Source organism: Hydra viridissima, unplaced genomic scaffold (genome assembly GCF_058129835.1).
Source record: "Hydra viridissima isolate aposymbiotic clone 2 unplaced genomic scaffold, HvirCarnegie_v1 scaffold_3, whole genome shotgun sequence".
Lineage (NCBI taxonomy): Eukaryota > Metazoa > Cnidaria > Hydrozoa > Anthoathecata > Hydridae > Hydra > Hydra viridissima.
In genome coordinates this window covers 6,163,554-6,278,884 of record NW_028324302.1, presented here as the reverse complement: position 1 = coordinate 6,278,884, position 115,331 = coordinate 6,163,554, and the positions used below count along the sequence as shown (strand labels likewise).

Genomic DNA, 115,331 nt, shown 5'->3' with positions numbered 1-115,331 from the left:
TTCAAGGAAGGGGGCAGTTAGGGGTCGGGGCGGGTTTGGTTTAGCTCCAATTACCCTAATTTTTTGCAAGTTATCCTTATTCGACTCCAGTATCAACATAATAGAAATTTAAGTATGTCCCATACCTCTAAGTTACCTAACAAAATTCCTGGGCACTCCCCTAAAATGTTTGATTTCTCCCCAGGCCCCTACTAAATAAAGTTGTTTTTTACATTTTTTTGAGTGGAGAAATGTTTTCTGATGATAATCAAACAAAAATTTCTGGAGATGTATTACAAGGTCTTAGAGCATGTTCCTATGCACCGTGAAAAAAGAAAACTCGAGAAATGATAAAAATAACTACTTTTAAATTTAATTCGACTCAATATACTACTTTTTGAACGATGAAAAGTACACGACAGCTGAACAGTACAATATCATGAAAAAAAAACAGTTATAAAAGTAAAATTTAAATTTGTTTTTAGCAATTATGACGAAAAACTAAATTGTATCTTCGCCAATAAATGATAATAATTTAGTTTGTTTGCGACAATTCTATAACTCTTTTACGATACTTATAACCAAGTCGAGATAAGAGACAAAAAGTGAATAAAAAGATGACTGACAAAACCTGTTCAGAGAACCATGTTTCAGAAGCAGAAATAAAAATATATAATAAAGTTGTTGAATAAAATTCGTTCTCTATGCTAAAACAACACTTGATTTAAAAAACATCTGCAAACACATAAAAAAAAAAAAAGGTGGAAAAGATCTAAGATGAGGAAGAAGAGATAGAGAAGGAAGAAAAACAAATTTTGAGAGAGAAATAGGAAAAGAAAAAGCTGTTAAGATATTTAGCATATACATAATTGTTATAACATAAGTGATTTTGGGTGTGAGTTTCAAAGTTGTGAGGAGAGGATATTTTTTGAATCAGATTTAATTGAGTGCTACCATTTGTATTTGTAAAATATGAAATGAATGTATTTAAGTTTAACATTTCATATACTTATTAAGTTGTATAAAAGATGAGAAAGACCATCAGTAAGAATTAATATTATATATATTTCTAGTCACGAGTTTGCATATCGTTATTATTTGCATTAAGATTTTATTGTTAAAGATTTGCGTAAACTTAAAATATTAAACGTCTATCTACACACGAGCCATGCACGAACTTTACACGAATGCTGTTCAACGAGACACATACACCCACACACACACACTAAAGGAAACTCGAAACAAACTAACATAACCACCCGACAACATTAGCAACATAATTCAATCTAACAAAACACGAAATCTCATGGCTTCAAAAAATTATATAAAAACACCTCCTTTACAGTAAATAACACCTTCAACGACTGAGGTTTTCGTGAAATCTCCATAATTAATCTTCGCACAATATCTTCTCCACAATATCTTCTTAGTAAAAAATAAGAGCTAAATGCTATGAAATGTTAAGTGAACTGAAGTGAGCTAAGAAAATGATTTCGGGAAGTCAAACAAAAGATCAAAAAATGTATAAAACTTTTATCATCACTAATTATTGGTGAAAATATCTTTTAATATATTCTCATTTTTCAACAAAAGATCGATGTAAGCACACGAAATTAGATCTTCCTCAGCAATGTTAAACTTCTCCTTTAAAATTTTATCAGCTATTATCTTCCCATCCTCTGTGTCTTGGTGATCTCCTAACACAACCTTTGAAGAAAGAAGTTTTAAGTATACTTAAATTTTATTATACTACTTGTAATGAGAAATGCAGATAAAAAAAATTCTAATGCATAAATATATAAATATTTTAATGTTTAAGTATGTAAATATTTTAATACATAAATATATAAATATTTAAATATATATGAAAATTTAACAAACATGCTTTCGTTAGGGCGACTGTAATACATCAACCATGAATATTCTGGGTGAACACGTAGCTTTAAACAAAAGTTCAGAATTGCTATGAAACGAAACGATCCTACTACTGAATTTATTAAGTCAATTTGATCGATAAACTCTGTTTTAAAATAATATTTGATAAATTTTATTTAACTTTTTTTATTATTTTTAGATTTATACAATCTTTACATTTCAAAATAATGTAAATTAAATTATTCACACAATTAGTTCTTTGTTTATTTTTTGGCAACCAATCTTACTTAAAGTTCTTGAAACCAATCAGCTTAAAGTTTTCACTTTTAAGTTGAGTTTTTTCTTAAGGATTTTTTACAAAAAATTATGGAGTTAGATAATTGTAAAAAGAGAACAAAAATAAAAATGAGTATAATACAAACAAAGAAAAATTTTGTGTTTACATTTTTGTCCTGCTACCAACATCTTGCTTTTATCTAAAAACATAAATGCTTTATACAATATACATACACAAAGTACATTAAATTTAAAAGTTGTATTGAATTTCAAATGCCCAATTTAGATCTTTAAAAATCTATAAAACATTAAAATTTCTTTAAACTATTTAAAATTTATAAAACACCAGAAATGATGTATGTTAAATAATACACATATTCGTTTTTCGTTTGTTTGTCCATGTTCTCTGGGCCTCTCGTTTTCTTTCTGAAAATGTGATTTTATACTTGAAAAAAAGAAATGCTAAAAAGTAGCTTGAGGTACGATAAAAGAAAGTCGGTGTCTTTGAATTCTTTCTAGTCGCTCAATTCAAAATACCAAATAAGGTTCGCATTTGATTTTCGTTTATACATAGTTGATAGTTAAACTATGTTAGTTAATTAAATTGATAGTTAAGTTATACATAGTTGATAGTTGATAGCTACGTTTTGAACAACAAAACTGTTGAGTGGCCAGTGTTTTTTTTTTTTTTATTATAAAGTTAAGAGACATTATTTCATAAAGCTAAGATATATTTTTTTATATCTTTTTAAGATATAGAAATATATTAAAACTGGTTTAAAATTTAAATTTTACTCTACTTCCATAAAGAAGTAATAATAAAAGTAAACCATTGATGCAACCCAGCGCTGGGAGAAACTTAAAGCTCTTGCATATTTCTTAATATTTTTTAGTATATTTGTGCCCCACATAAAAAAATTATAAGCAAATGTTAATGAAGAATTTCTAAAAGAATATATTCAACATTTACCATTACCATACAAAAAACTCTACAAGGCAACATATGCAACTATGAGAAAACAAATCTAAATAGCTTATCCTCTCACATCTCTCCAAATATTACTGAAAACTGAGAAGAAAATGAAGTAGTACCCAAGTTAGACTTTTAATGTGGCTTTTGAACTGTGTTTGGTTAATTCTGAACTTTAACTTAAAAAAAAAGGAAGTCTTTCATTCATTTTGCTCAAGTTTACCCACATAAGAAGGAAATTTGTTTTGTGTGTTTTGTGTTTTTAATAAGGTTGTGAACAGTATTCTTTTATCATAGCGTTATATTCTGTATTTAGCAAAAGAGTGTTAAAATTAGTATTTTGTTTTAAATTCAACTAGCCTTAGAATTATTAGACCTTCAAAAAGTTAGAAAAAAAAGGGGTTACTTTGCACCTATCCCATACATATCATGTTGTGTAAAGTTACCCAACCCCCTGGTTAACTTTGAACATTTTTAAACAATTATGAAAAACTAATTAATTTGTAAAAACAAATATATCCTAAATATCCTAAACAAATGATTTACTATTTTACATCAATTTAATAGTAGTTTAAAGCAGAACTTTTTAAAATTAAAATTACAAATAAGTCAAATTTTTGTGAAAAGTAAGACACTTTTACGGTACTTTGATGAGTAAACTGCTATTTTACAATAAACAAAAATTATGTAAGTCATCCGTTCATGTAATGGATATATTTTCTTGTAACGCATAAAATGTCAACCCATATTTTGTTTATCGACGAATTATCGCATTTAAAAAGTTTAATTTAACGAACGACTTTCTCTTTTTGTGAAGAAACAGTTAATGTTTGAAATAGTAGAAAGTAGTTTTTATATTTTCCTTTACTTTTATCTTTTATTTTGTATTAAAATGGGTTTTAAAGGGTTCATTTTAACATTCTAATTAACGAATTTTTAATGTAAGGACAAAAGATGTAGCAAACAGGAGCACACAGGAAGTTGGATTTTGCTTAAAAAGGTATATTGAAGTAAGGTACATTAAAGCTCCGGTAAAATAGCTTCAGTGCGATTCGTGTTGATAACAAAATTTCAAAGTTAAGCTTGTCATTCTTCTGCTACACATCTTCAACAATCCATTCCTAGAGATAACAACTCTTCGATTTCTGTTGTCAGAACATAATTTTTTTCCTAATGGACTCCAATTTCGGATGAAAGATGCGAAAGTTTGTATAATCGGTAATTACTTTAGATTTTGTAGATAATATTGATGGATTTAATTATTGATTTTGAACAAAATAAGGAGGAACAAAATGTAAATGTAGAATAGGTATTATTGAAGCCTCTCCACGTTATCTTTTAGATTACGGATTAGTGTATTAATTTTATTTTAATCAAATTTATTTTACTTTTGCTTTTTCATTAATACTTTGATGATATTTAAAAAAATTTAGGGCATTATTTTAAGTAGATTTTAAAAATGTTTAAGATGTTTGTTGTTTTATAAAATGCTTAGCTTTTTGTTTCAAAATATCAATCCAGCATTAATACACGGTCAAAAATTGTCAAGCGGCGCTTTTATTTACCATATTAAAAAATGAGTTTGTAGGAATCTTGTCTAATGTCTAAATAATAAAATGTTTTATTAGGTCAATGTTCAATCGAAAATACTTTAATATATCAATAAATGCTATTCTTTAGTTTCATTGAAGCACTTAACTGCTACACTAATTATTTCAAAACAATTTTGATATGGATTAACCGCATTGTTGCACAGCACTACCGAATTGTTTATGTTTAAATGTTATAACTGTTTCTTTTGCATTCTTGATTTTGATGATTACGTGCAGCGCAAGCCAAAAACCTCTTTCATTTGAAGAGTACGCTAAGAGGATCAAAATGACTTGAGACCGAAGTATACGACACATTCATCATTGCTAAACAATTATTGTGATTTATACCTAAATATTGAGGTAAACTATTTTGACATTTCCCTGTTTTATGATAGTAATGTTGTGCAAATAAAATGCCTAGTCAAGAAGTTTAATCATATTGCTCTAGACTATGATGCTTAATGACAAAAAAGTCTTGAATTGAGAAGCATAACATAACAACAATAAAAGCAATTTAGATAACAATGTTTATGCAACAAATTATTAATGGAACAAACGTTCGTTTATGGAAACATCTTGGGTGCTTCATGTACAAAAAATAACTTGTATTATCTCCGAAATAACTCTAATACTTGGTTATGTTACCCGGGAAATTTTCGGGATTCAGATGAAATCCAATTTTTCAAAGAAAACATTACCACTGGATTTTCCCAGAATAAAAATACCTGGTTAAATTTTCTTACCAATGCAAAAGTAAGTTAGTACAAACAAGTCTTTCATAACTAACGATAAATACGTGTCTGTTTTAAAACTTTTGAGATTTATGACTTTATTACAAAGTACAGATTTCTCTGAAAAACTTTTTGTAGTTTACTTCATCCAAGTCTAATTTGTTTTTATATCATTGATGTCCAGACTCGTCTTTAGGGCACAGACATAAAATGCCAAAAAAATTTTGCAAAAAATTTTAAAATACAAAACATTCTAAAAATATTAAAGACCCAGATAAATTTAAATATCCCTGACTCCTCAAGCAAATCTTTTCAGGTAAATATTTTGTTACTCCGGTAGCAAAAAACTTACCTGAAAAATGAAACATAGCATTTCATTTCAATAAATGCAACAATAAGTCCCTAAAACGAATCAATCTTTAAAAAATTAAAAAGCACAAGATAAATAAAATCCATTAAAATTTTCCAATGTTGATTGCAATAACAATAACAACCAGCGCAGCAAAAACATAAAAGACCGCCATCGTAACAGTAAGTATCAGTTTCAGGTTACGTTTCTCATTATTTGACTTTCTATATTCGGTTTCTATAAGCGACTGAGTAGCAGAATAAGTAACTGAAACAAAATAAAATTACAATTAAGAAATCAAAGAAATTGCAAATAAGATACTCTAAAATTGAGAAATCAAAATAAAAACTTGGAAATTTTAAAAAATGCATAAAAAATTAAGTGAATCGTCTCTTTAAGGCTCTTATAAACTCTTACAACAACGTTGTTACTTAAAATTAGAACAAACCTTGTGAACTCGCTGTGAGTTCATCTTTATTATATTTGGTGTTCCATATACGCAAAAGGTCGAGTGTTACAAAAAGAACTGCAGTAACAGGAATAAAGATAATGACGACAGTAGAATTGGTATCCAAACCGACCAATTTCAAACCGAATACAATGGTGATTGCTAAAAGAGACGACTTTATTAGATGAACTTCAACTATTTATAAAAAATAAATTAACTAAGTGCTCAGTACAGATACCTGCAATTAACCAAGCAACCATTCCGATGGTACGATGCACCCAGTTGAATATGTAACGTCTTAAATAAAGAAATTTTAAATTATTGCAAAAAAACACTCACATAAGAAGCCTGAAAAAAACCAAAACAAAATAATTAAATCACAATTTACCAATTAAATTTAAAAATAATTCTTACTTTTCATGGTCTGGACTACAGCGTAACAGAGCAACACAAGGCTAATAAAGTAGGATAAAACAAAAAACTAAAGTCTATTTAAAGTGTTTTATTTTTTTATGGAATAAATATTGAAGATTGAAAAAGAAATTTTAATTTTTCTTGGAAAGAAGTTTATTACAGTGGATGGTTGTTATAATCTGTAAATTCTTTTTAGTTGTTAAGAATGATTGATTAACATGTTTCAATTCAAAATAACGAAAATTTATATGATGTTAATCGTTTTAATTATACCCATCTTTATAAGTATAAACTTATTTCAAAGTTATTTAAAAGAATTAAGAAACACTAAGCTTATCTTTATATTGCTTCTTACAAACCTGCAATAAACCCAAGATGATTGCTATCAGTCCGAGCACATGATGCGTTCCAGCAGTCTTAAATAATTTATTTTAATAGCTATAACTCTTCATACATTTATAAGCACCTAAGTTGGAAAAAAGTAGAGCAAATTCTTACTGTTGACCATTTTCCTTTTAATTCAAACAGAATTAGGATAAAACCCATTATAAAACATGTCACTGTTGAAAACATAAAAATTTGATGCATCTAAAAACAAATTTATAACTTATGATATATAAACATCAACAACAACAACAAGAACAACAACAATATATATATATAATAATAGTGAATAACAGGTGTTGCAGCAAAATTCGCACAAACTTTGATGCTTGCCATATTGTATATTTTTGCAAAGAGAAATTGCAACAGTTATTTCATCATTCATAATTTGTTAAGTACTATGTTGGTTATGAAATGCTAATATAATTTTTACACAGAATCTTTGATGTTTCTTTTATACTTAACATTATGTTCACCTTTTTATGGTGCAACATTGTGGTCACCTTTTAACGCTGCAACACAGATCAATCAATTTCCCACCTAAAAAGAATTTTGCTGCAAAATACTTACTCGAAACCATCTATCTTTACCATATATTTTTTCATTCCAAACTGTTTTCATGTAGCGACTCATGAAGATGCCACATGTTGCAAATAGCAACCATCCCATTGTCATAAAAATTCCTAAAAATTAGAATAAATTAAAAATAGAGAGCTTATTATGGCAAATAATTCAGAGTTATTATTACTAGTGCTAAAATTTCAGCCAAAATATTGCCTACAACTAAATTATATGAAATTAGATAATATCCTTACAACTTTTAATAATATAAAGACATCGTAAAATGATTAATTTAAATAGCATAAATCAAATTTTTACAAAAGAAACATTCTTTTTTTTTTTGCACAGTATAATAATCTTTTATATATAAATTGATAGCAGAAAGCAAAATAAAATGCATTTTTGAGACTAAAGCTTCCACTTTAAACTCAATTTCACAATCATTCAATCATAGTAGTCTGATATAGGTTTGATATTAACTACAGTACTCTTTTCAACTTCCAAGAGGGGATGTACTCAGTTAACCTTGCATTCATAACAAAAATAGCAAGAAATGGTCAAATAAATTTTAGTCTTATGTAAGAACAGTGCCATTGATGGTCTATAATTTTTATCATTAGTGATTGTTCTATATTTTTGTCTATTGAATATAAAAACTTTCATTTACAAGGGATTTTAGATTTGAACCAATACTAGTAATTTAACCAATATTGATAATTAAAGATTATTTGATCTGATCAATCCATTTAAGTTAAGTAAACATGCTAAACTTTTAGTTCAAAAACTTAATTATAGTTTAATTATAGCTTTTTAATGATAGCATTTTTTTTTTGGTGATTTGCAGCAAAATTAAAAATTTTGACTTGCATGAATTATAGAATTCAAAAAAATAATAATCCTAAGAGGAAACTCTGACAACGCTCTCTCACAACGCTCAGCCAATATTTCATAGTGTTTGTGCACAATATTGGTATCAAGCTACAAAAATAAAAAAAAATAAAATCCTTAATTATTGCATGAAGACTATTTTGGTCTTCATAACAAATAACACTTTATCAATCATAGATTAAAGGAGTTAATCACTCTATTCTCAAGTGACATTCCTTTCTTCTTGCTAAATCTTTTATTTTTATTTCAATCATTTAAATGATTTCTTAATACTTTTTTCTTTTATTTTTAGAGCTTGAAAAAAGAAAAATGTTTTTTATTTTTGTAATTTGCTCATTTTTATGTTTATAACACTTGTCAATCTAAACTTGACAAATTAAAAATAATAAATCATGAAATTTATTTTTTTGTATCAAACAAATTGTTGTTGTTTTAACATTCTTATAGTCATTATGAAAATTTCTTATAGTTATTTGACTACCTTTACTCAATTCAAAAAATTGTATTTAAATTGCTTTAAATGTACAAACTTTAATTAAATTCCAACAATTCCATAAAAATTATGCTACACTATTTAGTTTTTTGCTCACTGAATATAGTTTATTACACTAAACTTAGTTTAATTCATTAAGCATACCATGCCCTTTTACAAAGGCACTTAGTGAGGATTCTGAAGAAACTTTTTGAATGGCCATGAGATTAACATGCCCCTCTGACTTAAAATAGCCAGTTGATCCATGATACCCTGGATGTTTACCTAAGATGTAAACATATTATTTCAAAAATAAGAAATGCAATCATTCAATAAAAAACAATATTTTAAGAAGAGACAATTATGCTTGACATTTAAACAATATCATACAATTTTAAAAAATTTTAACAATGATACATTTTAACAACTAATTTGTTGCTCATTTTGGTTTTTATATGAAAATTTGTTTTAAATTTGAAATAGGCAACCCATTGGTAAATAAAAAAGGTACTTTATTTTACATTATGCATAATTAATACAAGACATACCATGAAAGATGAAGAAAATCTTAAAGTTATTTTGTGCTATATTTTTATGACAAATATTTAAAAATTTAACAGCTTTAAAATTAAATATTTCAGTAGAATGAACTTTAAAGTATATATATCCCAGGAACAAATATTAAACTATTTACCATTTAATGAAGATCCAAAAGCAATAGCCAAATAATATTCTTTGTCACTTGATGATTCAGAAGAGCACAAATATCTAAAGAACAAGGTAGTGTGTGGTACACATTTTAAAAAAATTGCATGAATTTTTTTTATGTGATAATAAAAACTTCAAAAGTTATTCTAATAAAAAAAAACTAAATTTAGCAAAGAGAAATAAGCAAGTTCTAAAATTTAGTTAAGACCTTGATAATAGTAAATTTGCTTTTTACACACCCTTAAACTTTGAAATGGATACCTTGAGAATGTTGGGTAGCACCTGCTACATTGGAATTTGTTGTTGCATTTTCTTTTCTAGATATTGAAAGAACCAACTAAATTTATTTCACCAAAAATTTTAGTTGGTTCTATTTCAAAATCTAGTCCAACAAACCTACCAGCAATAAGAGGTGGAGTCTACAAAAAGATTTTTCTCTATCAGACCTTATACATCTGTTCATGTCAAGTGCCTATTTGGCTGTGTGATTCACCTCAACAGTGAAGCATGGCTGATAATTTACCTAGTGAGGCGCACTCTACTTCATGTAATCCTCATATACAGCTGCATATGGGCATTCCTAGAGGGCACCTCATAGTTAAATGTAATGGTACATGAGAAAAACCCAACTTGAAAGCCAGATAATCAATTGATCACTAACTTTATCATATTGATACTTTGCTAATGCATTTGACTTTGTAATGTTGCAAATGTTAGTATCACAAAAACATGCCATATATTTAGTTCCACATATTGAAAGATCAAACTAAATGTAAGAAAAGATACAAAACAAATATACCTTTTTTTTTTTATATAATGATTAAGATACAGCGGAGAAAATAGAATTAGCCTCACCTTTATTTTTTGTTCTAATTTAACAAAAATTGCAGGTAAACAATTATGAAATCTACTTTATTTCTTGTTACTTCTACTACAACTAAAAAGTTTATAAATTGGTATGTTTAATTAATTCCAAATGGAAAAAAAAATTAAAAATATTCAATTTGTGGAGAAAATAGAATTAGCCTCATTAGCGTTATATACAAAAAATAAAGAAAATATTTTTTTTTTTCGCTCATTTAGTATTTAGTATAGCTTCCTGAATTTTTAATGACTTCAAATATGCGGTTTGACATACTAGTCACAAGATTTTGGATAGTTTCTATAGATATTTCATTCCAAGCTTCTCTGATACAAGTTTTCAGCTCCAAGGTGCATTCAAATTGCTTACCATTTTCATAAACCTTTCTAGAAAGTATTCCCCATAGATTTTCAATTGGGTTAAGGTCTGGACTACGTGCGGGCCATTCCATTACGTGAATATTTTTTTCTCTAAACCAAGCTTTTGTAAGTTTTGAATTATGGATAGTAGCATTATCTTGTTGGAAAGTGAAAGTTTCACCCATCTATTCCTCACCATGTTCAAGTAAACTTATTTCTAATAAGTCAATGTAGTCCTGTGAATTCATTTTTGTTGAAATCCATGCCAGTGGAAGTTTTCCAGCAAAGGAAAAAGCCCCCCAAACCATAACATTTCAACCCCCAAAGTTACGACTCATCCAAGTTTCTTTCTCTTTTCGAAGATCAAGCCAGTAATATTGATAGCCATCAGGACCATCTAGATTGAACTTTTTTTCATCACTAAAGAGAACTTGATGCCACTCTTCTTGCCAAGACATGTGTTCTTTCGCAAATTGTAATCTAACTTTTTTATGACGAGCAGTAAGTTTTGGTTTTGGTTTGCGCTTTTTCCAAACTGTGTTTGGATCTTCATGTAAGATTTGTCTCACATGTTGAACAGATACAGGTAATTGTAAATCAGCACGAATTTGAGATGCAGTCATGTGCTGAGCAGCAGCACAACGTACAATAACTCGTTTAGTACAATTATCAATTTTACGTTTGCCACCACTTCCCTTATAGGCTCCATAATTAACGCCAATCTTGAAGTAATTGTTAACCACTTTTGGAGATCTTTTAATTTTCTTTGCAATTTCCCGATTAGATAAGCCTGTATCTTTGTATGCTTTCATTACTGCTAATTCTTCATTCGTTAAACGCTTACCACGTCCCATTTCAAATAAAGGTATCAAAAACCAAATGTTAAAAACTTTATGAGCACTGATTTCACAGTCTTTGTTTAACTTACAAATAATAATAAAAAACTAACTCACAAATGCGTATCACCAGATCAAAATATACAAGTAAACTGAAAATAATTATTGATGAGGCTAATTCTATTTGTTACCGCAAATATCAAGTATTATACATTTTATGGTTTTATCAAATGTTCCGCAATTTAATTATGCTATATTATAATCTAAAAAGTTGTTGTTTGTAACAGTAATTATATGTGTGTGGATACAAAAGTTGTACCGCACAAACTTGTTTACAGATTTACAAAATATTGGATCAGCACATGGTGAGGCTAATTCTATTTTCTCCGCTGTATTATTTTATAACTTTTATACAAATATATGCAATCAGTTGTTATACAGGAGCCAATCTAACTTAGCTGTATGCTTCAGATCATTGGACCAGGGGTGCCTAAGGCATAATATTGCCTTGCAAAATTTTCAGGTACTGTTAATGGTCTTATAACCTATTCTCAATACCAGTTAGCAATCTGTAGCTGTTACTATTAAATCCTGAATAAATTCTAATTTAATGCTTGCTTGTGAAAGTAAAGTTTTTTGGATTCATTTGCTCTTTAGCAAATCTCTCCAGAGCATTCATTTCTAAACATTTTGAATTTACTTTATTCAGCAAATGGTTCTTTTTTACAAAGCTTCAACCCTTTATTGAATTACTTTTTTGCAATCACTAGATGTTCTCATCTGTTTTGCTATACATAGAGGTTTTCTTCTTAATACTTTTTGATGAACTATTTTGCTTCTAAGAATTCTTCTGATAGTTTGTCACATACTGCTTTTCCAGTAGCTGTTGCATAGCTTTCTGTCATATTAGGAGCATATTTGGGATTTATTCTCCACTTTTTAATGGTTAGTATGAGCTCTTGGTAATTAAAAGTTTTGCTAAACACATTTGAATTTTTTTTTAAGAACCACTTTAATATTTATAAAAATACTTCATCTTTGAATGGTCGTATAGTATATCTTTTTCTGTCTGTCTTTTTGAGAGGCTATTTACTGATAATGTAAAATTGTGACTGATTGTGGCTGTTATATGTAAATCAGTCATAAAAAAAATTACAGTTATACTTACCTCATTTTCGTGAGAAATTACTGCTGAATTTAAGACCAATACATAAAAAGCAATTGAATACATTTAAAAACTTTTCACAGATTATTTCGAGATATTCGGCAACTCAACTTAACACATTGTGACCGGGAAACGTGTAAACACGTCCGCGTACTAGTTAATAGTGGTGGCCGGCAGACGACACAAGTCATTTCGTACTGGCTGGTGGTGGAGACCGGGAAACGGAGAGGACGATTGTTCTTCAGGGTTTAAAACGCGGGGAAAATCATTAAATATGGAATTTTGGTGCATATGGTATGCGAAAGCACAATTGGATACATCTTTGATTTTGAAAATTACAACGCTCAGGGAAAAACGTTAATCCAAACAATCGAAACCGCAATATCACCGTATATTGGTTTGTGGCATCACATATGTATGGATAATTATTATAACAGTGTGCAGAATGCTGAAAGACTACTTGAACAAAAAGTCCGAATTCGTGGCACTATAAGGAAGAATAGAGGACTTCCAGATTGTTTGAAAGGAATTTCGTTAAAAAAAGGAGAAGAAGCATTCAGACGAAAACAAGATACTTTGTTGCAAGTATGGCAATCCAAAAAAACTGTGTCCTTGATATCTACTATCCACTCTGCAGAGATGAGAGAAAGCCAAAACGTTGACAGAACTACCAGAGCCAAAATAGTGAAACGTAATGCCTTAATCGATTTCAATCGATATATGAAAGACGTATCTATCAATACTTGGCGTATTACTCAATACTAAGAAAGACTGAGTGTTGACCTGCTCTTCGGAAGTTCATGTAAAAATTTTTCTTGATATTTGGTTTAAAGTTTTGACAGGCCCGTATTTAATTGTAGATTTACAAGAGCTAGAGTGGTCAATTTAGGAGCGCTTGATGGTGACAGTGCACTACTTTGATCTAAAACTAAAACATGGATATTTTATGTTTATAATAAACTTTGTTTAGAAAGTTTGGTAAAAATTTTAAATTATTCGTTTTTAAAGAGATTAGAAACTTGTCAAAAAAATAATTCCTGAAATCTATCTAGTCTCATTTCTTAATAGTCAAGACGTTCTTTCAATATTTGTATGTAAAAATTATCTAAGTATAAATATTTACCGGGGGTTATTGTAAGTGGAGGCCCGTCGGATGCTTAAGCAAGTTGAATAGTTCCTCCTTGCTGCTAAAGATTGAAGGTTTTCTCTCTACTTTATTTGAGAAAATTGGTGTAGCAAACCTTTACCTAAAGGACTGAGGAATGTGCTGCAACGCACACTTGGTTCTTTCTCAATGGTGGTTGCTCTTCAAGAGGATGTTTTTCTTGCAGCTTTGAACGACCAATTTAGCAGATTAGACAATAATATCGTGCCTCTTCTTTCAAGTCTCACTTGTATTGAAATTTAACAAAGGAGGAGTGCAACTTCCTTCCCCTCTTGTTTCCTGCGTAAAGTAGTTCTGCACGATTCATTGAGTCCTTGTGGTACCCAAGAATTACTGATGTTGATCTTGGTCTTATACAGTTGGTATTCGATCTGCTTAGAAAACAGAATGCTGTCTTAGACATTTTTTTAGACAGAGCAAGCCCACAAACTTTCGATTTTCATCATGAATCTTTCCTGTATTTGGAATTGTATTAATTCACTAAATCTAACTTCACTAAATCAAACTCTGCCTTTTACAAAATAATCTAATATTATATTATCTGTGAAGTTATAATTGTATTTCTGGTCATTTTTTTTGCAAAGATAGTATTGAAATTTAATAGTATAACTGATTTATTTTTCATTACCCATGCGTGTTCACCTCGTGTTTTGGCTTTCTCGCTATTTTCTTCGGTCGAATGTTTTATGTATGCGTCCAATTTAAAAATTAAGGATAATATTTATAATCTTTCTTATTTTCCCTCCTCACAATACATAAAGTTAAAATAGAATACTCAATACATTAGTTAAAATGGAAATTGACATTGAGGCTGTTTATCATTCTAATGAGCTAAGTGCATATAAACTTTAGACGTCTCTGCTTTTAAATTTTTTGAAAGAAAAATTCAGTTAAATGCTGTTAGAATATTACTCAAATCACTGCGCAGACACAGATATGCAATTGGCTATACAGGCGACGCGTGATTTGCAAAAATTAAAAAGTATGAAAAATGAATTTATATATTTGTACTTGATCTATATTATACTTGATCAAGTCGGGAGAAAATGTAAAAAGTGAACAATTACTTTCAGTGCTTCATGTTCAATATCAGCCGGTACAGTACTTTTTTTACAGAATTAAATGTATTCGTTTATAACTATAAGCTTTATATAAAATATCATTTGCACCCAATGATAAGTTTCCAAACTTTTCATAGTCGAGAAACATAAAAATCGAGCAACAACAAAGGTAGCCAACCGTGACCATATGATTTTTTAACTACCCACCCGCAACTTTTGCACTTGCTATAATGACAAAATGTCTAATGGCAATGCGACTAAGTTAAGTATAAAAAATTTAGAAATGCATAATTAGTTTGTTTTTGCCAAAGCCAAACTGCGGCGACATTATGACTGTTACCTATGAAATTACAGCAATAAAATTTATAGTCTAAAAAAGACTCGAATTTGAATGTTTTATTTCGAAAACATATTAACTTGTAGTAACAATTCACACAAACACATTTTTGAATTTCAATTAATTTTAATTAACCATCTGTGTTTTACTTAGTATCGTTTAGATTGAACTCACACATCTTAAAACTGCGCCGTTCGAAGTTACAATATTTGTAACTATTCAAATGCGCAGTTTTCATTAGCAAGCGGATTTAAATTATTATGCAACTCTATTAACGTATTAGCCGTTCTGCTCTATTCAGCTTTCAACTGAACACGACAACGAAAACAATGAACTTCTTTTATGTCACTTGCATCCTAATGTAAGTTGATATTTTGATGTGATTCGATTTGTTAGCAATCCAAAAATTTAACTTAATGAAAATATGCTAATAACAAGCAGAGAGAGAGAAAATGTCTTAGTTTTATTGATCACAAACAAAACGTCACGCCATAAAAACAAACGCAAAACATCACGCAATAAAAGCTTCAAAAAATTAGTTGTTTTGCAACTCGTTTTACATTTTAGTTGTTCAGGGTTAATTTTTGTTCCAATCCCAATATTTACCTAAGCCCAATTCTTAGAGCAACTCTAGAAATGTTAATGTAAAACAGTATCAAGAAGCGCGTTTGATCAAAATATATATCGTAAGAGTAACCTAGCTATTTTCTTTTACCATACTAGCCAATTTTTAACTTTGGAAGTTCTAACTCACTCAATTTGTAAACTTCAAGGCAAAATATGAAAATAAAAAAGCTTATAAAATTTACAAAATCATTTGAGAACCATAATTTCTTTCCTTGAAAGTCTTTGCTTTTAGTGATGATTAAAGAGTATGACTAACAAGATAACAACGACGCTCTTATAAATTGAATAAACTTTTATAAACTTCAGTTATACGGGATTAAGCTAAGCTGTTAGAAATTTCATATCTAAAAGATAAAAAAGATATTTGAAGTTTAAAAGCCAAATTTTTAATGGAAGAAATAACTTGCGGCCTACATTTCTCCCTAATATTTTTCATTCTTTGTTAATACTTTTTTTTTACCGAGTAAAAGATTCTAGTTTTTTTTGGGTAAAACGTTTTATGCTTCACTGGCCTACAATAACAATTATGTAACTTTTAACATTACTAAGGCCAGCATAACATTTTTTTTAAACAAATTTGCCAGATTCTTATGGTGATTTTTTGGTGAGGCCTAAAATCATAATATCAAAGTTGTATAATCCATGATTTCTTCACATTTAAAAATGCGTAATTTGAGAAAGCATTTGTTTTAAGTTAAGCATCAAGACGTACAGTAAATCCAAATTAAATTAAGTAAACCATTGGTTGCAAATTAAATTAAGGGGATATCATTGGTTGCAAATGTTATCTTCAGCAACGATCTATGTTTCCCGCGTTGTTCTCTTCCAAGTGTTTGTTTTCCTTCATTAAGCATAAATGCGCGCTTCTACTTTTTTTCCGTGCGTCCAAATATAAGGTTAGCTCTGGTTACAAAAACCAGTATCGTTTTATGTTTTATTTTGAGTAACGAAACTTGAGTGAGAAACGTTTTATGTTTTATTTTGAGTAACGAAAAATAACTTCTGAAATGAATCAAAATATGACCTATTCCTTGCATCGCCTATTTGTCCCATTTTTATGTTCAATTTAAGCAAACTTTTGAAAGACTTATATGAGATACAAAACAAAAATGCCAGATACGGTCACTGAAAAATACATAAAAATCAACTGTATTTATTTTTAAAAACTTTTAGAAATTTTTTTGTTGCGATGTTTTATTGATCTTAAGTTAAGGTTTACATGCTAAAATGTCTGTAATGTTTTTTAAAATGAAGTAGAATTGGTAATTTTTTTAGGATCCAGTCATTGAAACACGGTGCGAAGATGAGTCAAACAAACTGTCAATTTTCCTTAAATGAGACTGTTTGTGAATACACTTCATTAACCGAAACAACAAATGGAGTTCCATCTAATATAACACGTCTTACATTACCATTCCAATTGTTCATTGACGTATCTGGTATGTTCAAATCATTATATTCATTAAGAATTCTTCTGTTCAGGTCGAACTCAATAACTGCTATTCCCTCAGACTCATTTAAATTATTAACTTCCTTGACCGAACTTTACCTCAACGGCACTAAATTATCAAAACTTCAGTCTGACACATTCAATTCATTAACTTCGCTAAAAACTCTCAATTTGTCACACAACCAATTATCCATTCTTCCTCCTGACTTATTCAAGTCATTAACTTCATTAAAAACTCTTGATTTGTCATACAACCTACTTTACAGCCTTTCTCCTTACTTATTCAACCCATTAATTTCTTTAACAACTCTTCAGTTATCATCCAACCAACTAGATACTCTTTCAACCCATTTTTTTATGCCATTACCTTTATTAAAAGAACTTTATTTATCTTCCAAACAAATATCCAGTTTTCTAATTGTAAATTGGATAAATATCAATTCATCATCTTCAAGATTAACATCACTTGATTTATCTGATAACAAAATTTCCAGTCTTCAATTTGACATATTCAAGCTATTAACTTCATTAACATCACTTGATTTATCTGATAACAAAATATCAAGTTTTCAGACTAACATGTTTTTCTCAACAGTTTCATTAACATCACTTAGTTTAAGGTTCAACCAAATATCCAGTCTTCCGTCTGGTATATTCAAGCTTTTAACTTCATTGAAAAAACTTGATTTAGCTTATAACAAAATATCCAGTACTCCGTCTGACGTATTCCAGCCATTAACTTCATTAACATCCCTTGATTTATCTGGCAACCAACTTTTTAGTCTTCCATCTGGCGTTTTCAATTCATCAATATCATTAACATCACTTGATTTATCTTACAACCGACTTTCCAGTCTTCCGTCTGGCGTTTTCAATTCATCAATATCATTAACATCACTTGATTTATCTTACAACCAACTTTCCAGTCTTCCGTCTGGCGTTTTCAATTCATCAATATCATTAACATCACTTGATTTATCTTACAACGAATTATTCAATCTTCCCTCTGAAGCATTCAATTTACTAAATAAATTGTTTAGTCTTGATTTACAACACAACAAAATAGCTAGTCTACCACCGGACATATTCATGTCACTAACTTCCTTAAGATTTCTTAGTTTACAATACAACCAAATAGCTAGCCTACCATCTGATATTTTCCAATTGACGACTTCTTTATATATACTCAACTTGGATAACAACCCCTTAATCTGTGATTGTAATCTTGCAAGTACCAGCAAGTTAAAGCAAGCAAGAACAATAACAATATCTGGCCAGTGCTTATATAATATAACAAGAATTTTTATCAAACTAGAACAGTTGAACAAAACAGGTAATTTTTATGATCTAAATGAGTGAGCGTTCAATTTATTCGAAGTTTTATTTCTTGTAAAAATATAAAGTTCCTTAAAAATTTGTTAAAGTTGACTTCCCAGTAAGAACGCAAAGAAATTAACTGGCAGTGTACGGGAAATCAACATATATATCTAAAAATATCAACTTAATTATCATTTTTTTACTGATGATTAACTTTTAAAAATCAATTTCGTTCTTCATTATCAATATATTAACTGCTTTTTGTTTTTTAAAGAGATGTGCAATTTACTGCTGTATAACTGCTCAACTAATTCCAACTTATTATATTTGAATGGTAGTTACAATTGCATTTGTAAGAATGGTTACCAAATAAAATCAGGAGTCGTTGAAACATTTACAGAAGTATGTGAAGTTTTTTTTTTTATTAATCAATTTATCTTAGATAATTTGAAACTTTACCTCAATTTTACGTTATTTTAAAACTGTTTTCTTTAAGTTAAGAATTGCAAACACGTCAATATTATAAGATATAATTGTATCTAGGTTTTTTAGCCTTATGGCTGGCTCAGACATTCCTTGGATTTCAAGCCGGCTTAAGCCGGTTCCATACAGCAAATAAGTGCTGTCTACCATTAGCTGTGTATTTCATGGCTAATTACTGTATACTACTAACACGGTTTAAGCAAGCGAAAGAAAATTTGTTAATAGAAATAATTTTCATGCGTACCTAAGACGCGTATTACGCGCGCGTTTCAGTGCCATTTATGCGCGCTAATAATGATTTAAATAAAAAATTTGGATTCCTTGATCTCAAATACCATACAATATCACGTATACAATATATACCACATGTTTTTTAAATAAATTTTACGTATATATAAGGGGCGAACTACACACGCGTATACTTCTTAGAGTCTTTTACGCGCACGAAAATAGATATAAATAAAAACGTTTTGGTACCTCAAACCAAAATGCGCACATATACTAATGAAAATAAAAGATTTGGATTTAAAAGACCAAAATACCGTATTATCTTATCTTACTATTCCACGACCAAAACAAAAAAAGAAAAAAAAGTATTATTAGCAAAAACAGCTTTATTTTGTTACTAAGCCGTTAAAAAAATACGAAACATCAGGGGGAAGTGGTTTTCCATTTTCAGATTTGTGGTTTTTGAAACTACTGCGGTAAACGAAACTAATATTTTCAGGGATTTCTTTCTGCTACTTCTAACTTTACCTCAAACTCGACCAGCCAATTTATTTCAGTTTTAAGATGTTCATCTTTATTTCTGATCAACTCTTTTGTTTCTTTTTGATATTGTAGGTGTAGGGTCAGAGTACTATGTAGAGAACTTGGAGCAAATATTTCAGTCAGAACTACACCCTCAGGATAACATTTCTGCTTTTCATTCTTAATTTCATGAAGTAAAGGATAAACATCTGTATTCTGTATTATGGATGAATTTTTGATCATTTGATGTTCATCGGAAAGATCACACTGAATTTAATGCTTAAGGCACCTTCAATCTTCATTTTTATTGGAAAACTAACCTCCATGCTTTTAACTTTGCAAAGATTTATAACATATTTTATGACAAAAAAAAAATCTTTCTTGCTAGGATATTCAGAGACTCTTCTTATTGAAGCTAATGTCAATGCTTCAGCTGGATGTTCCGCCAATCGGTAACCTTAAACAAGATAATATTTAATATTTAAGTGAGTGAACTACTTTTTGAATTCAATTGATGTATTAATACCTTAGATCTTTTTCTTCCCTCACTTAGATCTTGTTCTTTCTACCTGGACCTGCAGCAAGGTCTTTTCTGTTAACTTTTTTTTCCTTATCATGCTCATGTTCCAGAAGCTTTGAGAAGGCTCTTGAATGTTTTAGCAATTTACATTTGAATTTACAATTAAATATTGATAGAGTTTTTTTGAGATTTATCATTTCAAGTTCATCAATACTTCCATGGTCTAGACCCTTCAATCAACGAAACTCAAGTAGAAGAGCCTCAAGTACATTATTATAATTAACTAACTCTTGAATGGTGGGAACTAAATGCATTTTCATGATGAATGTAAGCAATGAACTGATATTCGTTATTTTGTATGAAAGTTTTATCTTTAAACGTTTAATTCAGGCAGTAGGTCGTCAAATCATGCAATTTTTGTTTTTGAGGTTTGAAATTTAGCATGATTTGTTTGAGCATGAGTTTTTGAAGGTGGTTTTTGAATTATGACAAATTACTTCTGTAGTGCTAATGTAGTGTGAAAAATGTATGAAAAATAATTAATATAAAATTTTAAAGTTAAATTTTTTTAAAAGGCTGTATATTGAATTGGGGGAAGTTCGGGCCACTGATTTTTTTTTCTCCTTTCATATATATCTACTAATGGGAAAATGTTAAAACTACCATGGAATCTTGTGGAATCCTTTAGTTTTTCAGCCGAACTCATGATTAAACAAACGGAATAGAAATCAATATGAAGTACTTTTTTTAAGATCTTAGGAATGACAATCTAAAATCAAAATGTAGTGTCAAAAATATTTTTTATAGTTACCAAATATCCTAATTATATGCCTTCAAATTAAATTCTGAATTGTTTTTACCCATATCAACCTTAAAAGAGTGACACTTTAAGGAAACATTTTGTACGCGAGTTTCGCAATAAAAAATAAATAAGATAATATGTCTCAGGAAAAGGTGAAAAAGTTAACTAAAAACCAATTAATTCCAGTTTTCTGGGAGTATTAGTTACATTATAACTCAATTTATTTGTTCCTAGCTATTGTTTTTTTTTTTTTTTTTTTTTTTTTTTTTTTGGGGGGGGGGGGGGGTTTGCCAGTTTTTTTGGATTTTGACTCACTGTGCGAAGGACTGTTGCAGACCACGACTTAGCGTTCTAATAAATTTCCAGTGATGAAACTCTAAAAATGATTTTAGATGAATTTTTAAAAGCCACAAAAGCCATAAGCTAGGCGTTTACACTTGCTGATTTTGCTGAAGTAAACTAGTGGTTTTCAATAACTAATTGTAGGACGTCTTAAGTGTTTACAAAAGCAAGTAGTATATATATGATAAATCAGTTTATGGAAACTCAAATATAGTTTGAATAAAATAAAAGTACAATGAACAATCTCTGAGTCAAACTATCACTTATATTAAGCTCAGCCAACTTTTACTTTAACAATATTGAAAATAGCGGACATCATAGACACCTACTCAACCTAAGTTATGCGCAAACTCATTTTTCCAAAACTACAGACATCACAAAATGCTTCATGAGTGTAAATAAGAACATTTAAAATTTGACTAATAAAATTTAACAGAAAAATTTTATCAAAAGCTAAAAACTAATACTTTTACTGCCGTATATGGTTATTACTTTTTAACACATTAAGTTTTTTTTTCCTTAACTTTTTCGTAAGGTAACATCATTCATGCCAGCAAATAACATATGATATGATGATACTCGCCCTAACATTTCTTTTGTAAAAATTCTCGAATACGAACTTTTTGTAAACAATATTCCATGTGTCTCTACATGAAATTCTGATAATAATTATTTTAAATGATTATTTTACTTTGCATATTAATAACTCATTAGCTATTATAAACAAACCACAAACAATCCTTTTTATATTTTTCTAATTTTTTCCAATCCTTAGCTTTGCGTCCTTTATTTTTCTCATTATTATTTCCACAATTAGCAAAGAAAAATATGTTGAAAGATAATTATAAGAAGTTGCTGAAGAATCATGGCAACTTGATAATTTCTAATAAGGACATTTGATACTGTTAAACAATTCAAATTTGCCTTATTTCTGCAAGTTCCTCTATCTTTACAGTTAATTGACCTAAAACAATAAAATATTCTCAACAGATTGGAAGAGCCGTTGATGGATACCTTTTTTGACGTGATCAATGAGTGCGTACTGAATGAGCTATAGAGTGCTTCAAACTGCAATGAGTTTTAATAGAGAAAGAGGCAATAGGTGACTAATTGTATCCATCACTTAGCCGAAAACAACCTTAAGGTTATTAGAAGTGAAGGTAAATAGAACGACTTGCAGTTCTTTAGATAATTCTGGATACAGCATTTCAGTGGTTCTTAGCGAATGCATCGAACCCCAAAATCAAAAAACCAAATATGCATCATAACGTTAAGAGAAAGGTTTGTTTCGGGAAAAAGACATTGATTTGGATGTCGATGGAATATGGCGAGCAATAAAATTATTGGTAGTGTCAAATAAACCATTTTTATTTAAACTGATATTTGAAATGGACCCCGTTAAAGAACTTGGAGAGCATGCTTTTCTGCAAAGCGAGATGAGTTAATGAATTCGACCAAAACAGAAGAACTCCAAAAAACAGAAATTATAAATCAAATTGGCAACAAAGCAACAGTTTCAATAAAATTAAAAGTTAAGATTTCCTCGCAACAATCGACGTTGAACTGGACTACCCAGTAGACACGCCGACGTCTATATGACGTCGAAAAGACGTCATTTCGGAACGTTCAGGACCGGTTCTAAATGGCAACGCCAGATGACGTCTTTTTAGGACTTAATTAGGACGTCCTCTTTTTACGTCTAAAAGACGCAAATTCACAACGTAAGTACGTTATTAACAATTACTTGTTGGATAACTTAATTGCTTGATTTCCTAAGGTTGAAATTTATGTTTTCACACCATTTCTTAAGAATAGGAAAGAAAATAATAATTCATTTAACAATATAGTATAAGTATTAACAATAATAAGTATTAACAATAAGTACGAACTTTTTAATGTTTTTGGAAAGAATTTATATATTATAAATTTAAAAAATCTCCTTCTTCCTCTAGTTCATATCCAAAAATCGACTTTTGGCGTCCTCCGCCCTCTTTTCTGTCAGGTGCATGTTTTAAAATACTCCCAACAGCATTTTGAAGGTCTTTTTCGCTGTACAAATCAGGCAAACAGTCTTAAACGGAAAAAAAATATATATAACATTTACATTTTTTTAGACAAAAATCATAAAAAATAAAAATCTTTAACAAAACTTCAAACTTTAGCATTAATTGCTGAATTATAATAACTCAATACCACACAGAATCTTCATCAGATTGGTCTTTCTGAAACTAAGCTTATTTGTTCCAGCCATATTAAAAAGACTCATAACTTTATTTGACATCACTCTAAAATGCAAAGATTATATATATATATAATGTGTGTGTATGTATGTATGTATGTATGTATGTATGTATGTATGTATGTATGTATGTATGTATGTATGTATGTATGTATGTATGTATGTATGTGTGCGTGTGTGAATGCATTAAAAATTTGTTTTTTGTAATAAAATTACTTACTTTGAAAGCATGCCCTTTGCAATAGCACTGCATGTTAAGCCACCAATGTTAGATAATTTCTGTTTCTAAATTAACAAGATAACACAGGTATAAGTGATAATGTATATGAGCAATTTACAAATGTTTTGATCATTTTGCAAATATTACGTAACTGTGTGTCAGGGATGTAACCCCAGTTTTTTTATCCATCCACCTAAAATATTGCTCTTGGCTTGTTTAGGTCAGTGGAGAAGTAATTCACTTAGTCAACCATGAGATTACACCCATGTGTGTATGTGTAAAGTGAGAAACTTGTGTATAATTACAACTTCGATTGTAATATACAAGAATCAAAACAAAATATTTAAACATAATAACAAAAATGTACCACATTTTTTGCAACATCTTGATCTAGAAGTGATTGATCAAAATCATGAAACTCTTGGATAGATTTACACTGATGAAGTTCAAAACTGTTTTCATTTTTTAACATGGTTTTTATATCAGCAACATCGTTTTTCAATTCAGTCAGCAAATGAATAATTTTGTATTGAAAGCCTGTAATTAAGTAATTAAAAAATTAAAACTAAAAATCTTTACATTTCTTATGCTATTTTTTATACATAATTTTTTTTATTCAATATCTACTAACTTCCTTCTTCTAAAGGAAAAACTGAAGCCTTCTTCTTTTCTTGCTGAGTTGATTTTGGAACTACTTTGTGGAGAAATAAACAAAACTAACACATTTTTATTTGAGAAAAAAGAAACAAATACAAAAGCATATAATGTTAAAAATTTTCTTAGACCAGTACTATAACAGGAAAAAAAATACTTACATTTATCTTTTAAAAAACTTAAAGAAGATTTTTGATTGACTGGCTCCTCTAATAACGTTTTTTTTCGAGGGGAAAGAACATCAATTTGAATTAATGGATTTTCAAATTTTGGAGGAGTTGGATGAAATGGAGAAGTTGTTACTAAAAAAAAATATTTAGGCTATTGCACAAAATAAAATGTTTAATAATAAATATAATATAAATAAAATATTACTCTTACAGGTGTTACTTGCTTTCTTTGCATAAGCATTTCTAATTTGATCATTTTTATTTCTCTGTTCAATTTTAAACTCTATCTCATCATTTGAGTAAAGTTTAAAACTTTCATATAACTCTTTTTTAACTAAAAATATACAAACACTGAAATACAAAAATCATGCCAATAAATAAATGACTACATATTAAAACCTTAGGCATTTTGTTACTAAATAATAAAATTCAACGCCCATTAATTTCCATAAAACAAAAAACAGTATTTACAAAAAAATACATACTTTTTCCATTACACTTTGGAGTTGGACAAGTTGCTAAAAAATAAATGTTTTCAAATAATAAATATAAATCCTAATCTTAATAAAAATTATTTATTAAGTATTTTTACAGAATTAGAACTAAATAGAAATATTCTTACACTCATCTTAAAAGGAGAAGTTAAAGTTGATTTCCCAGTGTCTGTTACCTTCAATTTCTTTAATCGTTTAGGAGTAGGAGCTTCAAATTTTTTTTGAGAAGCTTCAAATTGTAAAGGAGTAGGTTAAGCTACTAACAAAATAATTTTATTTAAAAAGTTATGGCCATAAAACTTAACTTTATGAAATGCCAAAAAATCGAAAGTCTGTAAACAATTATCGGAATGTTTTTGTAAGTAAAGCAATTTATAGGTTTTTTTGTTTAACATTTAAAAAAAGAAACTTGATTAATCTTACAAGTGCTAGTTGCTGCTTTTTTTAAAGTATACTTCATTATTTTAGTCTCTTTTTTGAGGGGTTCACTCTTATCAAGTGTTGGTACTTCCTCATTTGACGAAAACTCATAACTTTCACATAACTCCTTGTCATCTAAAATAAAATAAACAATAAATTGAAAATAAATTACATAGGTATTTTGAAACATTTAGAATGTAGTTTAAAAAAGCATCACTTGCCATCATAACACTTCACTTTCAGTACTTTAAACTTTTGCCAAGTTGCGTCAGGCTTAGCATGCTCCTTTGCAGCAGATAAAACATTTATCTTTGATGGCCAATACACAAACTGACTATCTACCCAACATGATGGAATAACACCTTCCTCCTCAAGTTCATCTTCTTGCCATACAGCTCGACACCAAGCCATAAGTACTTACTACACTAGGTATAAGTATAAATACAATGTTATATTTAGATATTTTACAAATATAAAAAGTTAACTAGGTAATACTCACAAGATCTTAAATGGATTAAAATTTTATTTTTTCATAAAATGTTAAGTAGAAAGTGTCCAGAGTTATAATTTTAATTTTAAAAAGGTAAAATCTTATAAAACAAGAACAACATTAAAAATATTTCTGACATATATAATAGTAAAAATGTAAAGTACAAAAGTTTAATTCTATAAAATATTATTTATATGCGAATTAACAGGAATTTTTTTTGTTCAAAAACAAAAAATGTATGTAAATATAATCAACAGAAACAAAGTCTAAACTCTTTCAACTTCATGCAGTAATGGAAAAATTGCAAAACCACGTTGTTCTGGTAGACAGACACACTTTCTAAGAAAATCATCTTTTTGAAGAATTTTTCTTTTTAATTTTCTTTTATTTCGATTAGGAAAGATTGCAATATTCAACTCTAATGAGTTCATTGGAAAATCATAAAAATTGTCTAGGTACCTTTTCTTGACAACATCGCACAAAAATGAATCACTATCTATGTATTCTTTTACAAAAGCGACATCATTACCTTGAATAAAAAAACAACTATCTTTCCTTTTGTTTGATATCTTTGTATACAATGTTTTCTTAGGTAATGATGCAAAAGCATTTTGGAATTCAGCTTGTCGCTTTGCCACCTGAGCAATTGGATTAGCAGAATTTCGAATAGATTTTTTTAACCTTTGCAAAAAATTTTCATATTTAAAACATGATATTAAATCCAATGAGCAATTATAATATAAACAGTCATCTGGTAAATGTAGCAGATGATGAATGTTATAAACAGTGAATTTGACCCATAAATGTATTTGCAGTTATATACAAAATGTTTGATAAGTTCACGAGCATATTCTAAATATTGTAAACGTATTTTGTCGTTGTCCTGTAATAGAATACTCACAGAAACACTTAATGCCAAAAAATGAATATAGGCAGTATCTGACAAAATTGAACGTAAAACAACTGGGCCAGTGTATAAAATAAACTGACGAAACTCTGTTGCTTTCCATCAGTCCATATCTTAAAGGCCACGTGGGCGATTAGCAAATTTGCTGGGCATGTATGCATTAAATGTTAAAAGTAAAGTTGAAACTTCACTTATTTGACATGCAGATATTTTTCCACATGGACCATTTTTTAAATAATGTAGTAGTCCACGAACAGTTCCTAAACATACAAGATGCATATAGTCTAATGGAAACATTTCAATAACATTTAAACCTATTCCAATCAGGGGAGAAATTTCTTTTTGATGACCTTTATATCCAAATGATCTGTAAATACTATTATCTCTAGGTGGGTAGACAATTTCTTCATTAAACACAACTCTGCCTTCTGTCCAAGTTCCATGAATGGAACACCTTTCACATGAGTCATAACCATTGTGAGATGTGATACCTTTTAAAAATGATCTTGCTGGAGCATCACACAAGAATGATTTAACAGTTACGTTTATATGTTTTCCATTGTATACAAAACCATTTTGTAATAACTGCCTTAACTCAAAAACAAAATCCATTAAGTAATCAGTTACTGAATTAGGCTTGGTTTCACCACAGTAAATGGCAACAATGAAGATATTAAAACAATCAAAGCAAGCTAATATTGGCCACAATTGTTTACTTGATGATTTAAACAAAGGTAACCCATCAATATTAAAATTCAAAAAAACTGATTCTATTGTTCCAAAGTGGGAAAATATATTCATAATACCTGTCTGTATTCCAAAATATTCATAACTACCGCCACACTTTTCGTGAATAACTATTTCTCTTGGAGTTTTTAAAATTGTCCTTGCATCTTTAGGAAGCTCCAAACCTTGATTACGTAATATTTCGAGTAGTTCATTAAGAGATGCCCTTGTCCAGTTATTTCGAACAGCACATGCTGAAAGTTGTTGACTTAGAGATAGTAAATTCTGAGATTTATCAGGAATCTCGCTTTCTGTGTCGCTAATTGGTTTACCTTCTGAAAAACATGATTCTTCAATATCTGATTCTTTTGAATAATCAGAACTGCTTGTTGATATGCTTAATTTTAAATTATTGCTTTTAACATCTACATCAATTTCAGTATCATTTGTATCATTACCGATATGATTCTCAATTGATTGACTACAAGTATTTAAATTAGCAAGAACTTGTTTATTTATCGCTTTCCATTTATTAATCCGATACGCCATAATATTATTCTTTTGCAATTTTAAAATAAGGAATTTGATAAGTTTTAATTTGATTTCCAAAGCGTCATACTAATAAAAAATTATCCAGAAAGCCCTACGAAAAATAATTTAAGTTCAATTAATAAAGGATTCTGGATAATTTTTGTATTGGACGCAAAAAACACGTTCAAAAGACGTTCAGAAATTAAATGGGACGGACGGACGCCAATTGAACGTCAAAGGGACGTCTTTATTACGTCCCGTGCCCACTGGGTAAAGACTTATGACCACTAAGACAAATTAATACACTGTACAAAAGGAATATTAGTACCGGAAAAAAAAATGCATCATACCTTATGATGAAAAAATGTTGGGTCAAGCCAAGTGTTAGTTTACCCTAAATTGTAGGTTTTGCGATAAAACAAGAGCCAAAGAAATAATAGTAAGTGGAAAACAATATTGTGCGACGAGGATGTGCTCTTCTATCAATGTGGCTCCTATAAACATGACCACCATTCTTCAATCTAAACTCTATATGGATCCAACAATAAAAAGAGTATGAGATAACTACATCATTGATAAGTTCGTTGATGAAAGCATTGCCACAATGCTCCAGAGACCAGCTGTTTTTATTTCTCCTCACATCAAAATTTGTTTTATGTATATTCAAAGTCATTCAGTCATTGAAAGATTTGACATAAAGTTTAAATGAACTGTCATACTTCTATAAAGTGCTTTAATCGAATGTTTTATCTTCTTACAGTGAGCAAAAAAATACCAAAATGCGGTATAGACAGTGAGAAAAAGGTAAGCAACACTTAAGAAAGTTTTACGAATTGCTGTTTCAGGGAAATTTCATTTTGCACCACAAAACTTTCGTCTTAAAAGATTTTATTCAGTTTCCAGACTATTAACTTGCTACAAATTTAAATAAACATTCGAACTAAGAAATTTTCTCCAAAGTTCTTCACTCGAGTTGTTAGTCACTGGGACAAGGTGGCTAGGTCTTGGTAAAAAACTAGTTGTGTACTTTTTTTACTTGTAAGTGTAATGAAAATAATTTTATGCAGATAAAAAATAGTTTAAAAATATTAAACTTCTCTAAAAACCAAATAATCAAATACTTAAATTTTAAACATTTTCAAAAGCCTATAAGTTGTAATATGGAGGAGGGGAAGGAATGGACGAGGATTTTGATGCTACATACTTCCTTGGTTACCTCATAGATTCAACAATGGTTATATTAAACTAACTTTTCTATTGTTTAGTTATCAATAGTGATATTTGAAAAACTATGTGAAGGAATATTTATTTTTATTATTAATGTAGTTTGTTTTAGAAAAGAGCATCTTTAAAAAAAGAAACTTCGTTTAAATCATATTTTCCCTTGTACACAGAATAATACTCAGTTTTTCAAACTTTACGGTTTTTCATGCCTCTGTCAGAAAGGTTATGTTTTGAATGCAAAGAATATCTCTATATATTATCAGTTATTATTATTAGTGTTCATAATAATTATTTTTCAATTCTGATAAGTTTTGAAGTTATTTGAAGTATGAAAAAATTTTAAACTATTCTAAGTGTAGACAACTTAAATGGTAGAAAAGGCGAAGGGACAGTTCATAATATATAAATCATTTATAAATTTACAATTTATAGCTTGAAAGCTCTTTTATGTATTTTGCAGCAAACTTCATACTTCATTCAAACTTCATACTTCATTCATTCTTCATTTCTTCTTCTTCAATCTCAAACTTACTGAATATCCCCCTAATATGCACTTGCTTATCGGTTGAACACGATGACATTTTCAGCACCCTTTTATCGTTAATTACTCAAAAACAACTTCAAAGATTTTTATAATTTTATTGTAAAAAGAAGCTAATGTATTGTTTGATTGTGTTGTATTAACTATTGGTTGTCATTCTAATGGGTTAAAACGAGTAAACAAATCGAGAAAAAGTTTATGTCGAGAGAAAGTTTTGAAAGTTTTCTTCAAAATCATTTGTTTTCACAAGTGACATTTTCACAAATCTTTACTTAGTCGCATACATTACTCGTAAGACTGAGTTTGGATCTGTATGTAGAAGAATGCTCTGAGAAACACCTTTTCCATTCAATAAAAAGCATATGCCCACAATATTTTGGCCTGATAGTGCTACAATCTACTACTTAAGAAATCTCTGGAATGGTATGAACAAAATGTCGTCGAATTGGTATTTGAGACAATATCAACTTTTAAAAAGTTAGCAATCCTTAAAAGGATTTTATAGCTAATGTTTTAATAGAAAATTCTAAAGTGTTGGTCACTTTTCTAACAAAGTGTAATTCCGGAAAGTTCTAGAACATTTGATGACGTTAGGGATTTAATAGCTTTAATAGTTTTTACCAATAAGAATTGTAAATATGTGTTTGTGGTGATTTATGACGGTTTGTGGAAGGATATTTTGGGAAAAGCATGGGGTATATATAAAGGAGAAAATTTGTAAAAAAGGATAGTTAGTTAGGAGAGAAAATTATTGCTATTTAGGGACTTGTTGATTGCGAGAAAAAACTACACAAAGTGACAATAAGCTAAGTCAGGCCAAAATACTGAATTATCATATTTGTGATGATTTTTAATAAAAGGAATTAGTATTTTGATTGTGCAATCATCATCAAAATATTGATTCCTTTTCTTAAAAATCATCAATTTTATACACAGTTTGGCATATTACCAGTCCCGCAGGAACGATAAGTGGTTGAGATTTCGCAAGGGTATATTTCAATCCACACTAAAGTTTTCTTTTTTTCAAATTGGCTTTTGCGCTTATATTTTACATTTTTGGGTGCATTATTTGGTGTATTTTTTGTTGCATTTTTTTTTTGTGCACTTTTTCAACTGCTGAAAAAAACACTAAAAACTCTCTATATATTTTAACTGACATTCAAGCCCATATCCAGTGCACTTCAAACTTGGATTTTTCTAAATAAATCTATGTTAAAACCATAATCGCATATTCTAAAATAGGCTTTTATATTTTTTTTCCAGCGAAAGTTCTTAATCCTTTTTTAAAATGAGATGACTTATTTACTACAAATGGATATGATAGCAACTAAAGAAATCAACTAATAAGATTCAAACGTAAACTAGATTAAACAAATCTCCTTAAATTATTACAATTTGATAAAAAGAGCTTCTTCAAGTATTCAAAAAACCCATTCGACATTCTTTATTATTGTTTTTATAATAGGGAAGCAAGTGAAACCTATTTGTTTAAAAAGAATACATCTGCTATCAATAAAACATATCCAACTTAAGCTTTTGAAAGTATTTATTTAGACGTGTATTACACAACTAATGCACATTGCAGTAAACTAGAGCACTAAGAGGTCAATTTTTGTCATTTGACCTAATTATCTGTCATTGGATCACAATCTCATTACATTTGCTATTGCTTTCAGCCATTTTCATCAAAATAACCTTAAAATACGGCTGATAAATTTTTCTTCAACAATTCTCTAATCTTAGTAGAACGTTTTTCTGTTCATCGTTTATTGTTATAGAGGAAATGCCTTAAAACACCAAATCAAATGCTCTATCGGCAGAATTGTTAATGATTTTCAATCATTTGAAGTCTTCAAAAGAAGGATTATCTCATTAAAATTATAGTATCTTGAAACTCTAACCACAACCAAGGTCACTTAAAAAAAACCAACGTTAATGATTTTAAAGTGCAGTTATTTTTGCAGTACCTATAGCGTACGTATGATAGTACATCATTTTTCTTTATGATGAGAATCATGCAGAAAAACTCTTTGACTAACATGGTTTTAATGCATTTCTCATTGTAATATGAATAAGGAGATCGGTTTGAAATGGTTCCTGGTTAGCCTAATTTTAAGTTGTTGTTTTTTTTTTTTTCTTTTTAAGCTTTTTAGAGCCAACATGAGGTTTTATCAGGATTTGCATTCTAAAATAAATTCTTTGCGTAACTTGCAGCCAAATTTCAATAACCTTTGACGTAACAAGTGATGCTTTTTGTTTTAGTAGTGACTTTTTCTTTAGGTAGAAGATCTTGATCAGTTAAACGGCATCCTCATTTGTTGGAGGTTATGTTAGCTCATTTGTAACTTTCCTTCTCATTTAGACTTTAGCAAAACATCTTGTACTTGCCGAACAACTTTCAACTGCAATAATATTTTTCAATCTTTTTTTATGCAGTGAACCCTGTGCAAATAAATATAAGTATTCAATAAAATCTAACTTTTACACTTATTTGTCTGACTAATACTAAAATACAAGAAAGTCATTAATACTTTCCATTAATTTGTGAAAAAGTTCAATATATGGCCTTTGTTTAGTGTTTACTTACAAAATATGCACTCCTATTTTCATTCATAAAGACCTCCATAGCACGGAATGTCATCGGGTATCGTTCAGCCGCCGAACAGGTAATTTCCAAAACTTTTTTGGGTCCCGAACCCGTTCGGGTATAAACCCTTTAAATACCCGATATTCCGATAAAACGAAATAGTTATCGAACGGGTTATCGAGTACTGGCAGCTAAGGAACCGAAACCGATAAATTATTGGGTACCTGCTCGGGTATTGAACTTTTTTTTTTACCCGAAAACCCGAACCCGTTCGGTTTTTGACTTTGTCACCGTTTGGGTCTCGAAACATAGTAAAAGATTTTAAAAAATTGTAAAAATCGCTGAAGTCACTAAATTTTGCTACGAGTTATTGCTTATGGTAATTTTAGCATCTTTAAAAGAGTCTGTGAAATGTAAAATGCAAAAATTAAAAAAATGTACTAAGTTAAACTTACTAAGCTGGGAGTTAATTAATGAAGTATTTAATTACAGTCCACAATAAATTAAACAATATGAGTAAATGAAAAAGGTCAAATGATGCGAAAATATATGCAGTTTTGGTACCAAAAGTTAACTTTCTAAACACACTAGTTCCCTTAGTCATCAACGAAATAAAACACTGGCAAGTACAGCGATTTCACCTTAGAATTTTATCTAACACTGATAACAAACAAACATTTAAAGTTTGGAGATTTACTGGTTCGGAGACTGTTTTCATGAGTTTCTTAGCAAGAAATAAATAGGAAGAATTCTGAACTAAGTTCTAAAAAATCATTTTTGAAAAATTCTTCGTCTTCTTCAATGTCATACATGTCCACAATGTTAATTGGGTCAACAGTGGCTTCATCGATGTCATCATTCGGGTCCTCATTTGAATTGATGAAGAGCTTTGGTTTCTGAACAGAATTTGAGCAACGTTTTTCTCTCAAACTAAGAGCTGCTCTTTATAAAGAGCAGTTTTTCAGCTTTCAGAGGATCAATACGGTTTCTTCCCTTCGTGATTGTCAGGCTGGCAGCGCTGAGCAAGCGCTCTGAGGATGCTGAACTTGCAGGAATGCTCAGGATAGCAAAGGCAGCCTTGAAATTGGATAGATGTTCCATTTTGTCACCCAGAACTGCTTTGGCTTTCCCATCCATGAAGAAACTGCCTCAAAATCATTTTCATAGGCAAAAGTTCTCCTTTCAATCCAGTCGCGCTTCTTCTGCTTCTTTGGCTGGATAAAGCTCAAAGAAAAGCTTCCAAATTGTGAGTGCCGAAGGCTGTCATTGACGAGGAATGGTTCAATCTCGGAGTCTTCTTCCCCCACTTTTGCTGAACAAACTTGACAAGAACTGTTTGTCAGCTTCTTCAGGATCCTTGGCCACATTCTGGAGACTGAATTTTGTTTCTTTGAGCCTGGCTTTCAAGAACTTGATATATTGGTCTGAAAAATATAAAACAGAATTTAAAAAGTTAGACTTTCATGGGCAAAAAGACTGACTTTAAGGGCAGATAGTCAGACTTTTTCATACTTTAACCAATTTTTACTGAGTTTGTATCCAAATATTTACATCTATTTGCATTTTTCGAATTATTCGCAACTATTCCCTCTCATTTCTTTTAATAATTCGCAACAGCATTACTTAAGATCATTAGTAGCACTTATTTATATTAGCAACTTTAGATGTAACTTTTGACATTTGGCCACGTCTAATGGTGGATTAGGAACTTGCACAAGAGTAGACTACAGTCAGTAACATTGCAACTTTTGACTAATAATATTTTTAAATGATTTTTCACTCACATTTGTAACAAGGGTCCAAGTAGTTGGCTACTAGGTAAACAACTTGTCTGGAATTCTTTGCAACTTTAAACAACGCTTGAAGGCAAGTAGCAACCTGTGTAAAATTTACAGGTACTAGATAAAGAAATTGAACTAATTGGCAATTTATTACCTTATTTTCGGCTTCGTTTTCATGGGGAGGCAGGTCATCTGGATCTAAAGTTAGTGTTGGGTTTTTTCTTTTTTACATTCACTTCCAGCTTCGCTTTTAGTATCAACATCGCCTAGACTTTTTGATGACAGAGCACTTGACTGGCTAGCAAACATTTTTGAAATATTTTTCTCTTTTACGCACATTCCATTTTAAATTCAAAATTTTAAAATTACAACCTTTCTAACATCATATCAAGAAACGAAAAAGTAAACAATTTTGACACACAAGGATGCATTACAATCGCTTTTACTGGTTTTGGCTTACCTTGAATTTTTTTAACAACCAATCAGAGTCGAGCATTTCAAATAAAGGGTGAGATAAAGTAATTTTGCCAAAAAGATGGCGTGAAAAGCATAAAGAAATACATTAAATTTTGTTTAACTGTAAAAAGCCAAGTGAAAATGTAATTATTGCGATTATTACGGTTATATTCCACTTTGGTTACTTTTTTAGAGAAATCAATTATTTTTAAACAAAATGTACCTTTTTCACAAAATACCCGACAGAACCGTTCGGGTAATCGGGTTCGGAAACCGGCAGGATCAATAATTTTCGGATACCGATTATCTAAATTACCCGAAACATTGAGTCGGGTCGGGTATAAAAAGTTTCGATTACTCGATTTTATCGGCGTTATCGGATAATACCCGTTCGGGTTATCGGGGTCCGGTAAAATTATCTATAGCTTTTATCGATGACCGATACCGGACCCGGACATTCCCTACTCCATAGTAGTATTCCAAATTTATTTGATTCAAAAAATGCAATGACAAGTAAACAAAACACCGCAACAGGAACAATGCAGATTGCAGAGCCCATAATAAGCTGCAGAGCACTGCCTGCTTTTATTTGAAAAATGTTGAAACCTAAATCACTCTTAGTGACCCTTAGTGACCTGTACATACATACATACATACATGCATACATACATGCATGCATACATACATACATACATACATACATACATACATACATACATACATACATACATACATACATACATACATACATACATACATACATACATACATACATACATACATACATACATACATACATACATACATACATACATACATACATACATACATACATACATACATACATACATACATACATACATACATACATACATACATACATACATACATACATACATACATACATACATACATACATACATACATACATGCATACATACATACATACATACATACATACATACATACATACATACATACATACATACATAATTGACATTGTTTAAAATAATGCTTTTGTTTTTCCTTCAAAGATCATTGTTATTTTAAAGCTTGCTCTCATACGTGTGATATTGAGTCAGGCTATGCGATCTGTTCATGCTCAATTGGAATGAAATTGCAATCAGATGGCAAGCAATGTTATGAAGGTATTGAGTACTATTTCAGTTTTACTTACAATATATGTCGGCAACAAAGTAATAATACTATGTTTCATGCAAATTTTTTTTTGGTTAAAGTTCATGAGTATTGTTTGTGCTTAATCAAAAGACATTTGTGTCTTAAGTCACTGAAGACTTTCTCTTTGAAAATTTAAAAAAACAGAGATTTTTTGTAGACTTATTTTAGAGCTGTAAAATTTTCCGCATGAAAAATAATACTTGAAAAGATATAGAGTAAACAATTTATGGTCAAAGAGTTTACATTACAAATATTCTTTTCAGGCATATGGATTAACATAAGATCTACTGTAGAACTTGTAAAGGTCTAATGGAGAGGATAATCAGCTATAAATATCCTAGATCTGATAAAAAATAAAAAAATTTATGTAAGTTACAGAAGAAATTTAGTTAGGCAATTTACAAAATTTATGCCCGTTGGTGGTGATTTCATTTTTATTCTGGGTAACTTTAATGAGTGCAAATTATATGAAACCATGGGTTTACTTTTTAAGCTGGCATTGTTGCTAAAAGACATGTTCATATCTATTGGATGCTTAGAATCTGACTTCCTTAACATAACGCGATACTTTATGACAGTTGCCTACATAGGCGCTGGAAGTGTTTAAAGACTGGTAGAAATGGGTGGGGCTTGGGGAGGGGTACCCCTCCCTGAATGGGATGTTTGGGAGGCGTTATCCCACTGAAATTTTTTTAGGCATAATTAACCCTGCTAAATGCAGATTTGCAATCCTTTTTAAATTATTATATTTAAATATTTGGTACAAAACAAAATCTACCAAAAACAATTACAGTTACTGTAAAAAATGCCCAAATACGGATGAACGTTCACCGGTTTTAGCCACAAACTCCTCCATGAGTGCTGTAATGTCAACTTTGTCTAGGTAATCTTTGTTAATATGCATTAAAGCGAGGTGAGTGAGGCGACTCTGTGACATTGTTGACCGTAGCCAAGTATTAAGCCGTCTCAATGCACTAAAGGACCTTTCAGGACCAGCTTCGGATATTGGAACAAATAAACACAACAAAACTACCTGTTCCACCATGTCAAATAACCTGCGGGTACTTGTTTCAAGGTCTTTTAAAGTTGCTGCTAGCTGGTGTAAATCTTTAGGCAGTGACTTGTCCTTAAACAACTGTGGAAGCAGTTACAGCTGTAACAGCACCATAGGAACATCGACATTATTTGGCAAACTTTGCAGTGGCATGTTGGCTAGTGTGGCTGCATTACTTGTGGATGTGCATGAACCTATCAAATTAGCTTCTGTGCTTGCAATTTTATGCAATACTTCTTGGTTAAAACGGCGCTGCAGTTCTGCAACTGAGTGATCAATGGCTTCGAAGAGACTTTTCTTCCAGATAACATCTGTAGTTAATTGTTCTACATTACGGCTCTGAGCTCCATGCGAGAAACGAGCAGGAGCATTAACTGTGGAACTACACTGTGCCTTAGGCAGCTCGAGATTCAGTTTGGTAGCTTTCTCGATGGCCTTCCTGTGTAATTCTGAAGCAAATTCATCATACGTAAGTCTTGAAGTTGAGCCAGAAGGAGTTGAACACATTTTTCAGCGGCTGATGCACTCAGTGATGGGCTCTGCAAAGCTTTGGCTACCAATTCAAATTTGGAAAACAAAGCATCGCATAATAGGACTCCATAGAAGGTTTGTGCCTTAGAAACTTGTTTGGCTACCTAGCCAACATTGACAGACGGGTACCGTACGGGGCCCATACGGATCCGCAACTAGGTCCCGTATGGAAAGACCAACGGTATCCCGCCGGATCTCGGCCGCGGTTTCCATGTGGGGCCCAGTCAAATCCCGTACTTTAAAACCATAAGAGGCCCATTTGGGTTTGCAACTGGGACCCATATGGGAAACCCATCGGGAACCCGCCGGATCTTGACCGCGGTTTTCCTCTGGGGCCCATATGGGTATACCCGCTGGGTAACCCTTATAGTTCCCACAAAGTTTGCCAATTGCAAATCTTGCAAAACTACGTTTACAATTTACAGATAAAACTGTATATGATTTTACTGTTTGTTTCAAACAAAATAACAATTAAAATTACAATGTCAAAATTGAGAGAATTTTAAACCATTCTTTAATCGCGTATCATCTGATTTCACGGTTGTTTCGCGAATTGGAAGCTTTTCCATCGTTTTATTCTCGTTTCGAAGCTTTTTCTTGTTTCAATATAAGCTATGAAAAAATAAAATTTAACTGTTAGTTTGAAATTTTATAGGTAACACACCTGGTTTTATTCATTTAATATATTATAAAACTCTCTACTCAATATTCTTCAGATAAAAAATTGTTGTGATAGTAAATGTATAACATTCCTTTAGTTACTGATAAATAAACTATAATTTTATATTGATATTGTATATATTTTTAAATAAATAAATAAACATATATTTATATATATATATATATATATATATATATATATATATATATATATATATATATATATATATAAATTAGTAAAAACACTTATCTGCAAACAACATCATTCGACTGAAACACTTTTACTTAAACTAACCAATGATATATTTGAACTTTTTTAGTTAACCGTCCCCATAAAGTTAAAATTGGTAATTCATGTTCATCTAACCAAAATGTAAAATATGGAGCACCCCAAGGTACAGTCCTGGGTCCAAATCTTTTTAATATCAAGTTGTGGATATACCAAAATGTCTTGAATACATTTCTAAATGGATGTGGGAATCATTCATAAACCAATCAAAAACAAAAATATTAATTATGGCACCACCTAACATTCAAAAAGATATTATTATTAAGGGTACTTTTGTTAACAAGGAATGCATTTGATTTGTTGATTCTGCAAAAAGTCTAGATGTGATACTGGACAATCAATTATCTTTAAAAACACAAATGAATAAGATTGTTAAAAACTGTTACAATATAATGAGAAAAATACCCAAAATAAAACAATTCTTATCCAATAAAAATCTGTGCGCCTTAGTATGTTCATTATTATTTTCACAACTATATTATTGTAACTCCCTCTACTTTGGAATTGATAAGACACTATTAAAAAAACTGCAGTCTGTTCAGAATTGTGCACCAAGACTGGTATTTAAAACTAGAAAAGAAGCTCAAGTAAATAACAAAGAATATAACAACTTGCATTGGCTAAAAACTAGATAAATAATATATTTCAAGGTCATTTTAATAATGCAAAAATCTATTAAACAGGAAGCACTGACGTCGTTATGCAATTTAATTCAATACTCTATGAATGGAGAACTATTCCACCAGAAAACTCTTGATTGTTAAAATTTCTTGCTTTGTTTAATTTGTTGCGCAGCTGAGCAAGTGTTTTGCCAACTTCTGGCAAAACACAGTAGCTGTGGGTAATTTCATGTATTTATTATTTATTTATATATATAAAAGCCTGTCTGACTTATCTCAACCTACAAACTCTAGAACAAAGAAGGCAGTTAGGGGATATGATACAATAATTTAAAGCATTCAAGGGGGTTAATGAAGTAAATTGGTTTCATATCAATGCACACCACATTCCCTTTTAGCACAAGGACCTGCAAGTAATGTTAAAGGCTCTAAATTATATATATATATATATATATATATATATATATATATATATATATATATATATATATATATATATATATATATATACCCTGTTAAGTTGAACCCTGGATAAGTCAGACTTTTACTAAATTGGACAGATTTTCGATTCCCCTTGAACACTCTATACATACGTAGAGTTCGCTTAGTTCTGACATTTTCTAAGTCTAGATATCCATCTATTCCCTTTCATATTTCATATTCTCCTACAGAAAAACCTTGACAATGCAAGCTATAATATACATAAAAATTTTTATGCAATCTATAAATGACAAATATTTAATTGGAACCTAACATTATAATAGATAACAATTATTAAAACAAATATTAAAACAATATCTCACTCACTTTTCTCAAAAGGCTTTTCTTGATTATCTCTAAAGGATTGGCTAATTATAAAAAGTTTTATTATTTTTTTTGAAATTTTAATAATTCATAAATGTACAAGTTTTAAGCCAGTAACATAAACATAAGCGGAGTAATACTAACATAAACACATTTTGTATGTTAAATTAAAATTATGTAACTTTATATACCTATTTTTTTGGTTTTGATATACTTCATCAACATTTTAGGTATCTTCTACATTTCTGCATTTTTCTTTTGCTTCAGATTCTATGTCTAAATTTTAAAAAGTACTTATGATAATTTTTGATGTATCAAAATTTCATTTTCAAATTTCAATAATTATGATTAAAATGCTTAAATAAATTTATAAAAAATTATCAAAATTATTACTTTACTATATTTGAGAATATTATATAAACTACCTGCAGTTGACAAAATTCTTCCTGAAAACCTAAGCCATCCAACCTCAGGTTCTTGACATATTGATTTAGCTAAGTCTATTTTTTTCATATTTGTCCAGCGAGGCCAATAAAAATCTGTAGATTTTCTAGAGGAAATTATTGATAACACATTTTCACTCACAGCATTCCCTAACCAAATTAGTGGTACGTAATCTGTATTGTTTTCTTCATCGAATGCAACAATTGCATACAACATCTTACTCAGTAACACAGTACAGAAATTACACAGTAAGTAACTCTGCTACAAAATGTAAACGAAAATAGAAAAAATCCATACTCCGCAATCTCCTTTACATAGGAATAAAATATTACTAAATTGAACTTTTGGTTTTACAGAAAAACGTTCAATGGTCTTCAAAAACCATTCATGATTCTAAAAATGTATGCCACAAGGAAGTAAGACAATAATGAAAACCCTCACGTCAACTTTATAATATTATATGCATTGTGGCGTTACTTTTCATAAACGTAAATATTAATGAATTCTTTAAAGTTTTTATTGTTCAAATTGCATGTAAAACTTTGTAAAATTTTCAACTTTTTACTAAAGAAAGAAAAAGAGAAAAATTTATATATAAGAAATAAAAATAGTTATAACTTTTTATATAGAGTTTCATAAAAAACATAAAACAAGAAAGCCATTATAACTTTAATTTATACGTTATATTTTAAAAACTTTTTTTTGCACAAGTTAAGTTGTAAATGGCGATAATGATCTGATTGCATAGATTTTTCCGCATATTATTTTCACCAGATGGGTCCCTAATGGAAAACCCGTAAAAGTCCCAGTTTTCTTAGCCCTTATAATCACCACATGCGGCCCATATCACTATTTTTGCTAAATTTTTCAACCGTACGGGACCCGTCTGGAAACCAGAACACAAACCCTTCTAAATCCCGTTCCCGTAAGCCCAGTTAAAAACCATGCGGTACCCGTCAGTCAATGTTGGCTGGGTATGGGATAAAACAATGTTTCAGCAGTGCTGTTCTGGCAATTGTAGAAACCCATAAAGCATTCCTGTACTTTTAAATTAGGGCCTACATACCGTATGCTAGCAGAAAATTGCTCATGATCCGCCACATCTGTAGTTCCATCAGCTGTAAGGCCAAGATATGAGCACTGCGATATATTAGGGACAATGCTTCGTTGAACTGAATGTGCAAACATTTGAATAATTTCATTTTGTATTGTGTCTGACATCCATGTGTCGCGTTTGTTTAACCACTCTTTCACAGAGGGTACATCACATTTGTTTAACCACTCTTTCACAGAGGGTACAAAATATGTAGAGTCAAGTACAAAGTATTTGACCCTACATACTTTGTTATAAAAACTTTTAAAGCTGAACTCCAAACTAACACATAAAAGTTCACGGTAATACACATCAACATCAGGAACTTAAATACAAATATCGATAAGCTAAAATACTTTCTTATCGAATGCAAAAGGTCTTTCAAAAAAAAAACTTTTGCATTCTTTTGAATGTAAAAGTTTTTTTTCTTCCGAATGCATAAAATTATCGCTGTTTTGAATCGCCGATAGTGACATTTTGGAGGGGGGGGGGGGGGGGGCAGAAGATATCCTCTGCCCCCGGTGCAGAAATGTTGGGTGGGCAGTTGCCCATCCTGCACTCTACTCATGTAGTTTAAGGCCAGTCTCCGTAAATTTCGGGTTTGTTTCGTTTATCTGAGGGTGACGTAAAATTGTGCCGTTCAGATCCCGCGGGATTTTTCTAAAAGCTTATAAAGCGGTAACTAAAAAAGTCCGACAAGAAAGTTTTCTAATTTTTTAAGTATATATCATGAGTTCATAAAATGTTATGAATTAGTATATAATATAATGATTTATAACAAACCACATTATTTATTATTCAAATCTTGAATACTTATTATTTGCAATAGATTTTTTAAATTGGATGTAAATTGTGTTAGTGTATTTTACTAAATTAGTGCTCAATGTTCAAAACAGAACATAGAAAATAGAAAGTGCTCAATGTTCTTAAAGAACAAGAAAATAGAAAAAATTCTTGACGATTCTGAAAAAAGAGAAACTGGCAGCAAGTATATATATGTATATATGTGTGTATATATATATATATAAAATATCTAAACAATATCCAGATAGTCTAGATAATATTTAAACAAACAAAAAATTCACAAATCAATTGACTGGATGATTATTGTTAAAATAAAATGAATAAAAAATTATAAATTAAATAATGATAATCAATACCTATTAAGTACCCATATCCTATTTAACAAAACTTTATTACTAGAATATAAACTATTACTCCAATAATATCACAAAAGATCTTTTTAAAACCAATCTCAAAGGTTTTTCCAATTCATTTTGATGTATATAAACATTCGACAATTGCCATAATCTTTAAACTTATTTAGCTGCTTTTAATAAATTTATGTAAATTACTTGTTAATTCAACTAATGACCATGCATTTGTTGTCATTGATTTATAATATATTTCGAATAATAATAATTTTACTACAAAAGAATTTAATAAATCGATTTCTATTTCTTCCAAACAAATCGGTTAAATTCGTTGTGTCAACAGTCTACTTAACACTACTGTTGATTTTATTAATTTATTTATTTTAAATCTAGATCTTTTTCTTTCTCGCAATATTTTCATTCTTGTTAAATAAACATTTTCTTTTTCTTTATTTTCTCCAGTTTTATTTATCTTTACTATACAAATTAAACATGCTATCAGTCAAATTTCAATGTGTTGTATTTAAGCAGGATCCATCCTCCTATAGTAAAATAAATCACATTTCTATATAATTATAAAATATACTTGTAAATAATTTTTTTTTAGTTATATAGTAAGCATTGTAAAATAGTAATTGATTTCTTTGACCAGGAAGTTCCATCAACTACATTAAAAAATAAAAAAAATCATGAAAAGTACTCAAAAGAGACTATGCTGTCAAAATATATTTGGCAACTAAAAGAAAAATATTAACTTTAAATTAAACTGGGGTATCCTAAAAACTGCGCCTACCTATAATAACATATCTCAAAAATGTATATTTTGTTAACAAAAAAGTTTGAAATTATTACTTATTTAGATCAAGAAAATTTACTAAATAAAAAAAAATGAACTTATTTCTAAATGCAGACATAAAAATAAGTACCTTTTAAAAAATTATAAAAACAAATGAGCAAACTTATTAACCAAACTTATTTAATTCTAAATACCAATTAAAAATAATAAATTGTATTAACACTATATAATATATAGTGTTAATACAATTTATCATTTTTAATTGGTATTTATTGGTACTTGTTGGTATTTATTGGTACTTATTGGTACTTATTGGTACTTATTGGTACTTATTGGTACTTATTGGTACTTATTGGTATTTATTGGTACTTATTGGTATTTAATTGGTATTAATTGGTATATATATAGTATATATACATATAAATATGTATATTTATATGTATATATGGTGACCGCACGCTCTGTTTTGTTTATTACGAATAACTTCCACCGACAGAAACCATTCTGTTTATGCGGTCATCAAAAAGCCTTTCAAAACAAAATCGCTAAGTATTACCGAGTTCTCGACACTTCATTTTACGTCGTTGAAAGAAATTATTAAATGTCGGATTTTCTACCCTACCTTCTGAATCAAAGTATGAAAAAACAATATAATTCAATATCGATGTCTTTTAGCTTGTAGATAACTAGAAAAGTTGTGCTTAACAATTTAAACCCTTATTTTTTGAAACATTCATCTTTAAGTTTAAGGAAAATATGCGTCATCCACCATAATTTTGTCAATAATATTTTTTTCAACTTAGCCCAACTTTTGCTAATTATTATTCAGCTTGGACAACAATTTTTCAAAAACAGTTTTTTTTAAAAAGGAGTTGTAGAAGGTAGGACGAACTACCATAAGAATTTGGACTGGCCATAAATCACCTGAGTATGTTCCAAACCCTATGGCTGCCCATTCTACTGTTGAATGAATGAAAATATCTAGCTATCTTATAGTTATTAATGAGACAAAAGTTGGTTACTATTGGTTAATTGCTTAACGCAAAGTTGAAGTGTAATTAAATAGCGTGGGAGAAATTATGTACGGCGGATTTGACTGACGTAGTTTTAATGAGAAAATGTAAATATAGCATAAGCGGTTTTTTTATGAGCATATTTGAGGTGATTCTTGAAGTATAAATTGAATGCAAAATTTTTGTAGAGCAGATTTTAATTGAATAAAAAGAAAGATTTTAAAATTGTAACGTTGTGCTGCCTGCGAAAATACTACATAAAGGTTTTTAGTGCACCAACAAAGGCGATGAATTCCCAAATTTCAATATTTATGTATGCACTAGATGTTGTGTCTTTTGTACTTATAAATGTTTTCTAAATCAAGTTTTCTATACGGAATCAAAAACGTATTTTTCTTTCTGAAAAAAAGGTGTGCTTGACCTAAAAAGGTGAAAGAGTTTTTAATTTCCCTATACATATTGAATAAAAGCTAAGTTTTTAAGGAAATATTGAATAAGTATTAATGAATAAATAAAAGGATTTAAGTCTTAATTTTTAACTAGTTAAATTGATATAATAAACGCTCTTCTCATGACAGAAAATCTATTTCCTGACTTAAAAGAAATCTTTAATTTTCAACGAAAAAAAGAAAAATGGTCTCACAACTCACAGTGGGCCAGGTGGTGGAAAAAAGTATAAAAAAAATATTCTCAAAAATGACATTGTTATATACCATTTTAAAGCTTAAACATCTGGCTTTTATAAAATGTATATATTTCTGTACAGCTCTTATGCCGTTTGCATTTCAAGCTGATAATAAAAAAGGTTTTTTTTTTTTTAAATTTTTTTTTTTTTTTTTTTTTATTTAATAATATTTTTCGTGTTACTAATAAGCATAAAATTGTTTTAATTTTTAAAACTTCATTTTTTATTGCACAATTAAATAAAACTAAGTATTATCTATGAAATGAGCTATTCCAAAGTTATTTTGCAAGTAAGCTATATCAAATAAACTGGTTTCTAATGATGGCGTATTTAAAGTACTTTTTTTAGTGAAAATTTCATTTAAATAACAAAATACTTTTGCGCTCCAGGGTGCTCCAGAAATTTGAGACTTGAAATATCTTGCCCAATATGTACATTATCGATATATATTTTACCTATTGTCGGCGGATGTCAGCTGCGTCTCTATACATGATTTTTACAAGCTTCATTTTTGGGGCAGGGGGGGCCAACATTCTGGCATTTTTTGTGTTCCCAGCTCCAATCATCGCGATTTTTTAGCAAAACATCTTTTTTATCACATTAAAATGAACATATAAATATTTGGAGCTTGTTTCATGTCTGGTTGTCCAAATGTCTAATCAAGAATATATTTTTTGTATTTGTAGGCTGAAAATGAAATACTTTGATATCTATGCATTCATCATGCATAAGCCTAATAATTTACAAATATCTGATTCTGGTATTGTGGACAAACTTATTGATGCTATGAATTTGCATTGCAACAAGCAGCAATTAGGAACAATAATAACGCATCTACGAGATAAGTGGCGCAAGTCATATAGCAGCATGGCTCGATTTGAAGAAAAGAATAAAAAATGGCTTCAAAGCCATGTTCCTGAAGATTTAAATGTAACACCAATACCTATTGGAAGACCAGTTAAGGCAAACTTTGATGACTACTCTACTAAAACCAAAAAACATAAAATTAGTCACTTAACTGAAATGTATTCTGCTTCTGCTTTACAATTTGCTTCAGAAATTAAACGTAGAAAAGAAAATCCAATTGAAAAAACCTCAAAAAAAGATGGTAGAATGTCTAAAGATGAAGCTCTTTGTCTTCTTTTAGATGCTAGATTGACAAAAGCTTCCTACCAAATTATTCGAAATCAAGCAGTTGAAAAGGGAGTTGATATATATCCTCCATATAATGATGTCCGTGATGCAAAGCTGTTATGCTATCCTGCAGATATAACTGTCTCAGACTTTTCAGCTGAAATAAAACTGCAAGCTTTGGTGGATCATACAGCAAAAAGAATATGCAAGGCACAGTATGATGTCCTTTGCACTGAAGGCACTCCAGATAGACTTTCTCTGAGATACAAAATAGGCTTTGATGGTGCCACAGGATAGTCCATATATAAACAAATATCGCAAGGAACGGTAACAAGAAATTTAAACAATGAGCAGGCACTTTTTATTACATGCCTAGTACCATTGGACTTGTGTGGCTTTAAAAATGGAAAACGGTACCCAGCTTGGCGAAATCCACGACCATCATCAACAATGTACTGTAGACCTCTGCGTTTTAAATTTGAAAAAGAAACGACAGCAGTTTCTAAATCAGAAGAGGATCTCATTAAGCTTGAGATTTCAAATTTGCAAGATACTGAAGTTGATATAAATAATAAAAAAATCAAAATACATCATATAATACAAATTACTATGATTGATGGAAAAGTTCATACTGCTCTTTCAGATGTTACAAATTCTAGTCAATGCTGTACTATATGTGGGGCAAGTCCCAAAGGAATGAATGATATTGAAAAAATGGCTTTGAAAAAGGGTATAACAGGCAGTTATTCATTTGGTTTATCATCCTTACATGCTTGGATACGTTTTTTTGAATGTTTATTACATATTGGATATAAAATGACTTTGAAAAAGTGGCAGGCAAAAACAGTAGAAGATAAATTCAAAGTAAAGGCTCTGAAACAACAAATTCAAAATAGATTTAAAGATGAAATGGGCTTGATAGTTGATGTTCCAAAATCTGGTGGTAGTGGAACATCAAATGATGGAAATACGGCTCGAAGAGCATTTCAAAATGCGGAAAAGTTCGCAGAAATTTTAAATATTGATGTTGAACTGATTCTAAATTTGCATATTATATTGACAACAATTTCATGTGGTTTAGACATCGACACTGATAAATTTGAGGCTTTCTGTTTAAAAACAGCTCGACTTTATGTTCATCATTATCCTTGGTACTATATGCCCCAATCTCTCCACAAAATTTTAATCCATGGTTCTGAAATTATTAAAACTTTAACATTACCCATTGGTATGTATTCTGAAGAAGCTCAAGAAGCACGCAATAAAGACTTTCAAAACTATCGTGAACATTTTACAAGAAAAACATCTCGTGTGAAAACTAACCAAGATTTGTTAAATCGACTATTGTGTACATCTGATCCATTTATTGCATCTCTGAGAAAGACAGCAGAAAGTCACACCAAAACGAAAAACTTACCAGCTGGAGTTATTGACTTATTGAGATCATCTACAGATGATATTAGCTTATAAATGTGTCTTATGTACCTTTATAGTTTTGGAAATGTGTGTACCTATATGAAAGTGTGACTATGAATTAAAGCAAATAGTTATGCTCAATCATATTATAATCATCAAATTAATTTGCATACCAAGTTTAGAAACAAATGGCTTTAAAAATAACCCTTTAGAAGTAAGCATAAATATCTGTTGCTATGCAACTGGGGTTGCCATGGCAACCACAAAAAAATCATCATGCTCATTCAAATTATAATCATCCAATTACTTTATATACGAAATTTTGAGGCCTATGGATGAAAGGAAAAAAAGTTATGACTTTTTTCCAAAAATATGGGATTCTGGCCCACTGTGCAACTGCAAACTAAAGATTCATAGTGTGATATAGTTTTTATAATTTTTAATTTATTAGTTAATTTATTACACAGGTCAACAGCATTTTTGGGGCCAAAGATATTTCAACGAATTTAGGGTAACTTTGGGGTGCTGATTCTAAATATGTCATCAGTTTTGCCGGATTGGCTCAAGTTTTTGAGATTTTTTGTGAAATGTGTAAAAAAAAAGACGTAATTTGCTACACGCGCAATAACTTTATTGATATTGTCATGAAGACAATAAATTTAACAAATTAAATGTTGATTTTAGTTTATTTTAACTAGTTTTAGAAAGTAATCTTCAAAAATGAACAAGACATGAAAGATAGGAGACATTTAATCGCTGGAAGAGCGCTTTTTATATGATTTTCTTCTATGTGAGCTATTTGGGCAGTCACGCTGTAGATTCCAGCAGTAATTAGCCATCATATGTCTGTCCCATCTGCCTTGATACCTTTCCTCCATCAACATAATATCCTGATGAAATCTCTCCCCTTGTTCTTCGCTAAAATCTCCAAGGTTTTCTGGAAATCTGTCCAAGTGACTGTGAAGATAATGCAATTTAATGCTCATGTGTACACCCAGATTTCTAAATCTCAATAGCATGTTTTTTACCAGTTCTTCATAATTGTCTGCCTTTTTATTTCCCAAGAAGTTCTTCACTACCAACACAAAACTACACCATGCAGCAGCTTCAATGTCATTCATTTCCTTAGGAAAATTTGAATCGTTAATGAGTTTCCGAATTTGAGGACCATCAAAGATTCCTGCCTTCAATTTTTCGCTACTAAGACCAGGGAAAGATCTGCAGATGTACATGAAGCAATTACCATCTTTGTCTAATGCCTTTACGAACTGCTTCATTAATCCTAACTTTATGTGAAGTGGAAGTAGAATGATTTTTTCCCTGTCCACCAAAGGTTCGTTCACTATGTTTGATGCTCTTACTGTCAAGGTGTCCCTTGGAGGCCAATTCAGTTTCTCCCAGTGCTGATGTTTTGCTCTACTATCCCACATGCAGATGAAGCAAGGATACTTTGTGTATCCACTTTGCTGCCCAAGTAAAAAGTTGACCATTTTTAAATCAACACATATCAGCCACGAATGTTCATGGTAGCACAGTTTCTCCGAGACCATTTTGACATTTTTGTATTGTTCTGCAAGTTTAGTTGAGTGAGCTACTGGAAGAGATGCACACTGATTGCCATTGTTCAACAAAACACATTTCAAACTCCTTTTAGAACTATCTATGAAAAGCCTCCAGTCTTCAGGTTGATATACTTGTAAACCCATTTGCAGCATCAGGCCAGGAATATCCTTACAATATACAAGTAGGTCATCTTCACAGAAAAATTGAAGAAGTGCCTCTTCTCTGGTTTTGTAAGATGTAATTTTAGTTCCAGGCGTCAGACAATTTTTTTCACTTAGCCTTGAAGCTAAAAGTTCAGATGCACTTTTTGAGAGGTTGAGGTCTCTTATTAGATCGTTAAGCTCTCCTTGGGTAAATTGCGTAGGTGTTCTGAAACTTCATTTATATTCTGGTTCACTTCCAGAACTAATGCTTAGCTCCATACCCTGCATTTCATCATCACCAGGTGGGGGAAGGTCAGGTAACATGGTAAACACAGGTACAGGCACATCTTCACAATGAGGGACAGGCCTTCTTGCAGCTTCTATGTTAGGATACTCCCATTTTTGTTTCTTATGCTTATTGAATCCTTGCACTTGCACTGCACAGAAATAACAGTCATCATGATGATTTTTTTGCTCTCTCCACACCATTGGAACACCAAATTTGGAGCTTTTTCTTTGTCCTTTTGCTCCATTTTCGTAATAATTCGATACATGCTTTGCACACTATGTGTGGTGCCCAAGACTTGTCTTGGTCCCCAAGCATAACCCCAAAATAGGCCAAATACACTTTTTTTATGAAGTCTGTTATGTTTCTTCTATGTTTTTGCAGTGTATATCCACCACAAATGTAACAGAACGAGTCTGGATTGTTAAGACATCTTCCTCTTGATGAGTTCATGCTTTTCACTGGAAACCAGACAACAACATAAAGTTAGTGCAAAAATCAATCTATGAACAAACTTTTAGAACACTAGTTAACAAAAAACTATATTGAGAACTGCTCAGTTCAAGTACTAATCCCAAGAAATTAATGAGATGATGCGTCGCATTTACCAACAAGTGCTATAAATAAGATACCAAAAATATCAAAAACTTGAGCCAATTTAGCAAAACTGATAGCATATTCAGAATCAGCACCCCAAAAATACCCCAAATTCATTAAAATATTTTGGACACCAGTAAATTTTTTTTTTTTTTGTTGTCTTGTGTTATTAATATGTTGTTACATATATTAGGTAATGGTTTTGTATTTTTCCTTTAAAGATCCCTGTTATTACAAAGGTTGTTCTCATCATTGCACTGAAGTATGGGGCAAAGCAGAATGCTCTTGTTTTGCTGGATGGGAATTGGGTTATGATAAAAATCGCTGCTATAAAGGTATAAAATGTTTCAAATTTGTATCAAGTAATTTTTTAAAATATCTATACATATGTTATGTGAATGCTAAATACATTTGATGTATTTATATATCTTCCCTTTTTAAGCTTCTCTCTCTCTTTATATTCGCATACCATTGCTATATTGTTTTTAATAGTACAAACAAATAAATAGAATATTCTAGCACATCATATACCTTTCAAAATTTGACTCACCTGGTACTTTGTAAAGCCTTATCAGTAAATCATGCTATATTTGCGGATGATATATATTAGCATCCCCTTTTTCAATTTGTTTATGTAGTTGTATTATAGTTTTGTCCTATTTCAATAACCTCTATAGCTCTCTTAAAATCTTTTACTCTCCTTTGAGACTATAAAACAAAAGTTCTCCTCCTCACCCTTCTTGCTTGGATTGTTACTTCTATCCGTTTTTCCTTGCGTTGATACTTCTTTGCATGTTCATTACATAAATATAGTAACAAAATATGCAAAAAGAATAAGCAGAATACTATTTAAAAAAGCAAAATTTTGATAAGAACCCAAATAAAACCTCTAAAAAAGTTCAATAAAAAAAGTTTTAACTTAAAATGAGAGGTTATCTGCTGGCTAAATCAAAAAATAACGTTCTTCCTTACGTTGGTTTTTCTTTCCGCAATTATAACATAAACATAGTAATTTTTATACCGTACAAGTAACGCAGAGTGGACCAAGGGGAGCTATTTTGTATTAGAGAATCTGAGTATTTGCTTAACGATACATTAATGACGCTACGAGTAAGATCTGATTGGTTTCTAGATGATCCAGGCAATCCAGAAGTCTAGATTAGATGCTTTTCAGCTATTGCAAGATTAAAGAAGCTAACAGACGAGGCAAACAGTGTTCGCGATATAAATGTTTCATTTCTGTCGAAACCAGGTATTGATGCAGTAAAAAAGGCTTTTCTTATGGTGTACCCAGAAGAACTTGAAAAGATGATGTTTATTAGCATTAAAAATGTTATTATGTTTCATTTAATGCCTCAAAAACGACTAATCATTGCTGAAAGAGTTCTATTTTTAACGTTAAAATAACAATGCAATGAAAACATATCATAAGCACAAAGGTTAAGCGAAGCATTACGTTTTTGTAACTTCGAAAAATTAGGAAAAGACACCCAAAGTGCAGAAGATGATCTTATTAAAATAAAATTAATTGATGGGTTGCGCTCTTCTGATGCTTTAGAAGAGTTCTAGATGCTTTACATGATGACATGAAGTAACGCAGACTAAATTTAGGAACGTTTTTCAACAGAAAAGTTATCAGTGAAAGTTAAACAAACCAAAAAGTTTAAGTTTTATACATCCAGGAAATCCTCACAGAACATTTTCAAAGTGTCTGCCTTTTAATTTGATGCAAACCTTCAAATATTTACAGATATTAAGGGTTGCAGGTCAGTATTTTTACCAAATAGTGTTTTATGGGCTCGAGGTTTTTTACAGGGTTTACAACAACAGTTTTTCTCTAAAATTGACCACTTTGGCTTCGAATGACAACTGCCTTCCACACAATTTTTTTGATCTTGTGGTGTTAGCCTTGAATCTGGTGCATAATTTTTTTTTCTTTTTGTTAGGCTTTCTAGAGTGCTGTTTTTTAATTTGAATATGGCATTTGGGTGCTGGTGTCGATTTCTTATCTGCTTTCAGTTTACATTATAGTCACCGCCCTCTTTATATGCTTATAAATTTTAATAAAGCTGCGTATGTTGCAGATGAATTTTTCTTTTTAATTACAGTTTCCAATTTCAATTTTAATTACAGTTTTATTTTAATTACAACTTTTTTATTGCAAAATTATTTGACTTCATGTTCATGATCTTTGTTTTCTCTTGAAAATAGAGATTTTGCAAATGGTATAATTTATTTGCCCAGGTACTAATTAAAATATGCTGCTAAAGCAATGCTAATTGTTCTCACTTATCCTAAAAAAGATAGGTTTGATAAGATACATTTTCATAATCAACCAAGGCATTGTTTGATAATTAAAAAAATGGATTTATTCTGGACAAATATTGAATTTTCCAAATTGAAAAATCTCTTCTATCAACATCTTATATGTGAAATCACACATTAATAAAATTGTTGCTTAAAAGTAATTTCTACATATATATTTACTTCATAAGATAATCTTCACATAAAAGTAAAGTAAATTTATAAGTTTCGGCTTAAAACATTTTTCCTTCATAACATGTAGCCTTAAAATTGAAGATGTGAATTTTTTAAATTGCTTATTTAAAACAACTAAGAAAATGTTATCTTAAGAACGCAATTATTGATCAAGAAAATTCTTGGCTCACTCACTATATTGTTTTTTGAAAATTTTTTTTAGAGATAGTTGACTTTAAAATATTGGAAGTAATTTAGTCGTGCTCAATATAATTTATTCAATATAATCCAGCATTAATCTACGAACTTGGCATATTTAATTACGATAGTAGTTATAAAGTCACAGATATCTTGACAAATTTTATTCATTTATCTAGTTGAAACCTGTGGATCTAATGTATGCGATCGCCCTTGTATTGGTCCGTATGGCAAACAATGTTTTTGTTATCTTACTATGAATTTCACGCTTGATTCCAGGCAGTGTTTTTATGGTAAAAAATTTTTTTTTTTTTATCAAAATATAGTGTTTATTTTATGCTTTAATTTTTATTTTTTAATAAAAACTTACGTATCTAATTTCAGATTCGCATTTGGTTACAGCAGCTTTTAATATTTCAAGCCCTCAGGTGGGGTTTTCTGAGAAAGTTTTATGAAATTTTTCGTGTGTTAATTTAATTTCCCTCTTTAATGCCATGGCTTTTTTAAAGAAGCTTTAGTTACCCATAAACTTTCGAGTATTTAAACAGTTTATAATATGTTTGGATTTGATTAACAGGAAATAAATGCTATTATAAGTATGTTTGTAGTGTAATTATTAATCCATCGCTGTAACAGATCTTTGAACAACTTATTGGTTTCAATTTAACAAATTCTAATAAAATTTTTGTTGTCTCTTTTTTCGATAAATTTTCCATTATTTTCATTCATCCAGATATCTCAAGATATTGTGAAGATAATGTTAAAATCACATTTCAACGATTACTGTTTATATCATTCTTGTTGTTATGTTGACTCCAAAAGAAAGTAAGTTGGTATATAGATTATCTCTACAATTCTTTTGTAAATTCTCCCCTCTCATCTTTCAAATTAAGTGAAATGTATTCTTAAAGTAGTATACAGAAGATTGTAATCCATGTAATCAAATTCAAATAAAATAAAAATCAAACTTAACTAGCAATCAGTATTCTTAACATCAAATATTCTCACAAAACCAAGAGAACACACACAAAAAAAACGCAATTCAATAGTTAAAATCTAATTTTTTTCTCAACTCCATTTCTTATTGTATGCATTACATATGTGAAATGTGCATGTGTAGCGTTAACAATAAGAAATGGAGCTAAGGAAAAAAACGTAATTTATGTTTAGCAAAAGAAGGAGAGTAATCTCGCTTGCGTCACTCTTTGTTAAACTGCATTTTAATTTTATTTTCGGAAAAAAATATTTTTTAAAAGTATTCTTTTTTCAATCGTTTCTTTTTCTTTTACTGAAAATTTACATATAAGTTGGAAGAAATAATTATTTTAAAGTATTTCGCAGAAGAGTCAAGGAATACTATATAGATGATAAAGAAATATTTCTAAGACGTATTTTGTCAGATCATTTTAAAGTATAAATCTCGTGGATTTACAAATGTTGAACATAACGGTGGAACAACCTGAAAAACTATCCGCAAGGTGGACAGTCATGAGGATAACAAAACTGTTTTCACCAGAAAAAGGTACTTTTTCTTGGCCCATAGATCAGTTGTCTACACTTCTTTTAACATTGCCTAGAAGTCATTACACTCAATGTTCTATAAACTTACTAATTTTTTTAATACCTTCACTTTTAAAAATAGCGCCTTGGCTCCCTTCCCTGCCTTGGTCGTTTCGGACAGATTTTCAAACCATTTTTATTAATTCGATTGTTTCTGTGCGGACTTGTAGAGCCCTTTTTTCTTATAGTGTTTAACACTCACAAGCTATGCACCTCATATTTTGTTAAATCGTTTCTTTAGTAAGATTATAGATAAGTCTGTTGCCTTATATTTGTGGCAGCAACAAAGTTTGAAGTCTATTTTTTCTCTGGACATTTAGAAGTAAACTTTTTTTGGCAAATTTTACATTTAAAAGAAGGATTTTTAAGTGTAAGAAAGGTTTTTAAAGAAAAACTTGCACTCATGTAGCAGCTGCTTTTTCATCTATATGATATCTGGAATAATTATGTAGATATGATACAAAATAGCTGCAAAGTGTGTGCAACAGCCACTTGTCCTTGCTTTTGCGAATGATGCAATTTCAATATTATACATTTAACCAACAAAGATACAAACACTTTATTATTTGTTGAACAGTGCAAAAAAAAACAGGAACGGCAAATTAAAAAAGATTTTTTTCTGGTTTTGTTTACATCTAATGAAAGAAATTATGAATGTAAGATTTAATTCTAAAAAGAAAATTGCTATGAAGAGATTTTTTTTACAGACAAGTTTTTTTATGGATTTTCTTGTTTGGTTTTCACGAGACCATTTTTATTTATTTATTTTTCCTTTTAGGATTAATTGCTCAATCAAACAGGTTGACGTTAGTACTTATATTTTTGAAATCAGAATTAAGGAAGCACAGTTAACTTTGAGCTTCTTCATCTTCAACTCTAATGTTGTTGAAGAAATTATGGATAAAGAAACAGTAGTGGCTGCTTTATACAATGGTACAGCATTCAAATACAAAAATGAGTCGATGGTACTTGCATTTCATAATGTGTTACATAATACAAAGAACAATGTCAAAAGTACAGACGCTTTTCAGAAAATAAGTCTTTCTTACTCTCTTTCTACACTTTCAATCATTCTAGTAGCCATCTTTTTTTTTCTACATCATAAAAGGCGGTAAGATATAAATTTTAAATACTTTTTGGTTTTTACTTTGCTAGTTTATTTTAATATTAGATTAGCATTACATTACAAAAAAATTATGTTCTATCAATATTATATTATACTTATTTTTATGAAGAACCAAATAAACTGAAATACTTTTTTAACCTGCTGAATTACAGAATACTGCTAAACTTTGTCGTACGATATAGAGCAGAAACTCAGAGCTCATCTATGAGAGAATTACCGCTTGCTCATGAGATTGGTTTCAACTCTCAGGTGGGAGTGAACAACTTAGGGCTCGTCAATGAACCTATTCCACCATATCAGGCAACATCTTTTGCTGTATGTGAGATTCTTAGGAATCAACAACCTCCTGATTATTCCTAGCAAAAGACAAATCTCTTTTACATTTAACAATAAGTCTAATTTTAAAGAGGTATTTATATTGTCGTATTACAATATACCTGGTATTCTTAATGTATTCTTTATAATTTTGTTAATGTATACTTCTGTAATTGTAACTAGTTCTCTGAGTTTTACCTAAAAAGTTCATTAAATCTGTCGATGCATCAACAGTATTCCTCGACACACCTTATCAGTAAAGCATACCTTGACCAACTTAGAAAAAAACTAAATGTCTGAAAAATTCCCTTTTTGATTTAAACAACATTCCTCGAGATTTAAAATTTTAATGGCAATTGTTTTTTTCTTTTTACTAATTTTAGTATATTTAAAAAAATTTTTTTCAATCAAGACTTCAGAAAGTAGGCACACTTAAACTTTTTTGATTTTAAATATCCATATTTTTAGGGCCAATAATTAGTTTTTGGAAAAAATTGCTCTCTATATCTTAATAAAACAAACCATTAATGTGAGACTCCAATATCTATTTAATCTGATTCCAAACATATCATATGGATTTATTTTTATTTGACTCTAAAAAAGAATACTTTTGGTAATAATTATTCTGCATAACTTATTTCTATTTATGAATTGACAACAACGAGATAAAAAAAAATTAATCAATAAAAAAAACTGAATAACGCATTATAGTTTTATTTGACACTAAAAATTACAAAAAGATCAAAGTTTGAAATTGCTGCTAATAAAAGTCTTTTATTAAAAAAAACTCATTTGAATATGCAATACAGAATAGGATGATATTACTTGGTTTGGCTAAAAAGTTAAGAGGGAAATGAGTTCGAAAGGTAGAAAAATGTAAAAGGATTTTAAATTTTATTACATTTAAAACTCCATGTTAAATATTGAAAGTATTGGCTGATAATATAATTTGTTAAACAACGTTTGCCAAATTGAAAGCCACAATTTTATGAATCTTAATTGGGTTGAGTTAGTTGCACTTTATTCTCCTTTAAGGTAGTAGATTCACTTTAAAAAAAGTTGTTAAAATTTACTCATGCACTTGATAGTAGCTTCTAATGTTCTTGTTATAAAAATATTCTGCAAGTGTTTGTATTGTTTCTTTTCGGGTTTCTTTATGGCTAACAGAGGAAATGTTCCTCGTTTTTATGAGTTTTTATATTTTCTTTAATAACTTATCTTAGGAGATTTTAGTTTTATAGCAGTTTCTTAAATGGTGAACTTTTATGGTTTCTTAAATGGTGAACTTTTACAAATATGTTTTCACAGTTGTTCGGTATTTATTGATCGGTTAGTTTTCCAATAATTGCATTTTACTGAATGGTAAGTTCAGATTTCTGAACTAATGTTTTACACGGTGTCCTTTTTCCCTAATCTCTGAGGGGTTAGATAATGCTGACCGACAGGCTTAGGTATTGGGGTAGGGTAGTTTTCTATTTCAAGAAAGGTTGGAAGAGGGTGGGAGATGAGAGGTAGGTGTTTTCATAATAGAGATATACCTGATTAGTTTCAGGACCTGGTAGTCAAAAAAATATTTTTGAATTTAAAACTCTAAAATTCTTTACCCGTTTGGTATTTGGCTTCATCGCCGTTAGGTTCACGAAAGTTATTAAAAGATTTTTAAAAACTTCAAAAATAATAATACTCTTATTAAGACTTTCGTCGACAAGAAATGATTCAACTTTGGAGTTGTTTTCCCACTTTTACTGAAAAAACTTTAAGAGAACTCTTTAACTGATTCTTCAGGATCCTTAGCCAAATTCTGGTGAATTTTGTTCCTTTGAATTTGAATTTCAAAAACTTTGCGTATTAATCTGAAAAAGATAGGCATCTGAATTTTATTGGCTAGACTGCCATAGCCATTAGAAAGGGTAAAATTCTTTGTACATGTTGTTATTTTGAGCAAGCGCTAAAAACCTTTTTTTTATTTACAAAAAACTTATCCACAGCTTAGCTCTATAACACCAGTAGCGTAAACACCTCTAACTGGTCCTCAATTAAATATTACCAGCAATAATGTTGCTGCTTTTATTTTAAAGGTTACAAAAGATTAATGAGGTTGAACATTTACAAGAATTCATACAATTTATTAGAGAAAAAGCTGAGTAAGAAGTTTTATAAAATTTCAAGTGTAATTTGCAATACTGTCACAAATCTTGCAGCTATATCTATAGTTTATATCTAGGGAATTAGGTATTGATGGTGTTGAACTCTTACCCAGCTAGCACACTTACGTTGGGCCAACGTATGTAAAACCATCGCGAACGTCGGCTGTTTTTTCCAATGCAAAACCAACGTTGATCCAATGTCATATGTTTAATTATGAAATTAATACCGACGGAACTAAAAACAACTGGAAAATTTACATTGGTCCAACGTATGTTTTTACATCGTAAAAAGTTAATTGCTTTTACGATGTAAATCCAACGTTGATCCAATGTATTTAAATTGACATTGATTCAACCAACGTTGAATAAATGTATGTTTTTACATCGCAAAAAGTTTATTGTTTTTACGATCTAAACCCAACGTTGATCCAATGTAATCCCAGCTAACACAATACGTTCGGGCACGTTCTAAGAACGTTCTGTAAAAGTTCTTTAAGGTATTGAGTATTTTGAGTCCTCCGGCCGATGCCTTGCAGACTTGCCCGAACCTCTCCAGGGAAGACCCAGAAGCACGTCGACCCTGAGTTTGCCTCCCCTTTGAGGAACGGGCGGAAAAAAAGAAAAGTATCTGTTTAATACAAGTACACCGGCCTAGCCAGCTCGCCATCAAACCAAGTGACTACACTTGATCTTAGCCATTGGGCCGAGAAGCGTAAAAGTTCTTTGAGCATATTCACCTAACTTTTTTTTAGCTTCAGTCTGACATCAGTTTGGCATAAGTTAAAACTGTAAAAGTCGTAATCACCAAACTTGCGCAGTTGCGTTTCAAAAAAAATTTCCCTAAGTTTTTGCGTAAGTTTAGCACTGTCGGTATTCACCTAACTGAAATGGTTTCACCAAACTTTTTAGAAACTTGCTCTCCTCAATTTTCGCAAGTAAAGTTAAGTTTGTAATGAGCTGCCCTTAACTTTGGCGTAACTTTAAAATCACTAAATAATGAGAATGGCATTACATTATTATGATGCATATGTAATTCTATTGTCAGATTGATATATTATTAGGGATCTTAACATACATAAATTATATATATTATAAAAAGGTTTAATAATAATCATAGATATTAATAAAAAACAACGGAATTTTAATGATATAACATCTTATTAAGATGTTATATTATTATATATATTAAGCTTAATATATCTTATATGTAATGATATAGCATCTTATATTAGATGATATATTGTCATATTGTTAATATGACATAATTTAATATCTTTATAATGTATATATATATATATATATATATATATATATATATATATATATATATATATATATATATATATATATATATAATAGCATAACATCTTTATAAAATGTTATATTATGCGAGGATTTGTATTATACAAGTCCCTGTACAACAATATAACATCTTATAAAGATATAATATTTTTATTATTAAATATATTTTCTTCTTCAGAAATTTTTTTTAAAAGGGTACATGTCTTATTAAGTATTATGATCATAATTCATATTGTTGTTTTAACAACTTTATAAAAGTTTAGTCAAAATGGATATTCCAATTATTCTAGCTGCACATGGTCAAGATCAAATTTGGTTTTGCTTTAAGCAATTACTCTGATGTGGAATGTCTTCAAAAACTTCATTTACCAAAAAATAATATAAGAGATATTGTCAACACTTTACACGATGATTTGTCAACAATCATATTGAGAAGCAACCCAATTTTTTCAGAAGCAAAAGTACTGATAGCACTAAGGCTTTTATCAACTGGGAGTTTTCAACCAGTAATTAGTAAGAATTATTAGTTAATACCAAAAAGATTAGCTACAATCTTATGATTCTTTATTGTTAAACATGCTTGTTATTAATGGATTGTTACAAATGCAACTTAAAGGTGGTGCTTTATACAGGGTTTTTATTCAACCTAAAATGCCTAGCAAACCTAAAGGTAGCAAAAATCCCAGGGAAAACCTGGAAAACTTGGTTTACAGAAGAAAAAGAAAAAAGAAATAAAATAAAATTTATTTTTTCTCTATATGGAAATATGAAACTTTATTATTGTGTAGCAAAAATCAAACAAACCCTAATTTTTTTAACTTAGCATAATAGATTGTCAAAAGATTAATTTTTATACTGCACCCTCCTACTCTTCCTAAATTGTGATTTTATATTTTTGCAGACTTTTGGTAAGGTTACTGTATTTTTCAAGTTATTTAGAGTTCAACCTTGTCAAAGTTCACTTTTCTCTCAGATAACTTAGCAAAGCAAGTTCTTGTAACTTGCTTTGCTTAATTAAAATATAATAGTCAATATGTATATTTTGTTCACATGTTGTTTCATGTAATTTTAGGTGACACCTCTCATGGAAGCCAGTCAAGCTACAGTTGCACACTTCGCCAGTTTTACAAATATTTTATTCAGCACTATCATCACCTTGTCAGATGGTATGATAGTCCAGAGGAGATGGCTGAAACAAAGAGAAAGTACTTTCAATCATTCGGAGTTAAAGGTCTCCTTGGAGTAATAGATGGTACAATGATACAAATAAAAGGATTTACTATGGCTGATGAGCCAGCATATATTTGCAGGTAAACTCATCATTTTAATTTAATACCTGATCATTTTGATTTGATACCTGATCATTTTGATTATATTACTTTAGGTCATTAGTCAAAAAGTTTAAAGTATACACTGCTTGGCCTTCTTACACAGGCATAGTTAACATGAGAAACTTAAAAAGCTTTTGTTTCACAGATTTATTCTGTCTCTGTATGTTTGCATGTAATGCATGCAAGGTTCAAAAAAAATATTTCTGCTCTATTATTCTTTATAAAAAAAAAAACTATATTTCCTTTTTTTTTAGGTGCTAATGCTTTTTATGCTGTATTTTATTTCACATTATTATGTTATTATAAAGGGCTTCATGTTGTTAATAATATGTAAAAAGATATATTTGATTTATGAAGAGACATTTCTTCAATTTCACAAAGTGCAACATGTTTATTACAAAAGTTGAAGTTTTTTTTAATATTTTAAATACCACATCATTGTTCTTTAAAGTTTGAAAACATCAAGTTAGTTAACATAAGTGCTAAACTTAAAACAATATTATAATATAAGGTCATATAGTTTAAGGTGAACAGCTGTTCTAACATGGTGTCAATGTTTCCCAAAAAGGTTTTTGCTGCTCTCAGGATTTTTAAAAGTTTTAACATTTTGAAGATTTTTAGCTTCTTTTTTTAAAAAAAGAAATCCTGTTTTGAACTGTCAGGTTGTCATTGATGCTGATGGAAAGTTTAGAGATGTTGTTGCAAAGTATCCTGGATTGTGCCATGATGCCTTTATTTTTTCTAATTCTGCATTAAAAAAGACATTAGAATATGATCCAAATGCAGGTTTCTCAAACCAACCAAATTCGACTTGGTATTTTAAGAAGAGCACAAACCAAAAACTAAATATTTGCAATTATAAAGAAGTGATTGGAGTCTGAGAACAAGAATACATCATAAAGTTTGCCCAGGGCAATGAGTCAATAAAATAGTATTAACATCAAGAATGACATGTTATTCTTTGTTTGTAAATGAATAACTATGTAATGATAATGTTATGTGTATATATATATATATATATCCCAGCTAGCACACTTACGTTGTTAAAACATTAGAACAATGTCGCGCGGAGCGTTGGCCCAACGTCGGTTGCCAACGTTGTTTTTGTATCATTATGGTTACAAATGCGACGTCGCCAACAACAAAAATCCAACGTTGGAAAAACATTTATTTTAAGTCGGTACAGTGTAGGATTTACGTTGGCGCAGTGCTATATATAATGCCTATTCAACGTTGTATTTTATGTTGATCCAACGTTATATTTTATGTTGTTTCAACGTTGTATTTTATGTTGATCCAACGTTATATTTTATGTTGTTTCAATGTTTTATTTAATGTTTATTAACGTTGTATTTATGTTGATTCACCGTTGTATTTTATGTTGATTCAACGTTGTATTTTATGTTTGTTCAACGTTGTATTTTATGTTGATTCCACGTTGTATTTTATATTTGTTCAACGTTGTACTTTATGTTGATTCAACGTTGTATTTTATGTTGATCTAACGTTGTTTTGTATGTTTATTCAAGTTGTATTTTATGTTTATTCAACGTTGTATTAATGTTGATTCAACGTTGTATTTATGTTGATTAAAAATTGTATTTTATGTTGAATCAACGTTGTATTTTATTTTAATTTGACGCAGTGCCGGTTTTAGCACTACCAGCGCCCTGGGCGAGATTTCTACGGCGCCCTAACTCAATTTAACCTAATACAAAAAAAGGCTAAATTTCGCCCCTTTATTTTCGGCGCCCTGGGCCATCGCCCAACCAGGTCCTACCCTAACGCCGCCACTGATTCGACGTTGCGTCTCTATATAAAAATGCCAAATACTTAGCGCTTATTGGTGCCAATACTTGGCGCCGCATTCTAAATAGATTCTATAGATAAACCATTTAGCTTAAAGGCAATACGTATACAGAAAGAACACCGATTAACATGGTAAAGATTATATTATTCAAAAGAAAACAAATTATATATCACTACTTTCATAAAATTCATCGCTTTCTTGTTCATTATGGATTTTTTTCTTTAGTTTTTTCCTGTTTCCCGCCCTCCTTCCACTATCACGATCGCATGCATATCTTAACCATTGTTTTATCACCTCTTCAATATCCGCATCGGTTGATTTTACTGCTTTGTTAAGATGGACAGCAGCTTAAAGTAAAGACAATACCAAATAGTAAAAGTAAAAACAATATCAAAGTTAGACTAAAAAAGGTAATACTGTAATGAAGTTAATAATTATTTTTAAAAGTATGCCTTATTTACTAAAAAGTATGAAATAATTAAGTAGAAAAATAAAAGTATATACTGATATCTTTAAACATAAAATGCATTGTTATATACCTTTTATAGCTTGTGTTATTTGCAAGCTCTTAATCCCCATCTTACCCCCACGTCCTGCAAAATTTAATTTCATTGCTACTTTGTTATTAAATATCTTCTTTAAAATATTTCTTGTAGTAGAGCCACAATCCTTTCCGCCAGTAGTTCCAAGATACGTTTTCTGAAAAGATTAAAATTATATATTTTATTTACATATTTATATAATTCTATACTTTATATATACAAATATATTTATAAATATATATAAATTGTACATAGACTGATTTAGGGAGACCCGCAAGTGATATATATATAGGAGAAACAGCTTGTTGAAGATAGATAAGTGTTTTTACTAATTTATAACTATATATATATTTATAAATTAGTAAAAACACTTATCTATCTTCAACAAGCTGTTTCTCCTTTGACAGGATCATCAGGAAGCTTTTATAAATATTTTATATACTTTACTCGCCACAATCCATATAAAAGTGTCATCCCCAAATAAACTCTTATAAATATAATAATATATACACACATAAACAGTATAATAAATATATTATTAATATTATAATGTATATATATATATATACATGAGTTTGTATTTACTCAAATTAAATATTTTTAAAACATTCTTAGATTACCAAAGCGGTCCAGGTATCCCTGCAACCAAGTTTTTCTTCTAAATCATTAAGTTCTTTTTCTGTTGTAATAGGCAACTTAATGCCATCTGGTAAATCAGTAATATCAACATGTACCATTTTTCGCATAGTATTTAGTATTGCTTCTTGTGTTTTTTTAATTTCATTAATATCAACCTGAATTGAAGCAAGACGAGATAGAACTTTACTTATTGTACCACTGGTGACTGAACCTGATAGTTCTGCTAAAATATAAAACAAAAACATAAACTAAGACATTGACCAGTTTAAACTAAATTTAAGTTGTTGAAAAAGGTAAAGAAAATATAATAATAAACTTAATAATACACAAAAGGAAACTGTTCTTGTGCTACTTCTAGAACATATAAGACAAGCGAATGTCTTAAAGTTTTCAATGTAGCATAAGCAAAAAGATAAAATGGAGTAAGATAAATTTAAAATAAAATTTTGATTTTGATTTTATCAAGAAAATAATCTTTTTTTGTTATAGTGAATGTTTACAGACATTTTGTTATAAGAAATAAAAAATTGGTAAAAAAAGATCCACCCTATCATGTATGTAATCAAAATTTTATTACCTACTCCTGCAACACTGACTGAGTCAATATTATTGATATTTTTCTTCTTTCTTTTACTTTCTTGTAAATCTGTAGTATGGACTTTAAATAAATAAGAAAATAGAGTTAATTAATAATCAGATAATAAAGTTTATTTACATAATTATTAGATACTATAATTACAAAATAATATAATTATAAAATAATAATACATTATTAGATAATAATTATTTTATTAGTTTATAATTATATCATTAGATATTAACTATATTATTAGATAACAATTATATTATTAAATAATAATATAATTATTAGATATTAATTATATTATTAGATAATAATTATATTATTAGATAATAATATAATTATTAGATATTAATTATATTATTAGCTATTAATTATGTTAATAGATAATAATATAATTATAAGATAAAAAGTTAATTACTAGATAGCAAATTAATTATTATTATAAATTACATAATAAAATAATTATATATTAGATAATAATTAAACAATTATATAAATAAACTTTATTATCTGATTAAAAATTAATTCTAATTTCTGATTTGTTTACTTCTTATTTAATTCATTATATTATTAAATAATAATATAATATTATATTATTATTTAATAATATAATTTTTTTATATAACTTTTTTAATATAACTTTTTAATTAAATTTATAATTACTCAATTTATTATCTAATTATTAAATAATTAGATAATAAATTGAGTAATTATAAATTTAATTAAAAAGTATAAAACTATAAAATTCAGTACAAACTGAATTTTATAGTTTAGAGGTCTAAACTGATTTAATAATTAAAATACCTTTGTCAGTAACAGCAACTAAACCTGTCATATGTTCCGGAATTGAAGGATATGGTACTGTTAGGCATGACATTGGCATGAAACTCGTATGAGCAGCTTCAGTGATATGTTCTACAGAACTTTTTCTTTTTCTGTCAAATTTTTCAGGACTTTTAGAATCAAGAGCAGATGTATCCAATTCAGCGTTATGAAGATTATTTCTGGCTTTTTTGTACGTTTCTTTAAGTAAATTTAATTATATTTAAAATAAAAGAAAATAAAGTTTGCAAAACATGTTTTAAAAACAAGCAAAATTGAATATGAGCTTCAAAATTCCAATTTCTCTTTTAATATAAATATATACTTTCAATTTTAATGCTAGAAAACTTTCTTGTTTAAAAATATAAATAAATTCTTAGATTAATTTTAAAAAAATATTTTAAAAATTATTTTATATTGGCTTATATTTTTATAATGCCTGCAACAAACCACTAACATCAGTCAAGTTGGAAAGATTATGTCTTTTGTTAAGAAAAGAAAATCATAATTGTGCAATAGGTGTTAAAATAAACTGTAAACATTTTAAATTTATGTTTCAGTACTTACCATAGCGTCTTAAAACTCGAGTATTAGTATGACACTCCCAATTTTCTTCAGGCATTTCTTTATTTTTAGTGGCAGCTTCTAATCTATTTGCCCTATATGGTGGCCAATAACATGAGCCAGGTTCCTTAGAAATCCAGCTAATCGGTACTATTGCTACTGAGTTTTCTTTTTCAAAATAAACTATAGCATATTCCATATTATATTATTGATTTCTATTGCAAAATCAAATGCATAAACATTATTAAAATATTATTACCTAATTACAAAATTATACATTTACTAATAATATACTGAAATATATTAGTAGTTCTATCATCATTAATTAGCATAGTTACTTTATATTATAATGATTTTTAAATATTTAACCTTAATTAGAAAGCCTTTAACACATAAAAAAAAGAACATTGATTATACATATTTTATACTTAAAAAACAAAATTAAAAATACTTTAAATAATACTTTAAATAAATATATAATCAATATTTTGTTTGTTTAATATTTTAATTGTTCAACTGTGTAATAGTGGAATAATTATATATGATTCCTCACCATAAGGAAAAAACATACACTTGGTAACCACATCTGAAATTAGACAGGAATAAATCAATTTGTTCGTAAGTTTTTTTACCATGTATATATCTACTTTAGAAGAAGGTAATGGGTATTTAAATGCATCAGATACAAATAAAAACTTTTCATAAGTTAAAAAAATCTCATTATCCATTTTAACTACGTTTCTGACAAGAACTATTGTACCATCTTTTAATATTAAACAATTATTATTATCTGATACTTTAATTTTCCAAAGACTATTTTGAAAAAGCTTATATTGCTTTCCCTTTAAATTAGATATCAGCGGCCCATCGATATGTTCATGGCTCAATATAGGAAATAGAGATATCAGATCCTCTTTAAACATGTTTTTTTCATGGAGTCTTCTTAATATCTGTTGGATTGGAGATTGAGGCTTACGTATCAATTTCTTCAATTTTCCAAGCGTATTTTCATAACGGAAGCTACTAAATTCTTCTAAAGAACCTAAGTTTTTAACATCATTTGCCAAATGAATCAAAGAATGTACGTTATAAACAAGACATTCTTTTCCATAAAAATCTGCAGCAGTCCTAACAAACTGTACTAATAAATTATTTGCATAGTCATAATCTGAGTTTATACTTTTTGGGTTAGCAAGAATTCTTGTTGCAATATATAGCAGCATAAAATGGTTATATAAATCCGTAGGCAGTATATTAATTAGGACAAAGGGGCCTAAGTACATTAAAAATAGTCTAAACTCTGTTGCTTTCCATCGCAAAATTTCTTTTAGAGCACGAGGTTTTCTAGCAAACTCAATAGGAATATATGAAATTAAACATAATAAGTTATCCGATATTTTTACAACATCTCTTGATCCTAGTCTTACCTTAAGAGGACCAACTGGACCTTTCCAGTATGAAAGAAATCGTTTCATCACACCCAAACAGCCGAGATGCATAAAATCCAATCCAAACTGAGTAACACCACCAATTTTAAGTAAATTTAAAGGAAAAGGTTTTGCATGATGATCACTGTCAATCATATTGCTAAATGACTCATCAGTACGCAAAGGAGCATTAGTTTTGGTAAAAATTACTTTCCCTAAATAATCACCCTTTTGAATACACTTTTCACAAGAATTGTAGCCTGAATGATACTTTATTCCTTTTATGAATGCTCTCGCAGGAGCATCACACACAAATGAATGAATTTTGATAAAATATTGAATATTATTAATACATATACCATTCAGTAGTAAATTACTTGTTTCTGTAACAAAATCATCCAAGAATTCTTCGGCATGAGCAGGTTTTTCTTTTCCACAAAACAACCCAATAACAAAAACTTTATCATTAACATTCTTGATCATTCCCAGGATTGGCCAGAGAGTAATGCTACTACTCTTGAATAAAGGTAAACCATCTGTGCTGAATTGCAATTCCAAATGAGTTGATTTTGGTAATGTGTTTTTCAGAATATTTCGAATACCCTTTTCTAAACCAACATGATAATATTCACCACCACCTGTTAACAATTTTAAATCATACTTGCGGGGTGTTTTTAACAAAGTGCGAGGATCCTTTGGAAGAGAGGGGACAACTTCTTTTAGTATAGGAAAGAGAGCACCTAGAGCAACCTGTGAAATACTATATGTGACAGACCATTGACCTAACTTTTCACATATATTTTTACTATTACATTTATGAAATAAAGTTTCTGCACACTGATTATTATAGGCTTTTTCATCGTTAATTAGATCATCTATATCATCATCAAATAATTCATTTTGTTGAGAACCTTGATAATTATCATCAAGGTCAGAAAAATTAGAAAAAGTGGAGGATGTGTTATATTCCAAATGATTTTGATTGACAAATGATTCCATTATGAATGTAGAATTCAATTGCATATGGTTTGATTGGTTACAAACAAAACTGGCTCTGCTTTCATTATAAATATCATTCATATCTTTCTCAACCTGATTTTTTATTTTCCGACGCTTTGTAGTGTAAGAAATGCTCATTATATTTGTTAGACTATAAGTATACATTAATAAACTATATTAAATTATTTTTAGTAAATATAATATATACATGTATATATAGAGAGAAATCTATAAAATATCTATTGACACGTTTATATCATATCTATTAAACTTAATTTATATGACATAATATAATGTAAAATATATTTTATTATTATTTTTTTAATATATAAAGTACAAAGTATTTGTGCCTGCCTGTGTGCATATAGTTATAAACATGTGCTATATATATATATATATATATATATATATATATATATATATATATATATATATATATATATATATATATATTCTAAATTTATCTGGAAACAATTATATTATATAAGCAAACTTTAAAAAGAAGTATTATAATATAATATAATTGTTATATTATATAATAAAATTGAAAGTAGCTTTGGAAAATTTGGTGTATTTTTTTCAATTCAAAATAAATATAATAAAAAGTGATAAATTTAACCCTTTTCAATGAATAGTTTACCATTTTATCAACTGTTTAATATTCATCCAACAAAAAACTAACTTTCTTTAAATTAAAAATAATAAAAAAATTGTGAATTAATTATGAAAAATAACATTACCTTTATAAGCAATTTAACATCCTATTTAAGGAAGTAGAGGACGTGGTTAATTATTGAATTAATTTGTTCTTTTTATTTTAGTTTGTAATATAGCATTGTACATAATGTAACCATGGCCACCGAGAGGGGGGAGGGGTGGACGGGGAAGATTCCCGGGGCCCCGTGTGTGTACAAATAATTTTTTAAAGTAATTTTTAAAAGATTTAAATAGTTTTGACCTTTTAAAGATTTAATTAACTTTTGTTTTTAATTTTCAATGACCAAAGCACGCTTCTTTTGGTTCCGGGTAAATAATTGATCATAATGAGGGCTCCTTCCCCGGGGCCCGAAATTTCTCTCGGCTGCTATGAATATAACATATTGTTTATAATAAAATATAATATAATATATTAACATAATATAATGTATAACATATTGCTCATAATATAACACATTGTACCTAGGCCTAATAAAATAGGTTAATGGATTTCGCACCTACAGGGAAACGCATTACTTGTCAAAATGATGTCTGAATAGTATACACTGGAATGCATATAAAAGAATTTATATTATGTAAAATTAAGTACTTAATAGAACTACGTTTTTGTTTTTGTTTTTTACAAGGCAGGTTTATGTATATATATATATATATATATATGTATATATATATATATATATATATATATATATATATATATATATATATATATATATATATATATATATATATATATATATATATATATATAAACTAACAACCTTTTGCAATGTTTTTACATAGATTCGATAAACAGTGCATCCATATATGAATGCAACAGAAAAAAACTAATTTTACGAATAAAGGACTTTAGAACTAACAACTTTTTGCGATGTTTTTACATAAATTTGATCAACGTCGATCATCCATATGAAAATACATCGCAAAAAGTTGACAAAAAAGAGGCAAAAAATTAATAAACAAAGCAAAAAAAACACACACATTTCCCTTAAAAACATCGCAAAAGTTTTATTGTTTTTACGATCAATATATATTACATTGGATCAACGTTGGGTTTAGATCGTAAAAACAATAAACTTTTTACGATGTAAAAACATACATTTATACAACATTGGTTGAATCAAAGTCAATTTAAATACATTGGATCAACGTTGGGTTTAGATCGTAAAAACAATAAACTTTTTACGATGTAAAAACATACATTTATTCAACGTTGGTTGAATCAATGTCAATTTAAATACATTGGATCAACGTTGGATGTACATCGTAAAAGCAATTAACTTTTTGCGATGTAAAAACATACGTTGGACCGATGTAAATTTTCCAGTTGTTTTTAGTTCCGTCGGTATTAATTTCATCATTAAACATATGACATTGGATCAACGTTGGTTTTGCATTCGAAAAAACAGCCGACGTTCGCGATGGTTTTACATACGTTGGCCCAACGTAAGTGTGCTAGCTGGGATATATATATATATATATATATATATATATATATATATATATATATATATATATGAACTTTTTCACTGCAAGAGGTGTTATTTTATGTTACATATATTTTTAAATTGTATACAGTCCCAGCTAGCACTTATACGTTGTTAAAACATTAGAACAATGTCGCGCGGAGCGTTGGCCCAACGTCGGTTGCCAACGTTGTTTTTATATCATTATGGTTACAAATGCGACGTCGCCAACAACAAAAATCCAACGTTGGAACAACATTTATTTTAAGTCGGTACAGTGTAGGATTTTACGTTGGCGCAGTGCTGTATATAATGCCTATTCAACGTTGTATTTTATGCTGATCCAACGTTATATTTTATGTTGTTTCAACGTTGTATTTTATGTTTATTAAACGTTGTATTTATGTTGATTCACCGTTGTATTTTATGTTGATTCAACGTTGTATTTTATGTTTGTTCAATGTTGTATTTTATGTTGATTCCACGTTGTATTTTATGTTTGTTCAACGTTGTACTTTACGTTGATTCAACGTTGTATTTTATGTTGATCCAACGTTGTTTTGTATGTTTATTCAAGTTGTATTTTATGTTTATTCAACGTTGTATTTATGTTGATTCAATGTTGTATTTATGTTGATTCAAATTTGTATTTTATGTTGAATCAACGTCGTATTTTATTTTGATTCGACGTTGCGTCTCTATATAGAAATGCCAAATACTTGGCGCCGCATTCTAAATAGATTCTTTAGATAAACCCTTTCGCTTAAAGGCAATACGTATACAGAAAGAACACCGTTTAACATGGTAAAGATTATATTATTCAAAAGAAAACAAACTATATATCACTACTCTCATAAAATTCATCGCTTTCTTGTTCATTATGGATTTTTTTCTTTAGTTTTTTCCTGTTTCCCGCCCTCCTTCCGCTATCACGATCGCATGCATATCTTAACCATTGTTTTATCACCTCTTCAATATCCGCATCGGTTGATTTTACTGCTTTGTTAAGATGGAAAGCAGCATAAGGTAAAGACAATACTAAATAGTAAAAGTAAAAACAATAACAAAGTTAAAAAAGCTAATACTATATAAAAAGCTAATAATATATAAATTTATTCAGTTGAACGTTTAATTTTAGAAGAATATTTTCAAATGGAGTTTACTAAAAATTTAAACGCAATCTTTACTCTTATAAAGCTACTGCTTAACATACAACTTAACCAACCATATACATGTAATGCTTTTTTGACCTTTCAGAGATTTACTTGACAAGTACAAATTTATTATTTTTATCAGCTGAATTACATATCAAGCTTATTTGAAAGACTATGATTTATTTATTACATGTCAAGGATAATGGACACAACTGGCTGAACTGTATACAATTTAAAAATATATGTAACACAAAATAACACCTCTTGCAGTGAAAAAGCTCATATATATATATATATATATATATATATATATATATATATATATATATAAATATATATATATATAACATTATCATTACATAGTTATTCATTTACAAACAAAGAATAACATGTCATTCTTGATGTTAATACTATTTTATTGACTCATTGCCCTGGGCAAACTTTATGATGTATTCTTGTTCTCAGACTCCAATCACTTCTTTATAATTGCAAATATTTAGTTTTTGGTTTGTGCTCTTCTTAAAATACCAAGTCGAATTTGGTTGGTTTGAGAAACCTGCATTTGGATCATATTCTAATGTCTGTTTTAATGCAGAATTAGAAAAAATAAAGGCATCATGGCACAATCCAGGATACTTTGCAACAACATCTCTAAACTTTCCATCAGCATCAATGACAACCTGACAGTTCAAAACAGGATTTCTTTTTTAAAAAAAAGAAGCTAAAAATCTTCAAAATGTTAAAATTTTTAAAAATCCAGAGAGCAGCTAAAACCTTTTTGGGAAATATTGACACCATGTTAGAACAGCTGTTCACCTTAAACTATATGACCTTATATTATAATATTGTTTTAAGTTTAGCACTTATGTTAACTAACTTGATGTTTTCAAACTTTAAAGAACTATGATGTGGTATTTAAAATATTAAAAAAAACTTCAACTTTTGTAATAAACATGTTGCACTTTGTGAAATTGAAGAAATGTCTCTTCATAAATCAAATATATTTTTTTACATATTATTAACAACATGAAGCCCTTTATAATAACATAATAATGTGAAATAAAATACAGCATAAAAAGCATTAGCACCTAAAAAAAAAGGAAATATAGTTTTTTTTTTTATAAAGAATAATAGAGCAGAAATATTTTTTTTGAACCTTGCATGCATTACATGCAAACATACAGAGACAGAATAAATCTGTGAAACAAAAGCTTTTTAAGTTTCTCATGTTAACTATGCCTGTGTAAGTAGGCCAAGCAGTGTATACTTTAAACTTTTTGACTAATGACTTAAAGTAATGTAATCAAAATGATCAGGTATCAAATCAAAATGATCAGGTATTAAATTAAAATGATGAGTTTACCTGCAAATATATGCTGGCTCATCAGCCATAGTAAATCCTTTGATTTGTATCATTGTACCATCTATTACACCAAGGAGACCTTTAACTCCGAATGATTGAAAGTACTTTCTCTTTGTTTCAGCCATCTCCTCTGGACTATCATACCATCTGACAAGGTGATGATAGTGCTGAATAAAATATTTGTAAAACTGGCGAAGTGTGCAACTGTAGCTTGACTGGCTTCCATGAGAGGTGTCACCTAAAATTACATGAAACAACATGTGAACGAAATATACATATTGACTACTATATTTTAATTAAGCAAAGCAAGTTAGTTATCTGAGAGAAAAGTGAACTTTGACAAGGTTAAACTCTAAATAACTTGAAAAATACAGTAACCTTACCAAAAGTCTGCAAAAATATAAAATCACAATTTAGGAAGAGTAGGAGGGTGCAGTATAAAAATTAATCTTTTGACAATCTATTATGCTAAGTTAAAAAAATTAGAGTTTGTTTGATTTTTGCTACACAATAATAAAGTTTCATATTTCCATATAGAGAAAAAATAAATTTTATTTTATTTCTATTTTCTTTTTCTTCTGTAAACCAAGTTTTCCAGGATTTCCCTGGGATTTTTGCTACCTTTAGGTTTGCTAGGCATTTTAGGTTGAATAAAAACCCTGTATAAAGCACCACCTTTAAGTTGCATTTGTAACAATCCATTAATAACAAGCATGTTTAACAATAAAGAATCATAAGATTGTAGCTAATCTTTTTGGTATTAACTAATAATTCTTACTAATTACTGGTTGAAAACTCCCAGTTGATAAAAGCCTTAGTGCTATCAGTACTTTTGCTATGAAAAAGATGTTATGCTATTATATATATATATATATATATATATATATATATATATATATATATATATATATATATATATATATATAGACATTATAAAGATATTAAATTATGTCATATTAACAATATGACAATATATCATCTAATATAAGATGCTATATCATTACATATAAGATATATTAAGCTTAATATATATAATAATATAACATCTTAATAAGATGTTATATCATTAAAATTCCGTTGTTTTTTATTAATATCTATGATTATTATTAAACCTTTTTATAATATATATAATTTATGTATGTTAAGATCCCTAATAATATATCAATCTGACAATAGAATTACATATGCATCATAATAATGTAATGCCATTCTCATTATTTAGTGATTTTAAAGTTACGCCAAAGTTAAGGGCAGCTCATTACAAACTTAACTTTACTTGCGAAAATTGAGGAGAGCAAGTTTCTAAAAAGTTTGGTGAAACCATTTCAGTTAGGTGAATACCGACAGTGCTAAACTTACGCAAAAACTTAGGGAAATTTTTTTTGAAACGCAACTGCGCAAGTTTGGTGATTACGACTTTTACAGTTTTAACTTATGCCAAACTGCTGTCAGACTGAAGCTAAAAAAAAGTTAGGTGAATATTCTCAAAGAACTTTTACGCTTCTCGGCCTAATGGCTAAGATCAAGTGTAGTCACTTGGATTGATGGCGAGCTGGCTAGGCCGGTGTACTTGTATTAAACAGATACTTTTCTTTTTTTCCGCCCGTTCCTCAAAGGGGAGGCAAACTCAGGGTCGACGTGCTTCTGGGTCTTCCCTGGAGAGGTTCGGGCAAGTCTGCAAGGCATCGGCCGGAGGACTCAAAATACTCAATACCTCAAAGAACTTTTACAGAACGTTCTTAGAACGTGCCCTAACGTATTGTGTTAGCTGGGATTACATTGGATCAACGTTGGGTTTAGATCGTAAAAACAATAAACTTTTTGCGATGTAAAAACATACATTTGTTCAACGTTGGTTGAATCAATATCAATTTAAATACATTGGATCAACGTTGGATTTACATCGTAAAAGCAATTAACTTTTTACGATGTAAAAACATACGTTGGACCAATGTAAATTTTCCAGTTGTTTTTAGTTCCGTCGGTATTAATTTCATAATTAAACATATGACATTGGATCAACGTTGGTTTTGCATTGGAAAAAACAGCCGACGTTCGCGATGGTTTTACATACGTTGGCCCAACGTAAGTGTGCTAGCTGGGGTTCAGCCAGTTGTGTCCATTATCCTTGACATGTAATAAATAAATCATAGTCTTTCAAATAAGCTTGATATGTAATTCAGCTGATAAAAATAATAAATTTGTACTTGTCAAGTAAATCTCTGAAAGGTCAAAAAAGCATTACATGTATATGGTTGGTTAAGTTGTATGTTAAGCAGTAGCTTTATATTAGTAAAGATTGCGTTTAAATTTTTAGTAAACTCCATTTGAAAATATTCTTCTAAAATTAAACGTTCAACTGAATAAATTTATATATTATTAGCTTTTTATATAGTATTAGCTTTTTTAACTTTGTTATTGTTTTTACTTTTACTATTTAGTATTGTCTTTACTTTATGCTGCTTTCCATCTTAACAAAGCAGTAAAATCAACCGATGCGGGTATTGAAGAGGTGATAAAACAATTGTTAAGATATGCATGCGATCGTGATAGCGGAAGGAGGGCGGGAAACAGGAAAAAACTAAAGAAAAAAATCCATAATGAACAAGAAAGCGATGAATTTTATGAGAGTAGTGATATATAATTTGTTTTCTTTTGAATAATATAATCTTTACCATGTTAAACGGTGTTCTTTCTGTATACGTATTGCCTTTAAGCGAAAGGGTTTATCTAAAGAATCTATTTAGAATGCGGCGCCAAGTATTTGGCATTTCTATATAGAGACGCAACGTCGAATCAAAATAAAATACGACGTTGATTCAACATAAAATACAAATTTGAATCAACATAAATACAACATTGAATCAACATAAATACAACGTTGAATAAACATACAAAACAACGTTGGATCAACATAAAATACAACGTTGAATCAACATAAAGTACAACGTTGAACAAACATAAAATACAACGTGGAATCAACATAAAATCCAACGTTGAACAAACATAAAATACAACGTTGAATCAACATAAAATACAACGTTGAATCAACATAAAATACAACGGTGAATCAACATAAATTCAACGTTTAATAAACATAAAATACAACGTTGAAACAACATAAAATATAACGTTGGATCAGCATAAAATACAACGTTGAATAGGCATTATATACAGCACTGCGCCAACGTAAAATCCTACACTGTACCGACTTAAAATAAATGTTGTTCCAACGTTGGATTTTTGTTGTTGGCGACGTCGCATTTGTAACCATAATGATATAAAAACAACGTTGGCAACCGACGTTGGGCCAACGCTCCGCGCGACATTGTTCTAATATTTTAACAACGTATAAGTGCTAGCTGGGTATCCACTATTGTTGCAGCACCAGTAGTAGTAGCTACCCAGCAAGCACACAACGTTGAAACAACGTTGAAACAACGTTGAAACAACGTTGAAGCAACGTTGAAACAACGTTGAAGCAACGTTGAAACAAGGTTGAAACAACGTTGAAACAAGGTTGAAACAACGTTGAAACAACGTTGAAACAACGTTGAAACAACGTTGAAACAACGTTGAAACAACGTTGAAACAACGTTGAAACAACGTTGAAACAACGTTGAAACAACGTTGAAACAACGTTGAAACAACGTTGAAACAACGTTGAAACAACGTTGAAACAACGTTGAAACAACGTTGAAACAACGTTGAAACAACGTTGAAACAACGTTGAAACAACGTTGAAACAACGTTGAAACAACGTTGAAACAACGTTGAAACAACGTTGAAACAACGTTGAAACAACGTTGAAACAACGTTGAAACAACGTTGAAACAACGTTGAAACAACGTTGAAACAACGTTGAAACAACGTTGAAACAACGTTGAAACAACGTTGAAACAACGTTGAAATAACGTTGATCAACCTCGATCAAACGTTATTTCAACGTTGTTTCAACGTTGTGTGCTTGTTGGGTAATACTCTTTGAATATGAGAGTCCAGTATGAGAGTACTGATTATGTTAATGCAGAGAGTGGTACTCTTAACAATGATGGTTTAATGTAATTTTTTAACAGTATCAAGTATCAATTAAGAGGCTAAGAGAATAAGTCAACATACCATCCTGATCAATACACAGCTATGCTTTGTTTGCTAAAACATACTGATAACTTTTCCAGATCTCAAAGATTGAATCAGTTGTACTTTTTGATTGAACCGAAATGACATAAGATTGAATCAGTATGGCATAAATATCCAGCAACAACATTAACCATATCAGTTAATACTGGTTTTGCTGATTGACAAGCATACATCACTTAAGGATCTGTTTCAAAGGGATCATTTACTTAAAAAGAACCTTTACGTCACATTTTTGGATTGTTTAAGGATAATGGTAAAGTTATGTTAATTAACTTTATGCTATTAAACTTTAACCCTTAAAAAAAGCCTAATGATGATGCTATTGCAAAAAGCAATGCAGCGGTAATATTTGATAGAGTTTATTGGTGGATACCAGTAGTAAAACCGTTATTGAAAGAAAAGTATAAACTTGTAAAATCCAAATAAAGTGCAAGTAAGCATAATTATTGCTTATAGATGCTTTATTGCATAAATCTTGCATATGAGAAAGTGTGAACAGTTGGATGTACCTGCTTCAACTAACTTTATTTAGAAAATTTTTAAAATTATCATCAGAGATACGTAGATTAAAATTTACAGGACTTCAAACTGATATAGATAATGATCACCCTCAGAAACCTGCTACCTATGATGATGTAAATCTGAAAAACATTTAAGTCACAGTAAATTCCACTAAATATTGTGCTGCTGCTTATGACATTAGCTTTACCCCATAAAAGATTGGTAGTATCTATGGAGATGGCATTTCATTCATATCAAAGTTTTGCAACATGGACAAATTTGTATAAAATCCAGATATAACTCCATCTGGTTATAAAACACCATTCCCAATTTTTGTTCTTGTTTTAAGCATATTACTAAAAAGAATATAGTCATCTGATCTTACTGATATAAAAGCATTTTAAAAGTTTGAGAAAGTTATAATTATTGGGTTGAAAGTCATGGTTGAAAAGATATTGAGAAAAACTAAAACATAGTGTTTAGTAAATTGGATTAACTACTAAGGCTTATAAAACTCTTGGATAAATAAATCTGCAGCCCATATTTCATCGATGTCATTTACAATCAGCCTTCTTCATTTGAAATGATGAATCACTGGTTTATGAAGTTCATCTGCAAGCTGATCCGTTCATTTCAGACCCTTCGTGGGAATTTTTTTTTTGACACCCAAACCGAATTTAGCTTTGGCTATGATGACGGGAGTGATGATTTTTCTTTCGTTAATTTCTGTTTGAGTGGGGTTGGGTATGGAGTTCATTTCTTTGACCGTCATTTGATCTGCCACATTCCTGTTTGACCTGCCGTTGAAATATTTCTAAGCGAGATCGTGATGGTACGCTGCATTGTTTACCCTGTCCACGGGTTTTCTCCATTCCTGGTACATGTCGGTGGAAGTGAGTCTTTTATCCAGGTTTGTGCCTGGCCCTGCGAAGTTCATGCCTGGAATGTGCATTTCTCCAGGAAACTTTGGCCAATAAGTTTGATTTTGCTAGACAGTTTGTTGAGCGATTCAACCAAGTCTCCTCCTATTGTGGATGAAAAAAAATTGTTTTTGGTCGTTCCGCAAACATCACAAGTTCCTTTGAGCATGTTTCTGTTGTTTTTACTTATATCATTTCTCAAATAAATCGTCTCTGTTTTTCTTTTGCATTTGACGCAGTACATTTTACTTAATAAAAAATTTAATTTTTTCCAGATTTTAAAAAATAGAAGTGATTTATTTATAATGGAGTATTGGAAAGAGCAAAAGGAACAGCAACAAATTTTTGCCGAGAAGTATAAGAGGAATCATCATCGGAAAGTCCGGCTGCTGATAAACGACTTTATTTCTGAATTTGCTGCTGAGACCGGGATAGCTCAATTACAACAACTTGCAAGATTTTGGAAAGTCCCTTTTCCAACCTGTGTACAAAATACTCAAAAGCTTGTTCGAGAAGAAATTGCCAAAAGAAATTTTTCTCGATTTGTTCAACATTTAAAGCAAGATTTAAAAAATGAACGCGAGTCCTGAATCAGTCAAAATCAGATTTCAAAACAATGGAGCGGAAAAACAGACATGGAATGCAAGCTTTTTGAAACAACCGACGACGTGCATGAACCTGAAGATCTTGACGCCACGAAAAAAAATTTAATGATCTTTGTCGATTTGCAATTGATCAAACAAAACTAGTACGAAAAATATTACATCAGAGGAAGGAATTCCAACGTCGACTGCTTCTATTTGGCTCAAAATTATTTCATGATCCCCAGACAAACCATCAGAGAAAATGCCAATTTTATTTGCCTCTTTCCGCAGGATTCAAAAAATGTGGATCATATTTATCGAGACCACGCTGTTGACATGAAAAAAGAAGACTTTAAAAAGCTTTGCAAACAATGCTGGTCTCAACGTCACGAACTTGCCGTGATTGATTTATCCTCCAAAAAGAACTACGTTAAATATTGTAGCGGATTTGACGATTTTTATTTTCAAAGTGTATAAAAAGCATGATGGGATTTTATTTACTTGCAAAATCGAAAAATGATACACCAACAATAGGAAACAGTTCAATCAAACACACATGACAAAAATAGGTTTTAAGTTTTAGGTCAGAGTTCCCAAAATATTTTTATGGAACTTTTATCAGTGACTCTTTAGGATACTGAATCTAGAAGCTTAAAAATCAAAAGGTAGCCGTTTTTGAAAAAAACGATTTCAAACTTTTGTATATTATTTTATAAAAGGGGAGGGGGTGAGAGTTGTAAATTTAAGGTTTTCTTTATAAAAAGTCAATATTAACACTTTCTAATGATGGTAAAGTTAATCCAGTATTGCAGGCAATTAAATTTTGATCATCTTAAGATGTTAATTTTCCTATAGAATTGTTGATGGAAGCATTCTTTACTTTATATAGTAATTTATTTATTTAATATAATAATAGAATGTTTCAAACCCTAGTTATTGTTTCGTTATTGTTAATATTAAACATAAAATACTTTATTAGAAAAATTATCTAACAAAACAGTAAACAGCAAAGAAAAACGAGACCATTTATTGAATCAGGAAATTATTTTTTGCTGTTGTTTGAAGAAATGCTTAAAATGTATTCCAGTCACGAAGTTATTAGAGGCTTACATAAGAATGTATGTAAAACCTGAATATTTAATATCTGTGTACAGTTATCCAACACGTATATTCCATATTATGATTAACTAATGCAATTATTTTATTAAAAAATACTTTCTGAAAATAATCATTATTTAAAAATTAATTTACTTTATGTAGGCATTTGTCCAACATGCAAAAAGTATGTAAACTTACTGAAAGGAAGTAAAGACTTACCAAATGCAGTTAAAACTCGATGGCAATCTTCCCAATTATCTAGATGTGTAAGCACTAGAAATTGTGATACATGCACAGCTTGTTCAATAGCTAGATCCAGATTTCCACATATGAAAAAAACAAAGAAATTAGTAAGTTCGAATAGGATGTGTAACGTTTGCTTATGTGCGATAAAGAGAGGAATTCGACATCAATGTAATGAAATGAACGTGTATACAAATCTTTCCGCTAAGTTATTTAATGCTTCAAAAAAAGTTCAGAAAAAAGTCACTTCAAATGTTTTAAGATCGATTATTAAAAAAAAGAAACTTAAGCATGAAATCCAGACACATCTAAATACTGGTAATTTGTTTATTAGATTTATTAGTGTTTTCGAATAGATTAAATCATCTAAAGTATTTTATTATTCAGGTGGGTTGCCATTACCTATAACTATTGGTGTTCCGCAATTAGATATTAGGAAAGTCAAATTTGAAGAAACTGAAAAAATGATTATTCGAGTTGGACTTAGTCAATTCAAATCACGCATCCTTCTGAAATCCTTAAGGAAAAGTGGAATTCAATTTGAGGAGAATCTTGAAAAAAAACTTTGCAAAAAAAGTAAACTCCTATCTGAATTTTATGATGTGAAGACAATTTTTGCTGAAGAAAAAAAAAAAAGTTGTCAACCGATGTGTCAAGAGACCTTGTTTATGTTTGTCAATTAACCGAGCTGCTTAACTTTGTAATGACTTCCAGAAAGCAAAACCCTTTCCAAACATTAATACAAATTGGAATTGATTCAGGTAAAAACGTTATTAGATGAAGAAATATTATACAACTTATACATAATATAGAACTTAATAATATATATTAATTACAAATTACCTTAAGTGATCCACCTCCTACAAAATATAATTAAAATTAATATTTTGTAGGAGGTGGATCACTTAAGGTAATTTGTAACCTCTTTGATCTAGAAAAAGAACGATGCGAAGATCAAAGTTCTCATGGAACATACTCTGGAATTAACCATTCCATAGTTCTTGCATATTGTGAAAACTTGCAGGAGACACACAAAAATTTAGTTATTTTATTAGATCTTCTAAAGCTAGAAGATTGTAAATATGTTCTTGCAGCCGATTTGAAAATAATTAATATTCTTCTTGGAATTTCAGTAAGTTATGATTTAAAGTTAATTTATTATGTAACTTTTAATTAGTTAATTAGGATTTTTCAAAAAACATAAGAAAATTTAGTCTCATGGCGGTATGTATGCTTGTGCTTGGTGTGAAGGAGAATGTGAACTTTTTGGTGGGTTGACAAGAACATTTTTATCATTGGATCTATGGCATCAGAGGTACATGGAAGCTGGTTATCGAAGTTCTGAAATGAAAGATTATAAGGTGTAAATGTTAATTATTATTTAATTTAAAAATTTAAAAATCTTTTTATTAAAAAAAAAAATACTGTTTTCAAAACTGGTAATCAAATTAATAAACTTTGATAGAATGTGGTGAATGTCTAATAAAGGAGAGAAACAAGTCAAAACTAGTTCTTGAAGTAATTCCTTTGCCGGAGCTTCATATGTTAATGGGATTTGTAAATCATATATCAACTTATATAATTTTTTATTGGCCTGAATACAAAGACTGGGTCAACTCACTTGGATGTATTAGAAGAGGATACCATGGGGGAACATATGAAGGCAATACATGTAGGATTATTCTTAAAAACTGTGACCAGCTTTCACTAAGGCTACCAATTTAACTCTTACCACTTCTATGTCCAATGAGAAAATTTGAGAAATTAGTTCAAGGAACCTTCGGAAGTTATCTTAACCCTTGTTATCTTCAACTAATAACTGACTTTGTTTGTTCCTACAAAGCCACACAAGAGTACTGTTCAGAGGTACAGTTAAATGTAATGAACTTGCTTTAAATTGACTTTGTATTAATATACTATTATTATTATCTATCTTAAGAATATTTTATTAGTTTCTAGGAAAGAAACTTACTGTGACCTGGAAAATACATATAATCTGAGCTCCTTTTGCAACAATTTATTGAACTTACTGGTCATTCTCTTGGACGATACAATGAACAGGCATCTGAATCGGCTCATTCAAAAATGAAGCCAATAATCGAACGATGCAATGTTTCACAATTAAACTCAAAGCACTCTCTTAGAAGCAGAAGAATTGTTGAATCGTTCAGCAGTACTATTTTATAGATTAAAAAATTCAGATACTTTGATATACGTTTATAAATTTAAAACATTTGATACAAATATATTTTTTTAATTGTTAGCTAACAGTATAAAAAAATCTTAGTTTTTTCTAACATTTGCATTTTGTAACATGAATAGTTAATCAGGTATATGAGTTAATATGGATAATAAGAATTCTCTTTTTTTTTTTAATGTTTGAGATAATTAACTTCGAGATAAATTTTAGATAACTAAAAATTAACATCTTAAGATGATCAAAATTTAATTGCCTGCAATACTGGATTAACTTTAACATCATTAGAAAGTGTTAATATTGACTTTTTATAAGGAAAACCTTAAATTTACAACTCTCACCCCCTCCCCTTTTATAAAATAATATACAAAAGTTTAAAATTTTTTTTTCAAAAACGGCTACCTTTTGATTTTTAAGCTTCTAGATTCAGTATCCTGAAGAGTCACTGATAAAAGTTCCATAAAAATATTTTGGGAACTCTGACCTAAAACTTAAAACCTATTTTTTTTATGTGTGCAAAACATACTTTGAAAGACCCATCGAGTTGGATTTGAACAAAAAGTAAAAATGGCGCTTGTGGGGCTCGAGACGTATTGCAGTTATACAAACATTAACTCTAAAAATAACGTTTTTAGGTACAGTCCAAACGTTGGTACAAATAGTTACAACATTTACATTAAAGAAGGAGCTTATGAATTAAATGAGATTAACGATTATCTTCAAAATGAAATGAAAAAGCAAGTTGGAAACTTGTACAGAGCGGACGGAGTGATTATTTTAGCAAACGAGTCTACATTAAGAACCGTATTGAAATTTGGAAAGCCAGGATCGACGACAAAATATTGGGTGGATTTTAACGTAAATAATAGTTTAGGGACACTCCTTGGATTTGACAAAAATGAATACACATACGTTGAGAAAAAAGAAGATCCTGCAAATCCTGATAAAATGACAAGTTTTATCGACACCTAAGAGTCTGAGAATATTGCGAGGATTGAAGAAACCTCGGTGCTCAGAGTGACGAACTACATTATCGGTTCGTCTTATTTGGATGGAAAAAGTACAAACGACATTTATTCTTTTTATCCAGAGGTTAAGCCAGGGGCAAAAATTGTGGAAAAACCTTTTCACTTGATATACCTTCCCATTGTGGTGAGCAAAATTTCAAGAATGGAGACGCAAATTGTGGACCAAAATGGTAACTTGATCGATTTTAGAGGGGAAGACATCTTTGTGAGATATCACATCAGAGAAAGAATATCCTCAATGTTGTCCGACCTGTACACGAGCAGCGCTCTCAATCGGTAAAAAAAATTTCTTTTGTTAAAAAATGAGCAATTATCAAAAGATTAGATTGAATATTTCACTAAGTCAAGCTGATAAAATAAAAAAAGCCATTCAAGATGAGAGCGATATCGGTGTAAAGCTGACTCATCAAGATTTGGACGGAAATTACGTCCTGGCAGTCACAAAGTCTCAACTGAATAAAATTAAAGAAGCGTACGGCAATGGCACTGGTGTCACACTTAAATTCAGCAAAAGGTAGTTGATGCACAACTCAAAAATTAAAGGAGGATTTATCGGTGAATTACTTCCTTTGTTAGGAATGCTCGGAAATACTCTAGCAACAAGAGTCGATCCAGCTCTCGCCACAGGACTGCTGGCAGGCGTAGGATTCTCTGCCGGTTCTGCTGTTGTTCATAAAATTGCAGGACGAGGCGTTGTTTACATGAACAAGAATGGAAAAGGAATGAAATTGACCGCAGCAGGATCTGGTTTATTTTTAAGTCCTTGGTCTAAAAACACATTTGTCAATGGAGATGGACTGTTCTTGAGAAGCGGAAAAGGATATAAATCCGTTGGATCCGGTTTATTGCTCGGACCCAATTCACCCTTTTACAGCATTCCCTTTTTAAATTTAATTCTTTAAGATTTTCCAGGTATCTGAATGACTCAAATTTTAAGAATTTTTTATTTCGCAAGAATAAAAAATTTAAAGAAAATACACTTTCACAATTCCAATCTCCCCCGTTGACGAAATCATCAGCGGTTTGTTCTTTTCAACAAACACATCCATCACGCTTGAAAAAGAAACTATTTTCGAAATTCAAAATAGCTGCTCTGACCGATGCACGCAATGAACCTGCATTTTGTCAGAGATATTTTCTTCTCCTTAAAGCTTAAAGCTTTCTGAAAAAATACCTTGAGTCTCCATTGAAAATATCAACAAACCCTTCTCGCGACTCACTCTAAATTCAGAAGTCGGCTTAATCATCTTACACATATCGCTAAATCTTGAAACCAAAATTCTCCTCTGAGACTCTGTAAGAAAGGAATAATGATCAAACCAAATCACGTTTTGAACGCTCTCCGTCACCACTTTTATGCTGTACTCAAACTTGTCTAAAGATCTCACATCACTCGTCAAACTGCCCAAATCAACAATCGAAAGCATTACCGTACTGTCACTTTTCATCGTTTTAAACGCCTTGCTAATGTAACTCTCAACATCCACATGCAACGGCTCTTCAAAATCAAACACATTATTCTCAAACTGATCCGAAAAAAGGTCAACTTCAATCATCAAATTTATCGTCGTCTTTGACTTCACATGAATTCCCCCTTTGTCAATGCTAAAACTCACCATCTTCATATTATTGAACAAAAGATCAAACAACGCTTTCAATTCACCTGCATGCTTTGTTCTCGCACGAAACATTTTTTTTTAAAAAGAAAGAATTCTTTTATGTCACTCGCTCACGGACACTACAGATTTATTATGAAAAGGTAAGTAACCCACACTATAACAAAAATGGACCAGAACTACCATTTATTGGAAGTTCTTTTGAAAAAAAGTCAAAACACATCAAAAGTTAAGTAAAATGAGCCAGAATCAAAGGTCAAAAAAATATATAAGCAAGAACACACCATGACAAAAAATACTCCAAAAATGAAAATGAGCCAGAACCGGCATTTCCCCCCTACTGATGCTTGTACAAAACTAATAGATAACGCCGCTACTAAAATTCTTACCCCAAAGTCACAACCTATATTGGAAAAATATATTGGACTGAGTGGTTTGACACAAAAAGCAAAAGATAATTTGCAAAAGTAGACTGGTTTAACAGATTTTAATTCATTCATAGATGAAAGTGGTATGAAGAAAGCTATTGATATTGAAAAGTTAGTACGTTAGTTGAATGGCGCTCCTAACAAAAAATTTGGTTGAAAAGGATCTGGAATGAAAGTTATAGCGTAAAATTTTAGAACTAAGCTAAAATATGCACTTTGCGCTATAAAATTGCAAATACTATAAAAAAAGTTTTTTGTGCATATGAAAATATGTAATTCTGTCGAGACATTTATAAAAAATTTAAAACATCTTCAATAATAATGAAAAATGCTGAAATTAGTTTAAAAGGGTTGAGGTGTTAAAAGTTACAGATATACAATATAGATATAAAAAAAGTAGTTGTAATGCTATCAAAACAGAAGAGAGGAAAGTTAAAAGAAATAGAAGTATCTATGAATATCTCAAATCTCAATGCGTGATAGAAATAACTATATTGTATGGTGATAAGATTACGCAAATACGAATGACAAAAACCATTTGTCTCTATTAACCTTTGTAATGTATATATAAATGACGAAGAAAAGTTATTTGCTGAGATTTGAGTAATTTAAAATGTGTTTTTTCTATATAATTTTTTCCAATATTTAAACACAAAAAAGATTTTTATCTATAATAAAATGGACATATTAAATTCCACTGTAACGCCTTTAAAAGAAAAATGTATTGAATCGTGTGAGCATCAATCGTTTAAGGTGGAAAACCCCTCAGAAATATGAAATTTTTGAAAAAAAATGTTATTTTCTTGTTTTGTGCAAAATTTATCAGAGAATCACCATCTGAAAACCATTTTTGAAAATTCGCTATAGATCTTCATTAAAAAAGATTTTATTGAACCCCAGTATTTTAAGCTTCCTTAACAACCGCCATAACAACGGCAATTTTTTTTGCCTTAACTAAAAAATAGTCCAATTTTACTAAAAAATAGTCCTATTTTTTTATATGAAAAATATATCTTATCAAGTAAATTGTATTTTCCATTGTTCAAAACAACTTGAGTATAAAAACAGTTACTGGAAAGCTCATAAATATATCATAAATCTTCTATAATGGCTAAGGCTTGCAGAGTTCAACAAAAAGCTACAAATAATAAAAGGAAAAAAATAATTAATGTAAAAAAGAACTTAGTTATAAATAATTTTGATATGGATGTAAATATGGAATCGAATATTGTAGATATGAACATAAATGTTACTACAAGTGTTGAAGATGTAAATGTAAATATGGGGAAACCAGTTGATTTTAACTTTGTTAATTCTGATGAAATATGTGCTTCTGCTAGAAAAGTTAAAAAAATTTCGTCATCAAGACCAAAGTTATCTAGTAATATAATTACTGGATCCTGTTTTTAGATTTAGAAACTCTAAACTCTGTAGTTTCTACCCTTAGATGTCCAGAATGTATGTCATCTAAGTTGTTTCTTTCTGAAAATGAAAACAAGAGAATTGGTCTAGCGTCTTGTCTTTATGTTAACTGCTGTGTATGTGATTATTCAAGAGAATTTTATACCTCAACATTGAATATACAAAAAATTTTTTGATATTAATACCAGGGCTGTTTATGCTATGAGATCATGTGGTCAAGGCTATTCTGGATTCTCAAGATTTGTCTCATTAATGGACATGCCTAAACCAATGACTGCTAATAATTATAATAAAATTGTTATAAAACTAACTAATGCAGTAAAATCTGCAGCTGAAGACACTATGATGGATGCTGTTCAAGAACTAAAAGACTTGAAGAGTGATCTTATTTTAAATTCTATTCCAGACCATGTGCCCAATGTTATTGATGTTGCACTTTGATGCAGTTGCCCATTTTAACATTGGTAGACAAGCTAGTGTTTTAGTTTTAGAAAAATGAATTTAAGACCTGGAAAGTATTTGTTAGAAGGATGTTGGAAAATTAATCAAAAGCGGTTATACTTAGCCATATATAAAAACACAGAACGAGCAAAGAAACACAGACAAGTAGTTCGTGGAAAAAAGAAGAGTCGATATGACAAGTTTATTGAAAAAGAGCAAAACCCATATCAAACTGGTGCATTTTAAGATTTAACTTTTTTTATTATATAGAGATTTGGATATTTATTTACACTATTTTGAAATTTTTTATGTCAGCATTTTTAAAAGCTGTTTTTCTCAGATGTAGAGTTTTTAAGACGCCGGCCAGTATATCTAAATAACTAAAAGTGGTGTTAAGCTAAAATTTTAAGTATGAATTTGTTTGATTGTCTTCTGTGATTTAAACGTGACAGATTTTTTTAAAAATTGAATCCAGTCCTTAAATCGGTCAACAAAGTCATAAAATTCGGTCAAATTTTTTACATGTACTTTGGTCCAATATATTAGCCTATTAAAAATTATTATGAAAAATCTGCTTTGTTCATATCACAGAACTACCTTGTTAGAACAAGTATGCAAATAAGATTTTGTTAAAATTGTGTATATCTTTAGATACATTGGCCGGGGTTTTTCAATATTTTGGTGTTTTTGGCACCTGCTACAGCTACCATTTTATCCAAAAAAAATTTTTTTTGTTTTTTTTAGTTAATTTTGTTATTTACTTTATGTATATGAAGTTAAATTTATAAAATATTGATATTTACTCAAAAAAAATTTTTCAGGGGTTTTCCACCTTAAATCAAAATAAGGTACAAAAGCAAATGCCCCTGGTGATATATGTATAAACGTTGAGTTAAAAGATATTTTTACTCATCCAATATATAATGCTCTTCGAATATGAGACTCCAATATGAGAATACTGATTATGTTAATGCAGATAGTGTGACTGCTGTAAAATGCCGGTTCTAGCGCATTGAGACCTTTTATATTGGGGGGGGGGGGTTTCGAGGTTTTTCCAAGATGGCGTTCTTTTTAAATTCTTGTTAGGCTTAATGTTTTCAAAGATGACTTACCTTTTATTTAAAAAAAAATGTGAAGATCTAAAAAAATTTCTTTCCGGAAAATATTTTTTGTGATGTTTCTTTTTGTTAAGTTTTCAAAATATTTCTTGTCATGATTGTGATAAAAAATATCTTACCGCAATGATTTAAATTTATTCAGTAGCAGGTCTGGTTTTATAATGCCCGATAGCCAAGGTGTTAATTTTATCATTTTGTCTGATCCTTTTGTCATCGTAGGGGCTGAGAGCAACTTTGTTAATTTGTTCGTTGTAAACATCGTGAAGACGAGATCGGATAACGTTCATGGTTGCAAGCTGTTCTTCTTCATTCTTTAAGCTGTTGTAGTAATCTTGGTGAGTGATGCGATTTTCAACTACTTTCCTTTTGATCCCTTTGGATTTTTTGTGTTCTTCTTCATGGATCTTGTAAGAGTAGAGCTTAGGTCGAAGCCCAACAAACTCTTCAATTATTTTACCACCAGCCTCGTCTTTGAACATGCCGATGATTTTATTATTTAAGCCCACTTTAAACCCAACGTTTTCAATAGCAGGATGGTTATTAGGAAAGTTGCTCGTGTCAAACATGTTTTTAACATCGTTAGCAATGCCTTTAAAAAAATCTTCCGTTTCGATTTCGTAAAAGAGCGAGTCAGTGTCGGTCATTAGCAACTTGGCTTTATCACCGTATTTAGGTTTGATGTAGTCGTAATGGAATTCAAACATCAAAGTCTTGCTGATGTCGAGGATACTCATTCCCAAGTAAACAGGCTTATCGTAAAAGACTTTTGTTTTCTCCATGTGAACCGCGATTAAGTTTTCATCAAAAATGGTGTTTTGTTTATAACGAGGGGTTTTAGACAATTTTGAGGCTTCTTTTTTGTGGTGATAAGTCTGATATCAACGCGCTTTAGAATATTCTCCATGGTTTTTCCAAAGACAGAGTTGTTCATGAGTTTGAAAAATTCCTTATCAGATTCGTTTTCAGCTTTTTTTCTTTCATCAGTGTTGAGGTCAATGTATATTTTCATGAAAGGCTCTTCTCTAAAGGTGATCCCTCGATGAATTTTGGTGATGACTAGTCCCAGTCGCTCATAGAGTTTTAGGTTTTCATGATGAACGACGTATTTTTCTTTATTGTTTAAATTGGGAACGAGTTTATCCACTTTTCCAATCGTTAATCTTTCAGGTGCCGGAGGGTAATCGTTGAATTCGTCGTGAAGGATTTCATGACAATGCAAGTCAACTTCTAAAATGCACGGCATGGATTTCCAATTTTTAAGATCTTCTTCAGTCATCCATTTGAATCCTCCAACGGGAAGAGGTTTGCTCATGGCCCATCCATACAAATTGTTGGCATCAAAATACTGAAGGAATTTGGACGGTTGTGAAGGATCATAGTCGTCCATGTATATGTTATTGGCAGTTCCATATCGGTTCGAGATCATGCAGATTCCACCGCGTATTCCTTTTCGAATCATGTTGAGCATGTCAGGATCGGTTAATAATTCTAATATAGTTTCAGTTTTCTTTAACATGGCGTCCCAAGCTAAACCAGGAGAGGTGTAATACCAGGCGGGATCAAGACCGTAAAAACTCAAGCAAACGTCTCTGAAATTTTAAAGATATCTGCTAGAATCAGCACGTCAGACTTGTTGTACAGCTCATGGTAATTTTTAAACGTTTTGCATCCAAATTCTTTATAAACGTTTTGAGCATGCGCGTAGTCTTTTTTTGCTGGTTCATCGTTTAGTTTGGAATAAAAGGCTTCGATAGGAGGCAATTGCATTTCGGAAAACTTTTCAATCGAGTCTACCCATTCGTAAGGGTAAATGCCTTTTTTTCTTACAAAATCGAACTGTTTATTTTCAGGAAAAAATTTTTTAACGTTTTTGCATTGGTCGTCGTTTAGATTTTTGGCCAGTTTTTCTAAACTGTCAGACATGAACCTGGTGCTGTCAATAAATCTTATTTCTTTCCAAACTTTCTGAGGTTTACCTTATCAATGTATTCTCTCACTTTGATTTTTTTTGAGAAGTTGATGTAATTTTCTTCGTTGTTGGGTATGCAATTGAGTCTTCCACCTAATTTCTTGATGAACAAATGACTGTCGTAACCAGACAAGTTATGAAAGACAACGGGAATAAATTTTGGAATTTTATAATCCAAGTTGCATTTGTTATGAGCAGCTCTACGGTACTTTCCAGTCAAATGACAGTGGTCTAAGACTTTGTCACCGTTAAGATCTTTATTGTAAATGTGGCATTTGGTTGCATCTTTAAATTTCTTTTCATCCTTATCAGTCATTGCTTTATTTTTTTTCCAGTGTTGTTGCAGTAAATCGCTGTCGTTCCAAATTTTTATAAGGTCTGCTTCAAGCATGTTTATGAACTTTTTAGCCACATTGTCCTCATCGCTTTCTGCTGTGTATGAAACAAGCTCTCCCTTGTAAACGGTCTCATCAAAGCATTTGATATAATAGACGATGGAGCTTGGAACATGCTTTTGATATTGTTTGGTGTAAGACTGTTTCGAATTTGGTGTGCAAGTGTTGATAGGTTTGATGAAACTTTCAAAGTCAGCATAGACCATAAACGGATGTTTCATACCCTTTTTAAAGTTTTTAAACTCAAGGGTTGTCCCTTCTTTAGGAAGATCGATTCTCATTGGAGCGTTATCATAACAGTCTTCTCGATGTTTTTGAAGCTTTTCTTCTTGGTCATAACCTTGCATGCACCTTCTGCAAAAATATCTTTTATGTTGACGAGCTGATTTTGAAGAGCCAGCAAACCGACTGAAATTTTTAACAAGACAATAATGGCTGTTGTCTTCGTTTGAAATATACAACAAATCAACACAATGCTTTCGGTCTAAAAATTCAGATACTCGCAAAGGTTGAGGTGCTTTTTCTTCATACTCATAGCCCAATAAGAAAAATACGTTGTAACAACGTTGTTCCAACGTCTTCCGTAAAGCTAGAATAACGTTGTTATGATGTTATGAATGAAACAGCGCCCAACGTCATTTTGTCAACGTTATAACAACGTTGTCAAATTGACGTTATAACAACGTTAATTTTGCGCTGAATGACGTTGGAAAGGCGTAAGACCAACGTTAAATTAAAGAAAAAAAAAGTTAGGAAAACGTTGTTTTTTCGGCGAAATCAAGTTGTAATAACATTTTTCCATCACTGTAGATATGTGGTATTAATTAATACTGGTGTTTCATTTCTACCATTAATTAATTAATGGCAGAAATGAAACATCAGCCAACGTCATTTTGGACATGTTGTGTTAACGTCGTGAAAAAAAAGGTGGATGAAAAAAAAAAGGTGCATTTTATAACATCCTACTTGATTGTTTTATCAGCGCAGTGATGTTTCATTATAGCTTATATAAATAGCTTATAAGCTATATAGTGCAACATCATGCTTTGTTTTTCTTTTATGAAGTTGTTCAATTATACGTTTAACCTGTTAATTTTTTGAACTCGTACGAGTTCAACAATAATTGAGTATAAAAAATAAAGACTGAACAAAAACAACCTTGCAATACTTCTAGATTATATACTTCAAATGTTAAAAATTATATACATTTACTGGGAATGCGATTTGATTTGATTTCGAAATTTTAACCATTTCGATTTGTTTTGACAATAGCTGACACTAAAATATAAAATCATTTGAAGCAACATGAAGATATAAACGATTGTATTTGTACAAATTCAATTATACGTGCATTTTCAAGGAAGTAATACAAATGGAATACATTCAGAAAGAAAAAAAAAACAAGGAATACTACTCTCAAGTTCATAACACAAGAGGGGAGATTAATAGGGGTAGTGGGAAGTTCAGATCTAATATATGGTGGTGGTGGTGGGGGGGGGGGGGAGATTAACACTGAAAGATTTATTATCGGTTACTAGTATATAATTTTTAATTCTTAACGCCAATTTTTGCTGATTTTTTTTTTTTTTTTGAGATATAAGTTTTTTGTTGATAACAAGTAAAAATAAGTTATTAGGGGGGTCCTAATAAGCCTTAGAGGGATGGGAAAAATTTCCAAAAATTAACTAACTCCACACCCTGTATTAAGGACTTGAGAGTACAAATACAGGAAATGAGCTAGCTTGCTATTTGATATTCACCTGAGTTTTCCTTTCTTTTGAATAACTTTTGGGTACAAGTCGTAGAGCGATATCCTGTGAAATAAATATATTATTTTAAATTAACTTAAAATAACTAACATTAAAAATATGACGCTTCTAATATATTAATTGATACATTATTATGAAATAAAAATTTAAAATAACTGTTATTAAATATATATTGAACTTAAACTTTCAAACAGCGTTAAATATATCTACAATATTGTATATTGCATAACTAATGATTCTAAAAAGCTACATTTAAAACAAATATAACTGCCCAAAAATGATATAATAAAAAAGAACTATAAATTTCAGCATTTATACAAAATACGTTTAGTAGATATAGCTTTAAAAGTAATGCAACTTAAAACTAACAAGTGTTACATATTATATATTACTATAATATATATTACTGAAAAATAATATTAAACCTATAAAATCAAACCAAAATTCAAAAAACACAATCATGACATAATGGGAAAAAAATATTTCTTGATTTTCCCTTGAAATAAATAACTTTGCGTTTCAGTTCAGATTTCTTTACATTTCTTCTTTTTACAGGAGCACATTTCGGCACAGCTACTATTTTATTATAACTTGAATTGCATGGTATAATAAAGAAGTCACTAAAAATGCGAGATGGAAATATTTTGCAAACTAAAGAATCAAAACTCATTTCGATAACCTGTGCTTACAGACCACTTTTTAAAAAAAAGAAGCTATCTTTGCCACCAGGGACCACTTTTATGTGTTTTTTCTTCAAAAGTTTATTATCCAAATTACCTATTTCATTTAAACGTTTAACAACTTGAACAAGTGGCATCTTCTTGCCACGAACCAATTGTTTTAGACTCTGCAAATAATCTTCAAATGAAAAAGCAGACATTTCAAGGAGGGCCATTCGAAATTTTATAACATCGTCAGACAAATGAATCAGGTTATGTACATTGTATGATGTGAATGTTGGACCATAGTATTCAGAAGGCTTGGATACAAACCATTTCAACAACATTGATGCATAACCAATGGCATCAGAACAAGAATTATTGTCATCTAACACGCGAATAGCAATACTAAGACATAGAAAGTGTATATAAAGATCTTGTTTTAGTACATTCTTCAGTACATAGGGACCAGTATACATAAGAAATAAACGAAATTCTGTTGCTTTCCATCTTTTAAACTCTAGCAGTGATCTAGGCTGTCTGACAAAATCAGATGGAATTTTACCTGCTAAGTCATTTAACCTTTCTGAAATGCATTTAATTTGAACATGTGATAAATGACATATATTTGGTCCCTCTTTCCAAAATAACAATAATCGACGAACAACCCCAAGGCAAACTAGGTGCATGTAGTCCAAAACAAATGCAGAAACGCAAGGTAAAGTAAAATCAATCAAAGGACTCTTTGATACTTGATGATCTTTATAATTCATTTTAGCAAATTGTTCATCTGTACAAAGAAAGGAATCAGCCTGATTAAAGATAACTCTTCCTTGCCATTGACCCACATCAGTACATCGTTCACATCTATGGTAGGCATTGTGGGGTTTTATACATTTAATAAAAGCACGTGCTGGAGCATCGCATGTCCAAAATTTTAAACTTACATTAAAAAACTTATCTTTGTAAAGAAGACCATTTTCTGCAAGCATATTAAATTCCTCTAAAAACTGTTTGAGAATCTCCATAGAAGATTTAGGCTTTTGTTCACCACAGAAAAAAGCAACAGGAAAAGGAGGTATACTACCAAACCGGCAAAGTAAAGGCCAAAGCTGGATATTGCTAGATTTAAAGAGTGGAAGCCCATCTAAATTAACTATCAAATCTATCTCATTGCTAATACAAGCTTCATTATCTTGAAGCATTTTTTTAATACCAGTAGCTAAACCAAGATAGATGTAGTCACCAGAACACAATTTTTCAGTATTAACTTGATTAGGCGTTTTTAGTAATGTCTTAGCATTTTTTGGTAGGTTAGCATGCCCATGATTGCGCATTAATACAAGCAAATCATTTAATGAAGAATGTGTAACAGCATGGTTAACTGCCCACTTTGAAAGATCACACACTAAATCACTGCAACTTTCAGACTGCAACAACTCAAAAGAATTATTAAAATCAGAATTTAATGAAGAGACTGTAGTTATAGATAAATTAGAATCACTTTCAAAAACATCAACATTATCATTAACTTCGATGGATTTAAACTCACCATTTGAACTTTGATCATTATCATTTTCTAACAAGCTGGCCATTAAAATATTAGTCTTTCTCCATATTGCTGATCTTGATGTCATTATTTCTTTATATTGGTTTATCTAAAAAGACTTTTATTTATATATATATTCTTACTAAAACACTAATAAACGCACTTAAAATATTTAATTGCTGTTTTAGATTGTAAAAAAGTCGAAAAAGTGCGTCTGATAGCGCTTTAATAGAAAATATATATATATATATATATATATATATATATATATATATATATATATATATATATATATATATATATATATATATATATATATTTAAGTTATATACAAGTAAACAAAAATATTTTGAGAAATTTAACAAAGTTATTGATATATAAAGTTATTTTAGGTTTTTAACTGATATGTCATTTTTAAAAAAAGATCAAGTGATGACACAAAAACTGTTTACTAATTCGTAACTTTTTAGATTTCAGAGTTAAAGTCAAAAATATATATATATTTTTTTGTTATTAAATATAAACAAAACATTACATAAACATAAGATTATATTTACAATTTTTGTTTATATCAAGTTATAACAAAAAAAAAAGTCACAAGAATTAAAGAAAAACAAGAAAATTTACTATCTATCATAATTTGTAAATATTTTTGTAAATATAATTTATGTTTCACTATCTGTTTCAGCCAGATTCAAACTGGCAGATTTAGCCTCATTACAAGTGCTTGCACATAGTGGTCTTCGGTTTTTACGATCTGCAGCATATTTCAAATGATTCATCACTTCTATCCGTACCGTTGCAGTGGTGGCATCAGAAAAGACATTTAATACTGCTTCTGAGATAAATAATAATATGAAATAGTTATTATAATGGAGTGCTGTACTGAATAATAATATTAATAACAAATAATATTAGCATAAATCATAGTAACTTTATTCCTTATAAAAGCTGAAAGTTGTAAAATCAAAACATTTTTAAAACAACAAAATGCTGCAAATAAACTTACTATTTATTGCGTTATACAATAAAGTGTTCTCAAACTTCAGCTTTCCTTTTAAACCAACCATACTAAACTTTGATTGAAGTTCATTTGACATCATTCTTTGATGAAGATAAATAAACAAATAAAGCTTCATTAAACATTTTATGTTTATTATAATATAATAGTAAGGTAAAAAAAGTTTTTTTGACACAGATGAAAAATTATAAAAATAACCTTTGCACTAAATTCTTGACCATGTGTTTAGAAGACTGACCTGAAAGGAAAGAAAATGTTAACCTCATTGAAATGTTTTAAACATAAGACTATAACGTTAACACTCATATATTCAAAATTTTTCAAAAAAAAGAAAATAGCATATTAAAATCTTGCTCAAATAGAGCAAAAAAATACTTTTAGTTAAATAATAGCAAAACTAGGATTTTGTATGATGAATTTTGTTTCCATTTATAAGATCAACTAAAACTTTTAACTTTTTAAACTTTCGAATGGGGAAATAATTTCTAATATCGTAATAACGGTATTTTTAATATCGGTATTTTGGCAACTATAAATTGTTAAAAATACCGGGATCCCAGATCCTGGTATTTCCAAACCTAAGCAAAACCATAGGTACATATTAAACATATTTTTACGATTTTTTTTTTTAGTACAATAAAAATTTAGTAACGTTTTAGCTAAAATGTCTTTTAGTGTAAATATAACACTAAAACTAACTTGTTTCAATAATTATGCTGCAACCTGAAATATTTAAAAACATTTATAGATCTGTAAATAGGTCAAAATTAATTTTATTTCTAAATGTGAAACCTGCAAATAACTTGATACTATAAAGTTTAAAAAACAAACCCAAATTATTCCTATTCTAAAGAACTTTCACAATTTTTGCAAAATACTGAAGTTAATGTAAAGTCCTGCTTACAAATAAATTACAGATATCAAAATTATAATAATTCCCAACTTCCTTCTATATTTTGAATTTTGTGTTATTTAGGCATTCTTTCTGATGATCATACAGAAGAAAAGAAATCTAACTGTGAAAAATCTGATAAAAAGAAATAGTTTCATATCTATTTCATTTTTAATGTGTTATTCTCTAAATCATATAAAACATATTAAACTCACAAACTCTTGTGAAAAACCATTGTCTTGCATTTGTAGTGTGAACTAATTGAGATTTTCAATTGTTAGCAATTGAGGAGGAATTTCTATTGAATCTTGTGATGATATACTTTTTAGTTGACTTTTCAAATTTGTTTTTATTTCACAAAGTAATTTAATAACCTCATACTGGAACTCTACAAACAAATTGTTTAATAAAAATATATTAAATAATATTTTCAAAATACAAAAATAATGTGTATAAATTTTATGAATTCTTTTTATGTACATGTAAGTACTAAAACAAATTAAAATATTTACTTTGTACACTCATTGGAAAGTTGTTTCTTTCAACAGCCGCAGCAGATAACTCTTTACTTTTTGCTAATCCACCTGATGGTTGCTTTTTTGTTTCAATTCTTTCTGAGTGAGAAAAAGAACCATATTCTGGTCTTCTTTTAATTGTACTTTGAGGAGATGAACTTTGAGGAGCGTGATTCTCTTGAATTATTGGAAATAATACCTTGTAAGTCATTTCGAAAACTAAATATTGATGGAGATTGTGAGTAATTCATATCAATATTTATTTTATTTTGATTGGGCTCTGCTGTTGAAGTAAGCTGCTTTGTTGTTGTTTCCAGGCAAAATGTTTTTTTATTCATAAAACCAGGTTTAATATCAGGCTTTGGAGGAAGTTTACTGCAAAGTGCTACAAAAAATTTATTTAAAAAAAACAATAAACAAAAAATTTAAAAGATAAATATGAAAACTTAATATTTTAATATGCAATCAAAAACAAATAACATTTTTTTGTAATTTGAGACTCATTGCTTTTAAAATCAACATCGCAAGAGTCAGTATCAGTTGAAATATTATATGAATGGCATGTCATAAAGTCTTTATCTGTTAATTTAATTTTAAGAATTGGAAACTTAAACCAATCAACTTGAGGTTCAATCTGCTCCCTTAACTTTTTTTCAGCCCCTTTTTTTGGCCATCTCAAAACTTTACCGTCTACCCAACTGAAAGCAACAGTGTCAGAGTACACCTTGTCTTCCTCAATCCACTTTACACAACACCATTCAGACATTATAGCAATCTATATAATGTATAAGAGAAAAATAAAAAGAATGTTAAACTAATACAACTTTGAAGTTAAAAAATGCACATCTTTGTAGATATATTATATTTTTTTTTATGCTTTTGTATATAAATTATATATTTTTTATCTGATAATATCAGTGATGATAATATTAGTTGATAATATCAGTTTAATATACCAACTCATGATGACTTGAAAAATAAATATTGATTCAATATTAATTTTTCAAGTTCAAAAAATAATCAATATAATATATTGATTATTTTTTGAAATTAAATTTTGTAACAAATTATATATAACAAAACAAACTATCACCTTTATAAAATAAAAAAAAGTGCTTTGAAAACGTACTTTTATTCATTAATAAAAAATGAAAATGTTCTTTTTTTGTATTTTAGTTTGTATTTTTTCTAAACAGAGTAGCATTTAATGTCTGCTTGAAAGCAGACATTAAGGGTGGAATGCAAGAACCGAACTTGAGTCAAGTTCGACTTGAAATCTCAAGTTCGACTTTGTCAAGTCAGACTTGAAAAATTGACTTGAGCGAATGCGTAAACGAGACTTGAAAATTTCAAGTTCGTGCTTGAGAAAGTCGAACTTGAAAAATAGTCGAGGCGTTGAATTTAGGGCGTTTATCGGAAAATGCACTTCGCAACCAATAGCGGTAATGGATTTTTTTTACGGGAAAAACCTTTTACTGAAACAAATTCCGTGTAATGATATTTGTATAGTATACGATTAAATAAAAAGTTAATAACAGTAAAAAAAAAAAAAGTTCTTGCTATGTATTTTTCATCAGAAAAACAAATTCATCTTGGCACTTTCAGTTCCAAATCATAAGTTGTTGGTAAACAACGGTTGGTCATATGTACCACTTAAGTGATCAAGACAATTTCTCTTGATTTCTCCATTTTAACAGATTCCATTTGAATTAAAATACATGGAAATGTTCTAGAAAATGCAGAATCTTATTTTGACGCTTTTTGGGGATGATACTATACTACAATGTATTTTTATTTATCTTTTTACTAATACTTTAATGAAAATAATGGTTTTTTTTTAAAAAATACTGAGAAAATTACTTAAAACAAAATTAGTTTTCTCAATACTAATACTACATAATACTATGTGTGTGTGTGTGTGTATATATATATATATATATATATATATATATATATATATATATATATATATATATATATATATATATATATATATATATATCTACACATATATATACCATTAACATATGTAAGTATACCATTTACATATGTAAGTCAATAGAGATCACATATGGAGACAGGTCTTCTGAAATTATTGGGCCACTTATAGAAACAGAAAAGAAAACTTTTAAAAACCATTGATAGCATCTTGCTCATTAACACATGAAAAAGAACAAAGTTTAACGTTAAACAAAAATCTCTTAATAAAAAAAAATACAAAAAAGCAATATAATGAAATTCATGATCTTGATAAAGAACTAATGCAAAAACAAATAGAAATAGATGATATAAAAAAAAACTCTCTCCAGAAAAAGCAACAATACAAACAAAACTTTGTGAAAATTTTCACAGTTAAAATTTTCACAAAGTTTTAAAAAAGCAACACAACAGAATTATTCTATGTGAGGATTATTATTTTCTAACAATATCAGATCCAAATTGTTTTTGGAATGTTTGAATTTATCACTTTATTTTTTATTGAAATTGTTTTTTTCATATATAATACTATTTTGAAATATAAAATGTAATTCTTTTGAAATAATATGTAGTATAAATATTTGAAAATAATGTTTTTGTTATTAGACCCTTTATCCATTATCAGACACAAATTTTTTTTAAAAAAAATAAGTCTGAAATTTGACTTTTGCTTTGTTTCTGCAAAAATATCTTTAGTGAATGCTTTAGCACCACATTCTTCATTGCTATTTTGTATTTCATTGCCTCCACAATAATCATTTTGTAGAAGGGCAATGTTGTGAAGCACAAAACAGGATATTATTATAGCTATGGAATTTTGCAGTTTTGTTCCTAAGGGAATGTTAAGACAAGGGTATTGTTTTTTTTTTGATATACCAAAACAATATTCAACAACAACATTCAACATGGGTGTACTTCTCATGTTGTAATTGTATCTGATTTCATTTTCATTTTTGGGTTAGAAAAAGTTGTCATTAAATATTGTTTATAAGGATAGCCAGAATCACCTTAAACATGAACATGTTGGCGAGCTTCTAAAACTTGTTTAATAGCTGAGTTAGCAAAAACAAATGAATCCTGAACAATTCCAGGCCATTGAACACAAGCAGATAAAATTTCATATGAAGCACCTGCAATGACCTGGCAATTCAAAAAAAAAATCCCTTTTTGTTTCGATAAATTTCTGCACTTTCTCCACAAGGAATTATTATAGGAATATGTGTTCATTAATTGCTTCTATACATCCTGGGAATCCTTGAATTTGGTAAAATCTAAATAATGGTTGATAAATATAAATATTTTCTTTATCTAAGAAAAGTTTGAAGTTTGTATGAAATAGCAAAATCAGATATCCATGAAAACTTATAAGCACTTTTGCTAAATTATCAAAAAATCAGCTTCTGTTGGAAACTTTATGTACTGATATCTTTTGTTAGCCATTTGAATTGAAATGTTCTAAACCACTGGACAAACAGTTGAGTTTCAGCTCTTCCAAATCTCCTATTATTCTCTAAAAGAGTTTATTTATTGTTATAATCATTTGTTGGTATAAAATGTTGTTATTTAAAAACGTAATGTAAAATCTACAATAAGAAGGTGCCATTTTCTGATACCATTTCTTGAATATCTACTCACTTGGAATGAACCAGTAGCATAAAACCGAAATGCAATAGCCAGTTGTTGTACAGTTGAAAGAGGGCACCCTCGATTGTTAACATTGTTGTTAATAATGTCATTAGCTAATATTAAAAAGGTTTTTATTGGAAAATCTGTAGCACCTTTTAAATTCTATACCGTGGTAAACTTCTAAAGGATTAGCTCTGTCAATAATAAACCTTGGTATGTGACTTGGCTTATTTTTTCTTCTTCTTCTTCTAAAATTCAGCTCATACCGATTCATTTTTGAACATTTAAAAAAAAGTTTTTTTAATACTTCATGTAATTGTAACTACTTCTCATGAACTCTCTTTTACTCCTTTTACACGTATCACCTCTTTGTATAACTGCAACTATTTATTACTAATTGGAATTTACTTTTATACTGTATCACAAAAATGTGCCTTAATCAACAGCCTTTTATAATGCTAGGATGTTCGACATTTCAAAAAGCTAATAAACATTTCTAATGGCATCAAAATATGACATGTTGAATCATTACATACGAGTTACAGGATGTTTTAAAAGACACACGTTTTCGCAATGTTAATATTCAGTTTTCTGTAATGAATTCATTTAAAAATATACTTTCACAATGTAACCTTCTAAATTAATTAGGTGAATATGCCCAAGTAACTACTTTTGCTTGTTAAAAACTCATTTTCATACTTGCAAAGGTTGTAATAAGTTATATAGTAATAGTCAAGTTTTGTTACGCATCAGCAAAATGATAATGGCGGTCTGTTTTTTTTTTCAAGTTTGGTTTCAAGATTGGTCTGGAGCAGACTTGAAAAAATGACTTGAAAATTCAAAAATTCTCGTTTTTCAAGTCTGACTTCAGTTCAAGTTCGCTTCTTGCATTCCGTTCAAGTCAGACTTGAGATTTGAAGTCTGACTTGAAATTTCAAGTTGGGTTCTTGCATTCGGAAGGAATTTTTGCTCTCTCAAGTCTGGTTTGAAGTCAGACTTGAAAAAGGTCTATTTTTAGCGGTTTTCAAGTCTGACTTGAGTTGAAGTTCGCTTTGTGCATTCGCTCAAGTCGCACTTTAGGTTTGAAGTTCGACTTCAAATTTGAAGTTCGGTTCTTGCATTCCACCCTAAATGCTTCTCTTTGTTTATAATTAATTTTAATTATAATACTATTAATAAACCTAAAAACCATGTTATATATTCTAAAACCATTAAATAATTGCGCTAAAGTGACTACGCATGGAATTCAAAACTTGATGTTTGCTAGTACTAAAGCCATGCTTGAGCATTTATCCGCCATTTTTATTTTTAATTCTAAATTGTTTTTTCAGCGGTTTCCAAAGTTGTTTTAACGTTAATAAGACTGACGTTGGTTTAACGTTATAAAAAGCAACTTTGTTCCAACGTCGTTTTATTGTTAGCTTTTCTGACGTCGGTTTACAACTTCTTTCCGTTGTTGTTCCAATGTTAGACAGACCAAAGTTGGAATAACTCCGTAATGCCGATATCGGAACGACGTTGGAGTTAGGTTACGTCGCGTCGCAACAAAAATACAACTAAATTACAACAACGGCGCGAAGTCTTTTTCTTATTGGGAGACGTTTACGCTAATTTCTGGATTATTCACTTCAAACTTGTCGATTTTATGGTAATCAACAGGAAATTTAATTCCTTCCCAATCCAACTTTTCCGATTTTAGAATTAACTCATCATCAATTCTTTCGTTGTCTCTATTTTTCAGATTCAATGCTCTGGTGACGCACCACTTAAAACATTCATTGTCGTTGTTTTCCATGTTGATGATCACCTTTTTGCTTTTCAACTTAGGAGGTAGTTTCATGTAGGAAGAACCGCTGAGAGGTCTGTAATCGATAAAGTTAAAATCCATTTTTAAAATCTTAGACATGACGCCATTGGATCCCAACTTATTATATTTGACACTATTTTCCAAAATTTTTTCTTCCATTTCACTCATAAACTTTCTTAAATCCGTAGCTGCTAGAATAATTTCAGATTTGGATGAGAAACTTGCCGTTCGAGTAGTTTCTTCACCAGTTAAGATGCTTACAGATTTCATTTCGCATGTTAAAATAATTCTTACTTTTGTGTTTCTTTCTCCTTCCATGGTTTGAATAGCAGACTCTCTCACCAAATTAAAAAAGGCGACAAGGTCTTGATATCGAGAAGAAGGCTCGTAAGAAAATTGCCTAACAGCACGCTCCGCTGCATACTCAGTCATATTAAACTTTATTTTAAAAGGTTTTGGAGCACCAAATACAACGCCTTTAAGTGACTTTATGGTTTCTTCCACTCCATTTTTTATATTGTTTACTGTTTTCTTCACCGTAGTTGGAACGTATGGATCAATGACAGTAAGTACTTGGTTAAAACCGTTGGAGACAGATGTTGCAATTCTTGAAAGCAACCCAGGTCTTTCACGACCTGTCGGTTTTGGTGCTGGAACCGGTCTAGGTGTAATAACGTTTGTTGAATCGGTAACAGGTGTGTCAAGGATGGATGGTTCAGCTCTTGTTACCCGATTTTGCAAGCGAGCAGGTCCAAATGAAATCAAGTCATCGGAAACAGGTCTTGGTGCAGGCTCAGGCCTTTCACGAGGTGTTAAATCAGGTCCAACAACAAACCGCACTTTTGCAGGTTTCACAGAAACTCTAACAGGAGGTCGAACAAACCTAACTACGGTATCATTAACAGGCAACGGTCTTGCATCAGTCGTCCGTCTACGAGCTGCAGGACCTTACCCAATGATGGGTTTTGTATTTTTTATAGCTTCAATGAGCTCGGCTTTTCTCATTTTTGAGGTGCCTTTGACGGCGCGGTCTTTAGCCATCACTTTTAATTCTTTCATATTCATTCTATCCATTTTATATAAGGGAAAAAAATTATTTAACTCATTTTCAATTTTTTAAAAAATTTCAGCAAAAAGAAAAAGTTTAAATTTTTAGCAAAATTAAATTTCATGACACTTCTATTTGATAGCTGTGTCTATTGTCAAAGTATTTCCAAGTGACCCGTTTCTTTTCTTAATTTGTAATGAGAACCATATTCAGTCACTTCCCCCGTTTTAACATGGATTAATTTTATAAGTGGAAGGACGAGTTCTAATTTTTTCAAGTCTTTTCCATTTAGGATCGATCGGTTTTTTTTCTTTTGGTGGTTTTTTTTCAAGAAATCTCGGTCTCCCTACAGGTCTTTTTTCTTTCACCTTTTCCATTAAATCGTCTTTATTGATTAAATTGTTTTCAAACGCGATCAGTGTCAAAGTTGTTTTATTGTCAGACGTATGAGTAATACCGTTTTTGACTAGCAAATTTTTCAAAGCCTTTTTTGTGTAAAGCATCTTTTTATTTGAGCTGGAATTTATTTATCTCGAATTCAATTTTTTCAATTCTTCAAAAAAGAGTTAAAAAATTATCTATGGCATCCACCAACGCAAAAAAAAATGTTCGCAATCTATATATGAAGTTCTATAATAACGTTGAGATTTAAAATCAAATGAATATTCGTCTTTAGAAGCCTTTTTATTAACAACAGGAGGTTCTTTTACATATTCAATGATTAACTTGTCGCCCAATTCATCAAATACAATGGTTTCGTCAATAACCTTTGTGTTGTCTTCCATCTTTTTTATTCGTTGTAATTTATTTAACTCGAATTCAATTTTTTTATTTTCAACAAATTTTTCAATTCTTCGAAAAAAAGAATTAAAAAAAATATTTTAGGCAGCAGGAGCGCAAAATCTTGCCATCCAATGATTTGAAGCTAGTTTTTGAATTTCTTCCAACTCTTCTGCGATGATACCATTTTCCGCGATGATATCGTCTTCCGGCAAATCATCTGACAAATCATCTGACGAATCATCTGACGAATTAATTCCCAGTTGTCTTTCCATCTGTCTTCCTATTTCAATCCGTGGCAAATTGATTCTCATACCTATATCCAGCCTTCTCATACTTTCAGTCAGCCTTCTCGGTTCTTCATCACGCATTCTCATACTTTCACCCGGCCTTCTCATACTTACACCCGGCCTTCTCATACTTACAAAACCTAGCAAACCGTTTTCAATCCGTGGCAAATTGATTTCAATCCGTGGCAAATTGATTTCAATCCGCGGCAAATTGATTCTATCCATCTTTTTTAATGCTAAGGAAATTTATTTAACTCGAATTAATTTTTTTTTATTTTCAACAAATTTTGGAGATCCGGGAAAATCTTCGAATTTTTTGAGCAGCGCGTCCATTTTCAGTTTTCCAGACATTTTTTTCTTTTCTTCCCAATCGCAGTCCAATTCAAGAACGCGTCTGTCAATCGCTCTCAGCTTTTCTCGCTTTTTCAAATTTCCCCACTCTCTGTTGTGCTCTTTGATTTCTTTTTCCATTCGCGAAAAGCCATCCTCTTCCCACAAAATCGCGTAAAGCTCGTCTCTTTTTTCATCGCAGTACATTTCAGGAATTGTGAACCAGACGCTTTAAACCTTAAACGCAAGAGCCTCGAGCTGTCTTTTTTTAGCCGCATCAGACTCTCTTTTGCTACACTCTAGAAAAAACGGGTGAAACGACTTGTTTTTTATTTCAGAATTTCAATTTTAAATCCGTTTTCATCCACTTTGCCGTTTCGCTTCTCCAAATAATTGTTTCCGTGTCCCGTCTCTTTCATCGCTTTGTAAAGAGAGCCGTATTCGATCACTTTTCCTGTTTCAGCGTGAGTTATTTTTACAGCCGCGGGATTGTTTCGGATAAAACGGAGCTTTCATATTTGGAGTCTATCGGTTTGACGTCGTCCATCATCGCATTTTTATCGATCAAATGGTTCTCCAGCGCAATCATTGCCAAACCCATTTTGCTTTTCGACGTTTTGGAAACGCCATTTTCGATAAGTAAATTTTTCAAATCCTTTTTTGTATAATTCATCCTTTTATTAAGGACCAATTTATTTTTTCCTTGATGACAAATTAATACACAACGTTCGTTTTGTTTCCGTCGGATTTGATTCTGAGCAGTTTGTCTGAGATCACCACGGCAAAGGCTTGAGTGTCTGCAGGAACGTTTGCGTTAAAGGTGGCTTTAATTTGAACGTCCAACACGGTCGATTTTAACCTCTCAGCCTGCTTGCTCACGTCAAAAACGAAAAGAGGACAAATATATCTGTAATTCAGCGTTGTTATATTCGGCTGGGCGATAATTTCGCTGATTCCATAAATCTTTTTATCAAACTTGCATGCGTCTCTATAAGCCCTTGAAAATTTGTTGTTATTAAAGTCCAAGTCGTAATCGACGGCAGGATACCTTTCGCTGTTTACAGTTACATACATGTTTTTCAAATTGCAGTGATTGATACGGAAGGGTTCAAATCTTGACTGCCGTTTTTCCGGTTTGAAATCCGACAATGATGTACCTCGGTCGTTCGCTGGCAGATCTAGCGCTCAACCTCCAACTGAATGTATTGGACACTGGCACTGCAATGGTATCACACTGTCTGGATTTAAACGACAAAGGCACGTCCACTTTGTACTCGATGAGTTTGTAAAGATTGTTGTTTGGAGTGACATGAGGCATGGACAAAGACAGTTTGCTCAAGGTCACTTTTCCTGCGGCTGTTTCAGCGCTCTTAAAAATTGCATCAACGTCGCTTTTTCTCACAAGAGTAATCGTGTGCTTAAATCCGTAAAGAACTTTTTCGTAATCTTCACATAAACCAAAAATGTGATCCAAAGGAATGCAAAATGAAAATGTTCCTTTATCAACAGGCTGCTTAATGATGAAATCTTGCCTTTGACTAAATCCGCTGTTATTTACAAGATCGGCAAGGGCAGTGCTGTCTCTTTGCCACAGCTGATTCATTCCTTCCGACACTTGGTACTCCACCGGATATTTAAGGAAACCCAGCATGGTGGTGGCTTGAACTGGACTGTATATGGTTTCAATCTCTTGATTCGACAACTGATAAGAAATCTGACTGAACAGGTGCATGATGCCGTTGTTTGCAAGAGCACCACATCCGCATCCGCATAGGAAGTACCGTCTGCTTTTGTCAGTCTTCCTTCCACCAAAAGGTAAGCCTCATAGGGAAGCGTGAACAAATCTTGCTGCTGAATGTTGATTCTTATCTCCCCGGCCGTGTTCAAATTGGTGCTCACCGGTTCATATTCGTGAAATTCAAATCTCTCAATATCTTCATCAACGATGACTTCTTCTGTAATGTTTAAAACATCGGAATTTACCATTTTTCTATACCAAAGAAAAAAATTTTCGTATCCTCATGCGATTTTTACCCCGCTTCCCATTTTCACCAGGTCTTGGATTCGAATGGCGTTTTTCCTGGACAGACGCAGCGAACCCCCAAGAGAGGATAAATCGCTACTGACCTTTGGAGCTGCTGCTGATGCAACCATCCCGGAAATAATGTCTTTGCTTTTTTGAGTGAGCGGAGGGATCTTTTGAGACTTTGAAGTTCCAGTCTTGGCATACACTTTTTCTAGCGCCTTTTTACCATTATCAATAGCCACGTCTTTAGCAGTCACAATCGCCGAAGAAGCCAATTCTTTTCCAGCAGATTTTGCAGCTGTAATCGCTTCTCTTCCCATCTCGCTTTTTGCAATTTACCAGCCAAAGTAGACGCTGCTCTCGATGCGCTCGATGCTGATGCTCTTTTTAAAAAACTCCGCAACGTATCAAAGATTCCACTTCCTCCAACAGCGTGTTTCTTAACATATCTGTTTCTGTAAATGATCATTTTTTAATACGCGAAAAAATTTTTTTTTACAGAACCTATTTTACCTCGATGACCTTCATCATCGATTTGCACTGGTTTTTGCTAATCACTTTTTGCCTCAACAGCTCATCGCAAATGCTCACAGCTTCATTTCTCGATCCCGTATTCCCAGCACGACAAGCAGCCACGCTCAATTCAAGCTTTTCCCACCAACGCATTTGGATCGCTGGGAAGAATGATCACTCCTAAACCTTTCTTTTTCCTATCATAAGCTTTTTTCATGCGCTCCTTGTACTTATTATATTTATCAATTCCAAGCTCATCTTTCACTTTTTCAATCCGTGCTATGCCTTCACGATAATCCTTTTTTAACTTTTTCTTTTTCTCCCTCTTTTCATCTTCAGCACGCATTTGATCAAGCATTTGAAGATCATAACTAGTAGGAATAGAATCCTCACCCTTTCGAGATTTAAGCTCTTTTTCAATAGGGATGATGAATTGATTGTATTTCTCAATCTCTGCAGCTCTGGGCTTGTTATACCTCGCATCTGGTTTTACAGCCTAACTCTCCATTAAAATTTTCGAGTAATTACCCAAATCTTCTGCTGTCACGTCCTTTGAAATGTTTAGATTGGTCATGAGCTCCCAAAGACCTTTTGTTCCTTCATACCTTTCACCGCCAACAATCATATCGTTACCTTCAAACATCACTCCCACGTTTCCAATTGTATATTGACCATCGGTTTTGCTCAATTCAAACTTGTTCTTAAAACTTCTTTTAAATTTTGCTCTTGCGTCCAGATGAAACAAACTTTTTATGAATTGATCGTCTTCAGGAAAAATAGACCCTGTCGAGTCATATTTAGGTTTAAACTCATCCTTGATGCTATCTTGCTCAGCGTTTTTAACCTCGGATTTTATCTTATTGAGCATCTTTTCGTTGCTTTGGATGAGAGGCTTAAACAGCTTTCCCACATCCGTCTGAAAATCCGCATCTGAAATGTTGTCGTTGATGCTGTTCTGATAAATCCTCTTTCTTCTGTCATTAATTTCTATCACAATTTCATCCCTTTTGTTTGGGTCTTGTATTTTAAAAAAAGACATGGTTTTTAAAATACGCTAAAAATTATTTTTCCTCCGTCAAGGCTTTAAATTTTTGAAGATCAACAAGAATCAATTGAAACTCTGAATCGCTTATTTTTCCGTCCTCTTTCGCAATTTCATTCCTTTTGCTAGGGTCTTGTATTTTAATAAAAGTCATTGTTTTTAAATCCTTTTTAATTTTTTTTAGAATCCTGGGAAATCATCATGATTTCTTAGATCCTTTGGATCCATGGAAAAAATCTTTAATTTTTTTAGAATCCTGGGAAATCATCATGATTTCTTAAACAAATTGTTGAACGCTTGAATGGCATCTTCTCTACCTTTTTGGATCAGTGTCTCTTTAGCCAATTCATCCATTCCGTTTTTGGTTTTGGATTGTATTTCCTTCGTCAACGCTTTATATTTTTGAAGCTCGCCAAGAATCAATTGAAACTCTGAATCGCTTATTTTTCCGTCCATCAACGCTTTGGAAATGAGCTCGCTGATCGTGTTTAATTTCGACTCGGCCAACACTTTTATCTTTTCGTGCTTCTCCGCTTTCAACGCCATCTTTTTGTTCACTTGACCTCCGACAATCGATAAAAAACCCATTCCAATAGCCACGCCTTCACACGCAATCGCTGCTGGACTGGCAATAATGGTTGACGAAAGACCTATTCCAGTCGCACCCAAAACTATGCATAAGCCTTGCATCGTTTTGTCCACATTCGAAATGATTCCACATTCGAAATGAAAATTTCTTTTCTATGGTCCACGGATTTCACAAGTGAAGTTTTAAAAAAAATTCACGAGGCAAAAACTTTCTCCCTTTTTAATCACGACGTCCTTGTCGCTTCTGTTGTAAATTTCCATGGCGACGTTATCTACCAAATCTGAAAAAAGCAGAAAGTGACTAAAATAGTTCAACTTTAAATTTAGATCATGTCTCAAATTCACCAAAGCCATCCCGCTATCCACTTTAATTCCAAACATAAAAACAATCGTTTGCTTAGAAGAACGATTCAGCTTAATGTCTCTTTGAGCAAATATTTCGTATTAGGAACGCACCTTTCTAGGAGGATGAACCAAATTTTCGTTAAAAAAAACTGTCCCTTTCAACTTCTTCCCGTCATAATAAACAATTCTGCTCAACTTTTTAACAGTGAAGGAAACTTTTTTCTCAATCTCTCTCTTCTCTCTTCGACTTTTTTTTCCAATTCTTCGTCTTGTTTTTTACTTTCAAGGAACCATCGATAAAAAATCCTTTCTTTAATGTTCATCATTTGCAAAAAAATCTCAGGAAATTTTTCACGGCCTTCCGGGTTGCAAATAGGCATTTTTCATTTGTGCTGAAATTTATTTATTTCATTTTGCATCGAATTTTTTCATGGTTCAGCTAAATCACTTAGGCGTAATAATAGGCTTGTCCAAGAAGAAGATAAAAGCTTCCAGATTGACCGACTTGCGCATCGCCAGAGTTGAGCGTGACGACGAGTCTTCTTCCTGCTGCAACGCAGGGCATGGAATCTGCCTCTGCAAAATTTCTGTAAAAGGAAATGGTGGTGGTGGAACCGATGGAAGCATTGGATTGATACAACAGTCCCGTCGATGTGTTGTTAAACGAGGATATGTTTGAACCGTTCCACGAGGACAAGTAAAAAACTTCAAGTCCAGACGAGGAAAAGATGCATTTGCTGTCGGCGTCGTAACCAGGAAAAGTGTTGTAATTGTTTGCATTGTAAGGCGTCCATGGACTGAGGACAGTGCCGTTTCCTAGAGGTAAATTTCCGTAGTACATTCGGACTCGAGACTCCCACCAGTTTCCAGAAGCTCCAACGACGTGCATCCTGATGTATTTCAAAAAAACTCCATTTCCATTTCCATGGGTGTTCAGCAAAACATATTCGTTTCCGTAAGTCGTTTGAAAATATCTGAACGTCCTGCAGTACAATTTAACGGAGGAAAGGAGAGGAGGGATGGAGGTGAATGTGGAAATGAACGGTTGAATCCTGTAAGTAATGGCTGTAGTATTATTATTAACCAATTGGATGGTCAAACTTGATGTAAACGGCAAGTCAACCTTAAAATATCCTCCCAAGGAAGTGGTGCTAAACATGTTGCATCCTTGCAAAGAGTTGGCGTAAAAAGGACCGCCGAGAGGGGAAAAGAGCAAGTCACAAGCAAGAGCAGCGACATCCACACCAACAGCGTCAGTGGTTGTTGAATAATTTCCCACTCTGATTTCTCCGTCTGCCAATATCTGAATAAAAACATTTCCAGGGACGTTTGTTCCGGTACCACTCAAAGCCACCCATTACCTTCTCAGAATACCAGGACCGTCTACGTAGCTAAAGACTGGTGCGGTGGTTAATCCTGCCACCGTTTGCGATTTTAACCCCAAAGAAGAAAAGCTTGAATTGGGAACAAATCCTAAAAAGTTGGATTTTTGTGACAAAACGTCTACGTAACTTTTTGTCCAGCGTCTTGCGCGTTTGATGGATCAAGCACATTGATTAGTTTATGGGAATTTAAATCCAAGTTCGCAGTCCCCACAGTAGTTCCACCACTTGAAGCATGCGTGTCCACGTAATTTTTCGTGGCTGAATCTGAGGATAAAGTAGGCTCAGCCAAATTGGTCAATTTGTGTGACGTCATGTTAATGGCCGTGTAAAAGATATTGTTGTATGCCACTTTAGTGTCCACATACCCTTTTGTCGCTGCGTCTTTTAAAGCGGTCGGATCTCTCACATTGATCAATTTATAGGAATTTAAATCCAAGTCCGCAGTGATGCTGCTCGTTCCGTCTGTTTTGACACGCATGCTCGAACTGACACCCACGTAATTTTTTGTGGCGGCGTCGTGAAGATTGGTCGGCTCGTTCAAATTGATTGCTTTGTGAAAATTCAAATCCAAGTTCGCTGTGCCTCTCCTTTATCACTGTACCTCTCCCTGACGAATGCGTGTCCACGTAATTTTTCGTTGCGGCATCGTGAGAAGTGGTCGGTTCTGCCAGGTTGATGATTTTGTGAGAGTTAAAATCCAAATCTGCAGTGATGGTGCTGTTTCCATCCGTCCTGACATACAGAGAGCTTGAAAGAGAGGTTGAATAAGGGTTGTATAAATAACGACCCAATTCTGATCTTCCAAATTTATCAATCATGTTTTATATACCTCAGATTTTATTTTTTACCACAAGGTATTGATGACGTCTTGAAAGTCGTTTCCTTCATCCAATTTTTTTAAGACGTAAGGGCACAAGTGACCACAATAAGAGGTATTACTAAACTGAACCCTGTCGCTATTATAATAAACGGGACTTTTTAAATATTGAACCAGTTTGACAAGAGGAGGTTGACCGTAAGAATCAAAACTATATTTCTTATCACCCTCTTTGTACCAACACACCCAATGAAATCCTCCTGTGCCTGAGTCTCCCGTATTCACGACTCCACATTCTTTTCTTCTCGTTTTTTTCGGTAATGTGTCTCTTTCAAAAACTCCTCGAAAGTTTCTTATTTTCAGCTTTTTGACATCCTCTATCAATTGAAAGTTGGTCAAAGCCTCGTTTGGCAATTTTATTCCTTCGACGTTGATCATTTTTAAATTCGTGTAAAATTTAAAAATCATTTATGATTTCCACGGGTCCAAAGAATCTAAAAATTCAAAGAATTTTCACGGATTCAAAGGATCTTAAAAAAGAATCTTACAACTCTTTATCACCCTTGACACCGTTGACCTCGGCTCTTTTTTGCGACAATAATTTGATCATTTTAACATTGCCGTTTGTTTTAGCAAACTGCAGCGGCGTTAAATCATGATCATCTCGCGCGTTGACATCGGCTCCATTTTGCAATAACAACTGACTAACGTCAAAATGACTGTGTTTTGCGGCAATGTGCAACGGCGACCATTTTTTTTCATTTTGCGCGTTGACCTCAGCTCCATTTTGCACCAAAAATTTGACAACTTTAAAATGACCGATTAGAGATGCCGAGTGCAATGACGTCCATTTTTTTTCATTTTGCTCATTTTTTGCAATGACCGCTTCAAAAATTCTATGCATTTTTATATGAAAAGAAAATTTCTTTAATTCGTTTTATTTTTTCACATCTCTTTGTCAGATTCAGCCTCTCCCAAATCCAAATCGCTCATAATGCTTTGAACAGAAGGAGCATTTTTAGTGATGAACACTTCTGGAAGCTTGACTTGAATGGACTCGATCTGAGAGCTAATAAAAACACCTTCAATTCTCAAAGACGCAATGGCAAAACACCTTTGACGAACATACCCCAATGGATCTGCCTTTACAATCTTTTTGTTCTCCTTTTTGCAAAACAAAGAAGTGATGCTCTTTTCTTTTGTATACAACTTTCGGAAAAAAATGGGGGACGCGTTTGGATTTTCAGATTTGTTTTTAAAGATGGATAAATACTCTGTCATTATTTTTTTCGTTCTTCCTCCTTTTTTCAACAAGGCCGTCTTATTGATGACTTGCTCGCGAAGAAATTTTGATATTTTTTCAGTCACCTCTATAAACTTTTCTTATTCTGCTGTCATGCCCTTTTTATCGTCAAAAGCAACAAAAAACATGGAATATCCCGTCAGCTCTTTCGTTTCCACACTGCGATTTTCAAACACAACCAAAGAAAACAAAACGGGAGTTCTTAAAATAAAAGGACCTTTTCCATTTGCATACTCGTAATACAGCGGGATCTTTTGGTACTAATGGGCTTTGTGGCTGCGTAAATCTCCCCAGCCAATAACTTGCTCTCGTCAAAATTTTCAATCGTCACAAAAATCATCTTTTTTAATGGGAAAGAAATTTTTTTTAGATCATTTTATGATCCGTGGAAATTCGACGCTTTGACATGCTCCTTGATTTTATTTATTTTTCTTCGAACATATTCGAACATATCCTTCAACACCATACCGCTTTTCTCAAAACGAATACCTCCACACTTTATTTTCAACTCAAATTCATCCATTCGACGAATATTGGTGAAATCCAAATCATTTTCAAAGCTGTAAATCTTGTAATCATACTTTTCTTCATAAGGCGAATAATAATACGACTCCTCGTAATCCTCCGTCTTAAGGTACTCATTTATAAAGGGTTCAAACAAAACCATCATCTTGCACATTTTTTAATGAACCTGAAAATTTTTTTCAATGAGAAGATGACCAATGTCACTCGAAAGCAAACTGATCAATTCTTTATTGTCTAACCACGAATTAAACGAGTCCGGGTATCCCAACCATTTGACCAGTGATCTGCTCTTGGTTTTGCGAATGATTTTTTCAATTCTAAATAAGTCCTGATGCGTCTTTTGCATTTGCTGCTCGTAAAAAGTGCCTTGAATTTCTTCACCGTTAGCATCAGCATATTTATATGTAGGCGGATCCATATACTAAACTTTTGACACGGTAAAAACCTCCTCAGTCCATCTCGGCGTATACCCCTTTTCAAAATGAGACTTCTTTTTAGTAATCCGCACTTTGTCCCCTATTAAGAGTTTTGGATCTTTTCTTTCTCTCTGCCTGCCATTCAGGTTCATCCAGACCTTATTTTTATTCTTTTCATCGCTGGCTTCAACTGGAGTCATTTTGATGGAAGAGTGTCTTGGGCAGTTGTAATTTTTCACCATCTTATCTAATACGTCAATGTATTTATTGGTGTTGTAGGCTGAAAAATATTTAAACATTCTCTCTTTCATCGTTCTGTTCCATCGCTCTACGACACAACTTTTTTCTTCGTTTTCAGTGGTATACAATTGAGCACCTAACGCTTTCACGTGCTTGTTATAAAATTCTTTTCCTTTATCTACCCACAATTTGACGCGTTTTCTTTCACCAAAAATATTTTTCAACGCTTCAGCCACTTTAAGACCCGTTTTGCTTTTTAACGGAACGATCCATCCATACTTTGAAAACACGTCAATCACCATGAGCAAATATTTTGCACCCTTGTTGAAATTTGAAAACGATTGCATGTCAACCAAATCTGCAGCCCATATTTCATCGACGTCGTTCACAATTACCTTACTTCTTTTAAAATGGCAAATGACCGGTTTATGAAGCTCCTCTGCAAGCTGATCCGTCCATTTCAAAGGCATTTTTTTTTTTTTAGATCCTTCAGATCCATGAAAATTCTTTAAATGTTTAGCAGAGACACCCAATCCAAGTTTAGCTTTGGCTTTTGATGATTGGTGTGATTATTTTTCTTTCGTTTATTTCTCTTTGAGTG

General features: G+C 30.7%; 10 protein-coding genes, 1 long non-coding RNA gene and 2 pseudogenes across 25 annotated transcripts; 4 read left to right on the top strand and 9 right to left on the bottom strand.

Moving 5' to 3' along the window:
- Positions 1-5,495: 5,495 nt before the first annotated feature.
- LOC149890755 (ferric reductase 1-like) lies at positions 5,496-13,031 on the bottom strand. 3 transcript variants are annotated; one of them, XM_090081679.1, is made up of 10 exons: positions 12,873-13,031; positions 9,634-10,413; positions 9,105-9,224; positions 7,589-7,701; positions 7,133-7,222; positions 6,994-7,050; positions 6,635-6,675; positions 6,459-6,517; positions 6,221-6,382; positions 5,496-6,039 (listed from the first exon to the last, which is right to left on the bottom strand). In XM_090081679.1, the coding sequence occupies exons 3-10, from the start codon at positions 9,160-9,162 to the stop codon at positions 5,879-5,881; spliced, it is 741 nt and encodes a 246-aa protein (XP_089937805.1). In that variant the 5' UTR covers positions 9,163-9,224; positions 9,634-10,413; positions 12,873-13,031; the 3' UTR covers positions 5,496-5,878. The 3 variants fall into 3 exon arrangements, with proteins under 3 accessions (XP_089937805.1, XP_089937803.1, XP_089937804.1); XM_090081677.1 differs by having other exon boundaries at positions 9,634-9,707; XM_090081678.1 differs by lacking the exon at positions 9,105-9,224 and having other exon boundaries at positions 9,634-9,707.
- Positions 13,032-15,652: 2,621 nt separating this feature from the next.
- LOC149890754 (uncharacterized) lies at positions 15,653-19,825 on the top strand. Of its 2 annotated transcripts, none has more exons than XM_090081665.1 (3): positions 15,653-15,793; positions 17,335-18,842; positions 19,101-19,825. In XM_090081665.1, the coding sequence occupies exons 1-3, from the start codon at positions 15,762-15,764 to the stop codon at positions 19,304-19,306; spliced, it is 1,746 nt and encodes a 581-aa protein (XP_089937791.1). In that variant the 5' UTR covers positions 15,653-15,761; the 3' UTR covers positions 19,307-19,825. The 2 variants fall into 2 exon arrangements, with proteins under 2 accessions (XP_089937791.1, XP_089937792.1); XM_090081666.1 differs by having other exon boundaries at positions 15,668-15,793; positions 19,165-19,825.
- Positions 19,826-23,557: 3,732 nt separating this feature from the next.
- Positions 23,558-26,331, bottom strand: LOC145182027 (uncharacterized). Its single transcript, XM_090081962.1, has 10 exons — positions 26,142-26,331; positions 25,924-26,055; positions 25,492-25,524; positions 25,218-25,340; positions 24,998-25,138; positions 24,814-24,876; positions 24,550-24,719; positions 24,183-24,247; positions 23,917-24,008; positions 23,558-23,794 (listed from the first exon to the last, which is right to left on the bottom strand). Exons 1-10 carry the CDS (start codon positions 26,329-26,331, stop codon positions 23,643-23,645), a joined length of 1,161 nt encoding a protein of 386 aa, XP_089938088.1. The 3' UTR covers positions 23,558-23,642.
- Positions 26,332-26,537: 206 nt separating this feature from the next.
- Positions 26,538-28,824, bottom strand: LOC145182029 (uncharacterized; annotated as a pseudogene).
- Positions 28,825-38,381: 9,557 nt separating this feature from the next.
- Positions 38,382-41,307, bottom strand: LOC149890753 (uncharacterized). Of its 6 annotated transcripts, XR_016450695.1 has the most exons (6): positions 41,186-41,307; positions 40,726-40,850; positions 40,492-40,576; positions 40,304-40,344; positions 38,955-39,050; positions 38,382-38,539 (listed from the first exon to the last, which is right to left on the bottom strand). It is a non-coding gene; the product is annotated as an uncharacterized LOC149890753 (long non-coding RNA). The 6 variants fall into 6 exon arrangements; XR_016450692.1 differs by lacking the exon at positions 41,186-41,307 and having other exon boundaries at positions 40,726-41,170; XR_016450694.1 differs by lacking the exon at positions 41,186-41,307 and having other exon boundaries at positions 40,304-40,332; positions 40,726-41,170.
- A 4,096-nt stretch (positions 41,308-45,403) lies between these two features.
- On the top strand, positions 45,404-58,562 carry LOC149890751 (uncharacterized). Of its 3 annotated transcripts, XM_090081675.1 has the most exons (8): positions 45,404-45,605; positions 50,846-50,959; positions 53,480-53,593; positions 53,685-53,728; positions 54,034-54,125; positions 55,639-55,971; positions 56,139-56,395; positions 58,380-58,562. In XM_090081675.1, the coding sequence occupies exons 1-7, from the start codon at positions 45,434-45,436 to the stop codon at positions 56,344-56,346; spliced, it is 1,077 nt and encodes a 358-aa protein (XP_089937801.1). In that variant the 5' UTR covers positions 45,404-45,433; the 3' UTR covers positions 56,347-56,395; positions 58,380-58,562. The 3 variants fall into 3 exon arrangements, 2 of the variants coding, with proteins under 2 accessions (XP_089937801.1, XP_089937800.1); XR_016450689.1 differs by lacking the exons at positions 56,139-56,395; positions 58,380-58,562 and adding an exon at positions 54,642-54,822 and having other exon boundaries at positions 55,639-55,764; XM_090081674.1 differs by lacking the exon at positions 58,380-58,562 and having other exon boundaries at positions 56,139-56,523.
- On the top strand, positions 47,070-48,176 carry LOC149890752 (uncharacterized). The gene has a single exon (XM_090081676.1). The coding sequence runs from the start codon at positions 47,070-47,072 to the stop codon at positions 48,087-48,089; it is 1,020 nt and encodes a 339-aa protein (XP_089937802.1). The 3' UTR covers positions 48,090-48,176.
- Positions 58,563-63,027: 4,465 nt separating the features above from the next.
- Positions 63,028-69,464, bottom strand: LOC149890749 (uncharacterized). 3 transcript variants are annotated; one of them, XM_090081672.1, is made up of 7 exons: positions 69,208-69,461; positions 66,045-66,256; positions 65,460-65,678; positions 64,650-64,730; positions 64,054-64,295; positions 63,431-63,590; positions 63,028-63,238 (listed from the first exon to the last, which is right to left on the bottom strand). In XM_090081672.1, the coding sequence occupies exons 2-7, from the start codon at positions 66,238-66,240 to the stop codon at positions 63,054-63,056; spliced, it is 1,083 nt and encodes a 360-aa protein (XP_089937798.1). In that variant the 5' UTR covers positions 66,241-66,256; positions 69,208-69,461; the 3' UTR covers positions 63,028-63,053. The 3 variants fall into 3 exon arrangements, with proteins under 3 accessions (XP_089937798.1, XP_089937799.1, XP_089937797.1); XM_090081673.1 differs by lacking the exon at positions 66,045-66,256 and having other exon boundaries at positions 69,208-69,464; XM_090081671.1 differs by lacking the exon at positions 69,208-69,461 and having other exon boundaries at positions 66,045-66,468.
- Positions 66,533-68,808, bottom strand: LOC149890750 (uncharacterized). Its single transcript, XM_090081661.1, has one exon. It carries the CDS (start codon positions 68,630-68,632, stop codon positions 66,554-66,556), a length of 2,079 nt encoding a protein of 692 aa, XP_089937787.1. The 5' UTR covers positions 68,633-68,808; the 3' UTR covers positions 66,533-66,553.
- Positions 69,465-79,291: 9,827 nt separating the features above from the next.
- LOC149890748 (uncharacterized) lies at positions 79,292-83,021 on the top strand (annotated as a pseudogene). Its single transcript, XR_016450688.1, has 7 exons — positions 79,292-80,430; positions 80,573-80,971; positions 81,083-81,414; positions 81,547-81,785; positions 81,868-82,014; positions 82,119-82,519; positions 82,606-83,021. The product of XR_016450688.1 is annotated as an uncharacterized LOC149890748 (transcript).
- Positions 83,022-92,435: 9,414 nt separating this feature from the next.
- LOC145184421 (uncharacterized) lies at positions 92,436-95,441 on the bottom strand. Of its 2 annotated transcripts, XM_090081668.1 has the most exons (3): positions 95,248-95,441; positions 93,028-93,081; positions 92,436-92,545 (listed from the first exon to the last, which is right to left on the bottom strand). In XM_090081668.1, the coding sequence occupies exons 1-3, from the start codon at positions 95,330-95,332 to the stop codon at positions 92,511-92,513; spliced, it is 174 nt and encodes a 57-aa protein (XP_089937794.1). In that variant the 5' UTR covers positions 95,333-95,441; the 3' UTR covers positions 92,436-92,510. The 2 variants fall into 2 exon arrangements, with proteins under 2 accessions (XP_089937794.1, XP_089937793.1); XM_090081667.1 differs by lacking the exons at positions 92,436-92,545; positions 93,028-93,081 and having other exon boundaries at positions 93,576-95,439.
- A 425-nt stretch (positions 95,442-95,866) lies between these two features.
- On the bottom strand, positions 95,867-98,512 carry LOC149890747 (uncharacterized). Its single transcript, XM_090081683.1, has 5 exons — positions 97,670-98,512; positions 97,373-97,545; positions 96,464-96,503; positions 96,254-96,348; positions 95,867-96,082 (listed from the first exon to the last, which is right to left on the bottom strand). Exons 1-2 carry the CDS (start codon positions 97,881-97,883, stop codon positions 97,415-97,417), a joined length of 345 nt encoding a protein of 114 aa, XP_089937809.1. The 5' UTR covers positions 97,884-98,512; the 3' UTR covers positions 95,867-96,082; positions 96,254-96,348; positions 96,464-96,503; positions 97,373-97,414.
- Positions 98,513-106,638: 8,126 nt separating this feature from the next.
- On the bottom strand, positions 106,639-107,262 carry LOC149890746 (uncharacterized). Its single transcript, XM_090081961.1, has one exon. The coding sequence runs from the start codon at positions 107,260-107,262 to the stop codon at positions 106,639-106,641; it is 624 nt and encodes a 207-aa protein (XP_089938087.1).
- Between the last annotated feature and the right edge of the window lie 8,069 nt (positions 107,263-115,331).

Coding starts and splice junctions, on each gene's coding strand:
- LOC149890755 (XM_090081677.1), bottom strand. Junction 9,225..9,633: donor TTTTGGATCTTCATTAAATG/GTAAATAGTTTA, acceptor TTTACATCTTAG/GTAAACATCCAGGGTATCAT. Junction 7,223..7,588: donor GTAAAGATAGATGGTTTCGA/GTAAGTATTTTG, acceptor ATTTGTTTTTAG/ATGCATCAAATTTTTATGTT.
- LOC149890754 (XM_090081665.1), top strand. CDS start 15,762: ATGAACTTCTTTTATGTCACTTGCATCCTAAT. Junction 15,794..17,334: donor TATGTCACTTGCATCCTAAT/GTAAGTTGATAT, acceptor TAATTTTTTTAG/GATCCAGTCATTGAAACACG. Junction 18,843..19,100: donor AGAACAGTTGAACAAAACAG/GTAATTTTTATG, acceptor TGTTTTTTAAAG/AGATGTGCAATTTACTGCTG.
- LOC145182027 (XM_090081962.1), bottom strand. CDS start 26,331: ATGGCTTGGTGTCGAGCTGTATGGCAAGAAGATGAACTTGAGGAGGAA. Junction 24,720..24,813: donor TTTTCCTTTAGAAGAAGGAA/GTTAGTAGATAT, acceptor ACTTAATTACAG/GCTTTCAATACAAAATTATT. Junction 24,009..24,182: donor GCAAAGGGCATGCTTTCAAA/GTAAGTAATTTT, acceptor TTTGCATTTTAG/AGTGATGTCAAATAAAGTTA.
- LOC149890751 (XM_090081675.1), top strand. CDS start 45,434: ATGGTCTCACAACTCACAGTGGGCCAGGTGGTGGAAAAAAGTATAAAA. Junction 45,606..50,845: donor TCAAGCTGATAATAAAAAAG/GTTTTTTTTTTT, acceptor TTTCCTTTAAAG/ATCCCTGTTATTACAAAGGT. Junction 53,729..54,033: donor TTAATATTTCAAGCCCTCAG/GTGGGGTTTTCT, acceptor TCATTCATCCAG/ATATCTCAAGATATTGTGAA.
- LOC149890752 (XM_090081676.1), top strand. CDS start 47,070: ATGTACTGTAGACCTCTGCGTTTTAAATTTGAAAAAGAAACGACAGCA.
- LOC149890749 (XM_090081672.1), bottom strand. CDS start 66,240: ATGGAATATGCTATAGTTTATTTTGAAAAAGAAAACTCAGTAGCAATA. Junction 63,591..64,053: donor GGGATACCTGGACCGCTTTG/GTAATCTAAGAA, acceptor TAATCTTTTCAG/AAAACGTATCTTGGAACTAC. Junction 63,239..63,430: donor AATAACACAAGCTATAAAAG/GTATATAACAAT, acceptor CTTTACTTTAAG/CTGCTGTCCATCTTAACAAA.
- LOC149890750 (XM_090081661.1), bottom strand. CDS start 68,632: ATGTATACTTATAGTCTAACAAATATAATGAGCATTTCTTACACTACA.
- LOC145184421 (XM_090081667.1), bottom strand. CDS start 95,332: ATGACATCAAGATCAGCAATATGGAGAAAGACTAATATTTTAATGGCC.
- LOC149890747 (XM_090081683.1), bottom strand. CDS start 97,883: ATGACTTACAAGGTATTATTTCCAATAATTCAAGAGAATCACGCTCCT. Junction 97,546..97,669: donor CTTTCCAATGAGTGTACAAA/GTAAATATTTTA, acceptor ATTTGTTTGTAG/AGTTCCAGTATGAGGTTATT.
- LOC149890746 (XM_090081961.1), bottom strand. CDS start 107,262: ATGCACCTGTTCAGTCAGATTTCTTATCAGTTGTCGAATCAAGAGATT.